This window comes from Melozone crissalis, unplaced genomic scaffold (genome assembly GCF_028551555.1).
Source record: "Melozone crissalis strain CALT ecotype California unplaced genomic scaffold, PUWL_Pcris_2 ptg000033l_1, whole genome shotgun sequence".
Classification (NCBI taxonomy): Eukaryota; Metazoa; Chordata; class Aves; order Passeriformes; family Passerellidae; genus Melozone; species Melozone crissalis.
Window position 1 is genome coordinate 13435554 of NW_026535811.1, and position 117380 is coordinate 13552933.

The 117380-nt window shown below is 41.1% G+C and overlaps 1 protein-coding gene across 2 annotated transcripts; it reads right to left on the reverse strand.

The window, feature by feature from the left end:
• Window positions 1–41762: 41762 nt before the first annotated feature.
• Window positions 41763–115853, reverse strand: PTN (pleiotrophin). 2 transcript variants are annotated; one of them, XM_054281974.1, is made up of 5 exons: window positions 115626–115853; window positions 62289–62398; window positions 60681–60854; window positions 59497–59658; window positions 41763–44193 (listed from the first exon to the last, which is right to left on the reverse strand). In XM_054281974.1, the coding sequence occupies exons 2-5, from the start codon at window positions 62395–62397 to the stop codon at window positions 44141–44143; spliced, it is 498 nt and encodes a 165-aa protein (XP_054137949.1). In that variant the 5' UTR covers window position 62398; window positions 115626–115853; the 3' UTR covers window positions 41763–44140. The 2 variants fall into 2 exon arrangements, with proteins under 2 accessions (XP_054137949.1, XP_054137948.1); XM_054281973.1 differs by lacking the exon at window positions 115626–115853 and adding an exon at window positions 84981–85066.
• Window positions 115854–117380: the final 1527 nt, after the last annotated feature.

Consider the following 117380-nt stretch of genomic DNA (forward strand, 5'->3'; position numbering starts at 1 on the left):
CAGCTGCTGCCTCACACCCCAAGTGAGATAGGGAAAAAATCCCAGGAGTAAAAATGAGAAACCTTGTTGGCTGGGATAAAGACAGATCACTTGGTAAAGCAAAAGTTGCACACCTGAGCAAAGCAAATTAAGGACTTCATCCACTACTTCCCATCTACAGGCAGGTGTTCAGCCATGGCCAGGAAAGCAGAGCTCCTTCACACCTAAGAAGTTAGGGAAGGTAAACATCATCGCCCTGAGCACCCCATCCTCATTTCTTCCCCCAGATTTAATTTCTGAACACAACATCATATGGCATGGAATATTCTCCCATGGCCAGCTGTCCCCATTGTGGTCCTTCCCACCTTTTTCTACCTCCTCACTGGCAGGCAGTGTAAGAAGCAGAAAACATCTTTGATCCTGTCCCTGCGTTCTCAGCTCTGTTCTGATCACAAAACCCAAACAGCAATGTAGAAGCTACTGTAAAGAAATCTTTTTTCTATATTTTTTCAACTTACTGGCTGAAATGGAATGTAGAGGCATACAAACTTTGATTCAATGGTTTAATTTTATGTTGTGGATCCCAGGCCTGGTTCCTGATTCTGCCTTGCCTTGCATTTTCTCTCCACACCTGTGAGAGGGAAATTGATAAATTGAGATTATAAACCTGAGCTATTTTCCATTGGAAATACAGGTATTTCATAGGAAAGCACTGTGAGCAGATGACTTTCTGTAGCCAAACACCACATAGGTGTGAGCTACTCAGGCTGCCCTGCACAATTCCTCCATTTCAGACATGTCCATTTTCTGCCCCAGTACAAGACAGAGACTGGGCTGCTACAACCCATCTACTCTGTCAAAACTGAGGCTGATGGAAGCAATAATTCCTTTCCAGGTTTATTAGAAAGATTGAAGCCACCACCACCTTCTTCCCTAGCTTTCTTTTTCCCTTTTTCTCCCTCATATTGCCTTTCCTGGCAATATGAGGGAGAGCTCAAGTACTGTTCTTTGGATGCAATCAGTCACTGATTAAATGCAGTCACCTCCCTCTATGTATGTCCACAGTCTTTAAATACATTTACAAAGTGTCACACAAAACAAATATTAGCCCTAGGCAACAGAGGAAAGGAAAATAAAGTTTAACAAAATAAATGTACTTATACTCATGGGTCCCAAAGACTTCTCCTAGCTTATTACAAGATCCAACAAAATCTAATGAAACTTCAAGAGGATGTTAGAAAACAATCATCATGCTGTTACTCTGTGGATAGTCTCAAAAGTATGAAGCTAACAAAGAAGGCACTTGAAAAGAAAATAAAACATCTCTTTTAAATTGAGTGTGCTAAATGTCACAAAGCAAATAGGAGTATCTTATTTCCACTAACTGCAGGAAGAATGGGAAACACATATTTCCTGGTAAACAACCCTGGTGCTAAAGCAAGTGAGATAATTACAGGCACACTTGTCTTGGGGATGGCACATGCCACGGGGGAAAAGAAAGACATTGAGATGTCCCAGCTCATTCACATCTTTCTTCTATATTCCTGGAGATCATAAATTACAAGAGCCTGCTGGGAAAGGGCTCTCTAAGCTCTTCCTTACTTTCCCTCTCTCCTTAGGATATTGCCAAATCCATACAATGCTATAACCCCCTTTCAAATCCTCTCTAAATGTTAACAAGTTTACCCTAATAACACTGACATGATGAAGTCCAGCACTTGCCTCATTGCTCCTCCCCGTGTGGATATTAAATCCTGGAGGTGAGTAAGTAATAAGATATACATTTATGGTTACTGTGAAACAGGAAAACATTTGCTTGCTCTTACGTAGGATGAGAGCAAGTGTGTGTGCTTATATATTAGGTATCTGTGCCTACATATGCCCACATATTGTATATGTGTGCCCGTATATTGTGTATCTGTGCCTATATATTGTGTTTGTGTGCCCATAAATTGTGTATGTGTGCCTACATATTGTGTATGTGTGCCTACATATTGTGTATCTGTGCATATATATTATCTGTGCTTACATATTGTGTATGTGTTCCTATATATTGTGCATCTGTGCAGATATATTGTGTATCTGTGCCTTCATATTATATATATTGTGTATCTGTGCCTATATTTTATGTATGCCTACCTATATATGGTGCATGTGCGCCTATATATTGTTTATCTGTGCCTATCTATTGTGCATGTGTGCCTATATATTGTGTACCTGTGCAGATATATTGTGTATCTATGCCTCTATATTGTGTATCTGTGCCTATATATTATCTGTGCCTATATATCGTATATCTGTGTCTATATATTGTGTATGTGTGCCTAGAAATTTTGTATGTGTGCCTATATATTGTGTATGTGTTCCTACATATTGTGTATCTGTGCCTATATGTTGTGTATCTGTGCCAGATATGGTGTATCTGTGCCTATATATTGTGTTTGTGCACCTATATATTGTGCATGTGTGCCTACATATTGTGTATCTGTGCCTATACATTGTGTATCTGTGCATATATATTGTGTGTGTGCCTATATATTGCGTATATGTGCCTATATATTCTGTATCTGTTCCTACATATTCTGAATCTGTGCATATTCATTATCTGGGCCTACATATTGTGTATCTGTGCCTACATATTGTGTATGTGTGCCTCTATGTTGTGTGCGCGCCTGTATATTGTGTATGTGTGCCTAGATATTGTATATATTGTGTCTGTGTGCCTGCATATTGTGTAGCTGTGCCTATATATTGTTTATCTGTGCCTGTATATTGTGTATGTGTGCCTATATATTGTGTGTGCATGCCTATATATTGTGTATGTGTGCCTATATATTGTGTATCTGTGCCTATATATTTATTGTGTATCTGTGCCTATAGGTGGACACAAGCTGATCTCTGGGTTTGAGTGTGGGTCTCTTTTTGTGGCTTACATTTCCAGCAGGTTGTCTGGTGGCATCTGATAATTTATGAATGTTTATTATCGTGCACTAAAATTTTCCTGCAAAGATTCCCATGGCCCTGTTGTGGTTGCTGCCCACAGGAATGCTGCAAGGGAAAGGCAGAGCTTGTTTCCAGTGTCAATTTAGCTGCAATAAAACTGCTTTCACTGTCACACCAGAGAAATAAATCTGAAACTTGTGGCTACTATACAGGTTATTATAAAATCAGTCAGTGACACTTTGACAAATGAACTGTATTCATTCTTGCCTTGCACTTGAGCTGCAGAGGACTTCAACTTCCTTGAGATATATAGGAGATAACAAGGTGGAAATATTTAAATATTATCAGGTTAAAACATACAGTGTGGCTGAAATCCATCTTCACCTTCAGGGCCTCCTTGCATGACATCTAAATTAAGTCAATTCCCCATCAATTGAGACAAGATTTTTTCTCAGTGCAGAATCTAAGGACCAGTGGGTACCACTCTATCAGGATACAACAAGGATGATGTTTCAGAAGCATCTTTGGTCTGTTACAGCCTTTCCTCAGCAGTGTAATTGTTTCAGGAGTGGATTTCCAAGGACAGAGGGACAGACAGCATTTAGGATGTTGTGACACATCCCTCTAACTCTGCCACATGCACTCTCGGTGTAATGATATGCCCTGACACCTTGTAAGAGATCACAATCAGGGAGTACAGTAATTGTGCCAAGACTCATTAAGAGAATTTATGAAATCAGAAATTTGAAGTCATTGCAGAGATTAATTCAAATTAGAACAGTTCTAATAAAAGCCAGACTGATACAGATGATGGATAGCTAATTTGTTTCCTCTCACAGTTTCTTGTTTTATTTCTTCACTCTCTTAGTTAAAGTCTAGTTCAAATCATTGAAAGAGATATTTGTTCAACAGACACTTAAAATATTATTTGGAATTTCTTATTAATTCAAATTATTCACCTTTTTTGGGGAGAAATTGTTGTAGGTGAGTGAGGGGAAAAAAAGCAAGTTTATGTGTAGCCACTAATTTATCCATACAGCACTTCAAAGATGGAAACACTGACCATGAATTTTTGCTTTTATCCACAACATTGAAAATTTGAAAAATAAATAAAAAAGAAATCCTGCAATCATTTCTTGAAAAACCATATTTTCCATTTCCCTAAGAAGGGCCATCTGGGGAGACAAAAATAATGTAATGTGAATATGTCATGCTTTTTTTCCAGGAGAGAAAGGAGATATTATATGAACCAGCATCATCATGAATTTAGTCATAGCATTTTACACCTTGAGATTTCAGAACACTGCCATTATTTATTTTTCCACTGAGTTCATCCTCAAGCTCTTGCTGAATATGCACAAATAATTTCCTGCCATATATATTCACCTTAAACAGCAACAGTTTAATCGCTCTGGTCGTAAAAGACTTTAAATCAACATTAACAAAGTCATGCCTTCATTGCAAAGATTTCTCAAACAAAAATACTACAAGCATTCAAGAATAGTAGCCCAGGCAAAATTTTGAGGTATAGGAATAAAATGAATTGTATGGACCTATTTTACCTCCAACAAGAAAAGCAAAATTTTCCACCATCCTGGGTCCACTTTGCAGTAACTAAAAAGCCAGAAACTTCTCTACAGCCTACATAAACATTCATAAATCAGCCAAAGTGTGGAGGTGGGGCTGCCCAGTGCAGAGCCATGAGCAGGACTCGATGATCCTTGTGGGTGTCTTCCAATTTAGACTGTTTCTAAGAAAAGGGCTTTGTGCCTCTTTGCTCACAGGGCAGAGAAAAGCTGGATAATGCCCCTTCTCCTCAAACTGTAGCACGTGAGAGACCAGGACCAACACTAAGGATTTTGCACTATTTCAACTTGGTGTCAGAAACAGATTTTGAAGCTGCTAAACACTGCGTTCCTTTCCTAGTCCTTTTTCTGCTTGCAGCCTCTCTCTTACTTCCTTCAGCAGTCGCTTTATCCAGAGAACGGAGAAACAAACACTTACCCAAAGCTGAAACAGCACCAAAAAGCATTCTCTCATCCTTTAAACAAAACATGTGTGCTGCTGTTTGTGGCTGTGACTGCAGATGGAGCTGCCAAGGCTTCCAGCATTTTTAATAGCATCATGAGGCATCGATGACACAATTTCACACCTAAGAGACTGGGAGAGCCCTTCCCTGGGCTGTCCACCTCTCTCATCCACCCCTCCAGCTTGCATCTAAACATCTGCATGAGGAAATTAAAACAGATTTTTCTATGCTTTGCCCCCCACAAGCTGGTAATTAGAATTTGGTTTGGGGGCACACTAAGGAAAAAGAGTTAAAATAAAGCCCAGTCATCAATTAAAATACTTCAACAAAAATGAGCGACTGATTCTTCTGTGAGCATTTCCTCATAGACACATCCATAAATAATCCCAGTATGCCACTATGACAGTCTAGTCTGGCCAAAAGCACAACACAGATCACATGATTTTCAGGACTGAATTATCTCTCTTTGGAAAAGCATGTTCCCTGTGGAAGAATAATAATTTTTAATGCCACATTTTTCAAGAATGAAGAATCCCTCACAATTCAGTAGAAATTCGTTCATGGTTTAAAATACGCTTCACATTTTAAGAATTGTCTTTCAGAAATACTATTTGAAATGTTCAGGTTACTAGATAGCTTCAAGTTCAGAAAAAAATCAAAGATTCTTTTTGCAGAACAGAATATGTTGTTTTCCTAGAATACTTTTTATTTATTATTTTGGGGTTTTCAGTATTCAATAATACAACTCTCAAACTGGCAGATCTGTCTGAGCTTCAGTGTGTTTGAGGTGTATTATAGAGGCCCATAGCAGTTTTGCTTTTCCTTCAGTCTTTGCACAACTTAGAACTGAGAACAACATATGTATGCTGGCTAGCACTCCCCTGAAGGAACCTGGAGTGATGGGAATATTTTACCTCCCAGACAGTAGTAAAAGCTCCTTCTCCTTCTCCTCCTTCTCCTCCTTCTCCTCCTTCTCTTCCTTCTCCTCCTCCTTCTCCTTCTTCTTCTTCTTCTTCTTCTTCTTCTTCTTCTTCTCCTTCTCCTCCTTCTTCTTCTTCTTCTTCTTATTCTCCTTCTCCTTCTCCTCCTCTTTCTCCTTCTCCTTCTTCTTCTTCTTCTTCGCCTTCTTCGCCTTCTCCTTCTTCTTCTCCTTCTTCTCCTTCTTCTCCTTCTTCTCCTTCTTGCAATAAACCCTTGTTTGACCCTGCAATTGATGCCAAGATAACATCTTGCAAGATGACACAAGCTCAGTGTAATTTTTCTTCACTAGAAGCTCAGATGCAGTCAAAGGAGGAGATGGCTTCATGAAAGGCAAGATTTATTTTAATTGTAAATACCTGTAAGATTAGTGTGAAATAAATTGGTTTATGACCTATGATTAAAAAAGAGCTAAGATTTCAATTTCTAGTTTGGCCCTTGATCCTTGATAAGTCTGGCACTTATCATATACATAAGGACCCACACACATTTGTGGGTCCTTATGTATATGATAAGTCAATAAAACAGCACAGCAGCAGCCCTATCCATCCATTTCATAAGTACATTTGTGTATCTTACACCACATACTCTGTACTAATATACTAAATGCAGTCAATATCAGTAATTTTGTAGACTGAAAAAGTGGCAGTCGAGAACTACTTGATGCACCTATCTATTTCAGATTTTTAAAAAGACAATTTTTTTATCATGTTTTATTTTCCATACTAAGGGGAAAAAAATCCCACGTTTTTACCATTGCAAGTTATTTTTCTTCCAGTTTAATGCTTGCCTTTCAAAGCCCCTTTAAAGGGAATTTTGGAATGTTAAAAAAATGTGAAAAATTAAGTTTTTGCAAAAATTTTAAATAAAATATAGCTTCTCTGTGTCAACATTAAATAGCTTTTGCAAAACAGTTACATTAAACAGGCTTACCTCTCCCAATGCCTTCTAATATTAAAACTTTGACCCATGAAAGTGATTCCAACCCAAGGGTATTGACAACACATTATTTCCAACACATAGGAGAACTAACTGCTGAGCTTTGGTTCAGCAAAGGATCTTGTGAGAAAGTATCTCCTGCTGAAGAAAAACTGAGTGCTGAGATTTTTGCCTGGGGAGCCCAGGAGGCCAATGCCATGTAGGATCCAGAGAAATTCAATTAATTTAAGGAAAATGACAACTGAGGCTTCTCTAAAACTTTGCCTTTGTCAGAACAAGGGATGCAGACAAGATGCAGTCATTGTGTTCTTCTTCACAGAAGAGAAAATATTGTCACCTCTAATGCAAAGAACTAATAATTGTTTGGAAACAGATAGGAACATTTGCAAGAGGAATTCAGTGTAAATCAGACTGATGGTTTTTCTCTGCCACCTCCCACTGTCACTGACAGTTGTTGGTGACAATGAAATCATCCAGCAGATGTTGTATTGCTTTAAACTCTCAGAGCTGCGGTGCTACACCCTGTACTTACAACATTTTAACATCACTGGCATCATTTCCATAGCTCTTCATGGCACAGTGCACATCCACATGCCCACAAGTCAGACAGAAATCTCACAAGTTTATTTACCCACTGCCTTGTAGAGTGAGTGAAAATGTCAGCAAATGGAAGAGTGATGGCTACAGGTGACTGCAAACAGCCCCAGCTAATCCCAATCTTGTGCACCAGAAGAATTCACCAAGGATCATGTTCAAGGCAAGATTCTGATAGAAAATACTATATATTCTTCACAATATTTCCAAATGGACTTAGTTAATATCTCAAGATGCTATCTGTCTTGAAACCCAGCGCTGCTTAAATCATCTCTTGTTTTCTGAACCATCTTCTTAAACACTCCCATAGTCCTTAAGTTTACTGTCAAAGCTCCTTGTACAGGTCAATATCACCAGAAGATCACCCTCAGAGAAAGAAGTCCTCCAAAGGATAAAATAGTCCCAGTAGAACTCAAGACTCAAGGTTTATTTCACCTCCTAAGACTGTTTCTTTTATGGTTTTCTTTTCTATTTTTCTTCCCTAAACGAGTTATTTTCTTTTCATCATATCTCTTGCTACTATGAAAGTTCCTTTCCTTCCTTCCTTTCCTTCCTTCCTTCTGCCACTCCCTTCCCTTCCCTTCCCTTCCCTTCCCTTCCCTTCCCTTCCCTTCCCTTCCCATTTTATGGTCATGCAGAGCAGGACATGGTTTTGAAGGTATCACTGTGAGGGTTTATCTCCATGCTCAGTGGGCCACAAGGTACTAAAAGGAACAAATGCCTGAGGCTGGGGCAGCTTACATGGCACAGTTCATAATAAATGATAGCCTGTTTCTAAGGATGAACTCATTTAGCTTAGCTGGCTGTGAGTTTAAAAATAATTATAAATAAAAAATAAACTGGCATACTGTACAGCCAAAACAGAAATTGAGTAGGGAACAAAGCAGCACCATATTGCCTGCAATTCCAACACTTTCTGAATTGACTTGAGATTACTTTTTTCAAACAAACACCATTTTTTTTTTTTCCTTTTGGAAGTGAAATCAGTTGTCTCTGGCTGAAGTTTCTTGTCTTTCCTCATTAGTTTTTGCTACTATTGCAACAGCATGGAGGTGCATTGCCACTAGCTAGCCATGACAAAACTGGGCTGAAGAGCCTGTGCCAAGGGGCTGATGAGGTATTTCCCTGTCCTGGGAGTGCTGTGCTGGAGCCAGGGATGCAGACAGGAGGAACCAGAACTTCTAACTGATCAGGTGGAGGTGGGACACACAGGCAGAACTGCTGACAGCAAGGGAATGGGGCTAGAAGGTCTCTGACTGGCAAAAAAGCCAAGTGGACCAACCTGTACAACCTCTTGATCCAGTTCTGGTTTTTCCTATCTCATTCTCCTTTTCGTTGCAAAGGATTTATCTTCCTTTCTAAAGAGACTAAATCAAAACCTGAAAGATAGGAATGGTCTTAAAGTGAACTCTCTTCTATTCCCTGAAGGTGAGATTTAGTAAAACCAAAAAAAAGTTATGAAAGCAAATCAAGCCACTACTAAAAATCTGTACAATTGCATAAATAAATATTATTTATATTGATTTGTCCAGAGCCAAAAGTGCTTCTAAATTATCAAAAGCCACTTCATAAATTCTCTGTTGAACTTTCCTCTTGCCCTCAGAAGAAGGACTTCCTCATTAATCCCAAGTCCACAGTATTCCTGCCACATAAATTCCTCCTTTTCTTTCTGTAACTATCCTGCAAAGGCTAACATCAACAAGGTAAAACTGGCAAAAAGGATCCACATCTATAAATTTAATTTAGGAGTGCTTAGTCTCCCAGACATGATCCTTCCCTAGCACAGAGTTCTTACATTTTACCTAAGTTTCAATTAACTGGATTTTCTTCTTCTGGTGCACACAGAAAATGGATTCTGACATATTTATTGTACAAGTAACTTCATCCCTGAGGCTGGCTCCTCTTGGACAACACCTGTTAGTGTTAGTAGGAGTACCACAGCTGTAATTTATTGCTGGTACAAATGAGTAAACCCACAGATTTACTCTCTGGAGGAGTATTTGTTTCCCTACTGTTGCCTCTGGAGATGGCAAAGGTTGGTATGGGACAGTTCCTTAACCCTTCCAATCTGACCCTGCAAAGTCATATTTGAAGTGGGGATTATTTTCCTGTTCCAGCTGGATAAGACACCACAGTTGTTAGACCAGCAGTTCAGGCATTTCAGGTCACCATGAAGAAGAAGATACAACAAAACTCATTAAAGCCTTAGTGCCTCTTTCTGAAATGCTGACACTTCAGAGATCAAAGACCCTACCAGGATATGGTCTCATGGTTTCAGAGCAGTAGGATTTCCACTTTGGGAAGCCCCTATTTGTCCACAATCAGTTGCTGTGTGTGTTTCTGTTGTCCCTGCAGTGATGCCAGCCCTTCTGTACTTTTCAGACTCTAATGTGAGCTCTGGCTTCCATCAGCTGTGGAAAGGTGGCTATCCCTAATCCCACCCATAACAGCAACTTGCCAGGCCTCACTTGCTTAATGGAGTTGCAAAATGCACACAGCTACTGATTTCCTTCATTTGCTGTCAAAACTAAGGTCAAAAATAACCTCAGGAGACCCCAAACTTGACCTTTTCAAAATTTTATGCTTGTCAAATTTCACTGCAGAGGATGCATTATCAATGCCAGCAGTGGGAGAGCAATAGCTCAGTGTTCAATGCCTCACACTGATTCAGATAAAGGGATGTTTGCATGTCAGCACAAACCAGAATCAGAAAAGAGGGTGATCTGTCAGTGGTGCTCAGAACAGACATGCCAGCTCCTGTCCAAAATGGGCCTATTGCCATTAGCATTCCCCTGAATTCATTCTTCATTTTCCATGTGCTAGAGCAATGAGGCACAGAGGAAAGTAATGCCATCTGTATTGCCTCCTACTCCTCTACAATAATCTTTGTTTTTAAAAGACTGTTACAGGCTCTACTCATTGTGGGAAAGAATCGAGAATTGTGCAGGAAACCTATTTTCCCTCAGGGAAGGAGTGGGATATAATTTCATTCCTTAACATTATAAATTATGATGTTTTTGTCCTTTTTCTTTTTTTTTTTTTTAGTTTGAAAGGTTAGAAAATGCTGTGGAGATTAATAACATCACTGATATTAATTACAACCCTCCAAAATACATATTCCTACAATAAGGAGGGAGTATTCTCAGCGGGAGATTATTCTGGAGAAGAGAAATTACTTAGGAAATAGCCATGCCTGGGTCAACTGACAGAATGCAATTAGAGCTTTTTCCCAGCATGTAGGAAACAGGCAATGGTATAATTGACTCATTGTACTTTTTGAAATAAACCAGTAAGATAATGCACAGAAAACAAAACTGTGAGAACGTTTGTCCAATTAGTCAAATCCTGAGAAACAAAATGATAGCAAGGAAATACATCAAGACTGAGGTAGGTACAAAGACCCTGACATCAGTAGCAGATCAGACAGCCAGACTGACAGGCCACTTATAAATAATGTTGCAAATGTACTTACCATGTATAGCATGTGAAAATATTTCACCTTTTGATGCCACCCTCAGGTGTTACATATTCTGTTTACTATGGGCATGTACATGCATGACGGAAGTGACACAGATATTTATAAACAGTCGACACACATGCTCCATGTGATACAAGCACCCCTGCAGTAGAAATAGAACATAATTTCCAAAAGGAGTTACATTCTGGACCTAAAAAAAAGCTCATAGATACCCATAGGGAGAGGCTGTAGAGTACTGAGAATCTTTTTAGAGTTCACAGACAGTCTGGAATCTATGATCCATCTTTTCAATGTATATTCATAGAGCTAGCAAAACAGAGAATGTAAACTGAGGCATTACTCTGTCAGTTTTTGTTGGCAGGCCAGTGGCACCTGCTCTGGAAAGTCAGAAGGTGAGTGCATGATTTAATCTGGAAAAGGTGTCAGCCAAACCAGAATTCCTTTCCTTACCACAACCATTTTATGCCCATGGTCAACCAGAAAGAAAAAAATGAGGGAAAAAAGGTAGAGGAAGCAAACACAATATGACTCAGTTTGCAGCCACTGCAATCTCATCTCAACATATCCTTCGTGGTTTGTGGCATTTAATTATGTGTCTAGGGCTTTGATGGTCATTTTTAAAATAATAGTACAATTAAATTAAAGTGTATAGTTATACTGACTGATCTATGCTTCTTCTGTACTTTAAATTTCCTGCAAAGTTTTTAGACCATAATAAAAATGCATTTTTTGTCACTAGTGGAAATAAGTGACGTTAAATATTGTCTGGAAAAGGAGACCAGTGATTTTCAATTAACATTAAATAGGAAACTGTTTAATATCAATTGTTATTAAATGGGCAAATTAGCATTAAATTAAAGCTAATAGCGTGGGCAAAGTTTTCCATTAAGCAAGCCAATATTAAGTGCATTCAATCTTTTATGGTATCCACTATTCTGTTTCCTCAGCTGAAAGATGTTTCTGGCTAAATAGGCATTTATCCAGTTTATGCCCCTTCAGTTACCAACTTCATCTGATCTCTATTATATAAATTCAGTGGATAAAACATTCTTGCAAATTTTGATGGCCATTAATTCTGTGACTCCTGCCAACTAATTGTCCTCATTTTGAACCTCCTCTTTGAGCTTCATCTCACACATACCATTAACTACTTTTTGCTGTTCCACAATGAGGAACAATGAAATCATCATGTTTGATGATTCTCCAGTTTAGATGAAGGCCAACTGCTGATGTTAATGAAACAGTACTGCATAAGGAAGAAACAAATGCAGAAAAAGCCTTGATACTTAAAAAATTATCAGAACATAATCCTCATTATAGGAGTTGGCAGCATCTAAGATTCAGGAATCATTTTTTAAAATGAGCAGTGTATGAATCAAAAAATGGTCATGTTAGGACATGTATTTACTTTCTACCAGCTGCATAATAAATAGATGTTGAGTTGCATGGTGGGAGGGTACATGCCATGAGTTTTACTCAAACAGAAAACCTAGGAGGAATATATGTGTTGCACCATATCTGAAACCTACATGTTTGGAAAGAGATGAGAGAGTACCAGACAAGTCTGTATCTCTGAGATTCTGAAGCTCTTCTGAAAACTTGTTTGTTGGGTATGTTAGGATACAGCTTGAATTACTCAAAATCAAAAAGCCATGGATTCTTTTTAGCCAGTGGATAGGCCTTAAGTCATAAAGTGAACAAGATCTCTTGGAACTCTGACTCCCATCTCCTGTTATCACAGAGTTCATGTTCTTAAACTCCTTTAACTTTATCAAACTAACTTGAAAGTTAGCATAGCAGTCTCACAAAATAAGCAACTGTGGCTTCTTGAGTTAGGAATTCAAATATCTGCTCAGAAGAGACATAGATGCTATATTAATGAAATCAAAGTATAAATATACTTACATTTTAAAAGAAAGTTTTCAGTTTTCTCACCTAAAGGTGGGGTGTTCCATTGCCTAAAAGGTATTGTTCAGTGAGTTTCTGAAAGCATTCTGAAACACTCTCACATAGGTGATCTTGTTTACCTGCAATAAGAAGCAATTCCTGCCATCTAAATGTATAAACATTTAGTCTTGCTGAATTGTCTCTGGAGAGAAAACAGAACAGCATTATAGAGGTATTTTGTGCAAAACAGCTTGTCCTGTGTTTGTGAGGTGGCAGAATGTTAGAAAATTGGTGCAACAGTTTGATGGGTTTCCATGGAAACTGCTAGACTTGAATGCATGGGTGCACAGGCAAGCTTGCCAGGTGCCCAGGATTGGTTCACAGGAAGGAAAAATCACATTTCCATGACAGCCATAGATTAGCTGAGCAAGTCTCTTTCCAAAGTGATGTACTTGCAAAAATAGATAAGCGCCAACCAGACTAAAATTTGTTTGTGCTTTATACAGCAAACTGTGTAATTTGATTTCCCCCTTGAAAATGGCCAGATTGCAGTTTCTGCCCATTGAATGTTTCACCCAAGAGGCCATGGTCTTCTGCTGCAAGGAACATTTATGGGAAAAAAAATTAATAACCCAGCAGGTAGAATGAAGAAACCAAAATTGAAATGGAAGAATTATTCCCTCAAAGATAGCCACACAAGCATTTCTGACACCAGTGAGATATGTGATAGAATAAACCAAAAATAGGGCTTATTTGATAATCCTTTACATTCATTGCACTTGTCTGCTGGGCTGTTTCTAAAAATCTGAACATAACTAGGCCATCAGCCACTGCAAATCACTATTGCTTTGATGAAATGAGTATAATACTGAAAGCTTCCTTAAACTGGAGATATAACAGAGTATTCTTCAATGGGCAGATATAGCTTAGGACCAGGGAAAAGGCTGAACTGTACCTGGTGCCCCCTCTGTGCTTTCTCATTGTGAGTCTGCTGGCTTTTTCATTCACTCTCTGAGCAGAACTTTTGACTAAGCAATGCAAATACCAGAATGTCACTGTCACACCAAGAGAGAAAGGTGATGAACAGTTCAGGAGATGATGGCAAGGAGGCTCAGACCTCTGAAAAAATTATGTAGGAATATATTTTGGGATCCAAAAGGTAAAAAGCCTTTCAGATGCCTCTTTAAAAAGATTAGTGGTATCTGAACAAAATCTCACAGAAACCACTTCACCAGTTTCAGCTGACAAGGAATTTAGTTTTATATACAGGGCAATACTCAGGGAGGAGAAAAATGGGCTGTATAGAAGATATGTAAGAGGAATTATAGAGATCTTGAAGCACCTAGACTAAGTCCAAAGAACACAGTGCAAGGGTAAAAACTCAGATGTTTTGCTGTTTTGCCTAGATCCATGAGTTTCTTGCACAGTGGGAAGTGAAAACCTTGCCAGTACAAAAGATTCTTCTAGTACTCAGAGTTTCTGAGAAAACCAGCTTTTCAACAGACTGCCTTCAGGTATTGTGCTCTGGGAAACAGCTCTTGTGTGTGCACACACCTGGAGGATGGAATTACATCCTTGGAGCTTGTTTCTCTGAAGGGAGTCTGCACCCAGGCAAGTTACAAAGACAACTCTGTAACTTACTGAGACCAAAGAAACCTTACTAGGTACTTAGACTTATTCCTACAGGAGCCAGGAGAGCCTAGTAAGTCACCAAGGTGTCCATCAAGGCATCCCTGAAAAAAAGCTAAGGACTTTTATGAATGGACCCTCTGAGCTTTGTCATTGCCCAGAAGGGCTACACTTACACAGCTGTTAGATAATGAGATCAGATTTTGGATCACTATAACTATCAATTAAAGCCTCACCTATAACAAGTCCAACTATTTGGAACAAAATTTTTAATGGATCATTAGGCATATACATAAAATGGCTTTGTACCCTCCTCAGCTACAGTGAAGACTATTCTTCAGTCACTCAGATTATTCATTACACTCAAATTCAGAGGTCTGAAGTACTGCCTGCATGGATTTACCTGTGCTTCAGATGTCTGAACTCCCAACACAGTCACTGGAGTGCTTTTCCATTTGTCCAAACACTGCTGTTTCAGTTATCCTATGGTATCTTTCCCAGCTTTCATTTATATGCTGAATAGCACAGGGCTCCTTTATGTCAAGTGTCATACCTGCCAGTGCAATTCAAGTACCTTAAAAGAATTTCTGCTGGTTAGATATTTATTAAAAAGCTAAATAAAACACTGATTCTCCTCTGATTAGGATGGATACTCATGCACCCATCTCACACAAGATCTCTTTCATATTCCTAGTGCAGTTTTCTACAGTCTGGAGCTGAATATCATCCTCACTTCTGTCACCCTGATATTTTCTGGAAAAATCCCTTCACCAGGATTTCTTCTCCTGGGAAGTTGAGAAGCCTCAGAGAAAAATGTAAATAATAATTATCTGATTTGCTTCTCCTGTGTTTGGCTGCCTTGGAATGTGGTTTGGAGCTTGTTTACCAGCAGGTGCATGTTGATGGTTAAATGTGAATTGTTTTAACTTAATGAACAATCACCATCAGCTGTATCAGACTCTGAGGAGTTAGTCATGAGCTTTCATTATCATTCTTGTTAAGGCTTCTGTCTGTATCCTCTCTCTTAGTCTAGTTTTAGTATAGCATAATTAATATCATATCATATCATATCATATCATATCATATCATATAATCATATCAGCCTTCTGACAATATAGAGTCAGATTCCTCATCTCTCACCTCATCCAGGGGACCTCACAAACACAACACACTTCCAGCCTCACTTTCTAAACCATGCATAATCCTTATGGGTCTTTTATCCTTGGCCACACATTAAATGGTATCTCCAGCATCAAGTAGTCACGTCAATAATAAGTAATTGTTTAAAGAAAAAATGTATTCCACACAGTAGTCTCCTAATTTTATATGCATATGGCTTTATACTAATTCAATGATGCCTGTATAAAAAGACCAGGAGCAGAAAGATTAACAGCAATACCCAATGGAAGACTCTGCCCAAACATTTTTTCTTTAAATCCTTACTTGCTGTTTAAAGCACAGCTTGTTTTCAGAACCTGTGGAGCTTTCATAAAGTGGGTTACCATAAAGAAGTGAGAAACTGCATCTACTTAAAATGTTGATCTCAGCCTTTCTGAGAGGCCCAGCCAGGAGTCCTTCAGAGGATGGCTGCTGAGACACTCTACTCCTGCTGCCAATGGGCCACTGATGTTTTGGGAGCAGAGGAGGCAGGAATGATTGTTATCACCACACACAGGGCAGCTGGCAGAGCTACCAAGCAGCCTGTGAGCCCCATACATTGCCCAGTGGGCTGAACACAGGGCAATGTAACAGCTTCAAAAAAGGCTCAAGGAAGTGTTCACTACACAAGTCCATTACAGCACATTGTACTTTTCCATTCTTTGACTAAATCACAGCTTCGGGATAAAATGATGGGACAAAAAGAACCTTGTACAAATTTATTTAGTATAATGACTGAATGAGCTGACTCTAGGAAAATCTTGCATGTTCAAGCAATGTTTTATTTCTGGCTTTTCTTGACACTAATTCTGTCTCCAGCTTCCTATAACACATAAATGATATGGAAATTAAAGCATGAGTGAAGATCAAACAAAAAGTCACAGTACTTGAACGCTGTTATTTTTACTTTCCTGGATAAAGTAATTTGTATTAAATTATGCCAACTAAGTTACCCTAAACAAATGTCAATGTTGAAAACAAAAGACACAATATTGGACAACAAGATGCTGGCTAAAGGATTTGCAGGACATTTTTCAGTTAATAAGACACATAAATATTTCCATATTTAGAACACAAAGTTCAAATCAGGAAGCTTCAAAGTACAATATTTTTGAAAGGGAGCAAATATACAAGCTTTCAGTGGCACCTCATAACTTCCCTTTTGTTTACATGTAATGTTCATTATAGTTCTTATCTCCCTACTGATAAGAAGCTTTTGCCAAGTAAAAGACTCATTAACTTACCTGCTCTTAGCTGCAGATGACATCCTGCAACCCTTTCAAACTTACCAGAAAATAGTGGTCACATAATGAGGTTTGAATATAATAAGGGCTTGTTTCACACTGGGTACAATGATTCTCTGTGTGGAATAACAGTATCACAAAAGCACATGAACATAAAATTATGAAAACAAGTAGAGAAACATGAAACAAGTCTGGAAAAGTACATTGAACTGGGCAGTGGGCATCTGAGTTTCAAGATGTTTAAACTCACACAGCACATAGTCTTACAAATTATTATCCAAATGCTGCAGTCAAATGAGAATGTCTCAATGTATAATGCCATTCCCTCAAGTTTTGTTCAAGGTTACTCAAAAAAGATCCTTAGAAAAGGTTCCCACAGGCCTGGAACATGCTTTGAATTTAGGTTCTATACTTTTCACTCACACTGAAACAAGCTACTGTGAAAAAATAACTTTGGCCATATGACAGCAAATTAATGAGTCCTATGAATAATGCATGAACCAGAGTGATAACATTCTTGGCTTTAGTGGAACAAGACAGGAATCTGGTGAAGAGCTAAAGCACATCATGGACTACTTGCAAGCCCTCTTTACTTTCTAAAATGCTTCTCAGCTGTTTTGGGTGTATTTCACAAGGAACAGCAAACACTCCCAGCTGAAATAGTTATCTCTTCTGCAGATGTTGGGGGATTTTCCTTCTGGGAAGAAGTGGACACATAAGATAGGAGCAGCTTGTATTTCCATGGAAGTTTCACTTGGAATGCAGATATGCTATGCTACGAACCAGTAACCTAAGTAAGGGACACAGATGTGCTCAGTACATCATGTAAAAATATACATTCAGTTTGTCTGACTTAATTCTCCAGTGTCAGACACAGCTGAGATACCTCAGGAACAGAACAACCACCACACCAGGAGCCAGCTAAGGACTTGCAAATCCTCTTCATTATTCATTATAGAATGATGCACACATTTTTGGAGTTTAACCAAACAACAAATAGATGCAATGGTTCAAAACTAAATCCATACTTACATGTTGGCATGTCCTACAAGTCTTCCAGAACTGGGCCAAAAGCCAGTAAGAAAAGGTGCCCTCACCAGGGACTCGTGCTCTGGTGCAGCTTTTATAAACACTTGTAGCATGAGTTGGGAAAATACATTTCCCATTGTACATGAAGACGTGGCTCATTTCTCAGTAACACTTCATAACTGTAGGCTGCTCAATTAAAGCTTGACTGCTACAGGATTCTTTTAGATTGGCTCACTGCATCCCTCAGATTCACACAAGCATTGGAGTGCTCGCTGGTAGGGATCTCTGGATGCCTCTGTCCTGTCCCACAGAGGAGGCAGGGCTGTGTCCAGCACTTGATCAGATGAGATCAGCTGTTGCTTTGCCTGGCTGAGTCCCAGGAGCTTCCAAGGACAAGGACAGAGAGTCCCTGGCCACTCTGGGTAACCTGTTCCAGTGCAGCACCAGCCTCACAGCACCAGCCTCACAGCTGTGGAAACCCAGGGCACAGGGCATATTTCTCTGTCTGCTCTGTGGTGTCCTGACCCCCAGGGCAGCACTGACTTTGACCCTCATTCATGGAAAAAGTTTCCTAGATTTCAAGATAGGCTGGAATGCACAAAAGAGTGAAATAGATTATAGACAGTAGCATAGGTGTATCACTTGGTGAGAAATTTAGGTTTTGGGCTTTTTAGTATGTTGTGGATGGAAGCAAGATGGAGGGCACAGGGTGTCACCCTGGGTTTCTTCTTCATGCTGCTTCTTTCTTCTTCTTCATGGGTTTGGGTGGCATTTTGTAACTGGGCAGAAAAGTCTGCATTGCAGCTCTTTGGGGTCAGTTATTGGGTTAAAAGGGAAAATAATCCAGGTGTCAGTTCTTAATTGGAGAGTTTAGTCTTAAAAGACCTTGTAAGAAGAGATTGTTGGCCATTTTGTGCCTTCTAATGAAAAGCTGCTGAACTCATGGTTGTGAGACTGTTTCACTGATAAGAAATAATCAGCACTTGAGTCTGAACATGAATTACTGTCTCAAGTGCCTCCAATCCAGACCCAGAAGAACAAACTGGGACCTCCACACACAAGGTTTTTCCTAATGTTCAACCTGAGCCTGCCAAGCTGCAACATGTGATTCTGTCCCTTTTTTATACCACTTGCCACCGCTGAGAAGAGTTTGTCCCAGGCAAGTTTCTTTGGATTGGAACTTTGCTGTTCAGCATGGTAAGCATTCCCCCAGTTTAGCATCATTGCAAATTTTCTAAGGGTATGTTCTGTCCCCAAAGTTGAGAAATTAATGTTAATACAAGCTACAGGAATCAGTACTGATTAGAGTACTGATTTGGAACAAATAATTTTTCTCCCATAGCTCATGTGAGAAAAATGAAACATCCCAGTCAGGATTTCTAGTTCTCATGAAACATCCAAGTATGGAAAGCCAGAGTCCCCAAAGCAGAAACATCTGCTGAAGAGTTCTTGCTTGTTGCAGCACATGTACTCAGGATGAGCGCAAAATGAAGAGAGAAAAAGACATGCTTAAAAAGAATCAGAAAAAGACATGCTTAAAAAGAATCAGTGACAGCAGAACACTAAACTGGCTAATAAAATGCAGATGAGAACCAGCAGAGTAGACAGCATTTGCCATTTGCATTTGTCTATATCAATTTTATTAATCCTCCCCAATGCACCATATACCTTTTGGTACCTAATAAATAGAAACTGAAAACAAAAGTTTGCAGCATCTCCTACTTTAACCATAGGTTTCTACACACATGTAAGGAATCAGTTTTTCACTACCAGGAGAATGCAGGTGAGTAATAGCTGATGATCTCCTGCTGGAGGAAGTGTAGATTTCTGGGGACCAGGCTTAGTCTGCACTCAGATGAAAAAGAAAGCAAACCACCTCTAGTGCTGTGCACAGCATAATGTTTTCTTAGAGCAGTTTTCCTGATTCATTCTTCTTTTCTCCTCTAGAAAAGGCATCCAGCAGGCTATTTGCACTTAGCACAGGGGATTGCATTGCATTAGATTAGAAGATATCTCCATTTTCCTTGACCCTACCTTTCATATATTTTTCCTGAGGACAAGAAAGCTTCAGTGGGCAGCATCATATCACATCTTTGTTGCAGTTTGGCCATGGTAAGGGAAAGGAATATTTGAGATCCACAAGAGGGCAGTTCCTTTCGATAGAACTGAAAACTTACATGTCTCCAGAAACAAACTCATACATTTTTTCTTCTGAAAGAGTGTATTAAAACTTAAAAAAATAAAGGTCCCTCAAGCCTGAATGAGAACTTGGTGAGTGACCAGGATTTATTGTCAGGGAACATGTTGATCCTAACAGAGCAAACCTCTTCTGTGCCAAAGTCCATCAGAAGATACACTTACATAGCTTTACCACCAAGAGGCTCCCATGCATTCCTTAACAACCCCTAAGACTTGAAAATCAATTTTTCTCACGTTATATGTTAGCCTGTGACTCTGCAGGAGCACTGAGGAAGGACTGTCTGTTCCTCTGGTGACACAATATCAGAAGTTTCCCTGGGTCCATCACTGTCCACTCTGCACTTGCATGCTCAGAGCAGTGGCATAATCTGCCCTCCTTGCACTAATATACAGTTAATCCACAGAACTGGAATAGCTACAGCCCTTGAGATTCTTCCTCCATTCAAATATTCTGAATCATGCAGAAAAACAGTTTACTCTCTGCTGTTAATCAAGCTTATTTAGGTTCATATAAGCTAGTGTTATAAATCACCTGAAAATTTGCAGGGGAAAAAATTTCCCCCTTTCTCTTTTCCTTTTCCTTTTCCCTTTCCTTTTCTCTTTCCTTTTCCCTTTCCTTTCCTTTCCTTTCCTTTCCTTTCCTTTCCTTTCCTTTCCTTTCCTTGTTGCTTAGTTGCTTACTAAACCTGAAATACCTTTTGTGAAACATGTCCACTCCAGCTATGTTAAAAGGCTCAGTGAGCACCTGGAGGGAGAAGAAGCATGAAGTGATCACAGTAATTTAGCCTCTTCTGTTAAAATTTGGCCTTCAATATAAAGCTTTGACTACCCTTGAGCCCTACACATCTTCCATCAGAAATAGAATTACAGAAGCATTTTTCCACAAAGAGCAAACCCAGCAGGAAGTTTCTCTCCTCAGGATGATGTTTTTCCTTGCAGTTCTGAGTCTGGGAGAACCTGAGAAGTTCTCCTTGGCGCCAGGAATGCACAGATATTTACTCTCCCCACATATGGTGTCTTCACTCATTTCTCCTCCTCTCATCCCACAGAGTGGTGCTAAGCTGAGCAATCCTCCCTTGCAGTGAAGAGCATTTACTCAGGTGGGAATTGCACATGCAAGCAAGAATTCACTACCAAAAGCAGCTGTGCCAAAGGGTTGGTTTGCATTTGTTTTCACTCCAGGCTCAGCTGGAAGAGCAGGGCACCTCATGGACTCCAGCTAAAGGGCAGGGAGAATTCATCTACCTCCTCTAGGCCTGTGCAGAGCAGGCTTTGTGTGTTTGATTTGGCCTTTGCCATCAATTTGTACAAATGATTCCTGAGCTGTCTCTATAATGCATGAACTCACAGGTCCATTTCCTTGCAGGTGTGTGCTCAGCAGAGATTGGTCTATAAAAGCTGCCATCAGCTATTGCCAAATCAGAAACCAGAAATGTTATTAGTGAGAATTGTGGTTCTTTTTTCAACTAGCTATGAATCAATGCTCTGTTGCTTGTTTATTGAGTTAGAGGATATTGGCAAAATGATACAATTATGCCCAAGGAATGTTATTTTTTTCTCTTTTTTTTTTTTTCTATAATGGCACTGCATGTGCTGTTATTTTGAAACCTCACTTCCTCTGGATTAAGACAACCTGCACTGCAGGGCATCTCACAGTTTAAGAACTAAAGTGATGAGAGTGTCTCAATGCAATGACCAGGCAGAAGGGAGAAATGCCCCTTGCTCTGAGAAGCTGCTGGAAGAACTGGTTCTTGTGCAAAGTCTGCCCTGCAACCAGCAGCTCCAGGAGCTCTGAGCTCCTGACAAAAGAAAACCAGAGCTCAGGAGCTGGGGACAAGCTTAGGGAATGTAGAAGAAAGGGAAGGCAGTGCTCATCTGGACACCAATTGAGGAGAAGAAACTGTAGCTGATGAGGAGCCATAACAAATTCTCCTAGTGGTGTTCATCCAGTGACATGAAGGCTGGGTAAATATTTGCCAGAAAATTGCAAAAAAAATCTCTGGAGCAAGATGGCTCCTGAGTGATTTCCTGCTCCTGAGTGAATCTGGTATAACTTAGGAGAAAGAGGAGCTCCTACAGCAGCTCTTTAAGAAGCAGAGCTTGAAAACTACTGAAAATAAGCTTGGCTCCTATCTGCCATCTGGAAAGGTACCAACTGAGAAAAAAATTATAAAAAAAGAGACATTTTTCCAGCTGTAAACTCAATTGCTGATCCAGATAGTGGCAGAAGAAAGTCCCAGTTTAATCACAGTGCATTTGTATCCCCGGGTATTCTGATGATTAAATGCTACTTATTGCTTGCTACCTTTGACAAAATAAAAGGTGTCACAACCAAAGAGGCAAATAAGCTGAAATTGTGCTGTTACAAAAGCAGATTGCTTTCTGAAGATCTCTCTTTTCATCATGTCTCTGCTCCCCACCTTGGTTGCATAACCCATAAAACACTGTCATTCATCCTAAATATGCCAACAGTTGTAATTGCACCTGGCAGGGAGCTGGAGACCTGCACAAGAAAGTAACAAATCCAGAATGCCTCTCCAAATCTTTTCAGAGAAATGCCTAAGTTATATGAAAAGGTAAAAGTGAGAAGGCACTGTCCTGATCTAGAGCTGTCCTGATGCACTGAATGCCTCAAAGACATCTCTGGTGTAGAGAGGTCTGGTTCTGCTGCTGAGCACTGACCAACAAAACTTTCCAGCTACCAGGGCTTTGCATCTTGCATGGCACAGGAGAGAAGCTCCCTTTCCTTCACTCACCCTGCAAGGGGAGTTTTTAGACTTGTTAAAATATTTTTATCTCAGAACAGAGCAGTCTCTTGTAGCTCCTGTTTACCAGGCAGATCAGGCAGACGATGCAGAGGAGCAGGCCAACTGGAGCCATGGTATTAATAGTGGTGGAGAAAAGAACATGATCATGTCTAATACAGTTATGGACAGATGGCCTGCTTGTAGCACTGTAATCCTCCAATCCAGTTTCAGTCAGTAAAGCAAGTCCTCTTCCTCAAAATAAAACACTCCAAAGAATGATTCAAGGACCTCCTGCTTCCTTTCCAGGGGCAAGTCTCATTACAAAAATAAGTTTTCACTTTTGGGGCTGTTTAAATCAGCAGCTTTTCTTACATTGAAGTATATGAGTTTCTCTGGGCCTGGGTTGAAGGCACTTGAGACAGTATTTCATGTTCAGACTCAGGTGTTGATTATTTCTTATCAGTAAAACAGTCTCATTACTGTGAGTTTGGCAGCTTTTCATTAGAAGGCACAAAATGGCCAACAATCTCTTGTTACAAGGTCTTTTAAGACTAAACTATCCAATTAAGAACTGACACCCAGATTATTTTCCCTTTTAACCCAATAACTGATCCCAAAGAGCTGCAATGTGGACTTTTCTGCCCAATTACAAAATGCCACCCAAACCCATGAAGAAGAAGTATGAAGAAGAATCCCAGGATGACACCCTGTGCCCTCCATCTTGCTTCCATCCACAACATACTAAAAATCCCAAACCCTAAATTTCTCCCCAGGTGATACACCTACACTACTCTCTAGTATCTATTTCACTCTTTTGTGGATTCCAGTCCATCTTGAAGTGTAGGAAACTTTCTCCATGAATGAGGGTCAAAGTCAGTGCTCCCCTGGGGGTCAGAGCACCCCAGAGCAGACTGAGAAATATGAGCTGTGCCCTGAATTTCCACAGAAATATGCAACTTAACGTAATATTTTTCTATGGCTACATTGCTTTCCTGTTGAATGTGACTCCTGCTCCATTTTAGTTGCAAGGTGTCTGAGAGCCCCTGCAGAATGCAGCAAAACCCTTACAGGAACAATTCCCCTGCTCCCTCCCACCATCATTCCCCCAGTGCCTGTGCAATCTCAGCAGTAAGGACTTGTCAGGCTGCACTAGAGCTCTGCATAGCTCAGTTTGAAAGAAGCCAGACGAGGTTAAAAAAAGGGAAAATTTTACCAGGTACTCTCTTTTTTGACAAGTTGATGGTTTTATATGGGAAAGATAAGAACACAATAATTTTTTTTTTAAAAAGGAAGCAACAATTAGAGAGAATGTATGGGGGGAGGTAATCACATGGCAGCTGAGAGGCAGTGAATCACTGCTGGCATGTGTCATGACAGCATCTTTGGACTGTGCTAAAATGCCTCACATTTAAAAGCTCTGTGTACCCCCCAGTTGCCTGGTGATGGGCTGGGCACACTGGACATTCTGAGACAGGGCTGAAGGCAGCTTGAATGTTTTTGGACTGCTTTTAAATCTCATTGGCTTCCTAGCAAGTGCATTCACACTGCACAGTTTTAAATATGACCTTGGAAGGGCAAAATGTGAGGCACACTGTGGCAGGGTGCCCTCCCAAACTGGTACAGCTCCAAGTTCCTCCATGCCTTCAAGCCTGACAAACCAGAGCCTGAATTCCCTGCTCTCCCTGCTCCACCTCTACAATGATTAATAAGAGCAGAAGCTTCTGTGCTGTCTTCTTTTTTATCTCTCACACAGACTTGTATTTAGATTGTTGCTAATGGCTGTGGCTGCTGTTTCCTCAGCATCTTAGAAAATCTTTGCAGCATCCAAAACTCACATTTTCCTTTCTATGCCTACTGCCAAATCCTCTTATTACTGCTTTTTTTGGCTTATACTGCACTGTAATTCAGTGACCTACTGTTTAGAGCCTGCTCACACCTGGATGGACTATAACATCTCTCAGGTAACCTCTCAGCCATGTAGTTCAGGTGCCAGCAGCAGCCTTGCTGTTATAAACAGAGTAAAATAATCAATGCAATAATGTAGCTGAAGAACTGTATGATTCTTTGGCCAGTCTATAAGATACTATGATTAAAATTATCTCAGCTATCCATATGATATTTTCAAAGTACAAAACAAATATAATCCTAATTTACCAGGGAGCACCACTCACATGTATTCCCTCCTTCCCATTTTGTTTGAAAATAAAACAAAAAATTCAGTAGGTTAGAGCTGAAAAGCTAAAAAGACTAAATCAGAAACAGAAGATAATCATCCCTTGGTGAGCTGTATCCATCTATAAAGAAAAATAAAGGTTTCATGTGCTGAAAAGTGCATGAGACAACTCTGCACTAAGGTGTCGCAGACATCTTTTTATGAAAATCCCTTCTTAGGATTTTTTCTTCCTGAGAGGCTGAGAAGCTCCAAGAACAAAATGTAAACAATACATTTTTGTATATATCTGCTGCTATAGAATGCAACAGGTGCATCTGTGATTTGCCTCGGGTGGATATTTGGATTTAGTGACCAGTCACGGCAGAGCTGGGTCTCGCTCTCTGTCCGAGCCAGCTGCCTTTGTTATCATTCTTTTCTATTCTATTCTTAGCTTAGCTAACCTTCTGAGATGAAACTTTTCCTTCTATTCTTTTTACTATAGTTATAATGTAAAATATATATCATAAAATAATAAATCAAGCCTTCTGAAATATAAAGTCAAATCCTCATCTCTTCCCTCATCCAAAGACCCCTGTGACCACTGTCACACTAAGGTGGTTCATTTTCCTCTTTGCACCATCTCCCGGTGCATTCTGGATTCATGGCTGGTGTGAGGATTATCATTTCAATCTCTTCATTTTATGACTACCACTTCTTTAAATCCTCATCTGGGACGCTGCACACAACGTCACCTCTCTTTAGAAGCACAGCCCTTGCCTGCTGCCACCCACAGCAGCAGAGTGAAGCAGTGGGGATGAGAAGCAGCGGGGACACAGTGGGGACCAGCCCAGCCCTGTGCAGCTGCCATGCTCAGCCAAGTTGCTGCTGACAGGGCCCTGAAAGGGCTGCCTGGAGCTGGGACTAGAAGGCAGTTCTGCTGTCTGATAAAGCAAGTGGATGTGCCTCATGTCCCTGTAATCTGTGATGCTGGATTCCCCATCTTTCATGATTCAATCAGTTTTTTGTTGCAGAGAATGGGGGGTGGAGAGCAGGAGGGAAAAGCCTGGATAAAAAGCTCTTTCATTCGTCCCTTCTTTGGACAGTCTCGTTTGGTTTCTTTTATCTTGACTGTAGGAAAGGATAGAATAGCCTGCTTTGAGACTTGTGTAAACATTATGAGCAAAAAGGTTTTGTTTGCTCTTCCCTTCATGATTGAAAGCTACAAGCCATTAAAATCAGCTGTCAATTTTAGAAATGCTCTTGACTGTGCATTTTAGATACAGCTGTACCTAACAGTTGTCACTGTTCAGAAAGCCAAGCACCAACAACAGCCTGGCCAAAATGTGCAAGAATAACACTAAGCAGAAAATAAAATACTGCTGATGTAACCCACACCAACCTTTTCCTTCCCTCTTTTCTTTGTTCTGCCTGGAGCTGGGCTCATTCCTGTTCCCTCCCTGGTAGCACTCCCTAGAGATGCCCAGTTCCTCCCCCTGTTCAGATCTCTGAGACTCTAGATTTTGTACTAAAGTCCCCAGTGACTTTGAGTTGTCACTGTGGTCTCTTTCCCAGCTATGACCTGCTTCACGCACAGCATGTTTGCTTGACTATGGATGCTGCAGCCTCTGTTTTTGCCCCCATGTTAAAATTACAAGAACAGGGCATTAGATATAGAATTAGAATTATTCCAGAATATTCCAGAATATTCTGGAGCTGACAGAATGACAGAATATTTCTGGAGCATCACTTAGATCCCAGAACATTTGCTATTTAACTAAAGCAAGTTTTTCTGGAGTCAGTTTTGTGCAGATGTAAACCTTTCCTCTATCCTTGAACATTTATTGCACAAATGCTTTTTCTCAGTAACCATTCTTTCAGTCACCACACACCATCATGAAATAGGAAAAGAATAAAACTGACCACATGAGGGAACTGTGGTCAGACTATTCCTAGGGGAAGCTGGATTAATGAAAAGGCCCTTCTCCAGCTTCTTTTTACTTTGCTGCTCTTTGGAGAAAACTTCCAAATCAGAAAGTGTTTTATGGATGCCTTGCTATCAGGCTGGTAACTGATTCTACCACCTTATTAGCTAATCCATTCCCAAATTAAATATGGACTGGATTCAACAGGCACATATACAGGAAGGGATAAAGTAGATGAGTGTAATGGAAGTGTAATTGGTTTTAATGTGATGTAATGTCAGTAAATGCTCTGCATTAATTGGTGTCCCAGGGCAATCTGTCTGGTCTCCAACCTAACTGCTCACAGATGATGGAACTTGGGGATAAATATATACAGAGAAAGCTTTTATGTTTTTTATATCTCCTGGTATGAATGACAAATCAAATGACATTGGGATGGAAAAAGGACACTGAATAAAGCAAAATGCCTAGAATGATAGCAAGGTAGATTTGCCCTCACTTGCCTCAGGTTTTATCAGCTCAATACAATGATTTGCAGCCCTGTTTTTACCCCAACACACTCTTTCAATCTTCACTTGCTTTTTCAGTAAAGACGGCAAGGGCTATTACTGTGATAGATGCAAAAATGGGATGTAAGTCACCACATCACCTGATGGCAAGGACAGCAGGAAATTCCTGAGGGTGGCCAACAGAAGAGCTCAGCCACAGGTGCTGCCAGATTAGGGAGGACCAGAAATGATAAAAGCAACCATGAAGCTGTCCCAGCTAAAAGTTTACCTTGCAAAGCACTGCACCATGTGGCAGGAACCCTTTGGAAAACCAAAATAAAGGTCTGGTGCCTGCACAACAGGCACAGTCTCTCTGGCACCAAAGCATCTTCTCTAGTAAATGATCTTTTCTAGTCTTTTTCTTCTGTGGAGGAGAAGATGGCTGTGCTGGGAGAGCCAGTCAGCCCTTGGGATTCCTGCTGGATGCCTGGGAAATCACAGCAGAATGTCCTGGTGTTCCTGTGTTTGCAAAAGGAGGCATCTCCAACAGCAGAGACAGCTAAAAGCTGGAAATGTGTTCTCACAGCTACAGCAGTAACAGGGGATCAATTAATGGAGTTCACTCTGTCTTGAAAATTGCATGAAAATGTAAAGAAAGGGAGCAATGAAAAAAAATAAAAGTCAGTAATGATGTATTCAAGATGGTAATAAGTAAAGATCAAATAATTTCATTATAACCTAATGATGTGTCTTTTGGTCGAGTTCACTTTCATCATTGGCCAACTGTGTATATTTTTAACCATAACTGAAGAGAAAAGCTTCAAGTTATTACTAGTCTCCTGGATTGCCTGGATTTTTTCATTTTCCTGGAAAGCTTTTGTTCTCTTCAGCAATTTATGGACACAGTAGTGCAATTTTATGGTCTGCTCATGGGGTCACAGCCCACACCAAGCCATCAGCAATGGCTGGTTTGCATTCAGAGTACACACTAGCACCTTACAAATAGGTTCAAATTGCAGCTACACTACAGCAAAACAAAAATAGATAAGCACATTCCCTTGGCAGAAAGACAACCTTCCCATTTATGATTCAGAATATGGAAAATAATTATCTGTGCAGGGGTGTTCACCTGCTACTGAAATTTCCCAGCTTCAGATAAAGAATTTTGTAACTGTTGAAAATGAGGGCAGGATGGTTCAATTCCTCTGATTGTCAGGCTTCCATGTAGCTCAGTGGAAATTTAGCCAAAAGCAAAAAGACATGGAGTCTCAGATAAAACCAAAAACTCTCATTAAATCAAGTGCAAAATGTCTTCCACTAATAGTAATTCAGAATTTAAGTGGGTTCCCTCTGAATGCACAGATGCCCTTTTTCTGTTAGGTCTCTGGAAAGAACCCAGCAGTGTGGTTTGCTGACAAAAAAATGTCAGAATAAATAGCTCATCTATGTCAATTTTTGAATCTGAAAATGTTATAATTTCTGCCAGCAAGGCACTTCTAATAGTTTCACAGACTCACTTAGGGACAGAGGCTTAGTTCATGCCATATTGCAAGTGCACAGCTGAAAAGCCACCAAGAAGTCACACAACAAATCCCCGCAGGAAAATGCTTGCAATTAATTTCCAGTAATGAAAGCACCCATGTAGAACAGCATGTAGGAACTGTTCAGAAACAACAGACTTATGGAAGAGTGGGACCAAAAAAAAAAAAAAAGTGTGAGAATTATTTGCTAATTTAAAATATATTAGTGAGTATAGGATAAATATGACAGCTTAAAAGCATAAATATAGGACTGGTAAATGACATTTCAGGCTTTGCTCAATTCTGTGACAGGGTTCCAGAGTAGAGGAGGGCAGAAGACATCAAAGGATGGCAGCAGCCCTCACCTGTTGTATTTTCTGGGACCCCTGTGGCAGGAGGAAGGAATGATAAATCTGACTCCATGTTCTCAGAAGGCTAATATATTATTTTATGATACTATATTATATTAAAGAATGCTATACTAAACTGTACTAAAGAATACAGAAAGGATACTTTCAGAAGGCTAAAAAAATAATAATGAAAACTCGTGACTCTTTCTGAGTCCAGACACAGCTTGGCCTCAATTGGCCAATGAGTCAAAACAACTCACACCAATGAAACAATCACCTGTGGGTAAACAATCTCCAAACACATTCCACATGTTCGCACAACACAGGAGAAGCAAATGAGATAAAATTGTTTTCCTTTTTCTCTGAGGCTTCTCAGCTTCCCAGGAGAAAAATCCAGGGCAAAGGGATTTTTTCAGAAAATGTGAATGCCACACTCACCTTCATGGTGTGCACAGCAGGACACACTGCCAGGCTCCCTGGAGTGCCTCTGAGTGCTGAGTCCCTTGGGGCTCTCTGCTCTCTTTGCTCTCCTTGAGCTCTGTTCCACTGTGCTCACTGACGCCAGATTGCTGGCAGGGAAACAGAAGGAAATGCTGTTTAATAGAAGTTGCAGTATGACACTGCAGTATGAGTATTATTACAGTTAAACATTGTAAACATTACAGAAAACACGAGGGCAAACAACCAGGTAGGTGGTGAAGTGCAGCAAGCTCTGTGTGCTGCCTCTACATGGCCAGAAAGTTTTGTGGTCTCATCCCTTTCCCTTTTTCTGGTTATTGTTCCACAACACTTTAGGTTTATCTGCTGGTTTTTGCTTTGTTTTGCCTGTTGGGGCTGGTACTGTGAGGCAGTTTTAGAGGTCAAGCATCATCCCAGCCTTACAAGTTGTTAATACAGACAGAGACCAGTGGCATCAGGGGAAAGAACAAATTCAGGGCAAGGAAGGCAACCTCTGAACTCCTAATTAATTTGTACTGCCAACTCAACAGCTACCTCTTCAAGGTTTCTTAAATTACAGACCACAGCTCTGTATTTATCAGTCCAGAAAGTTTTGGGGTATTTTTCCTATTAATTTGTCCAATCATTATTTGAACCTGTTTAGATTTTAAACTATGATGGCAACCGGAATAGAAACAGTTCCACAACTTAAGCATACACTGGGTTTTTAACAGAGAACCCACAGAAGTCACATATAAGCCATGTAAAAATATATTTAGATATAGGCTTTGTGTTGAAATTCATGTATATTAAATATACATGTAATATATAAATATCTAATATTTATATATTACATGTTTATATAACCCATGTATATTTTATTATTATATTTTATAATATTACATATTACATATATAATATGTAATATTACAAAATATAAATGTGTAAATTAAATATTTTAATACGTATATTTTAAAAAGTCTGACTGGCATAAACATAGTGTAAAACAGTCCCCTCCAATGCATCCTCTACCTGGGGCAGACAGAAAAGAAACTCTGCAGGGCATCATTAACACAAAGAGTGGAGACTGAGAACATCAACTGTGTTTCTCTTCAGCATCCCACCTAATTTCTTTACAGCCCACTCTTGGGGGGAAATGGAGATAAAAGCTGTTCCAAATGCTGCTTGTAAACATGATGCCTCTTGCAGAGCATCCTGCCCCTGGGATGCTGCAGTTGGATAAAGAATATTCAGGATTAGGTCAAACCCAGGCATTTCCCAGAGGGCCAAGAGGGAAGATATCTATGTAAAGCAGGGCTCAGGGCTCCTCCAGACAAGCTTTTTTAAAAAGCAGTAGTGCTAACGCTTCCTTCACTTTGTTTGCTTTCAGTTGCATAGAAAAGAAGTCAAGATCACTTTCTAAATATTTCCAACATTCAAGCAATTAAAAAAGGAGTATGGAAGGTTCTAATTAAAAGAATTCACACACAGAAAGCTAATGCATGGAGAAAAGCCTTTAGCTCCATCCCATGACTGTAAAATATGTGTTTTGGAGCCAGGCCTTCTAATGAGGTGAAGATTAGAAAGCAAGTTGCTTGAAAAGGCATAATGTGCTTTGACAGAGAGCAGAGAGCCCAGGCAGAGGTCTCTCACCACAGAGGTGAGCTAAAGTCCCTAAGCCCTTGGCAAGATATGAGCATGGCATGTTGACATCTTGCTGGGTGTCTGCAGTGATGAATGATGCTAAGCAAGAGAGTTTATTTCAGCCTCTCATTCCAAGCCAAAAGGTACCTGCAATCCATCCTCCTGCCCTTTGGAACCTCTCAATGCAGAGCTGTTGACTGCTTTGAGCCACAGTCTGCCTGACTTTGTGAGTGCTGTTTAGCAAGCCTACCTGGCAGACTAGGAAAAAAAGCCTTCTCTTTTCCTGGCAAGAGGCCAGGGTGTGCACTGCAAGCACTAGATACATGTAGGAAGAAAACTTATCCTGTCATCTCTCCAACTTGCCAGGCAAAACCTCCTCCAAACTGTAAACAAAGCTTAAAAGCTCAGTTTACGTATGGCTCATATTCTTTGCACACTTCACTGTGAACCTGCTACCTTTCTTATCCTCTATTTATTCATAATTTCTCATTTTGTCCTTTCCTCACATAGTTCAAGCTGACTTTCTGGTGTAGATATTGGCTATCCCTTTTTTGTCACTGGTGTGGAATGACTGAAAATGACCAGTCACATCCATGAATTGTCCAACTCTGTTCCCACAGCATGGCTGTGGTTCAATGTCAGACTTTCTTGTGAATAGAAAGTTGTGATTTGTAGGAATGTCAGTTTAGTAGTTCCTAAATTACATGCTGGTTGGCAATACAAAAAATATGATTCTTACACATACATTTGTTTCTTTTTCCATGGATGTGTACAAAGTGTCTTTGCACGTCTAAAGGCAGCTTCTTTTAGTTTAGAATCATTCCCACTTGACCTATCACTATCTGCCTGCATAAAGTCACCCTCTTTCTTTTTCATAAACCTACTCTAAGTATGAAAAGCACGAGGCAAATTCAGCACCCCACGCCTTCTGCTCTAACTCATGGATGTGGCATTTCCAGATTAAACGGTTGGATTTGATGATATGAAAGGTCTTTTCTAGCCTCAGTGATTTTCTCTGGTTCTCTGTGCTTGATTCTGTTTTTCCAAGGCTCTCTGACACTGGCTAACCCTCTGGATCAATAGCACGGCCAGTCAGCTGCAGCCCCAGGCCTGCTCTCTCTGGCGTTCACACCTCCCAGCTGGCACTGGCACAGAGAGCTAAATATGTGATTTTGTGCTGCCAGAGGCTCCCACATGCCAGGCACTTGGCTGAGGGCTCCTGTCAGTGCAGCTGCTGATATGGGAGCAGGGGGAAGAGCATCGGGCTGGCGACAGCTCACCCACCTCAAACACAGAGCAAGTGAGGAACTCGGCTGTGCACAAGAGGGGCCTGTGGGTGCCAGGGTAATTGTGGTTAAGTTTATGTAGCCCCTTGCCACTGAAGAATTTAAAAGGTGTCCAGATGAGGTTTTGACAGAAAAAAGCAGTTCTGGTGCTGGTTTGAGGCCTCTCAGGAGATGCTGATCCCTTGTGGGATGAAGCCCTAAATCTGTCAGCGGGAAAAGCCAGATTAGGAGTGGTCCTGCAGAGCTATTCCCAAACCATCCCCATTCTCACTCCATGGCCCCTTCCTGTGCTCTCTTGTTTCCAGGAATTCTTGGCCTGCTGTTGAGAAATGCGGCTTTGCCCTGGTTCCCAGCAGGGCCGTGAAAGGAGCAGGGTATCCAGGCCCAGCCGTGCATTCCCCGGGACAGGAGCTGCCCTGGCACCTGCTGTGTGTGACACAGAGCGCCTGGAGCTCACCAGGGGCACTGCTCAGCCTCCCTCAGCTGGGGCAAGGGGAACAAAAGCAGGGACTTTGTCTCCCCTCTCCTCCATACCAACACCAGGGAGGAGGCAGTGAGCTCTCCTGTCACCTCTGTCCCACTCTCAGCTGTGCTGTGTGGGCAGTCCTTCCATCTGGCAGTGGGACTTCAGATAAATTCACTCACTGCTGTAATGCACAGCTGTAGTCCACTTGTCTTATACATATTTGGGTCCCTGTATTCAGACCTATTAAGACACTTCAGTTTTTAAATTCCTAAACACTTTTGAAGTGCTGCCTTCCAGTGCAGCAGCTTGCAACCTTATTGGAAGGGCAAACTACCAAGCCAAACTCCAGTCAGCCTCATACACTTCATTTCCCTAAGCTCCCTCAGCATCTAGCAGGGAAAGAGGCCCTTTGTGCCATCTTTCAGATTTGCTAAACTAGCCCTCTAGTCTGAATCCCCTTCTGAATGGACTTGTCATGCTCCATTGACTACAGAGTGAGATTAGGGACAGTCTCTGAGATTAACCTCTGACCCCACACACTGGGGTGGTGGGTGCTGAGCACTGCCAAACTGCATGAAAGCCTCTGAATCAAAGGTGTTAACTGAGAGTGTATCACTGAACTGCAGCATAAACCACAATAGTGGCTGTTACATCGTTATTGTAATTGCTGCTAACAACAACAGCAAGTAAAATACATTTCTGGGTTTAAGATTAGACTGTTTTTCATCTCCCTTGATGAAGCCTCTAGAGACCTGTAGCACAAATGCTGCAAAGTAGGAAGGCTGCCTTTTCCATTGCTTTTTTCTTACTCTGTTGTACCAGTTTATTGTGACCCTTATGTGAAAGGTTGCAGGGCACCCTGCACTGAAATAAAATTGACTGGTCTTTTTCCTTTGCATGTGAGCAGATAGAGCAGGAGCTTATTTAGGGATCTTTCCTGATAAGACAGCAAGCAGCAATTGTGATAAGCCAGGCCCAGTTCAAATTCAGCTGCTTACCAAACAGTGTTTATCAGAGGCAGTGCATGTTTTGTCTCTGAGACACTCGGTTATACAGGGGGTGTGATGGAGCCCTGTCAGCAAAGGAGGACAGCAGAAAAGAGAACAAACATGGCACTTCATTCCCAGCTAAGGACAAATGGAGACCTGCTATTGCCACCCCTTTTGGCACTGGGACATGTCCTGTTGAGTCAGTAGGACTACGTGCACTGTACTCATGTAAATTGTTACAGGAGTGAGATATTACATATTTTAGGATCTTTGCATATTATATCATGAGTCTCAACACATTTTTCCATGCTGAAAATGGGCCAGTTCACATTTGGAATATATCCAAAATCAGGTCCTGAATTCAACATAAATCCTTTTTAGTATATCTTGTCAGATATACTAAATATATGTGTGTGTAATATATATATTTATATATGACCTATATATTTTTATATGTCAGATATACTTGGCTTACCTTGCAGCCAGTTCCAGCAACCACCCAGGCAAACCTGTATTTGGGACAGGTTTCTTCAGTGCCCCAGTCTGTGTCCTTTCTTGTGTCATTTTCTAACACATGTACGCAGTTTTCTGTTGTGTTGATTTTTACACCAGGGGTTCTAGTCCCACTTTTCAAAACCACTTCTCCCCAGAATTTCTTCCCATATCTCCTAGCCCCACAGAAGTTTTAAGACTATTTACAACAGTGACTCCATGTAATTGCAGACATCATGGACACATTTCTTCTCAGGTAATCACTTCAACCCTGAATTCTAGGTCAGCAGTGTGAGTTCTAAGCCCAAGGAAAAAGTAGAGGAAAGGAAGAAAGCAAACAAGCATGAAAGAAATGAAGAGGGAACATCTCTTTGGCTATAACCTCCACGATAAATGCTTTAAGGAAGAACTGGAAGCTGGTTCACCCTTCCAGCTGGAGATTCCTACTGCATCAAGCACATCCCCAGGCAGCCACTTCATCCTACTGAGCCCCACTGTGCACCCTGGAGCAGCACCCAGTGCACTTGACCAAGGTTGAACATCTATGAGCATCTCCAGTGAATTGTAATGAGTCATAAAAATTTTAAAAATCAATGGAATAAAAAAAGCTTTCAGCCAGAAAGCCCCCACATAATTATACTGGTGCAGAATGCTTTTATTAGGAATAGTAGGGTTTTAAAATTATATATTGAGGGGGGAAAAAAAATCTGTATCTCAAAATGCAAGGGGATGCAAGTTAATTATCATTATGGAAAGATCTTTGCTTTTCCCCCATTCCCAACATAAAGCACTTTTCTCTTACTCTGCCTCCAGAAATTCCAGTCGTAAACACGAGTAATAAAAACTCCTAAATAGCTTTTGATTAATTGAAAACAATATTTTAAGACAGATTTTTTTGGTGTGTTTTGGTCTTACAAGGCTTTATGTACTGAACAGAAAAAAAAATTGTTACTGACCTTTTCAGATCCAAGATCTCATCTTTTGCTCCTGCAGTAGAAATGGTGTAAAGCAGCAAATGAAAAGTGTTAACTAAGAAAGCAGAGACCAAATAAACACAAACAAAAAACATTCTTTGCCAATGGAGACAATAATGTCAGTGATGATTGTGTAGCAACAAAGCCTTCTGTAACTCAGGATACCCAGTAAGGATGGAGATATTTTTCTGTAAAAGATAGTCTCTGTGTCTATGCATATTTGTATTTAATGTCAAAACTCATTTGACCAAAAATGTAATCATCTTTCTTCAGAAATGCTCCCAGTGAAGATTTTATAACAGAATTGTGCTTTACTACAAGATTACAGGGTTTTTTTCCTTCCATTTGGGTTTCACTGGAGACAATTAGTACCACCTAACTAAGAAAAATAGAGAGAATCTCATGTAGGCAAATTCCCATATCACCATAAAAGATAATAATGGACAAAAACCTGGATTACTACTTTGTGAGAAGATTTCATCCTGAACATGAGGAGTTCATTTTGCAAATTCCCTGTTCTCAGTGAAAATCAGGCGCTGCTGCTTCATCTACAAGGCAAGGGATGAAGTGAGTGCATCTCTGAGTCTGTGTGAGGGCGACTATCAGGCATTTGAGTTTTAATTACAAGTCTATCCTGTGCAAGGGCAGAGGGATGATGAAGTGCAAAAGGGCTTTGAACTTCAGCTGTGGTAGTGCACCAGATTAGCTCTGGGGTCTTAAAGGTCTCAAGGAGGCTTTGTGCTGCTAGCAGATCCTTGCCTGCAGACATCTCACCCCACTCACCTCTGGCGGTCCTCCTTCCATCCAGACCCACCTAATGAAGCACCATTCCCAAAAGCTTGGAGCACAAAGTGGTAGCAGAACTTGGGTCTCTCCTGCATGAAGTCCTCTCCATTCATTTACTCCATACATAATAAACCAAAAAGGTTCTAAGACCAGGAAAGCAACCCAACCAAAAAGAACGGGTGTAAAAGCTCTGTTCCATGTTCATAGCTCAGTCAGTAGCTGAGGACAGAGGTGGGAAGGACATGAGAAATCGAGAACTGTGTCTCCAGCATGATGGAGCTTAGGGAAGCTAACCATGACTTGACACACTCCTCAAGCAGCTCATATTTCCTGACAGGATCAGATACCTCACATGGAAGTACAAGAGCATCTTAAAACTCTCTCAAAATATGCCAAGCAGCATATTAAAAGGAATTAACATTTTTATTTTGTAATTAAACAATAGTGAGTACTTGGTCTCCTTTCCAAGGATAGGATTTAGGTTTTGGAGTCCATTAGTGCTTTGAAGAATACACTGTCAATTTTTGTACCTTAAAATACTTAATTTTCTTCCAAACAATTTTAGAAGCCTATATCAATCTCCTTGTCTTGTAAAAAATGGGAACCATGTCCCTCTTTTGGCAGTGACTGATGGAATAGTTTTCATGGAGTAATTAATTAATTATTCTAAGATTTTAACTAATAGTTGGACACAGAAAAAAACACCCAGAGAAATTGGAATGTGGCTTCTTTGTTCTACTCTTGAGTCTTAATCACCTCTCAACAAACACACACGCATATTAAAATTACTGTTAAAGTAAAACAGCTGAGCATGACAAATCTGGGAATGAGGGTTTACCACTGCTTACCTGATAATGTAATTTTTTAAAAAAATCAAACTCTTCATCTGTAATCCATCATTGTGCCAAGATCACACAGGTTGAAATAACTATATAGTGAAACAAGCTGCTTAAAAGAACTGAAAAGTGCCAGGAAACTGGGACAGACAGGCTTTAGTGGGCACAAACCAAAGAAATGTTTCCTGCTAGATTCACTTTCTGGCAGACCTCTTTCTACAGACTAAAACTTTTTCTGAATTTACAGATCTGTTTGTGTGACAAGCCACACCTACAGCCAACAAAAACAAATAAAGACATACCATTAAATATTTAGAATTATTTTAAGAAATTCCAGAAACAGTTTCCACAACCAAATGAGAACACCATGTGTCTGTGTATTAGTTTATTTAATTCTTTATCGGCACTAAGAGCAAGTAAATTACGCTGATACAATTGGTAAACATATACATTCACTAGAGCCCCCCAAAATCCCACAGAGCTAAGGGAAACATCAAGGGATGTTACAGGATTAATGCTTTCATACTACAATATGGATATATGGCTTTCATACAAGTTTTAAAAAATTGAAAAGGTAACACACTGCTAGCTTACAAAATCAATATACAAACTGGAAAAAAAAAAGGAAAAGGAACAGGAAAAGAAAGTAACCCATAAGAAGATATCATATAGCACTGGTTTAATAGATATATACAGAATTAGAAATCCATTGAATATGATATTCAGACTTTGTTATTTTGACTTTCATTTCTTCTTTCAGCTTACCACTCAAACTACAAGAATTAATATGATTTCTCTCTTACTTTTTTTTTCCATCTTATTTTACCCATTTTCCTCACTTTTTATTGGCAGAGAAAAAGACTTTTCCTGTCTGTGTGTATATGTTCACACTTAAGTGAAGCAGTTCGTCCACTTTGAACAAAGCCCTTGTGTGTACTTGGTGTGACAGAAGAGAACATCACTGTGACATTAAGTCCTTTTGGCCATTACACTGGCATGTGTTTTGCATTTCCCTTGGACACAGCTATTCTTAAACTGAAGTGCTGGCAAGTGGGAAGAAATCTAGCTCTTCATCCTACTCGTGTATCCTCACTTAAACAACAGCACAGGACAAAAATCTCTTTCTTTTCAACCACAGCCAGAAAACGTGGCAGCACTGGTTGTGATTCACATTTAGAGTTATGCATGCACCCTTCTAGAGATTTCCCCCATGTATGAATGTATATATAGTGAGTACATATATATGTGCAGTGTGTGTGTATTTAGAGAGCTGCTGTGTCTGATGCTGACATCTGCATTAGGTGGATTTAGCTCCAAGCTGCAGCCTGTCTCTGCCTCAGGACACCTCAGCAGCCACAACACGCTCTGGACTATCACAGCCATTTCCTCCAGCTTTAAAAGTCTAGATGAACTACATGATTGTAACATGGGGAGTGCAATGAATGATCTAATAAGAAAAGCTAAATAATGTCTTGTTGCCAGATGGAATAGAGAAGGGAGTTCAAACAGCAAAATAATTGAATGAAATTGGCTGTGGGTAAAACAGCCCTGCAGAGGCTACTCATTTTCCTCGCTTTCCATCATGGAATTCAGGGTTACAGGTTTTGTACAGTCTTTAACTTTCAATGCAATGGGAATACTTGTGCACCTCCACTTTTAGCTCATCAATAAATCCACTCTCTGGACATGTTTCCAGTTTTGTTGCAGGTTTGTTTGTTTGTTTGTTATCATGTTTTTTTTAAAAAAGCAGTCAAATCTGTAGGTACAGCTTTTACATATACAAGTCACTCAAAGTCAAGTGATTTAAAGGCTAGGAGATACTTACAGAGTTCTTTAGCGATATGGGACTCCATCACATCCAAATTTAAATGGCTAACTGCAGAAAGAGCTAAAGAATTGTACAACCCCACCAATGAGATTATAATAGTTGAATACAGCTGAATTCTCATGCTTTCCCAGATTCTTGCTCAGTTCAGAGTGATGAGGCCACAAGACAGACAGCCATTAGTGAAGAGTGGCAGAAAGAGGCCATTAGGAAAATTATTTGATTTCAGCATTGTTTAGTTTTGATCCAAAAGCAAAGTTTGATGCTGCTATGAATGAGACTACCTACACCTTCTCCAAATGCAAATACCATGGGTGGAAGAGGCTCACTCCATGCTCCACACCTGCTCAGGCAAGTCTTTCACTATCCCTGAAATTGTATGCACCACAATAGTTTGATGAAAAAAGAGGACAGTGGTAAAGGATACAGCTGCTTGCCACTATTTATCTAGTTAAGGTGGTTTTCTGTTTTCTATGGTTTTTTGTTTGAAGACAGACACTTCTGCATCAATGTCTCTAACTTTAGAGATGATTATTTGATAATTTCTGTCCCCTGGGAAGCCATGACAAGGTCAAGTTATGAGGGAAGTTTTACCAGCAATCCATCCTCCCAGCAAATCCAGGGACACTCTTTGCTCAATATCATACTTCCTCTTTCATTGTCATACAGTGATTAAAAAGTTGCTACTGTGTCTTTTTATTTAAGAAGGACACAGTTGGAGAAAAATTGTGGTATGGGCTTCCTGGGGCTGTTTTGCAACAATCCAGGAAGAAATGAAGAATATAGTCTCAAGGATGAGGAGAGATCATCAACATCCCCAGAAGTTTTACTGAGGAGTGTCTTAGCAGAATTGACAGAATAAATGCTATCAAAATTATGAGTAAGTGCGGGAAGGCAGGCAACAGGTATAATCTGCCTCAGCAAAGGAGAGAACTCAGTCTCAACTTCAGAGAAGTGCTGTCCTAGAGAATTAAAATGGACAGAATACAAGACACCCATCCCCACTGACGTACTGTTTCTCCTCAGGATGATTTGGGAGACATTTTTCATGTGGAGACATGAAATCCCACTGCTGTGGGATATCAAAATGGTGTCCACCTCAACAATATATTGCTTTAGAAAAGTAGTGAGTTTACATTGGTAATGTTGCTGCAGTTCCTAGACTTGAGGGAAAATTAGGTTATTGTCCCACCCTCAGCATTGACATTAGCCTGTATACTGTTGTCTCCTTTTGACTTTGCCTCCACTTGAACACTTTCTTTTGAGGCTGAAGTGGGACTTTACTTCTCTGTAACACTTTACATTTGATTTGTTTTCATTAAGGCACAAATCAGGGAAAGCATAAAAACAAATGTGCCAACCTGTAGTTCTGCCTTTTGCATGCAAGGAACAGGCAACAGAAATTTGTATAAAATGCTCCTGATTTCCTGTCTCTTAACCAACTCTCCAAAGCTGCCTGTTTATACATTTTGTAATTGTTATTCTTTCATTTCTTCTAACTTTTCTCCTTTGAAAAGCAGTTCAGCCCAGAATGTCATTATGGCATTAGAAGATGAAAATCAGTAAATTACAATTTAGTATCTACCTTCATGTACAACAAACATTTTCCCTTCCTGGAGCCTTGCCCAGAAGTTTTGCTGCTTTTAACAGACTGTTAAATAGGCCAGGCTAACCTGGGCTTTTCTATCAGAAGACATGTCTAAGTCAGAAAATGTCCCAATCCTCAAATACTGTTTTAAATCAAGATATAGACAGGCCTAACTGTCTATATGAAAGCAGCATTGCCTCAGCTTAGTTAGAGAAAGAGAAGGGAGATATACCCAAATATATTCAGGTTTAGACTCACTGGAATCCAGAATCTGGATGCAGATTCATCCACAGCTGATGTTCAGCAACTCACCCATCTCTTTTATAATAGATCTGAGCACTCAGAAAAAGGCTGTCATTTGGGGTTTTTTTATCACCTCCCCATACTCCATTACAGCTGTAGCAAATGAAGATGCAAACCACTCCTTGAGAGGGACATTCATGAAACAAATTTCTGCCCGTTAAACTAGGTAAGCAACACATCTATGCTAAGTCATTTTTCATTGTAATAGGATAGCACCAAGAGGGTAAACACGTTTTTCATCTCAAGTAGCTGCTCCCACAGCACTGTCAGACCAGCTATCCCTCCCAAAGCAGGGAGGGTAGAAGATTAGAAAGCAAATATGGAGAAGTTTCAGAATGACTGAAGTAGAAAATGATCAGGATGAGTGGGAAGAGGTTTTGTTCAGAATCTTGCCTTTTGCTTTCCTGATAACGTCACTAGTGAAACAAGGGCTCCTTCCAGGTACTGGGAGCCTCCTTTCAGAGCTGACCTGACTGACCCATTCAATCTTCCTCTGTGTTCTGCCATAAATTACTTTATCATCTCCTGCATAGCTGGACTTTCCACTTAATGTTTTGTTCTGGCTTATTGGAAATTTTCTTCATTCTAAATTTATGAACTATTACTCTAATTGCTGTCAACAATAGGATGCCAATATAGATCTGAACATATGCGGATTGTGCATAAGAAATGTTCTCCTATTTCACACCCTTTGCTGAATTTTCTTCTGGTCCTAACATGATATTTTTTGTTTTGTTTCTTTGTTTTCTGTAAACTCTCTCCATGAAGGCCCTATGCCACCACAGGAACCTGACTAGCTTGCTTCAAAATCTATTAGGAATGTTCCTTTAACAAGACAGATGGGCAGTTAAACGAAAGGACCATGAGGCATCACAGGAAACACAGGGGAATTTATTTTCTTTATACTCACAGAGGTGGAAATAAGAAGTCACATCTAAGTTTTGTTAAATGACAATCAAAGTGTTGGTCTCAACATCATTCCCAATTCCTGCCAGCTCCCTATGAAACATGGACTAGATTAACCAGTGTGAGACAATGGTGCAACAGTGTTGGCACTCAAAGTTGAGCCACTTCAAGTGAACTGATGCAGCATGTAGACAGACAAACCTTTGGTGAGTGAAAAAAAGTTTCCTTCTCCCTTTGCTTTCAACCAGACCTACCAAACCATTAGCTTAAGTCTGAGGCACAAGCACAGGTAGACCTGATTAGACCATGAACAAATCAAATAGCACCCAAAACCACCTAAATATGAGCCTTCATGATTTTAGATTTGGTCATTGCACCTCCACCACGTGTGGGGGACATTTTCAACTATCCCACAGACTCAGGTATGTCTAACAGCATGGTCAAAATAACAATGACATCAACACAGACTGCAAAACACACCCAAGGAGTCTGGGAAAGAATTGTGAGGCTAGTCTACCTTAAGCTATGTGCAGCCCTGGCTAGGAGGCTTCAGGAGTGTTTGGGAACAGAAGGAGTTTCCTCATCGTGAGTCCAGATCAGCTGTACCCTCCGCGTGAGAAAAAAGAGGGCAAGCTCTACAATTGTTACATTTCTTTCTCAAAATAAAGGAGAGTGATGTTAGTATGGAAAGAAAAAGACTCTCTGCTTGTCTACAAGCTAATCCCAAGAGAGAAATGTGATTTACTCAGGTGAACACAGCCTGCTGCAGCTTCACTGAAGTCAGTGGGTACCATGCAGGAGTACAGGGGAGTCTGTTCCTCTTGACCAGCCTGCAGCCCACACAAATGGCAAAGCTTACTTCTTGCTACTGAATTTTAAGATTTAAAAGTCCAAAGCAATGATTTTGAACTTAACCTGGGTAATGAAATCCCTTATGTTTTCCTCTAAAAATTTTGGTCTGCTTGTTGTCAGCTCATTAAACAACCCTTTACTTTGAGACAGACCAGCCATTTGTCAGATCCTTTTTCTACTTTGTGACTTCACTCAGGATTCAGAATCATTTAAATTAGGTAAAACTGAACAAACTGAAAAACAGCTGGTTGTAATTTTTCTCTTTTTTCCCCCTGCAGACTATATTAAAAAAAATCACAACTAATTTTATATTGACTGAGCTTTTCCCAAGTCTTTTGCTTATATAAAAATGTAAGAAAGCAAAAGATACCGGTTTTGTACTTCCCTTCTGTTTTACTGAAAGATAAAGCAAAAATTATTTCATTCCTATTGGTTTCAGGTCCCACAATTTGTCCCTTTTTTGGTCAAATAGATGAACTACCTCTGGTGGTTTTCAAACTGATTTCTCCTTTTATTTTCCACCAGACATTCTATTTTTTAGCCAGCTATAATTAAGATAACCAGGAATATTGCCACTGATACAAAAGAGAGCTGGGTTAGGCAGAATCACAACAATTTCAACTAGATCTTTTATGAAAATTATTTTCACCCTTCTGTCAAAATTAACAAATAAAATACAGCATTTTTCAGCTTTGATAGGTGAAATGGAGGACACCATCCACCAACACTGATATGCTGAAAAGTGGAAAGTTCTGTCATCATTCCACTTTGAAAAATCATTGCTAGAAAATCATGAAAAATTAGGACTCTTTTATGTCCAGTTGTTGAAAGATTTTAGATTTACTGCCAACATTCAAAATATGGATAAGGAAAGGAGTGTTACTGGTTTTTACCTGTAGATGGTGACATTTTGGAATGAACATTAAGCACACATCCAAGAAAATCGCATACTTGTAAATACTCAACAAAATGCCCCCATCCTTTTCTTAAACAAACAGTTTCATACAGTTATGCAGATGTAATCAGGTATTAAGAAACAGGCCTCAATTTTTAAGATATAAAGTCCCAATCTTAAATAGAAATGCATCCAGCCAGAGTGCTATGTTCACACAGGGTACCACTGGCTTCAGCAGAGCCCCACACAGGCTCAGGTTCTGTTTGCATGCACTGATTACCAGACTGAGACCTATGGCAAGACTCGAGAAAAAAAAATTTAAAAACCTCTACATTTTCAATATACAATAGACATACTTTTCTAAATGAGTTTGGTGTCCTTTATTACAGGCCTCTAAAAATTGTTGTTAGGGTTATACATTAAAAATACTAAAGTAATATAAAAAAAAAAGGATTGTTTTCTGTGTTTGCTTTTTTCCTTCTATGGTACCATTAAGCTATAAATAATTTTAAGATAAGATGCCTAGGTATAAATGAAACTGTTAACTGATCATGTTTGCTGATGTCCCTTTCTCACATTGCCCGAGTTGACTCCATTAATCCAGCATCTTCTCTTGTTTCTTGCCTTCCTTTTTCTTCTTCTTGGATTCTGTCAAGATATAACAAAAACAATAAAAAATTAGCGTCTAGCAAGCACTGCAATAAATTTCATTTAACATCTGTGGAAGTTCCCCTTTCCTTTTTTTTTTTTTCCTCTCCATGCACATAAGAATTGTCTCCTCACTTTGAACAAAGAACGGGAAAAGAGAAGGAAAAGAAGAAAAATAACAGGAAAGGTCGAGGCAGTAGAGAAGATGGAGAGGGAGTTGCATGTTCAGTTCAGAGCCCTCCCTATCTGAGGGCTGACCCTGTTTGGCATGCAAAGCATTGTCTCAGGAACTTGCTTGGAAAATAAGAAAACAGCAGGCATCTCCTGGAGAAACCGGGTCACAGCTCAGTGGAGAGCTGGAAGAAAGCACTGCACACACTACCCACACATATACCCTTCCCCTGCTTCCTTTCTGTCTCATTGTGAGCCTTTGGCTTTCTCTGAATGTGTGAGCAGCTCCAGAGCAGGAGGAAAAAGCTCTCTTGTTTCTCCAGCTCCTCCACTGCCAACCTTTCCCCGTTCCCCTGGGACAGACACCTATGTGCGCTCGGGAGCACGGCCTGTGTGGGATTCACAACCTCTGAAGCAGTAAAAGAAGCAGAAAAAATAATGATTAAAACAATTCTTATCTCATTTGCTGCTCCTGTGTTGTGCCAAAGTAGAATGCAATATGGAGACTGTTTACCCAGAGTGATGGTGTTTTGTTTCCTTGGCCTATGAGGGCCAAGTGTGTGTCCAGACTGTCGGTCAGCAGAGAGTCATGAGATTCTGGGCAGTTGAGTGCTTGTGCAGATTCAGTTTAAATGTAGTATAATATAGTATAAAATAATATAATAAAGTAATTAATTAACCTTCTGATATTTCTGAGTCCTCCTTGTCATTTTCTCCCCATCATCAGGATTACCCTGCTTTTCCCACAAGCCTGGGGCCCTGGGAGCACGGCCGGTCCAGCCAGCTGAGACTGATGGGATGAGCAAAGGAACAAGAAGCTTCTCTAATTAATTTGGGGTACATAAGGGAAGGATGGGAAGGCACAAGTAAAAACTTGTGTGTTGTACTACCACCTGCAGTAGCTTTCACTGTACTCTAGGGTAGCATGGTGTTCGACAGGTAAAGGAAATTCACAGAGGGACCTTGGAAATTAAAACTAATTAAGAGGATTAGGTACTCTTGTGTCACATGTCACCTTTTAATAGGGAAAATAGAGCTTTCACTGGGAACATGAAAAAAAAGGAACAAAGGAAACTGCCCAAATCCCTGTTGATGCCAGCACAAAACAGCACAACAGGTACCACAGAGGGATGGAAGCAAAGCTTCTGTGAAGCAGCATTCCTGCAACCAGAACATCAAGCAAACAGACCCAGGTTTGCCTAAACCCAGATATCATTAACCAAACCAAGCAAAACTATCATGGAATCATAGAATACACTGAGTTAGAAGGGATCCAGAAGGATCACTGAGTCAAACTCCTGGCCCTGCACAGGACCACCCAAAAAAATCACGCCATGTTGCCTGAGAGGGCTGTCCAAGCACCTCTTGAACTCTGTCAACCTTGTTGCCAGGAACACCACCTCTGGTTAAATAACAACTATCACCTTGAATGAGAAGACAAGCACTTAGCCCTTAAGGTGAAATTGTTATTTTTAAATATGATTCTTTCCCCTCTGACTCATTTACATAACATAGTCTAGGAATCACCAGTTGTGGTAAAAACCGCTTGTTTTCTTTAAATCCAAGGCAACTACACCAAGTTCTTTCAGGTATGGATAGGGCCAGGTACCTCCAGCAAAAGACAAATTTAGGCTACCACATTTCTCTGATGGTTGTTTTTCCTTTTTCCTAGTGGTTCAAACCAACATTTTTTTCTTCAGCTGTTATAACAAAACAAAAATTACTTCCCATAATCCTTTAGCCAAAGCAAAATAAAATACTTGTTTGTGCATGTAACCTGCTCTAAAATCTCTTTCCCTTAAAAACTTTGCTTAAATTTCAAAGGGATAATAATTTCAAAGAGACAACTTAAAAGAAGTAGTATTTTATTTTATTTGAAAACTAAATTTCCCCCCGCTTTTGCATGTGTTTGTGTGCTTGCACGTGTGTCTGAATGTCTGTAGTCTGGAGTTATTCACAGAATCTGACACTATTTCATAACCTGTCATTAGAAAAAGTAATCTTTCATTGACTTAGTATCTAATTTGCTTTCAGCTACAGCTTTCCCTCCACCCCTGCAAATTTCCCTCCACCCCTGCAAATTTCCTGTATCCCCCCTCAATCTCTTTCACCCACATCCTCCACTTCCTCTAATTTTGCCTCTCTATAAGACTGACTCTCCTGGATTTTGCATTGACTGCACTCTCCCTCATACTTTTTATTCCCCACACAATACCACTTTCTCTGAAAGAACAGTGGCATTTTATCAATCAGATCGGCACTGGAATCTGCAACATTTATTTAGACCCAGCAGAAGCAGCAGGGCACTATGCAGACTTGAACCACATTTACTAAGAGCAAAGGAGACACATAAATGCAGGCAGACTGCCAGCAGGACTCTGCAGAAGAGTCCAGGAGAAGACTGTGGTCTGCAGTCACATGAATGCACCAGCTCCCCATCCTCACTTGACCTGAGGTACCAGACAACCCACTGTTTATCCATTTGCACTTAATGCCTTTGGGTCCACATCTCTTCCTTCCTCATTCTCCCCCTTTGTCTGCCTTGTGGTAATTTGCACATCATCCAAACTGCCAAGCCCATCTACCTCCAAAGACAAGAGACTCTGCTTTGGGCCTCAGCAGAGTAAAACTGTCATGAGCCAGATAGAATTCCTCCCTCATTAAAAGCACTCACACCACCACAGCTTCATCTTTCAGACAGGTAATCTGGATTGATGCACAGCATATTTGCTCCATGAAATGATATGCATACACCCAATTGTGAGAGTATTAACAAAAAAAAGAGGAAAAAAGGAAACTGCCCCAATATTTCCCAGCCCTTAGGCTCTTTTATAATTCCCACCACAGACACCAATACCCATGTGCTGACCTCTTAAAATGTTGATGTTCATATGCTCATGCACAAGTCTGTTCACAGCCACACTGTTTCTGTTTTGATTATGATCAGGCTATGGTATGTCCATGGCTAACAATGTACAAAGTTGCTTTAAGATGCACTTTGCTCATGTTTTTTCATTTCTCTTCATACTCTTTGCATTTGTGTCATTCAGGCTTTTATTGTCTTCACCTCTGTTCACTCTATGCTACAATTTCCAGTTTTATGACAACTGCTGGGTCACAGCCACGCTGGGAACCACATGACCCTGATCACCCTGCCAGTGCTTCCCTCCCCAGAGTAACCAGGAATGACTGAAATCACCATGCTCAAAAGGCTGACAAGTTCAAACAATGAGTTATCTGCCAGCTCATCAGTCCCAAACTCCAGCATTTGCCAGTTAAGTTAGGGGAAGATCCCCAAGGTACACTATCCAACAGACCCCTTCAGTTTCCTGTTCCATACATGAAAATGATCAAAATTCAATTCAGGTTAGCACAGACTGGATGTTAGAACCTTCAGTTCAGCCATTTCCTACCAGGCATCTTAACATGGTCCCATCAGAAATTACAGTGCCTAAGCAGAGCCCACTGAGACAGCCTGTCTGATAGAGAAGCACAAAGCAGATTCCACATCTCACTGGCACTGCAAAGCAGTGGGACCCCAGCAACACTCACCACTGAGCCAGAGGGTGTTGGGATTTCTAGCTGGTCAAAGTGACCCCAAGAAAAGTTCCAAAGTCCCTTTTCTCAGCCTGGCACTTGAAGGAGGAGTCAGGGCTCTTCATTTCTCATTCTCAAGGTTGTTTATTCTATTTTATCTATAAAATTCTTTCTCCTGTCCTGCCAAGGTCCACTCAGCAGGACAGAGACACTCTGCCTGTGCCCCTGGGGTGGTGTTATCTTTTGATACTAAAAACTATGTGTACAATGTTTACAATTACTTTCCAATACCTATCACCTATGTTAGACAGTGACCTTCTACTCTAAACCAATCTCTAAGTGCCAACATCACAGCAGAAGATGGAGGCCAAGAAGAAGGAGGAGAAAGGCTGGACACACTCAGATTCCTCCATTTTGCCCCCCTGGATCCCCATTCTAAAAACCCCAAAATCTACTTTTTCACCTTGCAATAAATTCACTATCCTTCTACTTAATTTGTCATGGCTTGCAGATCTTCATCTAAGGTTGGTAACTTGCTCCATGGGTCATAATCAAAACCACAGGCATCTTGGGCTCTGTGCCAGGGGCTCTGAGCCCCCTGGCAGGGGTCTTGGCTGCTCAGGACAGCCAGAGGGATGTCCTCGGTCCTGACAAGAGGGGAGCAGGAAAAGCTGCCCAGTGAGAAGGGACTATTCTGAGCAGAACCCTGCCATTTTCAGGAGCCTTGGGCCTACAGCAGCCTTCTTCTCCTCACCCACCCCACTGAGTGCAGTATTTCCACTGGCAGAGCCACAGAGCTGTGCACCAGCTGTCCTTTGCCTTCAGGGAATGTGTTTGCTGCAGACAAGCACTACCAAAAATATAGAGAGACACTATGGAAAAAACACTTAACCAGATGAACCTCAGGTTCACACCAGCCCACACAGAACTTGAATCTAAATCTACTCACTGCCCTATTTGCTTTCAAGTTGGGTGGCCCACTTGTGCCAGACACCAGTTGGTGGTATCTTTGTGAGCTATCTATGGCAGAATTCAGGGTCCAGAGAGACAGAAGCAAAGCAAAAAGAAGAAGAAGGAGGATGAAAATCCTGGATTTCAGAAGAGCAGATTTTGGTCAGTTCAGGGACCTGCTCAGCCCGGCTAAATACCCTGGAGCAGAGCTCATGCAGAGAGCAAATTCCAAATGCCTGGTAGTCCCTGCAATGTGCAACACCCAAGCATTGCACAGCCACTCTGCTACCCCCTGGAACCAGGGCACATCCAGCAAGATCAAAACCAAACAGCCCTGCAGGAACAAACTGTGTCAATACACAGGCACTGGATTATTTAATCCTTCATCACCAAAATAACCCTACTAATAGTCACAAGACTTGGAATTATTCACAGGATTAGACACTGATCATGGATTAGCACTGGACCCACTTTCTGTGGGCCCAAGATGATCAGTAACAAAAATTCCAGTCAGGTTCTTAGCGAGTAAACAAGTTAATTTGATTAGCAGAACTTTCTCTATGCAATTTGGGATTGCAGCAGTCCTCTTTAAACAGTCATCTTTATTCCAGAATCTCATTCTTACTATGCAAGCATCAAATGAAAGTAATTCAGTTGAGCAGGAGCCACACACCATTTGAAGCCACTCTTAATGTATAAGGCACAAAAGGGAGGTAATTACATTTTAATGGAAGTCAAGCTTTGTAAGCCAAGATTTGCAGGTCTTAATTTTCGTTTGTTGAAAAGAAGGTAACAATTCACTCATGGCACTGCTGAACTTCTGTGCATAAAAGTCAAGCAGTGTCCCCAAAAGTAATATAAATCATACAAAATGGCAAAAGCTGTGCTGATAGAAGGTTAGAGTAAAGAAGCTCCACATCAGATTTTCAGGATACAATTTTTCCAGGGCCTAGCACTCACTCAGTTTTACCATACTCAGAGGAAGGCATGTTTTAGAAAGGCTTCTCTACCTTCTCAATTGGAGCAAATTTTCCAAAGCACCAGGTTTGTATGTAGTAAAGGGTAATGGTGCCATGGCGTGCAGGGATCTTCTGAATTTTGGGGATGAAATGCCTGTCCCTGTGGAATGGAGAAATCTTAGCTTTGGTATAATCCAAGATTTTGGAAAAAAAAATCTCAGAGATTCACACTCCTGTCTAGGAACAGAAATTGTAATATTTTGTGATTTCCAGGACTTTAAAAGTACCTGGATTTCTGAAAACCCTTTAAACGTAGTATTTCTTTTTCTTGTAGAGAACTTTTCATGGCTATCTAAATCCTTTTCTTCCTTTTTTCCTGTACTACATACAGCATTTATGTATTCCAAATGGTTTAAGAAGGAAAATCTATATTATGATAGCAACTTGCTCCCTAATGCATTCCTCTGAAAAGCCTCTTTGAGAAACAGACTTCTACTGGATGAGGGGAAAAAAGCAATAATCCACCAGCTGAATAGTAGCAGAAGGCACCTCTCCAGTCAATGACCCTGATCTAACTTTTACTTCATTAATAGATTAAAATTGATTGCATCCCTCATATTTTAACCTGTGCTCCTTACCAGCTTTCTCTAGTTATCTGTGTTCCTCAATTTCTTCATATTTGTGCTCCCTCCCCTCCATCAGGTTTTGTTCTCCTTCTCACTTTGCTAAAGTTTTGTTTTGGATAGACTTTCATTTGTTCCCAGTTGAACATAAGAATGACTTGATTTAGACCTAAAGGCTGCAGCTGCCCCATTTAAGTCAGACGGTTATGCTGCAAAGTGTGTTAGGAATGGGGAATAGTCAGATTTATGCTTATAACAAAAACTAACATAGCTGACAAAGGAATGGAACCAAGTCACCACTCAGAGAAACTGTGTCAATTATTTTCCTTTCTCACAAGAACTGCAAGAAGAAATAAAAGTCAAGGAAAAATGATCCAATTTGTTCTAAAATGAGCCACAAAACTCTGAAATTATCTTAGACAATCAGAAGCCACTTCTTGAATCTGACATACTGATGTAAGACCTTTAAACCCTTTCCTTTAACATCCCAACTTAAACTAGTCAGGAATTACAGGGAGCTTTTATTTAAGAGATAATTTGCTGAAACCAAGGATTTTCATCAGAAAGGTTTCCCTTTGATGATTTTCTTCCGTCAAATATTTGGGGAAAAAAAGTTTCAGAGCTGCCTATGCAGAGGCACTCAAAAGACCACAAAGACACACACAGCTTCTGACTTTGTTCAATGGCCTAATAGCCCGAAGGCAAAGAACATGAAAGTTCCATCTCATTTTCTTTATATCTATGTTAGCCCTTAAGATGTTAGACCTTAAGAGTAAGTATTCAGAAGATTGCAATGGATAAACTTTTCAAACTAAGGTTGTTTTGCAGCTGGAGTCAGCTACAGGGGTCTGGCGAACACTTTCAGAAGTTCGCTTTGCTCTTCCAGTTGGCTTCTCATCAGCCTTGGGAACATTCACACTGCTGCTCCTGTAGGGCAGGGACTTTCTCAGTGCTCTTCATCATGTTCTGAGCTCAGCACGAGAGGGACACAGTCCCAGCTGGCTCTTCAGCCCCCTCCCTGTCTATGCTGCACACAAGATCCCTCTCAATGCCAGCAGGACAGGTGCAGGCACAGGCTGACACATTAAGGGTTTACTCGCCGCATCCACATGTCTGCAGGAGACTGCTGGAGACAGAAAGCTTTAATAATCCATTGGGACTTCAGTGTATACCTATACAGAAAGTTATTTATGGTATCATGTCAATAGAGAACCTATTTTATTCAGTTAGCTCTTGAAAACCAGACACTGCCCTTCTCAGCTGTGCTTTCTGCATCTGCTTCAGATGAGCTCTGCCCTTGGGGCACAGGACATGGGGTTGGCTTTGATCAGTGCTCCCCACTCTGCAGAGTCACCTGCAAAAGTTTGGCAGTGAGCACAGCAGAAGGAAAGATAGAGATGGCAATGTGGAAAATGAGATGGAGGGATAAAAAAAGCAGGGGAAGAGAGCTTGAAAGGAAAGGAAGTGAAGAAATAGAAAAGGAAAAGAACAGAATGGAAGGAACAGGACTTTCTCTCTGTGTCACTGCTGGGAACAGCAATGAGGGTGAGCATTTGCTGATGGCATACCTTTTATCACAGCAAATCCCATAGCTTAAGGCATTTTCATGGCTCAAGGGCACTGACTAATGCCAAGGAGGCAGGGCTGCTCTTACAAGCCAAAAAAGGGAGGCAATGAGCACATAACAGTATTGACACACAAGGCTATTTAAACTTTCACCCACAAAGGTCTGCATTAAAACCTAGAAGAAAGTCCTGCAGGTACAACAATGTTAAATGAGAATTTGTCAAATTCAGTTTTTCATCTTTTGGGGCAGCATAGAAAAAGAAAAAAATAATCTGAAATGCAAACCAGGGGGTCAGAAAAACATGGAGATTAAGGTTTCTATGAAACACCCCAGAATTTTTATTTCCAAAAACACCTATAAAAGCTGCAGAACAACTAAAAATTGCAAAATATTTAGTTAAAAAAATATATATCTTCCCTCTCCTACATGCATTTCCTTCTCCCTGGAATTAGGCTTGTGTCATTCAGATTGATATTATGCTATGATCTGACAAGGCATTCAAATTATTTATCCAAACAGTAAAATTTTTCACAGGTACAAAAGCAATCTCAAGGGAAACTACAGCACAAAGCCTCCAAGAAACATAAGGATATGGGAGCAGAAAAGCAACCATTAAAAGACATCCAAACTTTATTAGTCATGGGCTGCACTGGCAGCTTATAAGCAGCTTGAGGCTGGTCCACAGTGTAAGCACCGTTGTGTTTTGTTTTTCTCATATAGCTTATTCTCATTCCCACTGAAATTGAGAAACATCATATTTCCTCTTGTCACGGCAGCAAGGAGCCAAATGACAGAGTCATGTCTCAGAGCCTAAAGTTCCCAGTGAGTTTTACTTCACCTTGAAACACGAGCCTTATCCTCAGACTAGCACTGGGAAGCAAAACCAAACATTTAGTGCCCAGTCTCTCCCCTCTGGACCACTGTTTCTTCTCTTGGTTTTCACATTTCCCAGCGCCATAAGGCATAAATTATTCATGGCAAAACTGCCTCTCACAATGTTTATGCAGTGCTTAGTACAATGGCACCCTTTTTCAGCTGGGGCCTCTGGGCACTCATGCAATACAAATAATCATGATGATAGCAACAATAATAACAGCCAGCTATGCTTTTCCCACTGGGCACACACTCCAGTGTCCTGTCCCACAGAGCTCAGATCACTGTATTCCTCTACAGGCTCCTGGTCAGTGCCAGGGGCCATTTTTCAGTAAACCTGTCTCACTCTTTAGAACAAGAGAAAAACCTCCCAATTTTACCTTTCAGGTTTTTCTTTAACTATCACAGCTGTTTCCTAATATGAGAAAATCCCTCGTTTTTATAACTAATTAGTTTGAGCAGATTCTATTATTCTGCCTCCTGTAATACTAATTATTACACTAGCTGCATGCCTGCATGACTAATGAGTTACATTAAAGCTGGGGAATTCTAAAACCTACAGAGGGAGATGCAGCATGACTGTGAAGCCAAAACAGGAGACACCAGCATCTTTCAAACAATACAAAATCACAGCCCTCACAAGTCATTTCCTCCCAACAAGTCTGTGTCCCCTCCTGCTGCTTTGTGCTGTTGAACAAAGGCAAAGTTGAGGGAGGGCACCCCAGAAAATGCAACTTGTCCAACGTGAAAGTGGACTTGTCCAAAATGAAGTTGTCCAATTTCATCAGGGCAGCACCCAGTTTGTCTGAGGAACAAATAGCTCAGGAGAGCAAGTCACTCACAAACCACTGTCAGCTCCTTGCAACAACCAGCAGCCAAGCCATCCTGCCAAAGCTGGTCAGTCTGCTCTGGCAGCACACTGCAAGTAAGATGTTCCCCCAATATGTAGGAATCTGTCACTGGAGTGCTCAAAAACCAAAGGTTGTTTTCTGTTCCTGCCAGCAAAGTAAAGACAGGGATACACCTGCTCATTAACACAAGTCCATCTCTATGGTTTGACAAGAAGCTTCCTAAGAAGACCCAAGGTAAAATGGTGTTTAACACTGATGGGAGTCCACTGAGATGACTAACATAAAAAACCAAAGACCTTGATTAAAGACTGCAGTTCAGACACTCACCTTGAAGTCAATTTTCACATTCTGATAATTTTATTTACATGATAAAAGTGATCAGCACCCCTGATAATTTTATTTGCATGATAAAAGGGAGCAGCAGCTACTAGCTACATGCTTGGACTGGCCACTAATACTTAGTCAATCTGGGAAATCATTTAGCCTTTCTGACTTTCAATTACTACTCTTCTTCTAATTAGACTTCTTGAGCTCCAAGGAGTGATAGCAGGATTAGCTAATTGCTGCCTGTAAAGATATACAGATAAAAGAAACAAGGTAGGGCAGATTATTTATACTTCACTCAACTCTGAAGTAAAACTCTTCAAATTATATGAAATTATTAAAAATACAGAGTGCAGTCATTTCCTCCATGCAGTAGCATGCACACTGTGGCAAACACATGGAACTGTACTGTCACCTTGCAATGCTCTCAAATGCTAAACCTGATCTGAATTATACAGAAGAGATTACAGCCAGTAACAGCTCAGTTAGGTCTTGCCTTTATGTGGGAAATCTTTCCAAACACTGCATGTTGGAGGATGTGATCTTTGGTTGGCACCCCAATTACTAAAGACAACAGTGGTGTGAGCAGTGTTAATATTTGCCAACCTTAGCACATATTTTTCCTATGTGGCAAGGACTGAGCTGAGCCATGACAAAGTAACTCATAGATGTGATGTACTGTAAATTGATAAAGAGTTGGGAAGGGAGATTTATTAAAAAGAGCTAAATACAGCCAGGCGAAAAAGTTATGAGAAAGGTGCATAATTCAAAAAAATGAAGGGTACATTGCAGAAAGGGCAGGCAAACTGCTTGTTCTATTTAATTTTATCTTAATCAGAAGAATAAATATCTGAAAGTACAACAGTTATGGGGAGGGAAAGAGAAAGAATGAGAGTGACCAAAAGAGTGTAGGAAGAAATAAAGCCCATCAGGCAACACAGCTCAATGAAAAGAAATTCCTCCTCTCTTAGCAGTTCAAGCCAAACGTTTCCTGAATCCTGACAATCCTCCATTCTTCTGCTTTCTGGCTGGCTGGAACCTGAACAAGCATCAATCAAGCCTGGGTGGGCGTGGAGCTGGCCAGATGGAGGATGTCGGAAGCACTTTGTGCTCCTCAGCACAAGCTGGCCATTAGAGCAGCCACTCGACACAAGTGCCTGAGTCTGTCACATCTGTCAGGACAGTTTAGGGAGACCTTCAACATCACCAGCCTTGCAGACACTGATTAGAATATGCAACTGTGTGTGCTAGAGAAGAGGTGCCTGCCTCCACTGGGATTTTTTGATGAAAATCATCCTTTCATCCTCTCTAGACTTCGTGACAAGCTTTCTCATGACCTCATTTGGGGACTAAATACACCACAAACCATGGTGCCTGGGACATCACTATCACATTGCTGACAATCTGTCTGCCTAAATGCACAGTATTCAAGAAGGAAAGTTGTTTTTCATCCTGTGTTACCTACACTTTAACCAAGCTACTGTCTTCCACTCTGAGAACATGTGAGCAAAGCTATGGAGAAAAGAGCTTGTCAGGAAGCAAAGTAAGGTTAAAATTCCTGGTTCATCATCTGCTCTCATCCTTAAAAAAAGTTGTAATCCAGAAAACAGCTGCTAAGAAGTAGAAAGTACTGACATAGAGCAATTGCTAAGAAGAAAATATTTATTTTTTTCGTTTTCAAAATAATGGAGAGTGCTTAAAAAGGTTTTAAGATTTTCTATGGATGCTTACTAAAGATAAAAGAAATCCATAAAAACACTTAACTTACTAGTTTATGAAGAAAGAATTGATTCCCAAAGCTTATGAGCATCTCCTGCTTTAACTTAGCACAAGTTTTGTCAGAGATCATAAAAGTCCTTGGAAAACCAAACTATATTTTATCAACAAATGTGTAAAATTATAAACCCTGAGATTTTTTTGCAGGTATGATTTTCCTTTCTGTTAAGAATAGATCCAACTCCTATGAACAGCAGTAGTTTTTGAAATCATTAAGTAAGAGGAGGGAGACTCATCCTATGAGCACAGCTGCCATATGTTGATGGGCTGGAAAAGTGGATAAGCAACAGCAGAGCAGCATCTACATTTAAGATCCATCAAGTGGAATTTTCCTCAAAGAGCAGAGAAGGTGAGGACGAACTTCAGACACCACATCCCATGAAGGAAGGAAATGTGTCAGGTGAAATTTGATGCACAATGCTTCATTGGTCAGGCCTAGACAAGATAATCTCTCTTAGCCACACAATTCCTGGAGTTCTTAAATTACCACATTAATTATTTTTTTTTAATTAGGGAGAATTTTGAAGGTCTTAGATACTCCCCCATGCAAGCAATGATCAAAATTAAAATTCTACTTAGCTAATTTAGTGGGTGTGATGAACAATAAGAACAATGAACAATAAGTGGGTGAACAATATGAACAATAAAGTGGGTGTCCTCTGTAGAGGACATGCTTAGAATACTGTTTACATTCCAGTCTCCCCATACCAAAAACTCTTTTGTAATAACAGAAGGAATTTAGGTAAGTCCAATAACGAGTATTCTTATTGTGGATAAATTCTTACACCAAGAATTACTTAAGTCATAAGCTTTAAAAGATGGCAAGCGACAAAAAATTAAAAGAAGATATATAAAAGTATATTGGAGAAGCTAAACAGGGGCGTTTACTGACCTCATTTACAGTATGAAATAAAAAAGAAAATGGATATAATGGAGAGGTTACAAATACAACCTAATAGAATAAAAGTTTCACCTCACTGGAATGGGGTTAGTCAGGAAAATCGGGAAAACAACACTTTTTTTCTGAATATACCAGTATTTTTCAGTGCAATATTTTCTGTCTGCTTTTGGTGCTCTCAGCCTGTTGCTGTCAGAGAGGCATTCATTGGTGAACGTCTTGAAGCAAAGACCAGTCAGAAAGGCCACTATTCACAGTAAAACAGATTCCTGAACTGCGGAGCCCCTGGCTAACGGCTCTGCTGCCACAGCACCCAAATGCCAGCATCCCTTGCCCTGCTCGGCCAGGCAATCCCAGTAGGAATCCCAGCCCTTGATCAGCACCCACAGATCTAGCTGGATATCAGTACAAACCTTTCACACTTCAGAAAATGACCTGCTGCTTCCACATAAAGCATCATGGACTTTTTTGTTATAGTCTTGAGGCAGTGATGCAAAGTTAGGGGTGAAAAAGGAGCCTAACATGTAACTGTAGACCATTTGAAGTGCTCAGGCCATAATTCAGTTCTTCCCATTTACAAATGAGGAAATTCATTAGGATTCTAGTTACAGATTCAATGCAGTTTAAGTATTTTCCTTTTTCTTAGTTGTGGGTTTGGACTTACCTCCAACCTGTCATTTCCTTCACCTCAGGAAGGAAACAAATACTCTCATTCCAGCACTCTGATTTTTAACTCAGAAATAAAGTTCAGTGGGGCAAAACTCCTCACACAGAACTAATCTGCTTGACCTAATTTCTTCCTCTAGTTCCTCCTCCTGGTGCCAGCACACTGCCCAGTGTAGCTCCCGTGTAGTTATACCCACAGATCTGCAATATGGACTTAGCTCTGAGCCCAGGCAGGCTGTGTGTGTGTGACTCCCATGCCTGCTGCTCCTACTAATGCCAACAGCAGATGAGCGAGCAGGTGGCATGCAGGAAGACTTCTAATGCAGATAAGGAGAGCAGAACTGCCCACAGTTATTATGATTAAAAACCCACATTTGTACCTATTTCTCTTTTTGCATTCCTTCAAATCAAATAAAGCCAGGTTTCGTAATTAAGTCAAACCCCATAACTGGTTGCTGCAGTCAGTCCCAATCCAATTTTCAGTCTCAGCTATAACTCACTCCTAAACTCCAGAATCAGTTAAAGTTGACTCCAATCCAGCAATTTCTCAAGCTCTGTCTTTAAAGCTCCAACTTGAAAATGAGCCTGTACTACCCAAGAGCGCAGCTCTCACAAAACAATGCTGCATCAATGCTCTGCTTTGTGGCCCTCTCCCCTCGCTCTGACAGCCACTGACAGGATATAGATATATGACTCAGTGGCAGAGGCTCCAGGGGCAGAAGATGCCTTCTGGCAGCACGATAGGAAGCCTCATTCAGTAAACTCCCAAAGGCTTCTTAGGCATGGAAACTTAGTAAAATAAAGAAAATAGCAAAAACATGAAAAAAATCCTGCCCCTCAAACTGCTAAACAATAAAATCACACATCTCAAGGCCCTTCCTGCATTCCCATCCAATCACTTCAACCCCTAAATTATGTTTGTTGTCACCAGCTCAACCAACTCAGGTGGTTTCTGAAAATCTAGTTGTAACTTAGTTGCTCCACAGCCTGTCACTGTCTGCACAGGTTCTGGACTTGTCTGGACTCATGGATGGTGTGCAAGGAAAACCAGTCACATGGATGGATGGATGGATGCATGCATACACACACACAAACAAACACAAATGCCTGCAGCTTCTCTGGTTGCTCAAGCAGAGCAGGCCACCTGCAGGTACTCTGATCCATGGCGCACCACAGCCCACAATTTGAAAATTGCTTGTCCCAGGTGCACCTGTCACACTTAATCACATTTATTTGTATTGCCATCCAAGTATTCAGAGCCTGGAATGTGTCAAACCCTGCTGGTTTTAAGTAAACAAATGTCAGGGTAGCATAGCTTTTATAATCTACTTAAAACATATTGCTTTTGTATCTCAAACAAGATCTCACAGTTTTAGTTCCCACTATAAATCATCCTATACACATAACACCTGCTCTTCCAACAAAAGAGTACATTAAAAGGCTTTAATGATTAGAAAGAAAATAAGTTTTTCTAAAGGCCACCTGGAAACACAAATGCAGGGCATATGTCTTTCTGTGTACCAGGAATTACACTGTCAGTCACATTTAAATAAGACATATACATTTTGTACTGTTCTTCCTGCTATGTTTGAATAAAGAATAAACAGCCCCAAGGGTGCACAATATTTTCATATTTCATTGTGCACTGAAAAGAATATCCTTTCAATGTTCCTTGTCCAGAAGGAAAGCAGTCCTTTTTTCAACTAATCGTTATTCAATACCAAACAAAACCTATATAAAAGAATGTCTTTATCAAGGGATATTTTTCATGGTATAATTTTTATTCTGTTCCCACCAATGAGTGAATTACAAAAAGAATCTTTACTCTGGAAGTCTAGTGCAAGCAAACTGGTAACAGTTCAGGTGGGCTAAAGTTAAAATGGGAGCTCTAATCTTCAGCTTACTTCTCAAATGTGAGACAGCCTTGACCGTGCAGCTCAGGAATATTCCCTGCCTGAGCCCTGACAGACAGGAGCAGTGCAGAGCTGAGGAAAGGCCACGAGAGTGCAATATCCTGTACAACTGAGCTCCCACCGAAGCAAGCAGGACACCACAAACCCAGTGATTTAAGTCAGCTCTCATGCAGCTTTCAGCAAATGGAATTTACCTTGAGGTTTGGGTTTGGTAAGCTTCCCACAGGGCTTTGAGATTGTGACAGTCTTCTGGCAGTCAGCGTTATGGAGGGCTCTCTTTAGGTTCCCGGTCCGAGTCTTCAGGGCCGTGTTCAAGTCACATTCTCCCCAGGCCTGGAACTGGTACTTGCACTCCGCTGCAGCAAGGGAAAAAAGGCAAAACTTAAAACACAATGACTGAGTGTGAAAACAAAAATGTCGTGAGTCTAATAGGCCACCACAGGCAGCTGGTGCTTATAGACAAAAAGATGTGCAACTGAAGAAAAGAATCCCAAGAAAACTTTAAAGATTATTTGTGGTGGTAATTGCAGTCTCCCCTCCTCCCAAATGCTTTAAAATTTAATCCTCTTGCTTTTGCATGGATATTGCATTTTTTGGCATATAAAGAAAAAAACATTCAGCTATGAATATGAATAGCAACAACAACAACAAAAAAGAAAGAAACAGCAGTTTGAAATGTCGTTTACATTTCATATGGTTGTCTCTCCATTTGTGCGACACCAGAGGTTACCAAATAAAGCTTGAACAGTTTCTAGAATGTATGTTCACCCATAAACTTCTCAAGTCTAAAACTGCAGCACTGATTGTGTTGGTAAGGTCACAATAATTTCAAAATCGTGCAAGCTGTTTACTAGAAAGAAAAGCCAAGTTTGCAAGAGAAATCAAATTTGAGTTTTGGATAGACATCTTGTCCAGGACAGATCTGACATACCTTCCCAAACTGGTACATAAAAACCTTCTGAACTGAATGGTAAAAATTAAATACACTGGTCTGGAATGATAAAAATACACTGGTCTTCACTCTCTCCTTTTACTGAACACTTGGGTGGCCAGACCCCAGGCTCCACATCACACATTGTAAAGTCTGTGACAGCCATCGCAGAGGTTCACAGCTGTGAACTTGCACTGCTGCCCTAAACAGGGCTGAACAGCACAGAGAGCAGATTCCAGCACGCAGGAAGGCAGAGTTTGTAATGAGTAAGTTATAGGGACTCTCTGCAGAGGGAATCTGAGGAAGCTGCCTTCTGATGGCCTGCACGTTCTAGCTCTGATGAACCAGAAATGCAGGACTAACGCCTTCCCCAAGCAGAAAAAACAGGCTTCCTGCTCCATACTCAAAATAAAAACCAAAGTAAATACCTAAGAGAAGGATACTGACCTCCAAATTGCTTCTTCCAGTTGCAGGGAATCTTACACTTCTGAGTCTTGGTGGTTTGTTTGCACTCAGCCCCAGTGCGGGTGCCCTCGCGTGTCCCCAGGCCGCAGTCACCGCTGGTGGGCACGCACACACTCCACTGCCATTCCCCACAGTCAGACTTCTTCGCCTTTTTCTCTGCATGGAGACAAGAAACCAAGAAAGAGAAGTTCTCAGTACCCAAAGCATACAGAGAAGTTGCCTAAACTTAACCAAAGTTGCAGCACCTGGAGCGGTGACTAAGGAGGACATCCGTAACACAATGGCCTTAAAACCAAAAGGTCTGACATCCTCTTCATGATTCTGCAGAGACAGGTCAGGATGATCATTCAAACTCAGTCCCACTGCCATGTTTGCTAGTCCATTCAGATATTCTCAAGTGGATTCTCATCTTCAGAAATCTAAAAACCCACAGGGATCACTGACCAAAACATGCAGAATGGACCTCACTCAGAAAGCTCTGTCTCGTGTAGCTGGTGGCATGCAAACATCCTCAGTTCCAGCTGAAGCACTATACACTAAACAATGAGAAATGTATGTGCTGAAATCAGAGGATTTGAGCACCTTCAGGAAACAGCTGTGGGATGCAAACTTTTGATTTGCTATACCATGTCACATTTTATCACAGTATACTTCAAAGGCAAAGGAGCTCTGTGGAGAAGTGTACTCGAAGTGCTGTTAATTCAGGTGGGTTTGTTGCTCAAGGAAAAAAGTAAGGATTTTATTTAGATCCTTAAGCACAAGTCTCATGAGAAAAGACAGCAATGTTATCAAACCCAAGGATTCACAAAAATAGTTCCTTAGGTCCCTAAATCATCACAAGTAACTGTACATATATAATTTTTTTTTTCTTCTAGGTCTGGCATGTTTATGCTACCATTTTCTCATATTTACACAAAGCCAAAATGGTTAAAAAGTTCATTTTTTTTACTGGGAACACTAATTCTGATGGACTCACAGTTCATAATATCTGGTATATAAGTTGCCTGAAAATAATAAGGCCTTAAGAAAAATACCAAAAAATACATTCTTTAAAAAATGTCAAACTGAGTTTGACAGATGTGAATTTTCCACCCTGGGTCAGCTTCTCTTATAATGAGGTCTGAGTTCATCACTGACAGAAGGCAACTACTGCTGGATGTCTGGCTGTCTGTGCAACAGTGAGTTAGTACAATTCTTTGTCAGAGGATTTCCACATCACACAGCATTAGTGTAGCACTGTCATATATAACACTGAGCAAGTGACATAACTGCTCTTTCATCACTCCTGTTTGGTTCCCCCTAAGTCAAGCATGCAACCATTCACAGAGCACATTTTAAGCTGCTTTGCACTATCCACTGTGTGATAAACCACGGACTCCAGTCTCTGGGGCTGTCAAGCTGCCACTTGACATGGAAACCCCTTTCTGCCTCCCTATTTAACACAGAACAGCATGTCACAGCCAAAAATCCTACCTTGATGTCAAAAGGCTAACAAATGACCTTATTTCATAACAAAACCAGAAGCATTTGACATTCTCACACACATGCAACCTATCTTGGGGATTAACTCTGAATCAGACTGGACCTTACCTGGTTTCTCTTTCTTGCCAGCCTCAGTGGTACTCACGGCTGCCAGAAGGAAAACGAGTGCCAGGAGGGCAGCAGTGAACATTCGACGTTGCTGCTGTTGCTGCTTCATTCTGCAGATCAATGACAGAGAGGAAAAAAAATGGTCAGTGAGACTGTAAAAAGTGGGACTCCAACTAAAGCAGTTTTGGGAAGCTCTGCTTCAGGACCACAGGATACAAGCAGATAATTAGCTATTGTCAGAATGGGCAGTTAGCTCCACTGCAGAGAGAATACAGAGATTTTTAACTATTTTCCAGCCTGTGTAACCAAATCCCTGATCTACAGCACTGATGTAATTGGAGGAGTTTTGCCACGGGAAGTTCTGTAAATATTGCTTTTCTTCCAGAAACCTGTTAGAGAAACAAGGATCCTGACAGGTCTGGAACTCCTCTCTTCTTTTCTGACCTCTAGCTGCGTAAAAATAAGTAAAACATACACTTCATTTTTCAGTTTACCAATTCATATGAAGTAGGGAACACTCTACTGTCCACCTCGCAAGGGTAGAAGTTCTTCTTAGGCTTAGGTGACATCTGAAAAGAGCTTCTTTCACAAAAACTTATATAGGTGATATGTGATGTATTATCTTAATTGTCATTGGCATGTTGCTACATATTTCTTCCTTCTCCTCCAATTAGTGTCTCTTCGTAATATAAATTAGGCTAATTGTTTGAAATGCAAAGTAGGCACAGAGACAGGACTTGCACATGCTGCTAGAGGCTATCCACAGCATGCTAATAAACATGAAATCTGGATTTGGGAAGCAAATATTCAAATACAAAAGGCATTAAATACATTTGCTTGGGATTGAAGCATCAGTCACCAAAAGTCATTCTGAGCTTTCCCTTTCCCGCTTCTATAATTTTCATTGTCTCATTTTGGCACTGTTTAACAGAACACAGGGTCTTCAATACATATTTTAAAAATAAGCAACCTCCCCCCCCTTTCCTAGACACATGTCTCCAGCAGGCAGCCAGGTAACCCAGATGGTGGACTAGACATTGCTTGGATGAAAGGAAGGTTTCTCCAATTTTTTTGCTATGTTTTTCTTCAAACCAGGACCCATGGTGCTCATGTTACACCAGCCTTCAGAGGAGGGGTAACAGTGCCACTAAGACAGTTTTTAAAACTCAGCTAGACTGATATTTACAGAGAGTTTAATGGCAGCCTGATCTCATTCTGCTGAGCACAGCAGCCGTGGAGGAGAAATATTTCTCAACATGAACAAAGAACAAAATGTATTTGAAATTTAATTTGGCACCCCTCAGTATTCTCCGCTGGCAACCTCTTGGTCAAATGCAACATAATTATAACTGACAAGGAAAACAGGAGAGGAATCCCAAACATGGAGACTTTAAAGTATCTGGCTTTAATATCATTCTAGAAGTCAGATGAGACAACTTAATAGCTGTGTTGAAATAAAGTTCATTTGAAGACTGCAAGAGGCCTGGCATTCAAATGTCTGAAAGAGCTGTCATTAGGGCCAGTTTCATTTACTTCAAAAGAAAGTATCATTTCCCATGAAGAAGAAGAAAGCACCACCATTGTTTCCAGCAAACTCAGAGCCCAGAGTGGAGCACGTGAGTTGCCAGAGAGCTTGGCTTTGTTTTCCCTTTTCTTCTGCTGCATGTTTCTACTCAGAGCCTCTCATGTTTCACAGAAAAATAATAAAATAAATGAAATAGATAAATAAATACATTAAAAAGCAATTAAAAACTAAATATGCAACCTGCCTTTTAGCTCAGCTTACTTCAAATTGCTTTTTTCATAATCAAATGAGCACCTCTTTAATAAGGAAAAGCTGAGAGAATTGTGTTTGTGCAGCCTGAAAAAGAGAAGGATGGAGTGACCTAATTGCAGCCTTCCAGGACCTGAAGGGAGCTCCTGACAAAGATGAAGAGAGGGGCATGTAGGGACAGAACAAAGAGGAATGAATTCAAATTGAGAGTAGGGTTAGATTAAATATTAGAAAAAAAATCTTTACGGTGACTGTGGTGAGGCATTGGAACAGGTTATCCAAGGAAGTTGTGGAGGCCTCATCCCTGGAAGTGTTCAAGGCTAAGTTGGATGGACTGCTGAGCAAGTGGTGTAGTAAAAAAATGTCCCCGCCCATGGCAGGGGGCTGGAATTAAATGATCCTCAAGGTCCCTTTCAGTCCAAACCGTTCTATGATTCAAACACAGTTGCCATATTATTTAAAAATCAAACTCCACACTCAGTTCCTTTCCTTTGGGGGAGCTTCCCCACCAGTAACACTGCACATCCCCTAACGCCCCATTTTCACTATAATTTGTCTTCTCACTTCATCTCTTCCAATCAGCTTCCCAGAGTCCTTTTTAGGGAGAGAGTTAATTTCATGGAAGCACGTATAGCAGGAGACACAAACACTCTCATATCAAAAGTCACTGCTGGGTGTCAGAAGCTGAAGCAAAGGCAGCACTAGTGGTTTCACTCTGCAGGATTCCACCAAATACAAGAGGTGGTCACAGTTTTGGGGCTACCCCCTACATCCTTGCTGCCCACCCCAGGGATCTGGGATGGGGTCACACACACCCCAGAGGCTCCCCAGTCACTGGGAGTCATGGATGATTGTTACTAGGGAAGCTGCCTCATATTAAGTTGAAAGGGACTCAAATTTAAATCAGGCTGACATTCTTTTCAGCAAAGCAGATGGGGAATATAGTTAGGTTCTGGAGTCTGAAACATTCCAGAAGCCCTATAAACAAAACCCCACAGAGCCTTAATATAGCATGTTTTCCTAAGACTCAAGACTCCCCTACAGCCAAAACACTTGCCAAATGTCTAATGCAAACACTAAACCTGCAGAGATATAGATATTTTGTCTCTCTGCAGAGACCCAGGCTGCTTCTTGAGTGCCTTTCCTCTACCCACAAGTGAAAAGCCATGTTGTACAAATGGAGACTCTGCCTCACACCACACCAACACCTTGAATATGATGTAACCAGTACGACCACAGAAAACCATTTAACTGTTTTGCAATGGTAAACAGCAAAGGTGGGTGCTCTCACAAAATTACAAGCAGCCCATATGTAGTACTCACAAAATAGTAGTTTGTTTTTTTCCAAAAGGCTAGAAAATGCCATCTATCAGCAAGTATGTGAGTCCAATGTTCAGTTTTTCTTGCAAATATTTTACTTGGCAGTTAAAAGACAGATTAAGATAAAAACTCACCAGACCAGACTTGTTTCTTCAAACCATATATTCTACTGACAATAACTTTGTATTTTTTGGTTTACTTTTTCAAAATTCAAAGGTGACAGTTCTTCCTTTTTATTAGATTTTTTTGATAACATTTTTGGTTCAACCACTGATTTAAAGAACTGCTATAACTGGTTAAATGACATAAAAATGGTTACAGCATAGACAAAATGGACTCCTCCTGGATATTTTGATTTTTCTAATGAGCCCTCTGGCTGCACCAAGGGTAACTAGTAAATCATGTGCCATGAGAGGAAAGCATCTCTAATATCCTGTATGACAGCCTCTAAGCAGAGCAAGGTGGCAGCATTTAAACAAATGGCAGGGGTATTTACAGCCACAGAAAGACAAAGATAAAAGTGAAAGAAAGAAAAGAGATTTTTGAGATGTGGGCTGCTACAGGAAACTTCAGAAGAGAGAAAAGGTAAAGAGAGAGAAAGAGAGCTTAGAACAGTTTAAATAGGAAGTTGGAACAACATGAAGAAAAGAAAGTGAGCAATCACACAAAGAGCACCAAAACAGGAAAGAGAGAAAAGTGGTTAAAGACAGTTAAACACTAAACCAGAGAGTGTTAAAAAAGCATGAAGTGTAAAATGAAGGGAGAATTGAAGACCAGTTGAGATACACCACAGCAAGCAGCTTCTTGCAGCAAGAATAAGGCATAGCAATTACTTCAGGCTTACAGTTGATTTCACAGCCAATCTCTGCTTGGGAGTAAAAAGTGAAAGGAAAATTTTAAAATGGCAGGCAATCAGAGAATTAATGGCTTAATCAACCATCCATCCATCCATAGTTTCAATTACATGTTGAGCCTCAGAAAGAGAATCAGACAGAAACCACTCCATGGCTGCAGTTTAAGGGACGTTTTGAGCAGAGCTTGAGCCTCCCACTCTAAATCCCACACTACCCCCAACCTGATTTTACAATCCCACTGAAGTGGGAAGCCCAAAGCAGCACAGATATTTCCATGTTGTTTTTCTTAGACCTCTGGATCTCTGCTAGAGGAAGTCAAGCTTACCAGAGTGACTCAATCTGCACTTAGACAATTAACTCACACCCAGATACTCCTGAATCTGAACAAGTCTTTGCTGAACACAAGCATTCAGAACAAAGCAGACAACTTAGGATGAAGCTCTGTTGGTGAGCAAGAGTTTATTTTTCCTAGCCTGACTGAAGCTGGCAAAAGCAACACATCCCAGGATCACATATGCCTTTTACAGGTGGCTTTTTTTGCTGTTAATAACTTTTATGCACAAACCCTTCCCTTCATCTGTTCTTTCCAAAGCAACTGGCAAGGTCCCAGATTATAGAAGCAAATATTTCATTATTAGTCCATATGAGTGGAATCTACCACTCTGAACAATCACGTCTTCTCACATTATTATAACAACCTGTCCATATCCTCCAGCTTTTCCAGTATAATGTGCCAAACACCAGCTGTGTTGATGATACTGTTAAGCTGCATCTAGAGCAAGACTGAAGGTATTGCCATTGCTAATGATGGTCCATGGGCTTTGGAGTAAGTTTGCCAGGGCTCTGGACCAAGGCTTGATGGGATTTGCCCTTTCTGAGCATTCCTTGGCCTTTCCACAGCTTTGTCACATTTGCTTTAGCTGCAACAGCATTTCTTCTAATTGACCAACCAGCTGTGACTGATTTGATTTACTTTTCTTTGTCACTGTATGGAACCACACAGGTTTTATGACTCTATTATGATAAAATCTTATAAAGAAATGCAGGGCTGGTATGTTATGAGAAGTGGAGACACAGGATACAGTGCAGAGGAATACAGACATGGAAGATATGAGATACCAGGTTATCAACAGAGACACAAACACTTGCTATAAACAACTGCCCCAAGGTCAGATAAAGAAATTCAGACATGGATCTGGGCAAAACTGGATATCACACAGAATCACAGAATAATGAGGTTGGAAGAGACCTCTAAGATCATCGAGTGCAACCTATGCCCTAACACCTCAACTAGACTATAGCACCAAGTGCAATGTCCAATCTCTTTTTAAACACATCCAGAGATGGTGATTCTACCACTTCCCTGGGAAGAGCATTCCAGTACTTTATTATTCTTTTGGTGCAATTTTTTTTTTCCGAAAAAATATACAAAAGATATAGGGCTAAGAAAGAGAAAGCACAAATAGTTTCCAATATACCTAAAAAAGTGTAATCTCTAGGAAGTTTGGATATAGCAAGACTGCAGACCAATAACGAGAGAGAAAGGTATCAAAGCATACTAGAAAACATTAAGAAAAACAACCCCAGGTTCATCCTAGAGCAAGGAAAACATGAATATCATCCTGAACAAGGATTCCAGAGGATAACAGGTCACCGTAACCATCTCTACCACTCACACCATGAAATCACCAACCTGAGGGTTAAGAAGAGCTGGGGAAGGGTCAGCGTAGCATGAGGAAAAGCAGTTGAATCTAAGTGTATTTATAACAATTTAACTGGTGGTGGCATTGTTGTTAACATTATTATAACACCTGCATAGATATAATCTTTTTCTGCAATAATTACATCTGCACTAATAACAATCCTTGGATTAAACCACTAAGGTTTAAATTATACTTACAATAAATCTTTGGCTTAATATAACTATATAAAAAGGTATGGTTCCTCTTTTGCAGTAAACAATATTTTGAGCTATGATTCCCAGCTTCACACACTATTATTTTCAGCCCATGACCACGAATAAAAATGCATCCCAGGTGCAAACTTAAGAAGTTCCTGCAACCCATTATTTTTCTTCAAAACACTGCTCAATTTGAGTCCTCTTTAAACTCCCTGTCCACTTCAGAACTAACTTTTGCATTAATCCTTCTTTTTTCCTGCTTGAATGAATAATTTCCCATCAAGTCCCACAACAAATACTTTAATAAATTACAGTTTGATTAGCGCCAGATTAGTCACATCTACAAAATCAGTTTTTAAATGAGCTAGTTTGGGACATCAATCTCCTTTCAGTAAACACATGCTGGGTTTAATGAAACTTAATATTTAATTCCAGTTCGTAAATTATTCTCCTATTCAAAATGTGCTCTACTTTGTAGTCCATTGAGGGCAGATGGCTGCAGCTACCTGGATCTGCTTCTTTCCCTCTTCTTAAATGTAAATATTTTATTTGCTAAACTGCAGTTGTACAACAGCAGGAAATAAAATTTGATCCATGGTTTAATGGCCTTAATGAATCTGAAATGTAACATGCCATGGTCAGAGATGGAAACACAAAGTTTTCTCTGTAAAAGAAAAATTAAGAGCAGTCGGCTCTTGGGAGTTTTACCACAGAAACACTTGAAGAATCTCACTTGAAGAATCTTGTGTTTCTCCAGGTCTTTATCTCATTCACCACCCGTTGCATGCCCCTCTGTCCCACCTGCTCTCCCACGTGGAGAACTGAGGCAAAAGCTAGCATGCTTCTGGAGCCAGACGTTTACGAGCCATAATCTTCCAGCTGTAACATGTTCCCTCTTCCTTCACACTCATACACATTTCCTTGGTTGTCTTTATTTGTACTAGTAAGGAAATAAAATTAAAAATCTAGATTTGCTCTTTGTTGCCCTTGCAAGATTTAAGATAGCTTAGTTTTTGGTTAATCTCGGCAATCTTCTGTGTCTGGACTTCCAAGACACTACTTTATAGGGTGATCACTGCCATTTTTTTTAAATTTCTGCAAGCTCACAATAGCATTTCAGTGGACTGATCCCCAGTTAGATAGTGAATTCTGCTCTACAGCTTTTTTTTTAAATAAAAAGCTGTAGAGCAGAAATAAAATTGAAATTGAATAAGCAGAGCAAGAAGAAAATTGAAATTTATTTTCTTGAAACAAATTTCAATTTTATTTCTAGCTTGATACAAATAAATTTTAATCAGTCCTTTATTAAAAAATTTGCATCAGTCCAACACACATCACCAGTTTACTTAATTTCACAAAAGCCAACTTTTAAAATTTTAAACTTCAATCAGATCTATATTCATGCTCCTATGCAACTTAGAGCAAATCAACTTGCTAACACTCGATAAAAATGGTTATTTTTAGGGATACACTTTAAGATGAGATATAAGATCATACTGAATCAAATTCTAAAACAGCTCAACTTTTCAGAGTTCTATATTAGGTGGTAAAGAAATCACATCAACACATTTTAGCGCCTATTAGTATTAGCACTTTTTACCTTCTAATTTAAGTTGTGAAAGATAAATCTTTCTGTTACGAAAGATCTCCTTCTAGTTTACCTGTGCATAATCACACAAGGGCTTCTAACTAAAGTCATCCACTTTGGGAGACACGAAGCTAGAAGATGCTTTTCCATACTCCACCAAGGTAAGATTCACATTCTGCCTTATGTATGACAGAATCACAGAGTGTGCTGAGTTGGGAAAGACCCATCAGGACCATCAAATCCTCCTGGCCCTGCACAGGACCCCCCAAGAACGACACCTTCTGCCCAAGAATATCGTCCAAACACTTCTTGAGCTCTGTCAGGCTTGGAAGCTTCCCTGGGGAGCCTGTTCAGTGCCCAGCCGCCCTCTGAGGGAAAACTTCATCCTGATTATCCAAACTAAACCTCTTCCAACCAACTTCAGGCTGTTTTGTCAAGTCCTGTCCCTGATCGTGAGAGGGAAGATAAATGCAGTATCTTGTCTCTGTACTCACCCCTCCACTGCCCCTCACTGAGGACCACAGTGAGGTCTCACCTCAGTTTCTTCTCCAGGCTGAATAACACAAGCTTACCAATAGCTTGTTTTTATTAATTTATTTCATGCATATCATTAATTTCCAGCTATATTTCCTCTGCTGTGGTTTCTCTATTTTTGGAACCTTTTCTGGACCTTCAAGTTCTGTTAACCAGTCATGACTACCACTACAAGAGTGTGTGGGGGCTAACCCAATAATTTTCATTTGCAACTATTACACCTCTTTGCAGCTTCTCCAACTAATTTCCCAGGCCACCCACACCTGATATTTCTCTCTGTTCTCACCCAAATGTGTTTGAGGTTCCAACTTCTCCTTAACTGCTTTCTACTGTGGTTTATAACAGAATTTAGTTCTTTGCCTTGTCTACCCTGGCATTGTAGTGTCATTCCTTTATCCAATGCAAAATCTTTATTTCCCTTACTTTTCCTTTCCTGAGAATGAAAAGCAGACATAGACATCACATATATTTCTCTGTATACTTTTTTTTAGGGTAAAGCTCACCAAACTCTTCTCAGAGCTCAAAATCTTGAGTCTCCATAATTTTTTATCACACCTTCATGGACCAAAGAAATGCTGTGTTCATTTAAAACTATTACTATAGCCTTAGTGATCCAAGTCCAAGACTGAGCCAAGATTTAAAGAAAGAAAAACTCTTTAATTATAATAACTGACTGTTCAGTCAAATGGTCTCTCTCTGGCTGAAAAAACATATCTTAATCTCATTTGTAGCAATAGTGATCTTTCAGAATGATTTTGTTAAAGAATATCTACTATGAAAATGATGAAACACTGAGTTTTCTTCTTTTGACGAAGTAATTAATGAAATTATATTTTACACTTGGGTAGGTAGGGGTGAGTGGGTTGGTTTGTTAATGTTTGTTAGTGTATCAAACATATTAATTCAGAGACCTCCAGCCACTGCATTTCTGCCCAAAGCAAAACCTGTGCGCTCATTTCTCATACTTCTGTGACTTTTCTGAGAAGGCTTGGTTTCCCCTTGGCTCATAGCAATGAAAATTTGGCAGCTCCATTGCCAACTCCAAACTGGATGCCAGTACTCTGAACCTGTGCGCTAACAAGACAATTCAAAGCCATGTAGGAATCTGAAATTAAGCTGCTTGCACTTCAGCCCTGGAGCAGAGCCAGCACCCCAACAACAGCCTTCAGGGCCCCATTTCAAAACACACAACCCAGTGCAGTTGACTGGTCATCCTGTCAGGGAAAATTATAAGATAATTAATTAGAGAAATTCAACTAACAGCTTTTTTCAGCTTTTCTTCTTTCCTTCCTCCACCTTGCTTCCACTTGGGGGTAGAGAGAGGAACATGGAACCACACATGGAAGTAGCTCCAGCAATGCTGTCCCTCCCCACCCAGGAGGGCAAAAGCTGGCAAGCAGCAGCTGGCAGGGAAGAGGCAATTGCTTCAAGGTGAGCTGGAAAGAGTTGGGTAAGCAGCAATTTATTCTGCAGTACAGTGGCAAATTTGAAAAACATAAAACTGAGTGTAACTATCTGTTTGTGGCTACAGATCAGCCAGGGAGATGTGAGAAAGCTCTAGAAGGCTGAATTTATATTTGGCAAACCTTCTGTATTTTTTTAAACTAGCATTTATGCTCAGCTACAGCACAGAGTGCCATAAGAACAAGCAAGAATTAAAGAGTTAGCTAAAAAGGAAAAAAATCATAGCACGACCCTTCTGATAAGCCCAAGTCAAACACTTCATTTCAAAAATTGCAGTGTGCAACTCAGGGACAACATTTTTCAACATGTAACCAATTCTATATTCTCTTTTCAATATGGGCATTATTAAGGACCAGAAAAATGAGCAATGAGGCCATGGAACTATGCCAATGCCATAAAAAGAAGCAGGGAACCTAGAGCTACATGCCTGAAGAAAATTACTAACATGCAAACAAACAAAAAAAAAACCCAAAAAACAAGGACCTATTAACACATCCCATCTAGTTTTGTTCAAGTAAATAAACTAATTAGTTCATTTGTGGATAACAGTTCCCCCAGTCTTTGATATTTGCTTTGCTGATTGCATATTTGTCTCTCACATCAGGCTAAGGCAAATACACATACTGTGGATATTTTATATTTCTAATTCCCCAGACACAAATGAATAGTTCAAGTTGATAACAGACACCCCTAGGTACATGAGCTCTGCCTTTAAATGCTGAGCATAATTTAGACTGGTGCAAGACTCAAGAAAATGGATGGTACAAACAAATGCAGATGGAACATTTCTTTCATTTTTCCAAAATGTTCCATGGGAGAGCATCAGTTTCCACAGGATAGTAAATCTTTGAAAGCATTCTTATGAATTAAAACAAATTTGTGTGTTTTCATAAGCTCACTACTATACAACTGCATTCCCTTCCATTAAAAACTTAAATAAATAATAAATGTGCAAATAATTTTATGCAAGCTATACAGAGCACCCTACTGCTTCTTTTAGCTGATCAAAGAATGATGAATCACTTATAAAAGGTGGCATCTTCAGGAGCCAAAATTTAGCATTTATGCAGTATGGTTGTGAACAAGACATAATGGTAGCAAATACTTTCTTCCTCAAAGGAAAAGTGTAGTAAGTGGAAACATAGTGCTAAACAAACACAACAGGCAGCACCTTGATTAAAAGGCCAAAGAATTAAAAACCCGGAGTGGAAATGGTCAAAACTTCCAAGAGGATTAAAAATGTTATGCTTCTCTTTCTCCAGACCTCCAACATGAGATTTTTTAAAAAGGGTTTTATTTTTCAGAAAGCCTACGGAACACATCTAATATTTCCAGACTGTAATAAAAGAGAAAATACCCAACTAACAACCTAGCAACAACAAAAAAAAATCCCCATTCAATATCATAAACTGATGTTAAGAAACCAGCCATGTCTATAAAGAGATGAAAAAACATGCTGTGCTGTCAAAAAAAGCATTACATTCCTTTAATGCAAAAGGGATGGTTGCTATTTTTTCTGCTGGTCCCCAGTGAGTGTACAGAGATCATTTTCTTAGCCCTGGACTTCAAAAATTGTCTTAGAAATGAGATTTTTGAAATGGACATTGCTGTTGAAATCATTTTCCTCTCATTCCCTGAGCTCTTATTTTGTTCTCATCTACAACCCACACATTTTCTTTCTCCCTTTTGCTCTTTGTGGGTCTGAGCAAGTCTGAATTGATAACTAATACAGTTCTGCAACTTCCTCTTCTATTAACCTTCCACTCCTACTGCTCCACTGCTGTGAGGCTGGAGAAACAAAACAAAAACCCAAACCAACTCATATTTCAGTTCATTCTACTGTATTTCCAAATCTTAACTTAAAAGGACATTTTAAGCCACTTGTTACTGCAATTTTTTCCCCTCCCTGCCCTTCCCACAACAATCACAGCTGCCATCTCAGTATCGACAAAATCACAGTGGGTTTCTTAGACTTTCATTTCTCCAGGACTAAAGATTAGACACTCCTGGACCTGCTCGCCAGGAAGACCACAGGACCTCCATTCCCTCCAAAGGTTTTTGTTTTCAGTGACAGAGAGGCCAAGTTTCTGACTGAACTCTCCTGTGCATCCTCTGAATCAATGTTTCTCTCCTCATGCTGTGGTCAGGAGTACGACAGCGACTGCTAAATCCTCTCTCTCTACTCCCTTTCACCTCTGCTCTCCCAAGGTGCAAAAGATGTAATTCCTTGATGATAGCAGAATGAAAACAGGCTCTTAGTAGTTATTCTCTCTGCCTCTTTTCACACCTCAAACTACCAGTGGTTTTGCTCTTCCTAATGATCTTCTGGTTGGCTGAGACTGTTAAAATGCAAAGAATTTTTTCATGGTTTTTCAAACTCTGGTAAGTGACCAGATCTCAACTACTCCACTACCATGACACTACAAGGCCAGAAAAGGGCAAATAAATACTGTTACAGAGCCTTCTGATTTAAAGAATATTGCTGACACCTCCTTGACTACCTAACGTGTTTTCATCTTCCAGATATTAATTTGGGTACCTCGTGAAAAATGTTAGAAAAAGGAGGGGCATATTCCCATTAACTTGCTGAACAGAATGTAGAAAAGAGTCTCTCACTCTCCCTGTCTATCCAAAAGAAAGTTTTCTTTACTCATATAAATTCATTTGTTGGAACAGAGCAAGCTTATGAAGTCCCATTTTCCTGTCCATTGCAGTTGTAACAATGCCCTGTGGGTATCACAGTCAGGAAGGGGAGGGGAAAAGGAGCAATCAAGGAGCAATTTTTGTAACTGGGTCCAGAGGCAAAGATTATTACTGATACTGTGAGGACACAAACCATGTGCAGATATACTTTGATGTCACCACAGTCCCAGTGGTCACACCACCATTGTTAATAAATCATGGTTTGAGAGCTGTTTAAGCTGTGACATGATTTGCATAATGAACAGCTGTACTGTACAAGCCAAACAGATGCCTCCACTGTATTTTTATTTTCATTTTCCCCCTCTGCCCCAATGAAGACATTTTCAGCTCAATGGCAGCAGGCAAATCACAGCATCTGTCACTATCCTCACTTCTGCATCTATGGAACAGGGATAATAGCACTTGCCTCCCTTAAAAGAACACTGAGAAACCCATAATAAAAATTATTATGTGAAGAGGGGATAATTTTATTAGCCAGCATCAGCTGCAGCTTGCTCCACTTTCCTGCATCTCATGCCTCCACGGTTCCAGGTTTTGAGCAGGGTAGCCAGACTCCCTCAAGCAGAGGAGAGCAGCAGGAACACTGTGAAACTCCCACTGGCTCAGCAGGCTGCTAAAGGAAAGCTGCCAGACTCAGCAGAGCCCCCTTATCTTTGATAACTACCTTTCCTCAAAAGTAAACAAATTTTGGCAAATATTTGAGTTTTGATTTGCCTGAGATGCCTGTCAGGTTGGAGAATTTTTACTAGTTTGTTTGTTTTCTTCTTTTTTAAACTTCAAATCAGGCTCCGGGAAATAGGCCATACCCATAAAGAAAATAACCCATTTTATTTCATTTATTCAATATGACTCTGCCTTCTTTGCTGTTTGTCCCTTCAGATGACATTCCAAAATATGCAGTACAGTCAGAAAACTATCTAACCTGAAAGCACAGAGCCTCTCACCAATGCTCTCTATTAATCTTCCCAAGGGACTCTATTTATACTTTTTTTTTTTCACAGAAATTGTCTCTTTGCTTCAAGTGACAAACATCAGGGCATTGGGACAGCCATGCAAAAATGAATAAGGAAAAAATTAAATAAACTGAAATAAACGTGAAATGAAATCTGTATCTCAGCCTTGTTGTGACACAGGGCTAGAATGTGCATTTAAATCCTTCTCTTCCAGAAGCAGTGAGCAGAGGGCAGCAGCTGTGTGGCATGTTATCTCCTCTCTGCCAGTCAGCAAACAGCATCTCCAAGGCACAAATGCCCTCCAGTGTGACACCAGGCAGCAAATAAAGCCAAAAGCCCAGACCTTATGTTCTGCAATTGATTCATGAAAACACTGAATATTTTAGGTTGGAAATACCTTTAAGATCATCAAGTTCAACCCTCAATCTAGACTGCCAAGACCACCACTAATCCATGACTCTCAGTACCATATCTTCACGTTGCAGGGATGATGACTCAACCTCTTCCTGGGGCAGCCTCTTCCAGTGCTTGACAGCCCCTTCAGAGAAGAAATATTTTGTACTATTCCATCTAAACCTCCCCTGGTGCAACTTGAGGACATTTCTGCTCATTCTATCACCTGTTACTTGGGAAAAGAGACTGACCCTGACCTCACCACAACCTCCTGTCAGGTACCTCACAGCCCTTCCCACGTAGCTAGAACTTCAGGAACTGCCTCACTTATCTCACGTATCCCAGTGCAATTTTAGCAACTAAGATGGACCCTCCCTCAAATTCATGAAATAGCATTCATCGTATAATTTAACAGTAGCAAAAATGAGTTGGGATGCAGTGCCATTTCCTTTTCAGTTATTGGAGACAGGCCAAAGCTCACCATGACCTTATCAAGGCTAGAAAGGAACAATCTTATCACAGCTGCAGTGAAGCAGCTTCAGGATGTTCACTGATGGTGTCAGCACCACAAGGTAGTGCCTCCATCCATGGGAGATTTCTCGTGTCCTAGAAACAAGCAAGCCAGAGGAAGAAGGAAAGTACAATCAACACCACTTGGCAGATGTATGTCTTTAAATTGACTTGCTTGTAATTATCCAAAAGATGAGTGTGACAGAGAGAACTTTTTTCAGAGAAAATAGTCTTTCTCCTTAATGAGGAAAACATCCTAGACAGAAAATCCCACTTTCAAATACGCCCAGGAAGACAACTGTCCCTGTCCAATCTCTTATCATACTGGAATAAGTTTCATTTTTCTATCCACGCTAAAAGATGTCAAATGATACTGTAGCTATAAAATTTCAGATGGCAAAGGATGAAGTTGTACAGCATGCAACTTACCTGAGGTGAGACTTAAGTGCAGCCTTTTTTGGTTTTTGAACAGTTGAGCTTTTTTGTTACTTTCTATACAAACCTTTTTATTTTGGAAGTCAATACAGAGCTGCATACTTGCACCAAATTTCGGTAGCTACAGAGTAAGGCTGCATTCTGTATTAATATTGAAAGGACACTGTGCCTCAGCTACATTCCAGCAATGCAACAGGTCAAAATACATTCAATTCTTTAAAATTCTATTTTCATCTACCCAAGTAGGGTGGAAACATGTCTTCATGGCTAATTTGCTTTCTCTGTTATCATCCTTCTCTGGTAGAAAGTTGTGGAAAAATTAGGAAATTCCATTCAAATGAAAAATTCTTGTCAGCTGACATCCCTGCTCTAAACTGAGGGGCACCATTTCACTCTGTGCTTTCCATTACCTTTCCAAGTCTCATCTTCCTCAATCACAGAAAAGCTCCCTTCCTCTTTGTTCCTTTACCCTTGTACACACATTTTTAAAGAGAATGTCTTTATCAGTTCTTCTGCACCTCATGGCTGCTTTAGGTTGCAAAGTTCTCTCAAGACTACTAACACAACCCTTTTTAAACAAATAAAAAAAATTAAATTAAATTAAATTAAACAACATATTAGAGAAAATATTAAATATAAAACAAAATGTCCTCTCTCTAAACTGGAAGGTAGCATTTACCAAACCACTAGAAGGGAGAGCTCCTAAGGGAAGTTACGTTCTTCCAAAACCAGACACATATTCTATTCCATCAATATCTCTGATACTAAGAATAATTTCTAGCATTGGGAGAACATAAAACAACACCACAAGGGGAAAAAACTGGAGGAGTTATCTATGCTGTTATGTATTTAACAAATTCTTTGATGGGAAGATCATACAACAATAATCAGAAAACTGAAATTTCTTGCTAATGTAAAATTTGCAGCACAACAAAGGTGAAACTCTTCTTAACATGTGGGCAGGAAAATACACATTTCACACGGTTCCCATTGGCTTCATTTTGCATCTGGCACAGATCTCAGTATTCAATGTGCAAGTAGGAGACACAAAATCTGAGGGAGACAACTGGAGACTTTGCCAGCTAACAGGGGGAGAACCAGACCCATTGTTACCCTGAAAGCCCAAACAGAAGAACTAAATACTCGAAAAAGAAAGAAAAAAAGTATTAAACAGTGACATTTAAGACCACTATCTTTGGTGGAGAGAGTTAATAGCAAGCTGAGAACAACAAAATGAACCCAGAACTACTTTTCAGTTTACTTAAGATTCACATAAATAAAAACGCAACACATGAAAAGCTTTCTACAGAGTTGTCTTTCCAAACCCTAATGGCTAAAGAGATATTTTAGTTCATTTTTGTTTCCTTTTTTTTCTGAATGATGTCCAGATTCTGCACAGACTTGTGTGATACAAGTCATACTAATGTATATCATCACAGTATTACAGAATCAGCCAGCAGATGCCAGAAAGATAAGGCTGCATTTAGGAAGGAAGAAGTTGGCATTTTTAACCTCCAAAGGGAGGCTACAGCCTGGAGGATGTTGAAATACTGCTGAAAGGCAGATTTCATTCAAATTGAATTCTAATTAACATATAAATAATGCAATTTTTTAAAGTTGCATCTATGCTACATATCCAAATGCAGTAATAACTAAAAGTAAAAAAGAGGGGAAAAAAATACAGGCTGAGAAAAGCTCAGATTTCTTGATGATCTAGTTACTGATTTTTTTTCCCAGACAATATAATTTTCCACATCTTTCCAAACTAGACTGGTTTTCAGCAACCAGTCTCTTGATGAAGCTCTTTGAGAACCCTTTGGCACTTTGAACAATCAGTTAGTCACACAAACTTCGTGCTAATTTGCCAGGAGAAAGTAAAAGAAAGAGAAAAATCATTTATGGCTATGCTTAATTTAAGAACAAAATTTTAAAGCTTGGAATATCTGTCTTCTGTAATTAATAGCTGTAGTTTTGATTACTGTTTCCTTCTCCTCAAAATAGCCCCAGCTACATCTCAGTGATTTTTCAGGCAGGAACCTCAATCACCCATATAGAGAACTTGTTTTATACCACAGATATTTCTGATGGCCTCCAAGGTATTTTCCTGGAAGGTGAGATTATTATGCCCTAGGGAATATTAAAGTATTTTATACCACATGTTTAGCTTGCACAGGAGATATGGGAAACTACCATTATAAAGTGCCTCATAGGACAATATTTATGGCATCCATATATGCCAGTTTTGAGCTGAAAAGAAAAATATTTCCCAGCCTAACAGAGAGGTAATGTGAATCAGGACTCCCTCACTAAATATCATATTCAAAAGACTGCTAGAAAAGGGCAAGGCAGTATGATATAGAGCAGCCTCTCTTCTTACTTGTATGAACAGCAGATATTCCAAAAACTTTTAAACTTAACCTGCAGTCCTGAGTAGCTACACTGTGTAACTGCACTTCTCAGTGACTAAAATATTTGCCAAGTGTTCTTCAACAGAATTTTCCTCAGAATGCATCTCCCAGCAGAGTTGCAAAACAGTCCCCTTTGTCATGAGTGAAAGAAACTGCTTGTAAGCACTTCAACAATCACAGAGGCAGGATTTTAGGAAAAATTTCCAAATTTTTCTGCTCTCTGCATGATGCATGTGGGGATACTTAAGAGATTCAAGTGGTAAAACTCCGTAGCCAAACCCATGTTTTTCAGACCATGTTCCTAAAGCTGAAACCCAGGTGGTCTCTTCAGAGCCTGCTGCTGAGTGGAGCTCTAGGGATCACAGTGTTTACACCATTTGGGATGTACAATTTTTTCCCTTCCTCATGCAGACTGCCACTTCTCCTCCCGGTCTTCTGCACTGCTAATACGTGCAGAAATTCAGTACTGTATTTCCCCATATGAAGAACTTGGCAAGGAAAGACCCTGTGCTCTTGGCAGAAGTTTATCCTGGGATTATGCCAATAAACAATCATTTTCTGGTTGCCACAAGCATCTCATTATTTCAGTTCAGCCATTCAGTCCACTCCCGTTCAGCTCTGTTAGTGCTTCCTTAATAAACCCTTATTATCAGGGGCTTAGGCCTCAGTCATTTGAATTCATGCTCAGCCGGGACTCGGTATTCAAAGACCCAGTCCCAATGTCCTTAAAAAAATATATAATTAAAACCCTTACTTGGCCACAGAGCAGAGACAATGAAATTTCATTGGCTGCAAGCTATATTTGCACTCTTAAAGACTTGAGAAAAGCTGGATATTGAGGCTTGTTTTATAAACAACACTTGGAGGCTTTAGTTCTCGCTGAAGAGAAATGCCATGGCAGTCTTTTCACCTTCACCCTCCTTTGTATCTATAGCATTTGTGTCTATGTTGTTTACTACACAAATAAATCTTTTCTCATCAGTTTCTAACACCTGTTCCTGGGGCTAGATTTGGTGGGGACAGACAGGACCCAAAACCCAAAAGCACCTTGAAGCTCTCACTGGGGTAGGTACAGCCTGGGGACAGCACCTGAGACAGCTCCTCTTCCTCCTCCTGGGACACAGCTTGGCTGCTCCAGGGCTCTGGTGCCTACTGAGGAGGTAGCTTGAGACATTCATCTGTACAGCATGGGATTTACAGCTCTGATCCAGGAACCTCAGTTCCCCTGGAGAGCAGCAGGCAGTCTGCCTCACTCAGGGAACCACACACACACACACACACTGAATTTGTGACGGGACTGGCTCCAGACTTCGAATTTTCGGTCTTCTTCATTTTTGCACATATCAATCAAGAAAAACAGTTTGTCTGGAGATTAGATATCACTCCCAGACTGTAAGGTTTGTCACTGAAAAACTCACAACTACCTCCCTCATGTAATCCACTGTCCTAAACTCCTTAAAATTCAATTTCTTCTTGGTTTTCTGTTCTTTACAATAATGGTGTACAAGCCATCAATCACAGAGTTTTGCTGGTCCCAGGCTGGATGTCTCTTTGTGGTGCTTGCCCAGGACAGGAACAGCAGCATGAATCCCTCAGACAAAGCAAGGGGGGAATCTGCTCCTCTCCAGCAAGTTCTCTTTGTGCAAGCTGGATCCTCCAAGACAAAATATTTAAATGCAAAAAGGTGCATCACCCATGGTTCAAATTAGTAAGGCTTTACTGTGTTCCTTCCCTTCCAATATATCCTCCCTCAATATCACACCATCCTTACCACCCTAGAGGTAAGCACCAGCAAAACAAATCCTCATCCCCTCCACCCTCTCCTCTCCTTTGCTCTCTGCAATTATAATCAAATATGCAAACCACAGAGAATGGATTCCCTGCCCTGCATCCTAATAAGCATGGCTAGTGCCCTACAACAAACTGGCTTGCAAGATGTGGAATTCACTGATGACTTTTGGAGTTAGGAACAGGGAAAAAACACAAAGCGTGATAAAAAAACATACACATTTTGGACATCTAAAGTGAAATCCTTCTCCATTGGTGCTTCAAGCCTCTCTGCAGGTTACTCCAGAGAATTGTCTGACCTGGGAGGATAGGAAAAGTACACAAGGCTTCTCAAAGAGATGCTTTACTCAAGAGAGAATCCCTTGTGAACACTTTTTGTTTCTGTTCCCATAAACTTAACTGAAACTCTTTGCTGCTACTGCTGACTGAGGAATTTGGAGACTAGCATGGCAAAAGCAGCTTTCCAGGGACTGTGCTACTACTGTGAGCCTCCAGAGTGGCAATAAAGACAAGTTAGTGTGTGACTGAATGACCAATTTCATGGGCTCCTCTCTATGCCCAGGGACCCTTGTCAGAGCAAAGAGCTCCCAAAGGCTCTGGATTCTTCAGCTAGAGCAGAATTACACACACAAGAGTCCTGAAACAACAGCAGTGCCATCCACCTCAAATGAAATCAGTGTCATATAAACCTCTGAAATTGAAGCTGTCTAGAAATGCACCAGACCTTGTAAGCTTTCCACTGCTCTTTAAACTCTTCATGAGGGATTAGAGAGCTGAATGTATTTGTAACTCTAAATGGCACTTCCCATTGATCCTTTGTTTTTAATTTCTTCCCAGAGGTTTAATAAGCAGAAAAGTGTCGTGGTATGCATGGTTTTTTACAATTTCTGTAAAAAAGGAATTTCATTTCAATGAGTCTCCCAAGAACACAGTCTATTTTAACTACTAAGTTTTGTCATTTTTCATTTTTGCGAATTTGCAAGAAATACTGATGGGGGCAAAAAGGCCTTAATAAAACTGCAGTAGCTGAAGTTAATGGGCAGGTACTGAGGAGGGAAAGAAGAAAAGGTGAGAGATGTTAACTCTTGATAGCTTTAGTGAAAAGTTATGGCAAGTCTTTAGCAGTTTATTTCTACACAGCTCAAACCTGCAATGTAATCAGTCCCTCCTTATACTGCCAACACACCTGCCTCCAGTGGGAGTGATTTTTCCAGAAACACCTCAGGACTTTATTGAAAAATCCCAACCACAAGGCTGGTATAATCTGCCACGAATTAAATGCATGATTTCTCATTAGGGAAGATAACTCAAGGGTCCTCGAGATAGATTCATTTACAGTAGCTGTATAGGTGCAATACAGCATTGCCCTCTGCTGGATTTTAAGCTGTCTGCTCATGCAAAAGGTGCCTCTGGCTGAGCTAGACAGGATGATTTTTAAACCAACACTGTACTAATTACCATAGGGGAATATCCTGCCACCAAATAAGGAATGAAATAGTGAATGAATGCTCCTTCCTAAGCATTTTTTTCCCCACTGGGCTAGCAGTGCTTCAGACAAGGGGCTGTGTTGACTTATTCAGCCCTTCCCCAGCACAGCAACAGCCACAGATTATTATGCATCCCCCAGAGCCCAAGTACTGCAGAGTGACTTGCACACAGACACACAACATCTAAACAAGACAAAACTGAATTGTAGGCGAACTCTGGCTGAATTCTGGTACCTACAAGAATGGTCAGTCACACATGACTGTCACATCCAACGGGGTGTTACCCAACACACAGCATCCCTGCTATATGCAACTTCTACCAACTTTTCTGGGCATCTCCCACTGAAAACTCAAGGGCTATTTCCAGTCTCTTCATAGCTATGAATACAGAGTCTGTGGACTGATGTAGGATGAGTGTGACAAGAATGAGGAAGGATCTCCTGCTTTTGACTAGGATAATTTCCTTCCTAGTAGCTGATACAGTGCTGCTTTTTGGGTTTAGTATGCAAATAATGTTGATAACACACAGATGTTTTACTTGCTGCTAAGTGGTGTTTATAATAAGTCAAAGACTTCTCAGCTTCTCATTCCCTGCCAGCCAGCAGGCTGGAGGTGCACAGGAAGTTGTGAGGGGACACAAACAGGACAGCTGACCCCAACTGAGTGAAGAGCTATCCCATACCACAGAGAATATCATGCTCAGTATATAAAATTGGGAGAAATTGGCCAGGAGGAGCCTATCCCTGCTCAGGGATTGTCTGTGCATCAGTCAGTGGGTGGGGAACTATTGTTATGCGCTTTACTTGGGGTTTTATTTCTTTTTTTGTTTCTCTCTTTTGTGCTGTCTCCCTTTTCATTACAATTACTATTATTGTTATAAGTATTATATTCTCTTTCACTTCCTAAACTGTTTTTATCTCAACCCATGGGTCTTACCCCCTTCCCAATTATCCTCCCATTCCAACTAGAGAAAAAGGTGAGCTACTGGCTGCATGGTACTTAATTGCCAGCTGAGGTTAAACCATGACAGAGAGCAAACTGGATGCCACACAATGATATAAAGCAAACTTTTTTGTCAGTTCCTGCTTTTAATCATCTATCATTTTCTGACTATTCCCCGTCTAATTGACTTTTTTGGTATGACCAACCAAATGCACACACATATACAAATATACAGGCACACCTACACATGTAAATACTTACTTGAACACTGCTGCCTGCAATGGGTTAATTATACTCATATGACCTAGATAAAGACAACAAATCCCATTTCTGTATTTCCTCAGCTATTATTCTTGCTGATCATCTAAAAGACACAGCAGGGCCTTTTGCATCCTGTAGCTTGATGCTGTACAGAATGGGACCCCATCCAGAGAACCAGGACATCTGCTAATTCAGACTAATATACAGGAAGCTGAGAGTTAGCAAAATACTGTTTCAGATAGAAAGGAAGTGCAAAAAGAAAGCTCTTTTCCATTTATACTAATTTCCAGAGTCTACCCTTGCACTTCTTAAGTGATCCTTTATTTAGTTTCTTTTAACTTGGCTTTTCCCACCATTCTTTCCCCTTTTCACTCTAACTTATACTCTCATTTCAATCTCAATTTACCATTTGACTTATTTTCCTTCTTTCACCAAAAATACAGGCAGTATATTCTCTTTGGAATACCTAGTCTGCAAAAGCAGCTGTTTTTTTAGGATTGCCTAATATCCCCAGGATTTCTTAGGATGTCACTAGTGGCTGTGGGAGAAACCCACTCTTCTTCATGGGTGGCATTGTTAATAGTGATAACAACAGCAACAATAAAAACTTCAGTTTCTAAAGATACTTTCTTGCTTCATTGCTTAATGAGAATATCTGCACGCTGAACAGCCCCTTTCAGCCTGTTTCTCCCTGCAAGGTATTCACAGTTCTCTGTGGGAGGCTTCTTCCTAAAAATAAATGTCATGATTTGTTTTCTCTTATCTCACAGCTAATTAAATTCTGCCACCATAACATTTCACCTTTTCATTGTGCTGCATTTCCAAAGTATCAAACTGCACTTTGGCCTTTTCCTGCTTCTTTTTTTTTCCTCCCTGTACTGCCATGCCAAGAGCAATGGCTGGGGTTTAATTTAAAAATTCTCAACCCCAATCACATGAAATGAAAAAAAAAAAAAAAGCCTACATTGTTTGATCTCTAGTAGAAAGAAGTTAGCAACATAGGTCAAGGTTTGATAATCTAGTGATTTCAGTTTACAAACTGCACAAAGTGGAAAATTTAACACCGATTAAAAGTCTGCATTGGTACACATCAAAGCATTAGGTGAAGTTGCTAAGGATGTACTGAAAGGGTGACAGATGGAAGATAAGAATTATATACATAGTAAAAAGAAAGGTGATAAGGTTCACATTATCTAGAAATCAATTCTTAACTACAAAGTCTACCTAGATGCCAAAACAAACTTTTATGGACCAGGAAGACATTAAAGAACACAATTCACAGCATCAGCCCAATTTTTCACTGCTTTGTGTGTTTTTTTAAATTGTCTATCCTCATTCAAATGAATAGGAAAATGATCCATTAATGTTTTATACTCACCTTGAACCAATGACTGGGCAACATGCCAAACCATAAAATCCTTCTTGTAATGATGGGAGACACCTAAACATGCAACAATTCCAAAACAGTACCAGTTATTATCAATTGGTTTGGAACTCTCAGTGGTCTCTATGGCCAGTGACGCAGATAATTGCTCCAGTTTAAGACTGAGGGAATAATTCACAATGCAAATGTTTCAGCAAAGGTGCAAGGCAATGGATATAAAATTCTCAATGTGTCACACTCAGGTTCATTCCCTACTTTACATTCTAAAGCACAACAATTCAAATGAAAAAAAACCCAAAAAATTAAAAAACAAACCCAAACACATTGTCGCTTAAAACCTAAGTTACAAAGACAGACTTTACTTAAGACTGTTCTTGATCTTTGGGCATACTATACTTCATGACTGATTGTATTTTTGATTAATTGACCTTTTTTCCACAACAGTAGCCATTCATGCTTTATACTGGAAAATGCTTGGTGGTGATGATATACCAGAATGTGAAAAATCTTCATGTGACCACAGCCCCGTCCTGAACAACCATAGGGGGAAAAAAAAAGATTTTTAAAGGCTTTAGATGGCCACAAACATAACAGTGAAAGTACATCCCTGATAGTTTTCATAGCAATGTCAGAAAATCAATGCAGGAAAACTATCAAATGGCTGATCTTCCTTTCTCTGCCAGGGTGTGGGTGACTAAAAGGTCCTGGCACACTCCAAAGCAATATGCAGAGTCCCTGCAGGACATGACTGGAGTGGGAGGACTCTGGCAATACGCAGCCTCCCTTTGAGTTAAATGTTGCCAATAGGAAAAGGGGGGAAAAATAGTTTGTTCTCTTTTTAATTATACCAAATGACTGCATTTGGAAATTATTGCCAACAAGAAGGTAGAAAAAGTCCAGTGTAGTTTTGAAAATATCTTGCCCGAAAGAAACAGCATATTTAAGCTTTCCTGAGACTGACTTTTAGTCCCTATCAGAGAAAATACCTCTGAGGATTGAGTTCAAGTTACAGCTGCAATAAGGCATGAGTAAGGTAGCACAGTCCAAGTAGAAACAGAAAGACTTACATTCAACTCGGACCTTGTGGCACCATAAATCCTGATGATATTTGGAAAATGAAAGAGTAATGCTGACAGAAGGGCAAGGAACAACCTTCCACTGTCAAAACTTTCTGAAAATTATGCTATTTGTTATTGTTCATCAGATGCCAAGAGAAAGCAGAGCCAAAAACTGTTTCACTTACAGACAAAGCTTAAAGTACTGGAAAATTTCATGCATTCATCATCCCTTCCCACCTCTGTTTCTACAAAAAGTAAAACAATAATAATCTTCAAAAAATCAAGGCAAAATAAAACAAAGCCAAAAACATTAAATGGACCCAGCACCGGATCTTTTCTCATATTTAAAACTGCAAGATCACATGTTCAAGTCTATAGGGCTGCATGCTTTAGAAAGTAAAAACCCACATTAAGAGAGCTTGCTGCCTTTAATGAATGTGTGGATCTCACAAACTCCATTCTTTTTTTCTGGCAACTTCCTCTGCTGATAGGGTTAATCAGGCAAGTGCTTGCCTATTCAGTCCTAAGGGACTGGTGTGTGAGACACCTAGATTCACAAAATGTGCATCTTCTACACCTCTGCTCAGTGCTCAGCAAGGGCTGATAACTTCTCAGATGGCAGTGAAGTTTAAATACAGCTAAACATCACTGCAGCTCAGCTCCATCCTGAGTAGCTGGAATATTGGAAATCTCTGGCTTCACAGGGCTCATTAGGAGCTAACTCACCTCATTAACTTTTTGCATTACTGCAGCCACACAATCTCCAGCAGCCAAGCCACCACTCGGTCAGCAGGCCTTTAAGGATCTCAGCCATACACCCTTCATTCTCCACGGACATCATCAATCTCAATGATTCTCAATCCCACTCCTGAGCAATTAGCTCACTAAGGCTGAAGGCACCTTCAGTGATGTGTGCCAGCACAGGAGGCAAGGCTTCAAACACCAAAATCCAGCCCTGCCATCTCAGGTTTTCCCTTCTGGGTACTTTGTGAGACTGAGACCTGCTGGCTCTTCTCTACTTTTACTTTTTGCTACAAAAAGAGAACCTGTATCTGTTTGCATAATGGATGTATGCATATGAGATTGCTTCTGAGAACATTCCAGCCATTCCTTGTTCTAGCAACAAGAGAAACAAAACGACACAGAACACAGAAAAAAGACAAGTTGAGGAAAGAGGATGAAGCATTACCCTGTTCTAAATTCATTAATATTTATATCTTCATCTATGACAGAAAGGAGGAAGAACAGCTTATACTGCCCAGGATCATAACACCAGCTTTCTCATGTATGGATTCAGGGAGGCAAGCGGGAGCGTTCCTGCAGGTAATTAGCCTTGACTGCTAATCACATCAGCCAAAAGTGATGAGAAAATTAGTCTGATGCTCTTCCTAGACTCCCAGAGCAGCACTGCTGGTTACTGTGATGCTCTGATGCACAGCAACCTGCAATACATCCTCACTACCACACGGACAGGACTGGCAGTAACCACAGCCCGCCTTTGGAAAGGACGGAATAAAGGATGGAATAAAGGAAAGGATGGAATAAAGCCAGTGCCTCTTCTACCCCAGGACCATGTTTCCTTATGGGTCAGATAGGGCAGATAGCCAGCTCCTCACTCACCCCATTGATCTGCCCTCCCACTACAACAGCACAAAGCAAAGAGGAGCAGTAATCATTTGCTTCATCTTTTCAGAGTCAGCATTTGCCCGTTTTGAAGTTTTCCAGAAAAAGAGAAAAGTCATGATTCAGTCACAATGAACCCAGTGAGAGGTGGACAAGGACTTGGATTAGCATTTGTCTGCATCCCTTGTCTACTAATTCTTCTAAATATATATTTAAAAAGCAAATATACCACCACATCACTGCATTTTCACATGACCTGTCACCTGAAGTCTTATTCACTGCTGAAGGTACAGAGTCAAGTCCTAGCACACAGATATTGAATATTCACCTTATGAGAAACAGTTCCCAAAAGCTGACAGGGATGGCACAAAAGCTGTATGTTAGATACACTGAGCACAGGAATCAGTCCCAACTCTGTCACTCAAGGAAAAGACTCTGAACCCTTTCAGGGTGGAGGACTGTGTCACACAGATGGCAAAGGCCTAAAACAGATGGTACAAGAAAGGACTTGGAAGCAAATGACAGTCAGGAATGGGATGGGCCAGGAGACACAGGGACAAGCAGGCTGTGAATTGAGGAGGAAGGCTGATACAGAAAGTCTCCGAACATGAAGCTCAGCCCAGCCAGCTAGGATGAGCACACTGGAACTGAGGTAGTAGCTCACCTGAGAGCAGGCAATTAGTTTGTGTGCCCTGAAACTCAACAAAGAAAATGGAGAAAAAATAAATCCTCCTGAAGATTGTCTTCTCAAGCCAAGATAATGACAGCTTAATTACACCGGAACTTGCTAAGTTTCAGACTTAAAAAAAAGCACTCTGTAGGATTTCAAAGGATGGAAACACAGAATTTAATAACTGTTACTACTAAACCTTATAGAATTTAAGTGAAAAGCAATTACCCGTAGATGTCAGACTTTCAACCGCTGGAAGATTGGAGTAATTTGATTTCCCCTCATATAAACATTTACATAAGCCAGAGGCTGTCAGGGGATTTAACCATGGGAGTTCTACGTCAGAAGAGTGGGATTTCCAGCATCTATTTCCAGATCTGTGATCCAGGCCACCCTATTTCCTCTCCCTCCACCTCTCTCCCTGCCACAGCACAGGCTTGTTGTAAGCAGCTTTCTGCCAGAAGAAGGTTGGATGATTAAGGTAACTACCTCACAAGGCTCAAGGATTATATCTTCATCTTCACTGACCCAGAAATAACCTTAGAAATAAAAAGCAGGACTCTTAGTGAAAATGCCTGGAGACTGGGGGCAGGAAGGAACAAAACCATCCCAGGAGGTCATGCCATTTCAGGGGCCAGTTGGCAGCAGACCATTCCAAGGCACTCCTACCAGCTTTCCTAGCAGCAAATCATGCTCTCACAGGTATCAGGGAAGCTGCATTTAAACAGTTCATGTGATCAGGACCTCTTCACACCACCCAGACTGCACAAATCATCAAACCATTCCTCTGCATTTACTAGAGGTTTGGACTTGCCTCCAAAGCAAAGACAATTCTGATTCAGGTGGCTTCCTACCAATTTCAGCCATTATTAGGCTACTCTGGCTTCCTGGCTCCCTGACCAAAGAAGACACACAGGATCCTAGAAATCTTTGCAGTCCAAAGTGTTCCTTTGGTACAAACCACCAGCAGAGGACCAATAGCCCTGCAGCTCCAGGCTGTCCTCCACAGCAATTAGGTCTCTTTGAAGGAGCAAGAACATTGTTCCTACAGATACAGGACTTTATCAGAATTGTCAGAGGCTGCACATGGCTGAGACACAGCTGAAGTGGCAATGTTGCTACTCTCAGTTCCTACAAACAAAAAGCTACTTCAGTACCACTTGTCCCCTTCTCTTTTAAGATAACACACAGTACATGCCCTTCTCCTCACCTCATCCATGCTAACAAGTTTTACAGTCAGCATCCAGCCAGGTATGGAGGCAAAAGTCCTGTGATTTAATGTTCCGCCATGTCTGTCTGCTCTTCAGCAAGACACCCCTCTAAAAGGAAGGCATGATTACTACAGCTTGCAAAATGTGATTCCTGCATTTTGATCCTCAAAATGGCTTGACAGGAAAGAAAACTGCTTGTGCTTTACCCAATCAGTCCCACTACAGCTTCTGCAAGGCAGAGTACTCTCACTCCTCAGACAGAACACAATTAAGTCAGCTTCCTCTTAGCACTAGCTTCTCAAGGCAGAGCCAACATTAACAAGTGGGTTTGCTACACAGAGGGGAAGAATGCAATCCAAGCAGATATGAAAATACAAAGAAATTTAATAAGACTGAGCAAGGCAACACCCTTGAGGGTGAAACTATGAGACTGTCACATGAAGGAAAGCGTACCTGGAAAAGGAGGATCAAAGATAGCGGAAGAGATGAATGCAGTCTCTCCAGCAAATCAAATTTCTATTCTTTCTGTCGATTGTCTTAGTTTTTGTTTGTTTCAGGTGAGTGGAATAGAGGAATGACAGAACCTAAAATCCTGCTGGAGCAGATTTGCTCCAAACAAACATCTCACCAACAAAAGCAGATTAAAATAGGACACAAATCTCTTAAGAAGAAAAAGAGAACAGCCCTGGTTCACTGGCCAGTGCACTTGGTACAAGTGCAGCACCTGAGGCAGCTCACAGCACCCTTTCTCTGAGGTGATGCTGCACCAAACTCCCCATCCTGCAGGTGCAGGGACACCTCCCACCAAATGCCACAATCACAAACACAACAGCAGCTCCCCTCCTATTCATGTGCTGCCAAACAGAGTCTGAGTGTGCTAAACTAGGCCAATATCTTCCTTATTAACAAAGAAACTCTACACTCTCACTCCCTGTTCTGCCATCTCCTACCTCTCATGTAAAAAGTCCTCCTATGCCTTTATTCTCCGTTCACTTTGTCTCTGGCCTATTTCTGGGGTCCCCCTGGCCTGAGTTGGCATACCTCTGAACCAGGGGTTGCTGTTGCAGTTTTGATCCTTTCTTTCCCTGCCTGTTCTAGCTGCCTTTATGAACTCCAGCATTTCTCCAAAGTTAGAGCTCTTTCTCTCAGCAGTCTCCCCTTTAGCAGGGAATAATGAATATTACAGCTGATTCTCTCCCTCATTACAGGAGTTTTAACATCTCTAGAGTTACCTTTGACTGGTAGGACTCTCACTCATTCAGTAATGTAAGCCTCCATTCTGCCTTTGCTTGTCAGTTTAGAGAATTTCTGGCAAATCAAGCTACTCCTTCCCTATCTTCCCTAGCCCCCAAAACAAACAAGCAAAAAATGCCCATGAATGTCACACTTTTCTAATAACTTTCCTAGCACCTCATTTTTTACCTCCTGTAGTTACTATATACAGCCTCAATTCTTACTTTTACTCCGTTGGAAAGATGCAGGGTTTGTGCAAATTAGTCTGAAAAACCCAGTGTTCCTTTTGCCATGAGTCCTTCATCATTTTTTTTTAAACAAGTGAAGAAATGCCCAAGGTTAAAAAATAATATGCTATATCACTAGACCAATTACTGGCTACTCCTGTCTTTTGTATCACACATCAGTAGAAAAACTCCATGAAAATATAGGCTTGGAAAAGAAAAAAGAATCATTAAGATTATTATTTTACAGGATTCCAGAATTCATTTTTGTATACGAAGGAACGCAGAATAATAAAAAAAAACACAACAGCCAGAGCCTGTCACAGTTGACTTTTAGCCAAGAACTCTAACAGCCTCCAGCAAAATAAATCCACCTTTCTAGCAAAATAAAAACCTCAGCATCCTCCTCTACCTTTAACAGGTTAAGCCGTTCATTACAGGCCCACAAGGAAGCTCAGGGATGCTCAGTGAGCAGCAAAACAAGCAGAGAAACCATAATTACAAGGAAAACCTTTCCACAAAGTGTCAAGTATCCAAATGAGAAGGAACTGAGTCTTTGCAGACATCCCAACTTGACCGGGATGCTGAAGTCTCCTATCATGTGTGATTCAGAGTACAGAGAGACTTTTATAAACTTTAGCTGCTGATCACTCAGCACAGTTTTTGACAGCAGCATACTCAGGGGCTGGCAAGAACAGCATTGCTCAGTCTGGGATCTAAGCAAATTTTGAAAGCTGAGAAACACAACGCTGGGGCAAGGTTTCCAAGCAGGTTCCTCAATCAAGGAGTTTAGCACCAAACATTTGCATTTTCATTTATTACAGAAAACTCAAGAAATCAAGCATGCTAGTTTTTTTCCACTCTACAGTTAGCAGGTTTTCCTGCTAGTTCATATTAGGCTCAGGTCATCATACAGGAAGAAATGGAAAGCTTGGAGATGGAGGAATAACAAGTTCTGAAACTCAATAGTACCAGAAGCAAGATCCTGCAACACTTGGCAGCTAACAGAAAATTCTGCTTTGAACCACTGGCTCATCAGACAGAAGTGTAAAAAAGGGGAATCTTAACACAGACCTGATTACCACCATGATGAGAGCAATCAAAGAGGGGATGTGAATTCAGAATGTAACACACAAGGCGTGAGGTGCTGGTGCCCCCTTCCAATTCCTCCCCTGCATAACCAACCTTCACAGAAAAAACACCTGCACATGTCAAAATTCAGCAGGTTTTACTTTAGTTTTGGGCTCTTGTTGTTGGATTTTTATTCAATGTAGGGATTTACAAGTTTCCTAAATAATTGTGCTTAAAACACCTAAACTTGGGAAGTTTGGAAACGGCTTGATACACTTTGCTGTTTCACATGCTGTCTTCTGGGACACAGATTTTCACTCAAGGACTGTTTGTGTGATGCCAAGAAAACATCCCTCATCTTTGTGGGCCAAGTCCTCCTGGAACCTCTTTGAAAGAGATTAAAAAATAACCTAGTGAAATGCCAAAGTAGCTGGGATTCTTATCTCCACTCAATTTCCCCCTCCCATTTCTCAGAGGAGAAGGGCTGTTTACTTAACCAGCAGATTACATTTGTGGATCAAAGGACGAGGGGAATCCTCCCTAGCTCACACACCCCATCCACATGCAGATTTTGGAGCACAGTGTATGGCAACACAAATGAACTACCCCTATATTAAGTCACCAGATGTAATCCTGACAGCAGCTCCAAGCTCTTGGTTTCCTCCCCCTCCTCTGATCTCTCTCTTTCTGCTGCCTCCCTCTCCCTTTGCTTTGATGACTTTGACAGCCAAGTTCTTGGAGAGTTACTCCAGGTTACAACGTGTCACCTTTAATGGAATTCAAAGCTTTAATTCAGAAAGTGGCCACTCTTGACCTCCGGCCCCACTGCCACCCACTCTGCCACCCCCCTCCTTTCTCCATTGCCATGGAAATGAATGGCTGAGCGAAAAAATGGGAGCAGGCAAAGTCTAAAGCTTTTCACAGAGCCCCCAAAAGAAAGATGAATGAAACTCATTCATCACTGAGCAAGGGACCCAGAGAGCAAGCCAGAGGCAGAGCAGGCAAGGGAGAGAGACAGCCTGAGATAGAAAAGGTTACCTCATGCAGGAAGTTATGTGATTTGAAAAAGAAAAGCACAGGAGGTGTGAGGGAACATAGTTCACTTGCAAAAACTACAGATTCCACCAAGAAAGATGCTGGTTTGGGGAGCAGGGGTGGTTTCCTCAGCCCCTTCCCAAGATAGAATTTCTTAACACAGGATTACCAGGAAAACACAAAAATTTGAGGGGAGAAGGGAGAAATTCCTGAAAAGAAATCTCTGTGAAAGTCTGAAGGATGCACCACTCATGGAAAGGAAAAAATATAATTACAAACAAAGCTGTGTTTTTAGTGTTTAAATTCGGTCCAGCAAATCTACTTTAGAGAGAAGTCATCATTCTCCTGATGCATACACCTGCCTTTCCTCCCCATCACCTCGGCATCACATATCACATTGATTTGTCTTCACGTGTGCTATCAATCAAATTCCAAAGCCATTTGTAGCACTAGGGAGTAAAGCACTCTAGAAGCAATAGCTTCATTCACTCAGACATAGCACCAGTTTTCCAGGGCGTTCCTCCAATTTCCCCATTTCTTACAACCTCACTACTACTGCAAAGAGCTCCTTCTTTTCAGAGCACCTGAATCAAACAATAATAATTACAAACACAGCCAAAGGACACCACATATCCCAACGTCAGATGAAGGAAAACGTGCTACTGCATGCTGTCTTACAGAGCTGAGGGAGCTTGCTGATGCCAGTGACAGAGAGAAAGGGAGAGGGACAGAAAGGAAAGTCTGAAATGCAGCAGCTCCAAAGAGCTTAATTTGCCTGCACCACTTGAAAAAGAGATAAGCAGGACAGAAGGAAGGCAACAAGCTGTGACAAGTGACTCCCTAAACCCAGAATCTTTTGCAAAGGTATTAGATAAGAGTGTCATAGATTATACTAGGATATTTATATAATTGATGACTTCCCAGAATAACCAGTCAAAATTCATCTTAAGCATGCCAAAAATCAGGCAGAAGCCAGCAGGGCCTTTGGGGATGGTTATGGGAGAAAAGCTGTAAAGGGCAGATCTCAGTAAAAGGCAAATTCTTACCTAAGACTGCCTTCCAGCCTCATCCCAACAGAGAAATAACAATGCAGTTCTCCTTTTCAGTGAAGGCCAGTCCAAAGCTTACCCATTAAGCACAACTCGGAAGAGAGCCTACCTAGAGATTAAGTGATAACTCCAGGAGATAGCTGCCCCTTGCAGAGTGATTACCATTCCAAACCGTGAGATTCTTTTTCCTCCTTCCTAAAGCTAATGAGGCATGATTCTCTTTCATTCCTCCAATCCTTTTGCCACTATTTAATTCCTCTTTTTTAGCATTCGAGTGAAAAGGTATCACCCAAGAGGCAGGAATCATTAAACTTGATTCAATGTTAATTCAGGGAACTGGATGCCAAGCCAAGCTTCCTGGGAATGATGTTAGCACCTCTGCTGGCCACAGAGATCACACTCAAGCTTCAGCCTTTGGTTAATCTGTATGACCCTCCATGGTGGCTCACAGCCTGCCCCAGCCTGAGCTACCCTGAGGATTTCTCAGGCAGGGAAATCCAGGCACACAAGCAGAAACACTCCCTTCAGTGAATACACAATATACAGCCTGGGAAGCACAGTAAGAGGTAGGCAGTATCTTCACAAAGCTTTTTGAATAAAGAAAAACAGAATTGGCAGCTTGTATACAAATTAACTGACACTAAAGCTGGCATTCTCCATTGCTTCCAAATCTCTCTTCCATAGCTATCAAAACACATCTATCAAAAACAGAAGTAGGCACAGGTACCACTCCTTTTCACCTGCAGAATGCCTACTGTTGAGGTGGTGTTTTTATTATTTTTTCATGCCCTGTCATTGGGGATTCAATCCCTCCCAACACACAAAGGTTTGCTGAGACCACAGGTATTGCCCATTAAAGCATGGTGAGGCACATCCCACTGCAGAGGGATGCCAGCACTGAAGGCACAATGCAGAATTGCTGCTACCCCTCTGTGCCTTGTCCTTCTTGAGAAACAGCTCTGCTAAGGTGGAAAAGCTGCAAGTAATGCAGGACCAAAGGGAGACAGCCCTGCAACACAGCTGAGGGGGAAGAGACCAAGAAACCCAGTGATGGTTCCTCATATCTTGTCTCATCTTCTCCAAGCCTCTAACCCACAGATCTCTTCCTTTCTCCCCACCTCCATGTAGCTTTGCCTATTCAAAGCTGCAAATACAAAGAGATCACTTTGGAAAGGTTTTTGCTAGTTCTAAAAAAAATAAATCACTGTTTATTCAGGGCATTGCAAAAGTTGATGATGGATGATGCTATTCCACACAGAACAAGCACACAGCTGTGGCATAACAAACTAGTGTTACTGTTAAGAACAGATATCAGTAATATTTTAGAGTTACCCTCTAAATGTTCTCTCTGGTGGCCTCAGGCTACGGCTCTGAATTGCCCTGAATGAAGATGTCTCTGGTTGATTCCTGCTGTAGGGCAGCTCAGGTCAGCTCTGTGCCTGCACATCTGTTTAACATCAACAGACAGATTTTGGAAGCAGCAAATTGTGCCACAAATGGCTCCACAGAGGTGGGAAGCCTCATTTGGTCTTCAAAGAAACTTCCTACAGTAAATTTAAGAACTTGAGTGCGCCAAACATGAAGGACACCTGCATGTCATTAAGTGCTTACTGCTGAGCAGACAGCTTTCTGGGTCACCATCTGTTCATCAAGAGCACCAGCTCCTGGCTGCCTCTCCCCAGTTCAGTGTGCTCCAGGCTTTGAACTCTCTTTGGCAGCTCACAATCACTCAAAAGGTAGCATGGATGGTTCCTCTGTGTCAGCAACACAAATCAAAACACGGTGTCCCACGAGGGAACAATTCAACAGGCACAGCTCAGTAAAGTCTGTTTAAGGATTTTAGGAGCTAATCTGAGTAGCTCATAGTGTATTATGCCTCTGTTTGTGGTATCTACTGCTGCCCTTCTAATCTCATCAAGCTGCCTGCTTATCTGTAGTTATTTGGCTCAGGTAACACTTATTGTGAGTGAGTGTTGTTTGAACAAATGTCCTCTCCTGTGCTAGCAAGTTCCCTACCGAGGCAACTGCTCACAGAAAAAAGTTCAAAATTAAGACCCCTAAACAACATAACTTGTTGAAAACACTGTCTGTAGCAACAGGAGGAGCTACCTGCATAAAGCTGGAGAATAAATATCTCACCACCTCTAGAAATCCAAATTACTTTCCTGCTGCTCCACAGAATCCAGGCTGGCCCAATCCTGGCACTTCTATCCAAAGTTTTCAGCCTTAAGTTTCAGCCTCTTGAAGTTGAATCACCAGATAGCTCCACTAGATCAACACAACCATCAAAACAGGCAAAATTAATCATATAGAGAAAACAAAAGGGTCCTAATGGCTCCCAATGCTCACTGGGGAGAATGATCCTTCTGTGAAACAAAGCAGGACAAAGAGAGCAGAGGCTGCTCCAAGGTCAGTGGAACTGATGTATAACCACCTTCCACATCACAGGCTGACAATTTCTGCTCTCTTGCCCCCTGTCCTCCCCACCCAAGCTGTATTATACAGTTTAAGGACTGGCACAGTTCCATATTCTGAGAGAGGAACAAACAAATTTTCCCATTTGGGAAAATCCTGCTTGGTATTTGATGTTCCAGAATCTTCTTAAATAAAGCCAGCAGTTTATTATAGCTATAGCCAGTGCTCAGATTGAACTAGAGTTCAAAGCTGCTAAGCTTCTTCGTTCTTCTCAATGAGAGGAAAATCAGCATGTCTCTTGATTCTGGAAACAGAACTGGCTTATCCACATGGCCAGAAAAGCATGTGGGTCCCTTGATTCTGGAAACAGAACTGGCTTATCCACATGGCCAGAAAAGCATGTGGGTCCCTTGATTCTGGAAACAGAACTGGCTTATCCACATGGCCAGAAAAGCATGTGGTGCTCCCATGAGCAAAGGAAGCCTATAAAGCTGACACTTCCCTCCACCCCACCGAAACACAATCCACCTATCTCAAAAATGCATGTTTTCCCTCATTCAGATTCACCTTTCTAAGAGGCTTCATGTGGGTGAGATTTGAAGAGAGGAAGATAATGCCTGGATGGAGACCTGCTGTGCCCAAGGACCTGGGTTTCAGGAATAAGGGCTTGGGGCCTGCCTGTCTGCTGTCAAGAAAATATCTCTTGATTGGAAAGGAAAGCATGCACTTAGCTAGCACTCCAAAAAGACAAGGTAAGCAGGAGAAAAAACACAAAGAAAACAGAAAAAAACTACCAACAACCAAAAAAAGTCTAGAAAGGAAAGAGTAAGCAACTCTCTACTTTGCTGACCTCCCATCGTGGCCCTTTTAGTTTCTATGGTGCATGTTTCTCTGTTCCCTCTGCTTTCCACATGATGTTTGACTCTATTTCTCTAGGTTTACAGGAGCCAAGCTACAAATTGATATGATAAAGGGCAACACAAGAGGTGTGACTTGCAACATGTCACAGCCTTTGTAGGAAGCAAATTGGCACCTAAATTACAGTATTTGCATATTACAGTTAAAAAGGGAACTCAATTACTTGCTAAAGCAGCACACATTTGCTATCTTCCAAAACACAACTTCTGCTTCCCTGACCTGCCCACATTTCACCCCTGAGACGCTGAGAAAAACTCTTCTGTCAAGACAAAATGGATGTCCTTATGCAAAAGGCCCAAGTTAGCTCCTTGTACCAATCTTCTGGTATCCACAACTCCACATTTGCTATTTACACTTTGTAAGATGAGAGATCCACTGCCTTCTAAGGAAAGCTTTTGTGAAATTATCATCCTGCCTTGCACCATCAACACTGTAATATAGTAAATTAGTTTGTAATTGAATTTTTCTTATCGTAGCTTTCCCCAACAAGTTAAGAGAGGCCCTCAGTGCTTGTAATTTTTCTTCCCTAGGAGATATTTATAATGTGGTTATCTGTTCTTCTTGAGTTTGTCAGGCAGACTAAGCTCTTTAAGCTGCACACCAAACTTTCTCCAGGCACCAGTTTGCTGAAGAGTTTTTTCTTTCCTTTCATTTTTTTCTTTCGCATCTTTTGAGAATGTTGACACCAACACAGGATGCCTTATCCTGGTATTCCCATCATTACCATGGTCTGACCCTCTCAGGCATATGCCTAAGATTTGGTTTTAGACTTTTCTCCACAGCACTACATTCAGAGCCCATCTGCCAATTCCTGCATCCTGTGACCCCCTAAAATCCTTTTTAATCACTACTTTCCAGAAATTTCCACTACATAGGTTTCATTCATACCTACAGAGATGGAAAGGACTAGAACATGCTGTGCTAAGCCACTTGCATCATTATTTTCAGCATTGAAACGTGACAAGGAAAATGTCACCCAACCCCACGACAAAGACTTAGACACAAAAAGGAACAGGTGGAAAGAGGCTCCCTGCCTTTTCCTGACATCTTTCCCTGCTTCCAGAAAGGTAGAAAGAGGTCCTCAGCAGCCTCAGACTGTTAATAATTACTCCAACGCTCAGTTAGTAATGACTTTTGCAATATTTAACATTTTCCTTATAGACTAAAGTCTAATTCTTCATTAATTTTTAAAAGAAAAAAATTAAAACGTGTTTTCAGTCTTCAGCTTTAAAGGAAAAACTTGAAAGCATGACCATCGGGTTACATTAAAATAATAAAAACCTCTGCAGAAGGCCAGAACAAAGAATCCCATCGTTGTTTTGGATTTTCTTCATCTAGAGATTTTTAGGCAAATATCCTGACAGGAAAGGGGGAGGAGTGGGGCTGTCAGTACTGCATTCAGTGAGTATAATTACACTGAATTAGTGCTAAGGGGTTTAGAGAGAGGGGGAAAAATACTATTCCACAGAGTTAATATAAAGTGGGCTTTCATGTACATACAAACCCACAAGGAGCAAGCTGCTGCCTGCTGAGACCCATTTGGGAGCCAAGGGATTGATCGGGCCAGGCCAGCCCTCGCTGCACAGAAAAGCTGCACTTGTGAATTACTGTAAAGCAGCATTCACATGATTGATGGGTTTGCCCCCACCACCACATTTGTCTCAAAGATCCATTTTGTCTTCTGTGGCCACGGTGTGAATTAACCACACTCACAATGGCTGGCTGCATTTCGCCAGGCCGATCCAAGGCCCCGGCGCTCCACGGAGCTTTTATCTCAGGCAGCTCTGGGACTGGGAAATGGGGAAGGGTGCTAGTGAACACCCAGGCTTCTGAGGAGCACCAGCACATCAACCTCCTCTGCCACCAGACCAGCCAGCTCACGCCTGGGGAAGGCTCTGAAGAAGCCATGCCTCTGAATTCCCCTGCAGTCTGATACTACACCCACTTATCCTGACATTCCAGGGGCCACAAGGTCTAATTATTTCACCTCTTGCCTTCTTAACCCAGTATGTTTTCAGCAATAGATTTTTTTTCTCCTTTTTCCCAATGAAGAGCAAGAGGAAGCCTGAACTCTGTATCCAGTAAAAGATCCAGAGACTCCACACAATTTGTGATGCGATTTCTCCTCAAGGCTCAGTAAAAGTAATTAGGATAGCAAAGAGAATGGGAGAGAACAATCATACATGGGCCCAGATCATGACCAGCTTTTTAAAATGTCCTGAAATGTTTTGAATGGACAGTATGACACAAGAAGCTGGAATTTTTTAAAGCCCAATCACACCCCTGCTTGGAGACTGTCCCTCAGCATCCCAGGAACTGATTTTTCAGCCAGGGATAAATAAATCTCTGTCAACTGCAAACTGCACTGGACTCCTCCCAATTCCCTGGAAGGTACTACATATATGAATAACATTTTCATTCTGTTTTCCTTTATGTGGTAGATACACCGAGGAAAAGAAAACCTCAAAAAAACAAATAATAGCATTAAATACTATTAGCTACATCAAGTTTGCTGCACACAAGCAAAATGTAATCTTCCTACACTCAACTCTGCCAAAGCATTTCACAGGGCATCATTTCCTTTCTCTTGCCCTGGTCTTCCATCAGAACACGTCTAATCCTACAGCACTTCCTCTGTATTCACAGTCTTGCTCTAGCCACAAGGATAAAAGGGAAAAAAAACGATGCATTGTTACTGCAGTCCTTGGTGTCCCTGCACTCACACCATTTCTCAATCACTACCTGCAGCATCCACTGCTCCCCACAGTGTGAGAGCCCTTTTTCCCAGCGCCACCATCCCAACAGCTGTCCCAGGACTGGTCCTGGGAAAAGGCTCCAAGAGCATGACAATGCAGCTTTTTTTCCAATCAATATTAGGCCTGGGAGCTTCCCATGATGTCCTGTCTAGGTTTGGCATAGCACATCAAAGTCCTCTCCTCAGGTTCAGAGCACCCTGCAATCAATCCTCTCTGGTCCTTTCTTGGACACCATCTTCATCTGCCTCTGCAGCTATGGTAGATGTCCCAGGAATCACAAAGTCAAATGTTTTGAGAGGTCTCTGCCTCTCTGGGAGCCTCCCCAGCTCCAAACCAACGAGCCTCCAAGGAGGCAGATGCTGAAGTTGCACCAAAAGGGGTCAAGCACATTTTAGCCACTACACCCAACTCCCACTTGGAAATCCTCACACCAAAATGTGCCATAACTGAAAGCACACAGTAACTAGGTCAGTCCCTTTGCACAAAACAACTAGTATAAGCCTCAGCTGTCCTGGACTGACTGGGTTAAAAGATGAACACTCAGCACTCTTGGCAGCAAATAGGAACTGCTCTCAGACAGTCTCCTGCTACCATACACTTCCAAATTTTGTATGTGTGCATTTTATTAACCTCAAAGGACAATGTGTTCCATTTTACAGTGAAAAACTCTCTCAATTGCAGAGAAACTGATTTTTCCAGACCCTTTTGACTTCTCCTGACTTTGGCTGCTGTGATTTGCCTGCTATACACACATGCTGTGTGCTTCACCACACACACAGGGAGAGAGGAGAATGGGATCACTGGTAGGTTTCTCTGGGGCCTCACAGAGCTGCTGGAAACCTGCAAAGCACACACGTGGAAAAGCACACCATCAGACAACATCATTGATGCTGCATGAGCTGTGGTGAGCACCAGAGTCAGCACTGCTGTGCTAACAAGGCCACCACATCCCATAGACCAAGCTGAAGGCTCACTCCAGTCCCAGGAGGCTGGCAGTCCTTGTTTCTACCTGTCAAATGACAACAACATTTCCACTGAACTCTGACCAGCACACTAAATTCTTACCTCCCCTACAAATCCTCTAACAGTGCAGTTCAGGGCAGTGCTATCAGCAGCTGGATGTCAAACACAGGTGTGCTATTCAGAAAGGCCAAGTTATTTCATTTCCAAAGCCTTTGCACAGTGGGGCACCATCCAAACCAGGCACATTTTTCCTCAAGTTCCACCTAAACAATAATTGACTTTAAATAAAAGCTATTTGTTGTCACTCCTTCATTTTGCCACGCTGAGAGGCACGGTGGGCATTTGTTATAAAAGCTCCACCTCCAAAAGCAGAAGGTTATCTGCAACCTCAGCTGGCTTCTGTCACTCCTGGTGCTGTGTGTGTCACAGCAAAACCTGCAAGGCATTTAGTGACTCACATGCTGACAAGGAACACTAAGCCCTTGTGCCCATGCAGAGCACCCTCCATAAAAACCACTTGAGCTCATCAAGATTAGGAAGGAGCTCTTTCTTAAGTCCAGCCCAATCCAGTTAACAGGCTTATATGGAAATGCTGAGAGACAGGGCTGACAAGTGGCAGTGCACCCAACTTGCAAACACCAGTTTGCTAAAAAGGAAGAACGTGTTGGTGCTGCCCAGCTCAGGCTCAGAATTGGCTCTCTCCTCTTCATATACTTCTTTACAGATGTTTTTCTCTAAAGATATGAATTTAAAATTACTTGGGTGACCCTTGTGATTACTAATCACTGTTATAAATCTCATTCCAGTAGCACAAAGAAAGAAAACCAACTGCTAAAGACAAGTCCATTTCATACTTCCTGATCAAATAGCCTTTTCTTCCTGCTCTTGGCATATGCTTGCATAAGTTGATTTTCTTCTGCTAAAAAGATGCTGGCATGCATCAAAATAGAGAAAAAAATGCACAGAGATGTTTTGAGACTGCTTGTTGTGAGGCCAGCTAGTGATAAGACACCACTGTCCCAGCTCTCTCATTCCATCTGTGCCCAGGAACGCAACCTGGGGAAAGAGCTGTACATGACCTTCTGCTGAGGAGCAAGCACAGTGGCAGATGTCCAAGCCCTGCCCTCCCACCACTGCTGAGCATGCAGGATAGCTCCAAAATGAAGGCTGAAACAAAACCTCCCTCTCTTTCAATAGAGTTCCCTTGGGATTCCACACTTAAAATGTAATAACATTAAAGTGGCCACAACCTCAACTTCTTAAGACTTGATTTTCCATAATAGGAATCAGAAAGGGGGAAAGAGAAGAGAATAAACATCAATTTTGCAAATAATATAAATAATTCTAGGAGTTAAACGAAAGACATTTTACATGTGTAAGTGTTACTATGAGAAGTTAATATTAAAATAATTTTCTGTGAGATGCATGGAGACTAAGTCAGCATCAGACAAACTGAACACAGTCAGACTCAAGGGAAAATGGGTAGTTTGCACAGGACATTTTACTTCTGACAACATATTTGTTTTCAAATGGTTATGCATTTACCACAGCTGAAAAGCATCAGGGCAACAAACTAAATGTATATGGGTGTAATTAGCTCACATTTCTAATATCACAAACAGCTTCCTGGAGCACAGCTTGCCTAGCTGTTAATTGAAAAAAATAAAAACATCCCTGCCCAACAAGGTAGGAGCACAAAAATTATTAATTTATACAGCCAATCTAAATCACAATGAGCCTATATAAATATATATGTTTAATTTACATATATATTTAGCTACTTTGGTGGACCTTCAGATACTTGGGACCAGGCTTTTAGACAAAATGCTTAGAGGGAATTCTTCTGAAAAGGCAAAAACATACAATACAGCACACATACCAGCTAAGGAGGAAGAAGTCAGAAGGACAAATAGGACTTTTCAGGCTTTCCTGGCAGGGAGGTACAGGAGGGGAGAGTTTCCAGCTAGGAATGTTGAGCTATAGTTGTGAGAATGATAATACACAGCCTCCAGTTGAGACCAGGGCTGATCAATGTGAAATAGTTGGTGATCAAATGATGGCATCACCATTTTCCACAAAGGTGAAAGTGTGATAGTTTTTATAAATGATTTCTTATCAGTGTAACCAATTCACGTTGGTGGCAGTTAGTTTGAAGATTGCAGAAGGAAAATCTACAATGAGTAAGCCCCAAATAATGAAAAAGAATTGATCAAGGAATTGGGGCTGTTTCTAGACTTATTTCTAAAGTGAGGACTGCAACAGTTCAGATACATTTGCATAGGATGTAAACATAGCATTCTCTCTCAGTCATTTGAAATCTTCACACCACAGTCACTGCCTGATTCTGGTGTATGACTGGGAGGTCATTATCAGTGCTAAGAGAATCAGGTTTTAAAAATCACAGAATCTGGGAGTCACTTCTTTCTGTTCCCCGAGATCCATCCTTTCAAAAAGCATGCCAAGAATGACATAGATATTCTGAAATGATGCCAAAGTGCAATCACTGGTGATACTTCTGGTCAGTCAGAAAAAAAAAAATACTTTGCAAATGTAGTTTAAGAATTTATTCACTCACAGAATATCTTTAAGAAAATGGAAATGCAGCCCAAGTGAAACTAATAGGAGAGAACAACTTTGGCAGGTGAGATGTAAAATGGAGATTAGCGGGCCCAAGAGCAGGGCTGAAGAACAGGGAAGCAAATGCAGAGTGACAAGTAATAAGGGATTCCTCAAGCACACAGGAGACTGGGACTCCAGAAGAGCCAGTGGGTCCTGCAGACTCTCCTGATGCAAAGTCAGTGAGGGCAGGGAGAGAGATTGCACAGAAGTTAAATGGCTCCTTCCCCTGTTTTCACTTCAGAGCAGGGAAGGGAGATGCACGCCCCAGGGTTACACAAGTGCAGAACTGCCAGACAGAGTTAGGGGAAACAAAATAAAGCAAATGAAAAAAAGAAGCTACTTGAGAAATTTGATTGCACTAAACTGCATTTCCAGAGCTGAGAAAAGTCAGTAAAAGGCAAGTGTAAACCAGCCGGTCAGAAACAGGATACACAAACTAAAGAAGTCTAAGAAAGCACATTTTCCACAATGATAAATCATAACCTACAAATGACAACCCATTGACCTACTAAAAGGTTTTCAACACATACCCCGGCTATTTTTTACCAGATGTAAATTGTTCAGATTTTCAAAGACTTTGAAACTGTTAGGAGAGCTTTGTCATCTTAGGACAGGAGGTAACTGTCACTCTTTCAATATTAGCCAAGGAACAGAGACTCCCAGGATAACAATAATAATCTTTTCACACAAAAGGGGGATGTTTTAGCACCCAAAGTCCTGCCTAGGATCAGTGTTGCAGAAGGCATTTGTGAAGTACCTGATAGAAAGAATGGAAAACAAGGCCACAAAAAACACACTGCCCATATAATGTGGTGCTAACCAACAGTATGGGGGTCCCTGTTCTCACAATCTAGGCAACTGGACAACACAAACACCAGATAAAATTCATCACAGACATATTGAAGTCTAATGGGGAAAATATATATATATATATATATATATATATATATATATATATATATATCTGCTTCCACTATACACCAGTCACTACTGAACTAACTTCTAGACATCAAAAAAGACAAAGTTCTGAGGACAGATGATGTCACATCCCTGTGCTTAGCAAAAGAGTCATTTCAGAGTAGACAAAACTTTGGAATAGCACTTCTAAAACTGTAAGCTGAAAAATGTAAAAAAAAATGTTTGACTGTGTAAATTAAAATTATAGAATGCTGGGTTAAATTTCAACTAAGTGTGATGGCTAAAATAAGGGCATGAATTGTGAGCTTAGAAATAAAGAAACTGAAATATTTTGTTGATTTAGAACAAGGCATGGGGCTGTAAAAGGCTACTGAAAATGAGAAACATGAGAGAATGTGTAATATTTATGAAAGGTGACCCACTGCACTATTTAAATAGAAGAGAGATTAAAGCAGAGACAAGTTGAGGTTATGAAAATAAGGACATTATGGACACATGAATTCAAAATTAAGATTCAGGAAACCTCAGCTACTCAGAGTAATGAAAATACATCTTCAAAACCTAAGCAGATTGCTTGTGGCTTATCTGCCCAGGGGAAAACCCCTTCCAGGCCTGCCCACATTCAAAGCCAAGGAAGATGAACACTATTTGCAAAGAGTTCTAACAAATCCACAGTCTGGTTTTTAAGAAATCCACATAATACTGGTTTTACAGAACTCAATTCCTGCTCTTTCACACCTTTTATAACTGGACTGAAGGGAGGGGTCCATGCCTAGATAAAAGCCAGGCCCAACTCTCAGACTGACCCAGCTGCTCCCACAGAAGCATTTTCTGCCTTCAGTGTTTTTAGCTCTGCAAGGCAGCAAAGCTGGGACCACAAAGGAATCTGAGCAAGGAAACCAGAGCTCAGATTCCAGCTGCAGCCTGGAAGTTCTGCTACTCCAGAAAGTATTTAGACCTAGAATATATCTTTTAAATCTGGAGGAATAGAAGACAGATACAAATGAGATTTAAAAAATATCCCTTTCATTTCATACCAATCACACTTTGCATCAGGCAGTGAAAATCTTATTCTCTTATTCTTACCAGCTTATTCTCTCCCAAGGGCACTGATCAAAGGCTGAAATGTTTTTTGCAAGAGAAGTTATGATTATAAGGGGAGAATAAAAAGAAAGAAAAAAGAAAAAAATATATCAAAACATCCTGTCCTGTGAAGCAATTGAAAGGAAATGCACAAGTTTTGGGGGGGAAAAATGAAATAAAACTTATATTTTTGTGCAATTATACAAAAATAGTAGGAATAATTGCAAATAACAATTGCAAATTATTTCAACTGTTTCAAATTATTTTACAAATAGACAATTTTATAACTTATAATTATTGTAACTGTTTAAAATGTTTACAAATACTATACTTAGATTCTAATTCTCAAAGGTATGCTTTGAAGAACACTCTAAATGGATCAGGAAAGGATAAACTTGAGAAAATGCTCCTTGTTGCCCACTGCTGTATTCTACAACACTTATTTCTGAGACACAGTGACCATAAAAATGCCCTAATGAAGAGCATGAGCTGGACATGATAGGGCATCATGAAGAGCTTTCTGTAGCCAATGTGTCTATCCCAAAAGTAGGCTAAGTTCTTGTTTTCACTCTCTCAATGCCCTTTAAGTGCTGGAAGTGTTCAGATACAAACTGGAATTCCACTGACCTGAAATGACAGATTCAGTAACACAAAAATTTCCATTTCAATAAGCCTTAGCTGAAACATTTCAACCTCAATTTTTCTTGACTCAAGACAGATAATTTACACTTCACAGACTTCTCCTGCTCTGAGTTTTTTTGTTTGTTGCAGTTTAAATGAGACAAGAAATTCCCACCCACAATTACTTGAGAAATCTCAGTTGGTAAAATCCCAACTGGAATCAGAGCCTTATTGCACATGCTGAAAGTGTCAATGCATAAAGATGTGAACTTGTCATTTACAGTACATGTTGCACAATTGGTAACTCTAAAGTTATCTAACACATTTTTGCTAAGCATCCCTACATTTTCTAAAGTTTCTCCCAGCAGAGACTTGCTTCTGGGGTGTGTGTAAAGCATGATGTCAGGGCAAAGTCTCTACACATCTCCCTGTGCTCCTCCATAAAAACACTCTCCTGCCATACCCACTCATCCCACGGTTGTGGTTCGCACAGGAAAGAGGGGCTCTTATTTAAGGGACTTGCAGACAGGGTCATAAATAATTCAAACTGAAATATAGTACATAGCAACTAAATGAACAAAGTACATGCTATAAGATGACACCTTTATTTTTTAACCTACCACTGCTCTCTAAAGCTCTCACCCTTTGGGAATGCCAGTACAGAGATGCTGAATTTGGGCACAGAGAAGCAGCCAAAGAAAGGCCAGGAACACGTAGGACACCACATGCTCCACCATGAAAGAAGAGGGGTTTGTAAATGTTAACTCCGTTACAAAATACTGGAAGTGCCTATAAAGGTTTTTGAAAGCAGCTTCAAAATAACTTTTCTGGGCCAATATTATGAGTAAGAACAGGAAGTTCACTTTCCTATCCCTTTTGAACTTCTGATTTTTTTTTTTCCATCATGAAAGCATGGCAAATTTTCCAGGTAGTTACAAACAGAGAGAGAAAATGTTCCCCTCCTTCCTGCATTTCTGATTTCAGCCAACTTTACAAAACATTTCAGATGTTAAGCCCAGAAGATTTCTCCCTTCAGAGACAAATCCAAGGGTTGATCCCAATGGGAAGATGGAAGCCTCCACCTCTCATCAGGATAAGCTCAGAAGCTTCACAGCAGTAGCTTGTAATTCAGGGACAGGTTTGGCCAGGGGTTATGCACCCATTTATCTTGGGAAGTGGAGAAGAAATCCAGCGCATCATTAGCTTGACTCTACTAAAAAAGATTAAAAAAAATATATATAATAGAAGAGCACCTCATGCTTAAATAGGTCTCCAGAAATATACCAAGTGAAGCTGTCAAAGGCCCCCGGTAAATGTATTGCTAGAAAACTTTTCACAAGAGCTTTCATCCCACCCACTCACAAAGGCCATAGCCCTGAGCACATACTGTGTCATCAGAGAGTTTCATTTCCACTGATTATGTTAAACTTTTCAATGAAGTTTGCACGATCAAACAAAAGTTTCACAAGCACTTTTACACTCTGTCTAAGTAAATCCCACTGTTCTCAGTGAGGTAACTCAGAGCATAAGGATGCTCCAGCAATGCACAGGACACACACAGACTATAGCTCAAACTGGAAGTGATGGAAAGAAGACAATGGCACCTCTTAAAACAGCTCTAATCCCAATGACCACTCAATATTAATGAGTCCAAAATACAAGCTAAAACCCATGTCCCATTTAATGACAGACTCTTGAGCTAAACAAATATGAAGGGAGAGGAGCTTGCCTTTTCTTCTTTACCACCCCACAAATATAGTTTCCCATGGTATTTGCAAGCACAGCAAGGACCAAATTCAATGCAGACACCCCTACTTAGGCAGCCCATAATCCCTGCCAGCTCTTCACAAATCCTCTGCTGGTGGATGGCCTATTTGGGATTAGTGCTAGAAGGAAAATGAGAGCAACCTTCAGGCTCCCCTGAACTCTGCAGATCTCTGGTCAAACTGGCCAGTGGATCATTGTGCCGTAACCAGCTCCCACGTGGGTTTCGGATTTGGTTTGTGGGATTTTTATTTTTTGGTCCCTTCTGCTGCATAAATAAGCCTAGAAGAGGAGGAGGCCCAGAGCACAGAACAAGTATGCTAATGCCATATCATACCAACTGCCATGCCAGCAGCAATCACACACGCCTGCTCACACGCTCCTGCCAAATAATCACTTCAGCAAACATCAACCACAGAGATTAGCAAAAGCGTCTGACAACGCGCAAATCGGACAAGAAACACGGGCTGAAGGGACAGCTTAGCAAAGTGAGGATTTACTAAGTGAAATGACATCAAGTTCCTGAATCAAAGCTTGCAGCATTTTTGGAAGACTGCTGAAAATCCTATCTGTTGGCCTGTAGATTTTTTTTCCATCCGGCCGTCCCTACTGCGTATCAGCTGCAGCCAGACAGGCTGCTAATAAAAGCAAGTGACTCCTGCACAAAGGAAAATATCTCTCTGGCCTCTGGGAAGGCAGCAATCCAAGCAAACAGCCAGGCACTCAGGTGGCACAGGCTATTGGGGAGCAACCATGGCATCTCAGGGGCTTTTCAGCACCAAAAAGCAAGCTAAATCCCTACACAGTAAAAAAAAACCCTACAGGTTTTCCAGGTGAAACCATCCCAGGCAGAAAAAGAACTTCAGATTATTTCTGTTCAATGGGTTGGGGGGGTGGAGGGAGGCTACATTTAAACATGCAGTTTTTATTGTGCAAACTAAAGGAACAGAGTGTCTTTCTACCAGATTTAAGGCAGAATACCAGAACCATCTATTATCTCTAATTTACTAAAAGATGCTTCACTCCAAAGGTACTTTCAATGAAAGTAATGAGATTTTGCTTCAAGAAGCACAAGAAGAGTCACAACCATTTAGCAGCATAATAGTGCATTTGTATCTTATTTTGAAGAATTTGTTGCCAAAACAAAGGAGGAGGTACTCTTTCTAAATCTTAGACTGAATTACATATTCCTTATTCTGATGAAGCTCTTGCTGAAGCATCAACTTTGCCTGAATAATGTTTGGAGGACGTGTATGTGTGCCTGGTTAAAAATTAATCTCTTCTAGACAGGAAGAATATGATTTCTGGTGAGCTGAAAAAGAACTAAATATTGAAATGGAAGAAGCTCGGTTGTCTGAAAGCAAGCTGTGACTTTGTAGCACCATTGCACAGACACCACCATATCAGAACTTCAGAACTGCCATTTTTCTACCAAGGCTTTTTCTAAATCAATTCCTATCTTACTTTCAAAGACAACAAACCTTCCTTACGAGATGCATCCCTTACCATCTGACAAAGTGCCTAAATGAGCATTACAGAAATGTTAAAATGGGCATTTTGAGGCAATGTCACTCTTCCCACTGCTGCTCACATGCTGTAAACCTGCTAAAAAAAAGACAGAACACCTAAAATAGTTATCTTTAAAACTAAAGTTTTTGATACAACAAATACCTTTACACAATGTACTAAGCACATTTTGGATGCTCCTATCACAGAAGAAAAGATGCTACAGACTGTGAGCCTTCTGTTGTTGGCTACAGATGGGTGCATACATTTGCATTGCACTACTAAGGCTCCTTTGCACTTGGAGATACATGATGTGTGAGGAGTAGAGCTAAAAAATAAACACATGCATAAATGAATCTGTTGTTCTAGTGATCCAGTAGAAACAAGGAAGCCTTAAATGCAGGAGCCGTACCATCTTTAAATGGTTATGAAACTAATGCCACTGTTTGCATGGTTCTGAGGAAAAAAAAAACCCACAAAAAAAAAAAAAAAGAGAACAAAACAAGTTCTGTGCCTGATATCCACTGGAACTGAATCTGAGAAGTTAATTCAGTTATTTCTGTGCAGGGACACTCTGGCTTCCAGAGATACATATATATTCAGTGGTTGTGTCAATGCACAAGGAAGTCAATTCCAACGTACCCATGGAGTCAAATTATCTGGGGTTTTTTTTCCCTTTTAATCCTTAGGGGCAGAAAAGGCCACAGGTAGATGCAATTAGCAAAGTCAGATGATGAAGACAACAGCAGAGCTGTCTCTGTGCCTTAATGAGCTCAGAAGATGAAGACCAACTTTGCACTCCAGCCTAAGAAACAGCCTAGCTCCCCCTCATAGTGCTGTGCCCGTCTCCACTCAGCTGGACCAGCCTCCCTAGAACACCTGAGCACCAGCCAGGTGTGCAGATGAGGCTTTTGGAAGGAAAACAGAGCCCATCCAGTTTTCTCTTCCTCACGATTGTTCTGTCTGATTTTACTCTTGAGGGGAGAGTTTTTGTACAGATAGGGATTTCCTCCAAAAATACTGCTTGAAGATGGCAAAAATTGTGTTTCATTTATGTGGTTAGCTACCTGCAGACTAGTGTCAAAAAATGGATTTAGACTGGGGTATGGAGAATTCCTCCTCTTTCTCTTCCCTCCCCACAGCCATTTGATGATGGTTTCATCCACAACTAAATAGGGGATGTTTACAAGGTCCAAGCCATGCTGAAACCATGTAGAAACTAATGAGGAAGGAAGATTTTTATAATGCTCTTGTGAAACATTTAATGAGCTCTGAAATAGTGCTGGCAGGCCTCAAAGGAGAAAGTCCCAGTTTAAAACTTTGCAGTTTACTAAATGGCAGTGTGCAGGAGCCCCAAGCACTATTTATTTCCAAAGACTATTTTTATCTGAAAACACCCAACTCCTGAAACCCTCTTCTGCTCTGAAGGTCTTTACCCCTCTGCCATGCAATCAGTGGCACTTGCCAAGCAATGTGGTCCTAAGGCCCAAAATCACACATTAATACATTTTTCTCAATGCAGTGGAGCTGGATTTTGCCTCAGATATAGTTAGCCCATCTCCTCACCTCCAGAGGTCATCCCCATTGAAACCAGAACGTGCCATTCTGGAAAGGCCCTTTGGAGTGGAGGGATGGTGAGGGTGAAAATCCCCTGGCTTTATCAGCAATACAGCTCACTTTTATTGCATTCCCACTCCCTCTTCTCATCTCCCACCAAACTGCCCACAGCTGTGTTCTCTCAATCTTCAGCCTGAAAGACATGAAAAAGCAGCCTGCAAGACGACTGCAGCTTTGCAAAAGTCACTCCCACACATATAGACAAGGAAGCAAATAAAAAAGATAAAAAATAAGAAAATCATGACAGTGCCACTGCAGAAGATAGAGCCAGATATTTTGAAATGGCACAGTGGTTCTGTTCCTTGGAATAAAAGAAGGTGAGACATATTTGCCAAGAGTTAGGTGAAGTCCTGCTGACCCTTTCTACCATGGTAGGGTGAACCATTGCTGAAAACAAACTGAGCTACTTTAATACCACCACCTGCAACAGGTCCTTTTAAACCTTCAAGGTCCTTATTTTTCACTTGGGAAAAAACTGTAGGAGCCTGAAGAGAGTCTGAAAAGTATTGATGAACTTGGCATCACAAGATCACTTTTTCTGGCAACTCAGAACAAGAAAAATATTAAGAAGCAAATTCCATACAGACTGCCAGCTCTTATTTCATGGGTTGGATCAAGCTCATGTTGAAGGCAGTGGGATTAAAGAGATCGTCAGCTGATGACCACTTCTGTTCAATCCAAAATCAACAGTTTGCAAAGCATATTTGAATTTTAAAAAAAAAATTGATATGGTCTTTATTTAGTGCCTAATACTGCTGACACAAGTAACAAATAGTCAGTGCCCTGAAATTTAGTGATATACAGAAGATGTGCCTTTTCTCATCTGGTTTCCCTGCTGCTCAGTCAGTCCACAGAGACACCACCACACCATTTCTTATGCAACAACTCTGCTCTGTGGGTTATTGTAGTAAAACAAAAACATCCATATTACAGAAGACATTGCTGGCTCCTCTAATTCCATTTTTCCACAGTGCTTCTGCTGAAGAAATTGCTGTCAGACAAGCAACTCAAATTTCGCCGAAGTCCCCTCAAACACACATTGACAATGCCCACTTTTCTATTTTCCTCCCCACGGCTCCACTGCAGAGGACCCTCTGTGCATTCAGAGCAGCACAATGAAGAATGATTTCCAAAGCATTAACTTGGAGCCATTGAGACTTGGATGTTTTCAAAACGACTCTATTGTGCTCAAAGGATTCTAGACTGCCCCAGCTACTCTAGAAGAGAGTCTTTTTCCCCTTTCTCAAAACATCCACCCCTTGAGCCATGCCTGGAGTGCATTGTTGGGGCCGGTTCCTTAGTGCAGCAAGTTCCATCAGTCAAAGCTCAACAGATACAAATAATATCAGGATATGGATATAAATTAGTGAGACAGACCCTAAATAGTTTTGACAGGTTTGGTAAGTATATATAGCGACACAGAATGCTATTCCTGCTGTCAGACATCAATATGTAGACAGAAGATTGGGGGCACCATGGAAACTCGGTGACATAAGAGTGGTATTGATTGGATAGAAAACGAGGCTGCAATTTAAGCTTAAGGCTGCCAGGGATGCCAAGAATGGAGAATGACCTCCAGCAGTGAATTTTCAGCATAAGCTCCCTGTGAACAAGGCAGTCCAAGGAGGATAAATCAGGGACAGGCTCGCCAGGGATATGGCTCCAGCGAGTGTGGCTGCCCTAAGCACATGAGAATCACTCTGTGTGTGCACGCGTTACAGTGACCTACTTCGTTCAAAGACAGCATTTTGTATGGTTTATTATGGAGCCCTGGAACAAAGAGATTTCCTCAATTAAAGTCCTGAAATGCATCCTCTAAATGAAAATGCTTTTGATACACTGACCAGCGAGAGGTTGTAAATATCCAGGCAAAGCGTACATTGTTAAAGAGCAATTCCCACAGAAAACGCCACAGTTGGGAATGTAGGTAATGAGGGGGCCTGAACAGAGCAGAAGCAATGAGCCATGCCAGCTCCATCCCTAATGCCCTAGTCTTACACTAAAACACTTGTTATACCATAACACTAGATAAATTGTATTTTCCTTGACAAAAAAACCCAACACACACAAACACGCACACAGAAAAAAAAAATAGTATGAGTTAAATGAATGCATTTTCAGAGCTCCTATAAAGAATTATTTTTAATTGTTGTCTAAGGAGTCAGGAACAAGCATTCCCAGAATGATCAAGAAGAAACAGAGGACATGTCAAGGAAGTACCTTGCCAAAGCCACAACTGCTGAAGTTCACTAAGTAATAATATTCACATTTGTGGCAGAAAGATTAATCTACACAAAACATCCACCAGTACAGCTATGTCAGGAATAAGATAAGCCTCCAAAGTGTCCCCAGTGTCAGGCATATGGTACTGGGATAGCAGCACTATGTTTTGTAATCCTATAGTGAGACAAACCTTCTGCTGGCAAGGATGCATCAGCCACAGAGTGCATCTCAAATAACTGGGGACAGACATCTGGATAACTGCAAAAAAACTGGTTTTCTTAGGCCACTTCTACACTATAAACGAATATTTACCATTTGTAAAAGCTTTGTTGCTGGCTTCTCTTTTTTCCCCACCCAAGAGCTGACTCAAGTAAAGTCGGTGAGTTTCTGTCCTTCAGTTTCACCCAAAGCTTCATACATAAAAAAAATCACTGAAGAGTTTAGCTCAGCCTGGAGACAGGAGTTTAATAAATCTCCACTTTCCTTCTCTTTAGCAAAAGTTGCTAAATTATGCAGCAGGAATTGGCTTTGCTACTTTTTGGGGTCAGTTATGGGGGTTTGGGTTCTTTTTTTTTTAGTTTGATGAGGTACCCTCTCCATGAACTTCCAAATTTTCTTTCCTACAGCAAATTAACAAATTTTGTCACAAATACACTAGCTCCTTTTTCCCTTCAAACTATTTCTCATAATCAAAAGCTTCGATTTTTTTTTTTTATTCTTATTCTTTTTCAGGGAGGAAACTGAAACAAAGCAAAACAAACACACAGAAGCATTAACTTTGTTTTGTAATCAGCTCAAGAACACTGCTCAGAACACATAAAAACCTAGGCATTTCTTTGTAACAACTTTTACTTTCCTTCTCTCTTTCTCTCTCTCCATCCCTTCCCTCCTCTCCCTAATAGAGTCAGTTGCACACATCGTTTATTTCTTGTTCAGAAAGTTGAGCTTTGCTAAAAGCTCAAAAAAAAGCAGTGCCCAGAGGGAAAACAAGGAAAGGACATCAACTCAAGAGCTGATGAGCCACAGGTAAAATATTCCCCAGCTGTAACACAAGTCACTGCAAGCAAGCAGGATCCGGTTAAAACACCACTATCCATAGCTGCAGGGTTATGAGGCAGAGGAAGATTTAACTCCTGTCACAACCATTTCCCTAAAGCTCCCAAGAGCCAGGCAGTCTCTCAGGTGTGCATCCCAGGATCCAGCTCCCGAGGGTGCCACCAGGTTAAAGTGCAGTGGCCATTCCCCAGCAAGGCAAAACCACTGGAGGAGAGGTGCGACAGCCAAGTGGAACAGGCAAAAGGAACAGATAAGCTCACACAGAATGAAGATATGCAGATAAGCTCCCACTACCTCTCCCCTATGAAAATTTGTACTTTTAACAAGGAGAGAAGAAAGGAGGGTAAGGAGTTAGAGGCACCGGGGCTGCAGACCATGAAACACTCGCAGAATAACTTATGCGTTCAACAAAGAGGAAACTGTGTTTTCACCGTTGTCAACTCAGATTTTCCCCCAGCCTACCCCTCCCGAGGAAGGAGAAGACACAAACTAACGACGGCAGTTTCAGATAGATCTATGACCACTTGCTAGATTTAGTTGTTTCGCGAGGAGTAAATCAGGGATAAGAAGGCAAAGTCCCAAGGAAAATATCAGCCGAAGGTACAATTTAAACTCCCGAGTTGCAGCCGGGACGTTCCTGGCGCAGGGTACCTGGGACCCGCCGGGGGTTCGCGCTCCGCTGCCCTTTTGTCCCCTCGAAAGGGACCTGCCCGAGCACCCCTGCCGCCCTTCCCCGCTTTGTCACCCACGGCCACCGCTGTCCCTTCGCCCTGCGCTGGCATTTAAACCCTCCCCGGGACCGAAGCACGGCGGCAGCGCTCCTGTCCCTGCTCCTGGGCACCTCACCCACCACCCCAGCCAGGTGTCCCCTCAGGTGCACCCGGAGCGTCCCGGAGCCGCGGCAGGGACGAGGGAAGCGCTCCCCACCCTGCCCTGGAGGAACAAGCGCCGGAGGCTCCATCCCTCGGGCATTCCCCGGGAGTCCCCGCCGCCGCCTCGGACTTACTTGTGGCGGCAGAAAGCGCTTCTCCCGCAACGGAAAGGGGCGAGCCGCGACCGTTCCCGGTGAGCAGCGGCCGCGTCTGCCGCCGCGCGTCCCTGCGCTCCTCACGCCCGGCTCCGCTCGCTCTCCCCTGCCGGAGCTTTCTGCCGAGGTTTTTATACTGCAGGCAGGGAACCTGATCCGCGCCTCGCCTCGGCGGAGCCCGGGCTGCGGCGTGGCGGCGAGAGGAGGGAAGGCGGGCGGGCGGGCGCGGGGCAGAGCGAGAGAGCGGCCGCGCTGCCCCCTCGTGTGATGCGCAGGGGCCGCGCCCGCCGGGCGGGTCAGCCGCGGGGCAGCCGCGCCCCCGCCCGGGGCCGGGCCGGGCCGGGCCGGGATGGGATGGGCGGGAGCGGGGGCGGGACCGAACCGCTCCTCGCCGCTCAGCTCCGCTCCTCTCCGTTCTTCTTTTCCTTGTTCCGAACCGCTCCTCTCCGCCGCAGCTCCCCCGGGAGCAGCGCACCGGGCTCGCCCCAGGGTTCCCTGTTAGCCCATGCAGCTTGCCCTCCTCTTCATCACCCTCCTCTTCTTCAGCCCTACAGCCCGGCCGGTGCGGAGCTTCAGCTGCTTGTGCAGGGTACAAACGTCCCCCGCAGTTTTTAGCCCCTCTGCTCGCCTTCGGCTGTCAGAGTTTGGAGAGCTCTGACTTCGGCCTCGCTGGCTTCCAGCTTGCCATTTTGACCGCGGGAGTGATAGGCTGGGAGTACTGCTCGGGAAATAAATAAATAAATAGAAAATAAATAAATAAAAAAGAAAATAAATAAATAAATGAATAAATAAATAAATAAATAAATGAAAACCCACAGCTGACGCCTTCTCTCTGCCAGCCCCCCCACCCCCAGATTTTGACTTGCCATTTTGACCATGGGAGCGATAGGCTGGGAATACTGCTCGGGAAATAAATAAGTAAATAGAAAATAAATAAATAAAAAAGAAAGAAAGTAAATAAATTAATAAATATCTAAAACCCCATAGCTGACCCCTTCTCCCCCCTCAGCCCCCCTACCCCCAGCTTTTAATTTCAGCTTGGCCTAAGAGCGCGATGAGAACAACTTTTGCCATTTCAACACTTTGGGTCGCAGCGGTTGCTGGAGTTGTATCAGGGCTTTCATTTAGGAGCAGGCTTTTCCACCTTTTAGGTTCATTACATCCACTGAATAAGAGTGTTCCCCAACCCACAGCTTAATTTAAAACTGCATGGACTTGTTCCAAACTCCAGGCAATTTCTGTGTAATTCCCTCTCCCCAGAGCAAGTCTCTGCCTTCACTTGAAAGACTGGGCCCATTCACTGCTGAGGTCTCAGCTGGGTTTGCAGCTTGCAGCTCCTGCTCCAGGTTTGCACAGAAATCCAGTTCAGATTCCCCTCCTGTTTCCAGAGGAATGAGCTAAAAAAGTAATTTGTCTGGCACTGTACACATTGCATCATCTAACACCTACCATCTGTGACAATGAAAAGCACTGTACAGCCAGTCCCAGAGCGGGCAATTGCACTCACCTGGACTCCTTCTTAGTAAAGTAAACTAACCCTTTCCATCCGCACCTTGACATCTTCTTTTCATCACAGTTATGTGCTCAGTCCTGGCAGGGCTGTTCGGGATTTGCACCACCAGCTGGTTTAATGACAGTGATGTAATTTAAAACAACAATTTTGATTTGCAGTGTAAAGTGATGGCTTGAGGTGGAGAGAATATCCTTCCCAGCAGCTGGATGAGTGGAAAGGAG

Bases quoted from the DNA above. Each gene is read 5' to 3' on its own strand.
- PTN (XM_054281973.1), bottom strand. From the start codon at position 85,051: ATGTTTAGGTGTCTCCCATCATTACAAGAAGGATTTTATGGTTTGGCA. The intron at 62,399-84,980 runs GTGAGTATAAAA...ATTGATCTGCAG, and splicing joins TGCCCAGTCATTGGTTCAAG to AATGAAGCAGCAACAGCAGC. The intron at 60,855-62,288 runs GTAAGGTCCAGT...GTCTCCATGCAG, and splicing joins TGGCAAGAAAGAGAAACCAG to AGAAAAAGGCGAAGAAGTCT.